This window comes from Oryzias latipes, chromosome 13, assembly GCF_002234675.1.
Source record: "Oryzias latipes chromosome 13, ASM223467v1".
Classification (NCBI taxonomy): Eukaryota; Metazoa; Chordata; class Actinopteri; order Beloniformes; family Adrianichthyidae; genus Oryzias; species Oryzias latipes.
In genome coordinates this window covers 27,373,178-27,516,767 of record NC_019871.2, presented here as the reverse complement: position 1 = coordinate 27,516,767, position 143,590 = coordinate 27,373,178, and the positions used below count along the sequence as shown (strand labels likewise).

The 143,590-nt window shown below is 42.4% G+C and overlaps 4 protein-coding genes and 1 long non-coding RNA gene across 9 annotated transcripts in view; 3 read left to right on the top strand and 2 right to left on the bottom strand.

The window, feature by feature from the left end:
* Positions 1-29,846, top strand: part of LOC101173727 (protein phosphatase Slingshot homolog 2) — a 30,292-nt gene extending 446 nt beyond the window's left edge. Inside the window, exons 2-15 of one of the 2 annotated variants that reach the window (XM_004075914.4) lie at positions 3,936-3,979; positions 20,851-20,963; positions 21,542-21,606; positions 22,083-22,204; positions 22,501-22,566; positions 22,671-22,736; positions 23,022-23,216; positions 25,001-25,094; positions 25,245-25,373; positions 25,933-25,979; positions 26,102-26,248; positions 26,337-26,537; positions 26,621-27,536; positions 27,919-29,846. In XM_004075914.4, the coding sequence (XP_004075962.1) occupies positions 3,936-3,979; positions 20,851-20,963; positions 21,542-21,606; positions 22,083-22,204; positions 22,501-22,566; positions 22,671-22,736; positions 23,022-23,216; positions 25,001-25,094; positions 25,245-25,373; positions 25,933-25,979; positions 26,102-26,248; positions 26,337-26,537; positions 26,621-27,536; positions 27,919-29,430 (3,717 nt within the window). In that variant the 3' untranslated portion in view covers positions 29,431-29,846. Of the gene's footprint in view, positions 1-3,935; positions 3,980-15,218; positions 15,732-20,850; positions 20,964-21,541; positions 21,607-22,082; positions 22,205-22,500; positions 22,567-22,670; positions 22,737-23,021; positions 23,217-25,000; positions 25,095-25,244; positions 25,374-25,932; positions 25,980-26,101; positions 26,249-26,336; positions 26,538-26,620; positions 27,537-27,918 lie in introns of those variants that run through there. The other variant, XM_011482922.3, reaches the window with a different exon arrangement.
* Positions 29,847-31,483: 1,637 nt separating this feature from the next.
* ankrd13b (ankyrin repeat domain 13B) lies at positions 31,484-94,250 on the bottom strand. The gene is made up of 15 exons (XM_011482923.3): positions 93,933-94,250; positions 65,760-65,895; positions 59,216-59,340; positions 56,587-56,632; positions 56,276-56,419; positions 55,032-55,272; positions 52,611-52,677; positions 51,127-51,202; positions 41,270-41,334; positions 40,071-40,207; positions 39,285-39,442; positions 39,007-39,195; positions 37,255-37,418; positions 34,108-34,184; positions 31,484-32,799 (listed from the first exon to the last, which is right to left on the bottom strand). The coding sequence occupies exons 1-15, from the start codon at positions 94,038-94,040 to the stop codon at positions 32,598-32,600; spliced, it is 1,935 nt and encodes a 644-aa protein (XP_011481225.3). The 5' UTR covers positions 94,041-94,250; the 3' UTR covers positions 31,484-32,597.
* LOC110016256 lies at positions 75,105-78,233 on the top strand. The gene is made up of 3 exons (XR_002291574.2): positions 75,105-75,143; positions 77,216-77,321; positions 77,637-78,233. It is a non-coding gene; the product is annotated as an uncharacterized LOC110016256 (long non-coding RNA).
* Positions 94,251-94,929: 679 nt separating the features above from the next.
* On the top strand, positions 94,930-129,883 carry git1 (GIT ArfGAP 1). Of its 3 annotated transcripts, XM_023961594.1 has the most exons (21): positions 94,930-95,366; positions 105,511-105,644; positions 105,771-105,883; positions 106,557-106,662; positions 110,082-110,168; positions 110,274-110,404; positions 110,507-110,601; positions 110,717-110,759; positions 113,556-113,582; positions 115,003-115,051; positions 116,357-116,429; positions 116,926-117,023; positions 117,572-117,680; positions 118,595-118,719; positions 121,069-121,221; positions 122,715-123,062; positions 124,020-124,100; positions 125,946-126,022; positions 126,834-127,010; positions 127,111-127,174; positions 127,284-129,883. In XM_023961594.1, exons 1-21 carry the CDS (start codon positions 95,315-95,317, stop codon positions 127,497-127,499), a joined length of 2,358 nt encoding a protein of 785 aa, XP_023817362.1. In that variant the 5' UTR covers positions 94,930-95,314; the 3' UTR covers positions 127,500-129,883. The 3 variants fall into 3 exon arrangements, with proteins under 3 accessions (XP_023817362.1, XP_004075960.1, XP_023817363.1); XM_004075912.4 differs by lacking the exon at positions 113,556-113,582; XM_023961595.1 differs by lacking the exon at positions 122,715-123,062 and having other exon boundaries at positions 94,932-95,366.
* A 2,430-nt stretch (positions 129,884-132,313) lies between these two features.
* On the bottom strand, positions 132,314-140,273 carry tp53i13 (tumor protein p53 inducible protein 13). Of its 2 annotated transcripts, XM_011482925.3 has the most exons (9): positions 139,424-140,273; positions 139,267-139,344; positions 138,170-138,205; positions 136,728-136,786; positions 136,576-136,654; positions 134,184-134,312; positions 133,919-134,107; positions 132,883-133,843; positions 132,314-132,802 (listed from the first exon to the last, which is right to left on the bottom strand). In XM_011482925.3, exons 1-9 carry the CDS (start codon positions 139,526-139,528, stop codon positions 132,696-132,698), a joined length of 1,743 nt encoding a protein of 580 aa, XP_011481227.1. In that variant the 5' UTR covers positions 139,529-140,273; the 3' UTR covers positions 132,314-132,695. The 2 variants fall into 2 exon arrangements, with proteins under 2 accessions (XP_011481227.1, XP_023817370.1); XM_023961602.1 differs by lacking the exon at positions 139,424-140,273 and having other exon boundaries at positions 136,728-136,782; positions 139,267-139,416.
* Positions 140,274-143,590: the final 3,317 nt, after the last annotated feature.

Sequence of the window (143,590 nt, the reverse complement as noted above, 5' to 3'; positions counted from 1 at the left end):
AATAAAATTGATCTCATAGCTTGCTGATAACACAACCTCCTTCCGAAACCTGCCAAAACTTTTCTTCTTCTTCTTGTAAACCAGCTTATATCCGTCCAATTTGTACTCATGTTTGACCCATGAGAGCCACCACCCTTAGACTTAACTTTATGTTCGCATTAAAGCTATGTTATGAAGGGACTCTTAAAGTTAGTGTGACAGACCAGGGTTAGCTGGGATAGCTGTCAGAGGTGATATTAAGAAAAATCTGCTATGGTTTTCCAAAAACATTAGGTCACGTGCAGCTTAATATACACTATCTCTACAGTTTGACTATTGTCACAATTGCAAAGGAAACCATACCCCAAAAAAGTAATGCATTTAAAGTAAGCAGAAACTACCCTTGTTGCTGGGTAAACAATAACAACTATAACCCTCAAATCTTTTCTCTTTTTTTAGTGGCAGCGGTTAAAACATTAGCTGCTCTGGTTGAACTTGGACCACTGTGGGCCAAAATCAACACACAACACTTGCCATTGTTTAAGCTGATTCTGCAAATTCTGCAGCTCTAAAGTCAGGGCTTGTGGCTGCGAGGCTGGATCCCAGGCTGAGGTTACCGGCTGCTTGTCATGAGACCTGTTTCTGATTGGAAGCAGACATGTGAGTCCTCTTGTGAGTTGTGTGATGCTGGAGTGGAGAGCAGGGTAAAAAAAGACTGCATAACAAAGCAGCATACAGAGAAGAACAATATACATTTACAAAAAAAAAAAAAAAAACACACCCTAAGAGGATAGTTTGGTTTATTTTAAATCAGCTTTTGTCTGTACTTTTGGGATTGTTGTCATGGATCTCCAGCATTCGTTCCTGTCTGCAGTAGCGCTTCTTTATCAGCGTTCGCTTATAGTGATCTACCTAGCAGCAGTCTGAGTAGTCTGTTTTTATTGGCTCTACCGCCACTCCCTAGAAATGCATCCAGCCGCATGGTAACCATGGAGATCAGCATATACTGAGGTAAATCCTGGTTGTTGTAATGGAACAAGTGACATCTACACCACTACAACAAAATGTCTTGGGGGGGCAGCTTTGTGTAGATATCCCAGCTCAACCTAAGGTGTTGAAATCTGGTGAAGATGCTTTTTTGTTGAGCTTTCAAAGCATAGACTCCAGTTTCTCCTGAGAGAAATGATTCTTTTTCCTCAAATCTGTGTTCTGCTGCTCAGAGCATCAGTCATCCAGCTTCCTCTCGGGTTCAGATCGCCTGTCGGTTCATTCTAAATGACACTGTCTGGAGCAGTGAGCAAAGGTGATGATGGCATTTGAGAAAATAGTGAAACATGTTAGACTTTTATGGCCTTATTCCTTCTCTTTGCATTGAATAGAATTGAACAACACTTTGATTTCACAAAGGGGAAATTACCTTCTAATAATAACTCTAATAAAAACAGCAGATGGATCATAAAAATCTAAAAATACAATTAAAGTCCCCCCTATGACAAATGTTTAAAATAAACACCTTTCCAGTGCTGTTTTAATTATGATTATAAAGTTTTTAAGCAAAATTCCACAAACTAAATGACTTAAAAAGCTATATTTCACATTTAACTGAAGCCTCGGTTTTCAAAATCTCTACATGGCCACACCCATGTAGAGGATCCCTCCTTTCTGATGATGATAGCTGTGTCCTGCATGAGTGAAGAGCTTGACACGGGGGGGGGGGGGGGGGGGGGGGGGGGGGGGGGGGTTGAAAAGTGACACATTTTTGGTTCCAAATGGATTTTTGAAGAATGTGCGGAATGACAAAATGAATGTGTGTACTGGACCCTGCTGTTTAATAAAATTACACACCAAAAAGAACCGCTGTGGGATGGGGAGCCAGCCTGCTCGGGCCTCATGAACTCTATGATTTTTTTTTTTTTAATTTTCATCGAGGCAATGCTAACAAAAAGGTCCACTGATTTTATCCCTGTTTCTATTTTTACCCTCTCTGGTTTAATGCCAGACAGCAAGCCTTCAAAGTCGGTCAGAGAGAAAACACAAATGCAGAAAACACATTTGGAGCTTTAACTTTAATTTGAAAACATGTGCGGCCAAAGAACAAAATCCAGCCTTGGCCGCACTTATAATACATGCGGGGAATGCAGTGATGTGCTGTCTTCTCTTGTCCTGCACCTGAGCTGATGTGCACGCTGGATGGAGCACATCAGGGAGCTCGCACAATGCGCATGTGCTACTGGGCCGTTGTGACATCACAACAACTAGTTAATTCAAACCCACCGTCTTCGTGACAGTTTGATTGGAGGAGAAAATGATCGGAAATGCAAAAACAAAATAATTTTTTATTACATTTGTTCATGTATGTCTGGAAAAATGCCAGACGTATATGTCAAAACTCAAAAAACATGATTTCCATCGGAGGGGGACTTCCAAAAATTATTAAGTTATTGAGCATTAAGCACCACCCGAAACACCTCCTGCTAACCGGTTTAATGACCCACTCAGATGATAATCATGTTTTTGGTGTTTTTAATATGTTCTTGTGGCATTTTTATGAGGACAGAGGATATAAATTAGAAAATAAATTAAGATAATGAGGCCTAAAATTGAATTTCTGAGTTTTTCTCCATTCATATCAATGTGAACCAGGAGCAGACAAAAAAAATGCCGTTCGAAAAAGCCTGTAGGTGTGATGTAGAATCTACTTTTTTTATTTCTCTGTTTTTCATTTTCTCTTAAGTTTTAAAACTCAAATTTTAACTTTCAAATGTTTTTTTTTTTTACTTTCAACTTTTTTTCCCCAGTTTTAATATTTGGCCCCCTTCTGGCACGTGGGGGCGGTGCTTAAATGAAGGACCAATCACAACGATGAGGCTGGGAGCTTCCAGCTGGGTGCATTCACTGACAAGTAAAAACTTGGGCATTTACTACCAAAATATGAAAACATGAACTATTCCAGTGATCATGAACACATAGACACATATTCATTATTTACATGTAATTCAAACAGTATTTTGCATTATTAACTGCTCAAATCTTTGAATGAGCCGCCCCAAATGACAAAAATTGGAAGATAACGTTTCCTATTGATTATTGAATGTGGTATTTCATAAGAAAAGCACGCTACTCTGCCCTAAAAAGATAAATTAAATAACTATGAATAAAAATATATAATAAGATCAGTTCCCTGTAGCATTTCCTGACAGCTCGGCTTCCTTTACGACTGTTGGAGCCTTTTAAACAGCGGATAACTCTGTGTTCACATGAATTTGTGTTTTTCTCAACAGAGAGCTTCCCCCGACTGGATTACAGCACAGAAAAATAAAAGAACACTTAAATGCAACACTGTATATTATTGTTTCTGTTACACACAATGAAAATAGACTGAAAACAACACTGTATGATTGTTTTTATTTTTCAAATGTTGGCAACAGGAAAAGAGAAGTGAGCGCATTTTACTGTGAGGAGATGTGGCGGCTTCCTGCAGGCACTTTAGCTGTCAATATTTCAGGCACCAGTTTGTAACCAGATAGATCCATGAGCGTCTCTTTGTTTTCCTCGTCTGAGCTGGAATCTGGATCTAAACTGTACGGCTGGATAGCTCTGATACTGCTCTCCATTTTTGTTGCACCGCTAATGTTAGATTGAGGGTAGTAGGGGCTGTAAGCTAGCGGGAGAGGGTGTGAACAAAGGGATCATTGGAAGTGAGGGCAGGCGCACTCTGCGCTAATGGTTCTGCCGACAGCTCAAAGGCAAATTTTTAATGATCTCCTGGCGCTCTGCAGAAACTATGTCCTAGAAAATGACACAGGGTTTTTGATGTTTCCTTAAAAAACAGCAAAATCACAATTAAAAGACCAACTGTTGAGGACATGTCAAACGTGATTCAAATGTATTCATTTAGAAGGAATAGGTGATGGTATCGACTAAATACATCTGCAACTGTGTCTGTGTCCCCACAGGAGTCGGGCTGCGGTGAGGATGAACGCCGCTCTCAGCCCTGGAGGTGAGACCACTGCTTCATCTTTACACTGATGATGATCTGTAATTATGAACAAAGGCCACTAGGGGGAGCTTAGACATCACTGTGCGTATGGAAAGTATTGTGTTGATACTTAGTTGTGAGAATTTTTTCTCTTGGGGACAATATTTCCTTTAATTTAATAAGGTGTTACTTAATTAAGAAAATAACAATTTGTAAGCAAATATTAAACTGCTTATGTCTTGTAAATTTGGCATAAAGAAATGATCCTTGCCTGGGAGTTTAGAGAAATGGTCACTCTGGCGCCCTTTTTTTCTTCTAAAACATTTTTTTTAAGTCTTTACAACATTTTTTAAAATATTTAAAATCTAAAGCTCAGTCAACTTAATATCCTATAATGAATGTCAGACCTAATGGTAGCAGAATATAGTCAAATGTCAGTCTAACAGTGCTCCGTTCTTTGCTTTTGCTTTTCTGATATTTTCATCTGCAACGCCTATATTTTTTTTCCAAGGACTGTATAGACGTTAGTTGGCACGGTAACATGTTTTGAATACTTTTTTCACTGCTGACGGAGTAAACACATTGTCTCTTTGTTTCAGTTTTGGTAAATATTTGTTTGGCCTCATGATGTCAACCTCTGTGGTTGATTTGCATGATACAATTTGACGGCTGTGGTCGAGTTGATTTGCTTTTGACGTGCACGTCTGGACGTTTCATAAAAGATTGTCCTTTTGTTTTGATCACTTGGACGACAGTGTGGGGCCAGAGCCCCCTGCAGCTCACATGACATACCCAGACAGTTTGTCTGCCCTTTTTTTTTTCTTTGTTTATTTAGGAAGGCCAAAACATTGTGTTTTCTGAGCACATTTAATTTACGGTGTGCTCCTGGGGAGGCCCAAACCCAGGCGCTGCAGAGGGAGTGCTACATCAAAGCCTTTGCAGGCTGTCCATCATAAATGGACTTTGTAAAGGGGAGGGCTTTGTAAACTAATCCATCCTTTGAAGAGTAGACGAAGTTTGTCATATAATTGTCTTTGTGATGCTTTTATCAGGTATTGCTCATTTTTATATCAACCCCTTTCATTACAATACGTACTGTTTAACACTTCGGATAATAAGGTATAACATTAAAGATGAATGTGTTACCAAGATTTCAGGACATGTGAGGTTTCACATGGGAGAACTGGTTGGTTGAGTTGATGTTTAACAACAAGAGGGAAACATGGTTTGAAAACAAAAAATAGATTTTTACAATCTTAGCTCTTCTTGAGAGAATTTTAACTTTGTTTTTACCACAAGGATTTGGTCTAGAATCACTTTTTCTTTAATGCTAATTGGATCTCATTTACATTACATTAGCTGGCTGATATGGGCGGTTAGCATTTAGTTATACATACAGTGCTATCAGGAAGTGGGTTGACAGTTGCTTATTTATTTTGGCAATTTCATTTAGTCTGTGTAAATAAGCAAAGGTATTCACACGGATCCCTGGTTTTGGTCACAACAACAATTTACAGGGAGAGATTTATTGCAATGAAGATTTGCCTTACTGTGTTTTTAACATGTTCTTGTGGCATTTCTCTCGTAATTGAGGACATATATAAAGAAAATTAAGATTAAAATTGTATTTCTGAGTATTTCTGTATTCAAATCATCGTGAATCAGCAGCAGACAAAAAAATACAGTTTGGAAAAGCTTTTGTTGTGACGTACAAATGAAAATCCGAAAGCTAAAAGTTCCCTGCTCCGCCCCCTTCCGATGCATCCATCTGTAAACAAACATTAGCGTCTTAGTTTTCCTCGTCTCAGCTGGCATCTGGATCTAAACTGTACCACTGGATAGTTTTTGTTGCACTGCTAATGTTAGGTTGGGGTTGTAGGGGGCTGTAAGCTAGTGAGATGATAGACAGAGGGATGATATGAAGGGGGTGGGCTTACTCTGATCCAACAACTCAGAGGTGAATTACTGCCACTCTTCAGAAATTGTCCTAGAAAACGGCGCCGTTTTTTTTATTTTGGCTAACAACTGCATCATCATAATTAAAAGACCACTGGGAGTGCTTTTACAATGGATCAAAAGACAATTGGAGGGGAACTGTAGGGACTTCATTAGGACAATGCATTGAAAAAATGCTTCTAAAACATTGGCTGCATATGAGAACTGGACTGAATGAACCCTCCCCTATCATGTTCCAAATAGGAAGTGCCCGCTGGTTTCAAAACCCCAAAGACTTCTTCAGCTAAATAAACGGCTATTACTGATTTGTCAGAGTAACCATTCTTGACCTGAAGTTGTTCAAGTTATAAACTGGCCAATCAGACAATCTAACTTCTGAAAGTGGTTGCCATAGAAGCAATGGTGCAGCCCAACTCAGACCAATCGCTGCTCAATGATGTCATCTGGCTCCAACATGGCAGCATCTGTATTGCAAAAAAATGGTGATTGATTTGACCTCATTTGGTTGGAGCTGGAAGTAAAGTAAGGGTGTTGCTTGCATAGAGTCCCGCTGAAATCATAAAACTTTCTCTCAGGGAGTCACAATCCGAAAGTAAAATTCCTCTCGAGTTGTACTTTTTTTTTTGTGGTGAATTATAAAGTTATGTATATCATACTCGTTTAACTCTCTATGGAACCTGCTGGAAAGGATTGAAGGTTGCGTCACATGCTTGATTTTTGAAACATGAGTACCCGGTACATCACCCCTGCCCTCCAATGCAGCCCAATAGTGATTACAGAGCCATGTGGTCCCCATTATCTGTTGAAGTCATACTCATGGATGAGTGCCTGCAAACACACATACTTATAACAGCTCATAGCTTCCCCCTCCTTATTGAAAAATGTGTTACCTTTTGGCACAGTCACCAAGTTCTCAATTTCACCCTGACCTAACTGAAACGTAGGGTGTAGCCGAAGGGGGGGCTGGCTGGGTGACCTTTGATGTGGGTTATATAAGGGGCCTGAACCAGATAACTGAGAACAGCTCCCAACAATTTAGGGGCAGCAGGTCTAGGATCTTGTTGGAACTGCAGAGTGTGTAGGCAGGTTTTACTGCAGTGCTTTGTTTTCCTCTCCTCATACAGCTGTGCAAGCCTGCAGCTCCCTAGCACTGAAGTAAAGCGGTGCAATAATGAATCTCTGCCACACACCGCTGCTTCAGTGCTGACAATGGCTGTCAAGGACAGAGGCATAAAGGATTTTTTTTTGCGCTAATAGCTAGAAAATGTTTCCCCTCTTTCAGTTTCTCAACACATTGAGAGAGGTCTGACTGTTTTACTGAAGTCTCTCTTATAACCAAATACGCTGTTTGCCGTCCGAATGGAACCACCTTTTTTTTCAAACACATTAGTTAGCATGCTTATAATTTTGTTGTCTGTGCTTCTAATTGTCATTGGCGTGTGTAGGAAAATGAGTTTGTGAAAAAAAACTCATATTTCATTTAAAAATTGCTCTTTAGTGCGCCAAAGATAATATATGATAATTATTTATATAGATATAGTTTACTCTGAAAGGCTTAAGAAAAGCATGAAGTAGGCCCTTTACCTTCAAACTACATGTTCCCCAAACTGCAAACCATGTTTTGTTGAAAATTGTATTATTTTAATATCCAAATGTTTGAACATGAGGACAAACTTTTGTAAACAGAAACTGGCGCCTTGTTTGACAGATTGTCTTCAATGACTGTCCTACAATTTGATTGGCTAGATGGTGTTGGATTTGATAGGTATTGCCCCAAGTGCACACACAGATTCACATATACAAATAGAGACAGAGGGGTCTATGTCAACGTACTTTTTCACCTTTGGGTATTGGGGAAAGTAGCAAGTCTTTTTAGTCAAAAGCTACTGTGATGTCAATGGAAAGTCCAACTCAACTATCTAATCTGGTCCAAGTCAAGTTTTTACATTTTGTCGAGTCTAAAGTCATCAAATTTGTTCAGCCCACACTTCTAGCAGAAACCCATTAGCCTTGTGCAGCTACATTCAAAATATACCGGTACATGTTTGCTCAGGATTTCATTGATATCCAGATTCAGCAGCACTATTTCTCCCATTTGTGTGCAAAGACTGAGGAAGAAAGAGGCTCTTTGAGTTTGTGTGTGCTTTTGCCTTGTCACTCTGTGAAGTATGTCCTGTTACCTAATACACTTCATGTCAAGGTATTGTTGGGTTGGAGCTGATTTATGCTGGGCATTTAATCAAACTTTGTCAGTGTGTAGTACAAAAACATCTTACGTCAGTTATAGGAGGTAAATCTGACTTTTTGTCTTCGTTGGGGTTGCCTAACCACACAATGCTTTGATCTGTTTATATCCCTCCTTCAAAATCTTTGCTCCAACTGCTGAGGCTTACAAGCAAAACAGGTTCATCCAGCCAAGTATTTAGAAAAGTCTGGAACAAGAAGGGCAAGATGATGTGACAAATGCTAAACCAAAGAAAATGTTTCTGACATGCTCTTCTCATGCAAAGGCATGGCCCTTTTTCAGTTAGCTGTCATTCATACTTTAGGTTTGATGACTGAACTGGTCTTACTTTACATATAGAACCGCATACATATGGCTCTGTTGTTTCTGTGCATGTCTTTCTTTAGATTTGATAACTGGGCTGTACGTACCACTTGCAAAAGCTGTCACCTTATCATTGTACAGGCATACAATGACAAGGTGATGCATGCATGCCTGATTTGCAATCCCATTTTTAGCTATGAATAGATGCAGACATTACTCTACTTAGCATTTGCATCAATAAACATTGTTTGTACCACTGAAAAAAAACTGGGGAATACAGGCGACATCAAAGAAGCACAATTTTACATTTTACCTATCTAATCTGGTAAAATAAAAGAAAGGACGTCTTCACTAAAGGGCTACAGAAGAAAAAAACAAGAAAACAACAACCTAATCTTAGCAAAAACGTTAAAATCTCCAGATGAAACTTCTGGTTTTTTTGGACTTTAAGAAGAAGTATATCGCAGAATACTTACCCGTAAAGTGAAATGAGCAAGCTCCATACAGACGGCCCAAAAACTAGGAGTCGAACCAGAACTTAAGGTAACTTTTTTGGACATTTTTTATTCCTTATTTTATAAATACAAAGAACTGTTTATATATTAAGTTTATAAAATAAAAGTCTTTAACCCTTTAACACTGGAGATGTTGCTGGCGACACTTAAATAACACACGATCTTTACGTGTTGTAACACTTCAACCATTTATGCAGTTAATGTAATTCCAATGGATTCTGAGGTGGAAGATGGCAGGTTTGAAGATTGGCTTTGGGCGGGTATGCAACCCTTTACATTAGTGACTTTACATTAGTAAAGTGTTGCATAATGGCATAAAGCCGCTTTTCTCCACAACAGAATCTGTTGGAATGATGTTAGTTGTGTAAACGGTCAAAGAGTTACGGTAGTCCAAAGGATGCCAATGTTGGAGCTAAAGCTCTGGTGTTAAAGAATTAACATAACAATCCTCTTAAAAATGTAATTATTGTTGTTATTCAGGACATTCTATGAGACTAAAGCAGGCTTCTATATTTTTTTTTTTTTTTGGAAGCACAGTAGTGTAAGATTTTACCAAATGAGAAAGTACAAGGTTGGTACTGTTATGAAGGAAAACCGATTCTTTGTCTAAATTCCTTTCTTTTTTCAAACAAGTAATTGAAAACAAGGAAAAAGTACTAACAGTTTTAGTGTACATCATTTGCTCAAATAGGAAGTACGGTATATAAAGCATAACATTTTTGTAAATATAAAATGTAGTATATGTTGTTGAAGATATTGAATACATACAGTCAGGACCATAAATATTTGGACAGAGACACATTCTTTCTAATTTACTTTCTGAACATTACCACGGTGAATATTAAATAAAACAACTCAGATGCCATTGAAGTGCAGACTTTCAGCTTTTATTCCATGGGTTGAACTAAAAGATTGCATAAAAATGTGAAAAACTAAAGCATTTTTTAAACACAATCCCTTCATTTCATGGAGTCGTAAGTAATTGGACAATTGCTTTCCATGCTATTGCATGGGCAGGTGTGGGCAGTTCCCTTATGTCATTATGAGTGAAGCAGATAAAAGGTGTTGATTATAGGACTCGTCCTTGCATTTGGAAGATTTTGCTGTGAACAGACAACATGCGGTCAAAAGAAATCTCCATGAAGGTGAAAAGAGCCATCATTAAGGCCCGTACACACCGGGACGAATATTCGCCAGCGTTTTTCACCATGTTTTTTGTGTTCACACCCAGGCGATTTTCGCCGACGATGAGCCGAGCGAACATGCAATTTCATTCCCTGACATTAGATGGCGCTTAATGTAAACAGAAATACTCCTGTACACAAGGTGGCGCTGCGCAACTTTACGCTTCTTAAACTCGCTTTTCACTCAGAAGAAGAGAGCAAGTATTTACGCGCTTGTCAGAATCAAACAAAGAAAACCTGAATATTTCAAGCACCAGTAGCTCCAACTGGTGCTTGGTTCGGGGATATTTTAGAATGTCCGTCATTATTACTTCGCGGCAGTGTAGACGCTACTTGGCGTCTATCTTCTTTGCTGGTATGTGTGCTCAGAAAGGCAGTTTTGTGTTTGAGCGCCCCCAAGTTGTGTTTTAGGGTAACTTCAGAGGCTCCAGACACGTGTGCAAAAGCGCCGTTCTCATTGGTCGAATAGATTTCGACGCGACGCGTCAAAAAAAAAACGAACCAGAGGCGTTTTTGTTTTTTTTGACGTTTTGACGCGTGTCGTTTTTTCGCGTCGGTGTGCACACTCTCATTGGTGCCCTTTGTTTAGTCACGAGGCGTTAAACGTCGGCGAAAATCACGCGCGAAATTCGTCCCGGTGTGTACGGGCGTTTAGGCTGAGAAAACAGAAAAAAACCATGCCAGAAATTGCTACAGTATTAGAGGTGGCAAAATCAACAGTGTGGTACATCCTGAGACAGAAAGAAAGCACTGGTGAACTCAGCAACGCTAAAAGACCTGGACGTCCATGGAAGACAACAGTGGTGGATGATGGCAGGATCATTTCGATTGAATGGCCAAGTCAGTCACCTGATCTTAACCCAATTGGGCTGCATTTCACTTGTTGAAGACTAAACTTCAGACAGAAAGGCCCACAAACCAATAGCAACTGAAAGCCGCTGCAGTAAAGGCATGGCAGAGCATTCAGAAGGAGAAAACCAAGCATCTGTTGATGTCCATGAGTTCAAGACTTCAGGCTGTCATTGCCAACAAAGGCTTTTCAACCAAATATTAGTAATGACCATTTTGTTTTCAGTTATTTAATTTGTCCAATTACTTACGAGCCCATGAAATGAAGTGAAGGGATTGTGTTTAAAAAATGCTTTAGTTTTTCACATTTTTATGCAATCTTTTTGTTCAACCCATGGAATAAAAGCTGAAAGTCTGCACTTCAATGGCATCTGAGTTGTTTTATTTAAAATTCACAATTATGTAATGTAAAAGGTAATGTAAATTAGAAAAAATGTCCAAATATTTATGGTCCTGACTGTACATGTGCCTTATTTATGTAGGAGGTTTAACAAATCACAAGTTCTGGAAAAACTTTAAATATGTGGATGTAGAGAAAAAAAATCCTAAATCGAGTTTTTCATAAAAAAATTGATTTAATTTAGTGTATTGACATACGTCTTACAAACACTTAGAATGGTGTCAGGTATAATTTAAATGTGGCTAAAATGGGAAATAGACATGAAGGTGTTAAAGGTTACAGGTAAACTGCCCTCAACATGTTCACAGAAACATATTTAGCTGGTGTATCTTTTGAACAGGTGGCTCCCTCTTATCTTGCTGTTAAGATGGTTCCTTGTTTCTTCTTGGTAAGTGCTTCTGCTTAGGTTAAGTGAGCCATGTTGTCAGCAAACATTTGAACTGAAAGCAAGATGTTGCTCACTTGCTTTATTTTCATATTTGAACATATAACACAGGTTATTGCCTCCCCTGTTGTTGCTTTCATTTATGGAAGGGGCCTGGTACAGTAAAACTTTATGGATCTTAGATATGAATTTGTCTAACATATGCATGTTGTGTTTGTGTGCATTTCTTACCTTAAAAGACAATGTCAAGAGTAACCCATTTCCAGCTCAACAGCTGGCATTATTTACTTATTTAAGAGGGTAGTAGGATGACTAGACTCTTTTTCTCTCTCACGCGCACAAGCACATGCGTATGCGCAGACGGGCATAAATATTCCACCTAAATATTTACGCCCATACCCTTCGAGTGGTAACGGAAAACAGGTTGTGGAAGGCAACTGTGTGAGTTGTACACACCACCACATTCCTCTCAAGTTTCCCTGTCGACAAATCATAAGTCCCCTCCAAGCTGTAAACATGATGACACTAAACACCTGACTGGAGCACCTGAGTATCTGTGTTTGTGTTCCAAACGCGCAGGAAAAAGTTATCGACAGAACTCACTAGACGGCCTTCTGCGGGACGCAGGTTTTGCATAAAGTTACAGTTAGACAAAGCGTTGGAGCGCTCCCGGCAGAAAGCATTCATAGTTTCGAGTTTAAACACGCAATCTAGCGCTGTTGTAGAATAAAAAAAACTTCTTGAAATGTCAAGCATTTTCTAACAGCAGTAGCCCATAGCGGGTTCAAAGTGATTAATTAGTGGGAGTATTTACATATGGAAGCTGCTAGATCTTAGATATTAGGTTTTGGTTAAAAATGCAGATTAATTTTAAAAAGTGAAAATGCTTTGGCTTTCAATTTTAGTAGTGACTTTTTCCTTTGTTTTGCTTTTCTAAAGAAAATCAAACTTAAACTTAACCAAACTTGGATTGCATTGACTACATGCTACTACTACATGACTACTACTACTTGACATTATTTTTGACACTTTTAAAAAAATAAATCACCAGCACTGCCAGAAAAACAAATGGTGATCATGCTTGTTGGAGAAGATATACTGACGTTAAATTTTTTTTTAAACTTTCATTAATAATTATTATCAGGAAGAAGAAGGTACAATAAAATGTTTGTTTCAAGGAAGTCTATAATCATCAAAGGCTCACAAATGTCTTAGATCCCAACCTCACAAGAGACGGTGAGTAAGCGTGAACTGGAATGTCCTTGTTTATTTAGCCAAACTTTTGTTGCATAACACAACTTCTCAGTCAGAAATGCTATTGATGATTCCAGTGTTTTGGAAAACTGTTCAAACACTCAAATGAGCCCTTCTTGAGAAACATAAGGCAAAAGCGGCTGTGCTCTGAGTCGCAAGTCGTCTGCAGCAGATGTTTTGGTTCACAATTTACTGCACTTGGTGCACACTGGTGTCGGTATATGATGAGGAGGGCTGCAGTTTTTATTGTGTTTTCAAATTGTTGCAGGCTCACACACAACCAGGGCTCGTTGGCACGCCCCCTAGAATGTAAAATCTTTATTGACTATAAAACGAATCAAAACAGTGTTGCCATCACAGAGTTTGAAGAATCTGTACTTGATGCCTTCATTTGAGCCTCACTGATAAAATCATTTAGGTGTTTTTAACCTGTTCTTGTGGGATTTTTCTGATGATTGAAGACATATAAATATATATAATCATTAAAATTGCATATTGAGTATTGCTTTATTCAAATGGTTGTAAATCAGGAGCAGACGATAAAGTGCTGTTTGAAAAAGAGCTTATTTGTGACGTAGAAAATACCACGAGCTACCTGATCTGCTCCCTTCGTATGCATCCACTTGTATACGACTAGATCCATGTACGTCTTTGTTTTCTTCGTCTGTGCTGCCATCTTTTCCCTTGTGCTATCTTATGGGGTCCAGATGACCCTACCCTTACACAGACATGTTATCCATACCATGACATAGGTGGATAAAGGTGAAGAGGATTTTATGTAATCCATGGACACCATAGAAGATCAAGAATCATTGAAAAAAAAAAGGGGCAGCGCACTGTCTTGTGGGGTCCAGATGACCCCACTCCCAACTTAACGTGCCTTGGCTAGCACAAGGGTTACAACTGTACAGCTAGAGAGCTCCGAAATTACTCGCCATTTTTGTTGCACCTGTATTGTTAGCATTGGGGTGTGAATGCGCTTTCAAGCTACCACTTCCAGTGACATTAATAATTGCACTTTGTTCCCGGCCAGGAATCTATGTCACCAAGTTTTTCATATATCAGAATAGAGCTGTGACAGAAAAAGCCTGGAACAAGATTTACAAGACTTCTTGGTTCTTTTGTTATCAGACGCGGGTTCCGTTTTTCTCATACCTGACATGTTACAGCGGACGTCTTCCATCTACGTCAGAGTTGACAACTCTGACGAAGACGTCCGTCGAAACATGTCAGTTAACAATACAGACACTGTGAACTTTATTGCACAAGATTCGCGAGATTTGCACTGCTTTGATATTTCGCGCCAACCCTCTTCCAACTGTTGGTGGTAGACATGCGCTCGTAAACAGTAGAAAAGTGTAAACACCACGGTCTAAAGAGTTCTAATGAGGGGCTGTAAGCTAGCAGAGAGTGCATAAACGGAGAGCTCTGAGCATCGGAAAAAGGAAGGGGGCAGGGTTGCTCTTCACCAATGGTTCTGCCCACAGACGAAGTTTTAATGATCTACTGCCACTCTGCAGAAACTTTGTCCAGGAAAATGACACAGGCTTTTTTAAAATTTTCTTATTGAGGCTAAAAATTGTGTAATCATAATTAAAAGACCACTAGGAACTATTTGAAAACGGATCAAAAGATGGTTGGAAGTGGATTTTTAATGTGATAAACTTCCCCCAGCATTGCTGCAGCATCTCAATCTGCCTGTTTTATATCATTTCTTTGTTGTTATTTATTTATTTGTGTAACCACAGCCACGGAGTTTGTGTGCCAGACACGTGGGAGCAGACACAGAGTCTGATTGCCAAACTCAAATCCCATATGGGTTTAATTGACCTGGTTACATTAGCTTCAAGGATAATAATAATAACATTCACACCCTTTTGGGCTCTAGGATAGAGTTTGACTGCTGTGGGCCAACAGGCAGGAATTCATGAAAGCATTTACCCGGCGGGCATGCTCCCTGTTAGCACGCGGTCATCAATGGGGAGGGGCTAATGAAATGCTGGCCAGTGTTGGGGGGGAAGCAAAGCCGCTGGACGCTTCAGCTGAGAGGAGCTGCTGGCCTGGGCGGCCCTTCTTCCAAGCTCCTCCCCCTCCCAGGGTCCCTACTGTTTTTTTCCCGAAAGCACATGTCAGCAGGCTCCTCCCCTCCGTCCTCCGTCCCTTCCCCGGGACGGAGTCGGCTAAAGTCGTTAGTGTCGGTACCGCACGCGGGGAAGGCTCACCGAGGCTTCGGCAGCGATGAATAATGTCGAGTGAACGCTTTAGAAGCGGCTCTAACATGAGCTCTTCGGTCGCTTTCTTGAGGAGCCACACTTTGCTGTCGGAAGCAGAAACTTCCAAAACCCGCCCTGCTGAACTTCAAGTTACGGAGAGCTAGCTCCTTCAATTTGAGGATTATTTAGCTTCTAACCGACCCCAAAGCTCCAAGAAAGACGGGACTAGTCTCTCTTCGTGTCCCGCCGGAGCACATGATCTTGTTGTAGGAGAAGGAAAAGTTCTCCCAGGGGGGGGAGCACCTGACACCCCTCTCTCGCTCCTCGGAATCCCTGCCGGCATGACCCTTGGCTCGGTTACCGGCTCCGACGACAGGTCGGCGGTCAGCTTTTGCTCGTGCTGCGGAGCCAAGATGGTGCCGGACCTCGGCGACGACGCGGTGGTGTCCAAAAATCAGATCAACCAGCTGTAAGTTTCAAAGTTAAACTATAATTGTAAACTCCGCTTTTGTGTTGTGATCTGACCTGTTTTCAACGAGAAACCAGAGGAAATCTAGTGTAAAACAGCTTTAACACGGTGCCTGGATAGTTGCACTTTAGTTAGTTGTCAGCCATAAAAAAAAGACTGACTGTATCCGTTTGTGTCCGGTGACGCAGCAGGGATTTTCTCCTCAGTCCTGAAAAACCCATTTGCTCCAAATTTCCTGTGAGTCACCATACCTGTCACGCAGGTTCAGAAACACAGGTGATAAAGTTCTACCTCCATGACTAATGCTCCACTCAAACACATTACTTTCTTCCTCAACCAAGAGGTGATGCCAGTGATGTTTGATCCAACTCTTAAGTTATTTTTATTTTTTTGGTGCTATAGCTTTGGATAATCATGGCTCTTCTGTTGCCAGGCAAAGGTGGGTAAAGCAGAACCGAGCAGCTTGTTTGCACTTTGAATTAATGTAACTAATCACCACCAGTGAGACTGCAATCTAAATATGTAAATAAAAGATAACATATCTTGTTTTGGTTTTTTAGCTGGTATTGTAACGTTTGTGGCGCATCTCAAACCAAAGCGAAGATCTGTTGTGGGAATGCATTCTGTTGTCTTATCTGTCATCTCTGCGTCTGCAGACTCCTAAGAAAAGTGCCTCCTTTTTGTTTGTGAATGGGCTAGGGCTTTATTGACTTGTACATGTGGTCTGCCCTCAAGCACAGATCAAAGGCTAGTCTGTTCTTGCATTTCTTAGTACTCATACATCTCTATTTTTTAAAGAAGACAAAAGAAATCAATATCATGTACGGATTAAACAAATTTTGCTTCAATCACAATCAATTTATGTGGAATATTCATCTTTGCCTTTTCCAGTGAAGTGCAGTATGGGTGATTTGGGTTTTTCTGTGGAGCAGAGGAAGGTGATTGTTCCAGTCGCATTGTTTTTTTTAAACTATTTTGCATATGATGTTCTGGTGAAGCTATTGAATATGCTTGTCTTTCAGTTTTTTTTAGGGTGTACCCAAGTTAGATATTTTGTTTGTTTGTTAAATATTCGTTTAAGACCATGTTCTAATGGTAAAGAAAGCAGAAATGAGTTGGAACATTTTGAGGTTCAGGTCTGTAATGCTGTGCACGGGTGTGCACACATGCATTCTTGGAAATTCAGGGCTTATGCACACTTGTTTATAAAATATTTTTTATGGACCCATGTTTTTTCCACCCTCTCTCTGGATAATGACAAACCTTGCAACTACTGCTAGACTTAAGTGTTACCTGTGGCAACTGGAACACTGTGATGACACCAGTTCTGGAAATGCTGGTCAACTCTCTTCCGCTCTGCATGTTTGTGTTTTCCAAAGAACACTGATGAAGACGCAATGAGGAAGTGAGCATAGGGGGAAATGTGGAAGTAGTATATAATATTTTTGTGTTGTTACTCTTTAGCGGTGAAATCAGGCGTGCCAAACTGTTATCTTTGTCAGTACGGCTGATTAGAAGACAGTAAATGTCAATAACGTTGGCGACATAATTGAAGACCTTGTCTGCTCCAGGAACTATTGATGCCCGTAAAGTACATGTAGAATTATGTTTTATTTAACTTTTTATCACTAGGGATGTTGCAGGCGGCACCTAAATAACATGCACTATGACTAGGGCACAATATAAGGATAAATTGTGAGGTACAATAAAAGTGATTCATATTGCGATGACGATATGACTTGCGAAACGTGAGTAAATAGCAAAACAAAAACGGCAAATACATTATTTTCATGACACCGCAACAGTTTTATTTAAATAAAAGTTGATATAACCTACATTATACACTCAAAATGTGTTGGAGGCTAACATAAAAGGGGGTACTACCATTGGATTGGTCAACGATGGGAAGGGCTCTGTCTAATTGGGCACTAACATAAAGAGGCTCTGTTTAATTCTTTAAATACATCAAACTGCCCTGTAGCTTTTTAGACCTTTATGCAATCAATGCGAATCAGTTAAAAGGTTTAGGTAGTTGACAGACTTTCAAGTCTGGAGCTAAAGCTCTGGTGTGAATGTCGTTTTAGAATTTGTGGAGAGTGGAATCCACAAGTTTGAATACTCTGCTCTCTTTTGTCCATTTATTGTCTTCTGATATAGGCGTCATCCAATTCTTCTAACTTACTAATCAAATCAGTGGGCTGATTTTCCTTTAAAGCAGATTCTACCAATATTTCTAACTACAAACTGGTTCTTTCATCTAAATTTTGGCAATGTAAATGTAAGAGCTAATACATTTTATGAAAGTCTCAGATTTCTTCAATTAAAATGAATAGTTGGCTAAATCCAGGTATTCGTAACTCGATTATTGGTTCAGCTATGACAGTTTGGATACAAATTTAGATCTATGACTGAATTTATTATAATTCAGTCATGAAGAGAACCAGATGGGGGGGGGGGGGGGGGGGGTCAGAACCAAAACTCATTAGATTTGGTATGTTTGCATTGAACTCCAGCTCAGACGCTCACAGCAGGTCGACCGACTCCTTCCCATATGTGCGTTTCTGACACGATGGCAAACTCTTCTGGCCTTTAGCGCAATCCCAGTTTGGAGCCAGCTTTATATTTAGCCCACTCTCCTCTCTGCAGACTGACTAATATGGAGAGGGGCTGAAGGAGGGGGTCACCCTGGTCATCTGCCCACAGTGAAGACTGGTCCTTACATAGTGATGATTGTGTCTGTCATGATGCCCGCTCTTTTCAGTTCAAAAACCGGATTGTGTTCTTGTGGAAAGACCAGCCTCCCACCTGACACCCCCCCCCCCCCATCTGCCACAGTCCAACCCCTCCCTCTCACACTGTATCAATAGGACTTAAAGTGAACTTGTTGCCCTATTTTGCTTCTTCCAGCTTGTTTCATCGTTCTATTTGTTTGCTTTATTTTCAGATAGTTGTTTTTATTAAGCTGTCCTCACTTTTTTCTTTTTATTATCTTCAGCTGTATTCATTTTGAAGATATTTAGCTCGTTTTTACAATGATTAGTAATCATTAGTACTGCTTTTATCATACTTCCTAAACCAGCTATATTTGACTTAATTTATAATTCAACATTTTATATTCATAAAATGCATGAAGGTTACACAAAATCTGACTTATTGCCTTTTTATAGCATGTGGAGAAATTCTGTGTCAGAATAACTGAATTTGTGAATCCTCAGCTGTTTTAGCACTTTTTCATCATGAAGAGACGTAATGACTTTATTTTGGATTGCTTAGAATTAATATTCCTTCCTGGTCTTCCCGGGGTTTGTTTCCCGTTTGGGGACCCAGCTGAGCCCGCATAATTTCCTCTGCTGGGGGGCCTGACAGCAGTCTCATCAGAGGTCTTCCAGGTAGTCCACTCTGCTGTCAGTACAGTAAGCCGTCTGTGTTCTCATGTATGCGCTCTATCAATAGCTTCAACTTTTAAAGGACTTGGTGTATTTTTAGCAGCTTTTTTTGTCTTTGGCAGCCCCCGGCCTTCTCACCGTCAGGCTCAGATTTGTGTGCGTCCTGCCTGCAGGTGTGTGCATGCACGCTCTCCATGAAGGATTTTCAGAGAGAGCGGCAGTGTTGCTTTACATGGTCACTGCGGAGGGCAGTATGTCGGGGTGAGGGGTGGAAGCAGAGGACGGCATGACACAGCAGGGGGTGGAGGAGAATGTCAGGAGCTGAAAGTGGGACGGAGCTCCGAGAAGTACAGACAAAGGCCAAACTGAGGGGAGGAGCAGGAGGAAACAGCTGGGTCCAGGGGGGGTGGATGATGGGAAATGAGGTCCGCGCAAAGCAGGGGGGGGGGGGGGGGGTTGTTTTTACTCTGATCCAGCATTTCTTTGGGAAGTCAGCTAGATGGAGGATCAGATGGAAGAGGGAAATGACAGGAAAACCATGTGACTGAGAACACCAAAGGCCTCTGCGTATAAAGATGCTCTTCATGAGCTTTTATTAGCTTTCCTGTGTGATGTGTATTTAAATTGAGTGTCCAAAACCTCAGATGTTTGCATAATCCAGAAAGATGTGCGTGGTGTCGACGTCATCCCCTTGCCAGAGGCTATGAAACTAACCTTTTGTTTAGGCCTGAACAGGTTGGCTTACGGTGAATCAGTGATTCCTCTTGTAACAGTAGTGCCAATTGTTCCATTTTGCTTTGGACACATCACTGTTGGGGTGGCATAACTTTACATTTGACCTTCTCTACCATTAGCCTTTATTATGTTTTTAAACGGAGAAGTAAAAAAATCAAAGTAGCTAAAAGTGGTTTTCTATTTAATAAAGAGTCGCATTTGGAAGAATATTAACATTTCTTTCAGTTGTGTCACCACCTGAAAGCCTTGTATTGTTGTTATTCTGTAGGATATCCGCTCGTCTCTGCTGGATTCCTAATATTGGTTGCGGTTTTTGTCTTCTGACTCATGAGTTCAGCTCCAGATAATTGTATTTTTTTATTAATCCCATATTTTCACAACTGGTTACGCAATAAGGTCTTCCAACTAGTTTTGTAAGTTGTGTGTGTGAGTCATGTAGTCGCAACGCACCTTTTTTTTTTTTTTTTTGCTATGTGGTTAAAACACTGACCTCAATTCCTTGGGTGTCCTCTACAGCCTCAGTCACACCTTCTGAGATTGAGCGTTCTAGAAAGGAACAGACCCCCCAGTTATTACTAGCCCCTTAATTGTGGAGCCCTGTTTGCTTGCCAGCTCTTATCTTTGCTGAAACATTTTGGAAAGGAGGTGGGGGTTCAGCTTCGACTTCCCTCTTGCTCCCCTGGCCTCCTCCCATGCATCCCTCCCTGCTGGCAGCTGTTGCTGTGAGTTTGTGCGTGCAGTCCAGCTGTGTGGAGGAGCAGAGAACATTGTGTTCCCAGTTCACATCCAGGCCCGGGTCGTGTTTTCAGCTCCAGTCAGCTCAAAGGAGCATTGTGACACTGACAAAGTCGCCTTGTTGTTCATGAGTGGAGGACAGTCCGTCCAAGAAAGCCACCATGAATGTGCGTTATTCAAAATCAAATCTTCAAACCCGAATCATAAGATTTTATTTTTACTGCACACGTCTCATTTCTCCTTCCCCTCTTTTCCCTCTTCAGCATCAGTGAGAGTTTCCTCACTGTGAAAGGCGCGGCCCTCTTCCTCCCCCGGGGTAAAAGCCCCGCGCCGAACTCTGGGCCTCGCAGCAGCCAGCGCAGGAACAAACACACTGGTAAAAGCATGTTGGCACGACGCACACCACACGCAACACAACATGCTTATGATAAAACAGCGTTTCTGAGGTTCAGGAGAAATGACGCAGTGTCCCCTCATTCATCATGATTCACCTTTCACAGTCGCGCTGCTATGCAGACTTTTTTCAGAACAATTTTGCATACTTTTTTATTTTTAAGGCGCACTGTGATCTACAAGCTGTAGACCTTGTCAATCAATCTCCGCCGTGTCTCCTTTAATGCTTTCAGTTTGCCAAATCTACATAGATTGTCGATTGTGATCAGAACTTTGTTTTCATTCTGTAAAACAATATATTTTTCAACAATGGTTTGAACTTTAAGAGTTTAAACAAGAAAGAAAAGTGTAAAAATGTTTTAAAAAAAAAGAATATTAAGTGTGTCATGAGGGGTTTTATGGTCTTAACATCCATAGTCCTACTTCACAATTTTCCCCCTATTACAGACTTTAGAACGTAACCCCTGAGGTACACAAGGGAACGCTGTGCGTTTGTCTTATTGAGACTCTTTTGCTCCTGTGTTGATTCTAAAATGGAGTTTGGGGATCCTTTTTATCCAGGCGACCTTCAGAAGCATCTTCAGACCATGTTCACTGTGCTGCGTCCTGAAGACAACATCCGTCTGGTGAGTGTCCCACAGGCTGCGTGTGTTCATGGTAGTTAGGCCGCAGGGTGGTGGTGCAGTCTGGGAGCTCGCCCTCTAGAGTGTCTGGTTTCAGTTCTTTGCTCAGAAACCGAAATAACTGAAACTTGGCCTGTTTTCAAAAAAAAAAGAAGAAAAAAAGAACTCCAGTTTCATCTGCACAGACACCAATAAAAACATTAATACTCCTAGAAGTACAAACTATTTTTGATATACCGCCAAAGCTGTCTGCCCTCTTCGAGAAACCACAAAATTTTTGGAAATAAAAGTGAAAGTGGCTCAGTTACAGTCGGATGCTTTGAACCCGACCAGTTTAGTGTATAAATTCTGGATATTTCCAATCCGAGGCAGCACCTTCTTGACAGCAGAAATACTTAAAGGTTTTATTTTTAAATTGAGGAAGACTTTGACTTGCTGTCTGCCTTTTCATTTCAGTCTTTGTGCTCCTGTTCCCACAGGCTGTGCGTCTGGAGAGTGCGTATCCTCAGGTAACCCGCTACATGGTGGTGGTCTCCACCAACGGCAGACAGGACACAGAGGAGAGCGTTGTGCTGGGCATCGACTTTGTCTCCTCTGATAGGTGGGTGCCGCAGGAACCCTGTTGTGCCATCAAGACGGCAGAAATCTTATTCTGGAAGCACACGTTTATTGATAGTAGTTGGGTTTTTTTTGTGTGTTTTAGCTTAAATTTGTGTTTAGTTGTGGTTGTTGGAGTGAAAATGCTATGGAGTCGCATTAATGGTCAGATGTAGAGCACATCCATATGTTTAGTCAAAGTTTCTGAGGCTAAACTCTACATGTGGGCCTCTCTTATGCCGTCTCTTTTATCATGCTCAGCCAGGCTCTGATTGTTTCTTTCTTGATGCTGCCCTCCAGCTGCTGCACGGTGGGGATGGTTCTACCTCTGTGGAGTGACACCATGATCCACTTGGACGGAGACGGGTGAGGCGGCGCTCTCCTCCACCTTCCTCTTGGGCCGGTCTTGTTTAAAGCTTTGTTGTTTACGGCCGCCGTCTCTAATCTGTCCCTGTGCTCCCCCCCCGCAGCGGCTTCAGCGTGTCCACCGTCAACAGAGTTCATGTCTTTAAGCCGGTGTCGGTCCAGGCCATGTGGTGAGCGGTGGTTTCAATCTTCAGAGAAAGTTTTAGCCTCCTTCCCTTCCCTCTTCCTGTGAATTATCTTTGAGCTCACCCTCCATTCTTCCTAATCTCACATGCCGATGCTGTGTTCACATTTCCTCATCCCTCCATTCTTCTGCCTTTCCTCTGACCCCCCCCTTACTTCCTCTGAATCCTCTGCAGTTGTGCTGCATTAGCTTATCTCGGCTGACGTTCAAAATGGATCCTGTCTGATCCAGAGAACAGCAGAGTGTGAATCTTCTCTCTCGCGGTCCCCAGGTCCGCCCTGCAGTCGCTCCACAAAGCCTGCGAGGTGGCTCGTTGCCATAACTACTACCCAGGCAGCCTGTTCCTGACCTGGGTCAGCTACTACCAGAGCAGAGTGTCCTCCAGCCAGTTCTGCATCAACGAATGGAACGCCATGCAGGATGTGGAGTCATATCGTGCCAATTCCCCCATCCTCTTCACAGACCTGTGAGTGGAAAAGAAGCATAGCCGCCGCACACTCAAGCATCTGAACAGTTTGATGGTTGTGGAGCAGGGACTTGAATCCAAAGGCTCAGTATGTCTCCGTACTGGGGCGTCAAATTCCTGCAGCATAAATGCTCTGCCCTAAATAGTTTCAATTGAAAGAAAACTCGTAAATTATCCTGCACATACTTTACACCTTTATGTTAAACAGATTCACATTAGTGGGGCTCCAAAAGCCCCACTAATGTGTGGAGCACATGAATCCGGCAGTGTTTAGATCCGGCTTCTGATTGGTTCTGTAAAAGCTTTTTTTTTTTTTTTTTGAGTGTGAACGCTGCACCTGTCAGGTGTGAACGGGCCTCAGAGGCGTTCCAGCTGCAGTGCAGGCTTACATCAAAGATTCAGAGAAAGTGCAAGGTGTTTCACTGGAGCTGCATGCACACAAGGTCAGAAATGACGGGCCGTCGCCCAACTGCTACTCCTGGGGGAAGTGTTGCCTTTCTTTGAAGCAGACCAGTGGGCTTCAGCTCGGATAAGCTGATGTCTCAGATGTTCCGGTTTAACCACAACGAGTAAGAACATGTCCAGATGTTTAGAAAACTTAAGCTTTAACTTCAAGAAATGGGAATTCTAGGGCTTCTAGATCTGTCTTTAATGTCAACCCAGCCCTTACTGCTGCTTGAGTCACATGCTTCACTATATATTTGGAGCGTCTCCTTAACACACACTCTTCTCTTCAGAGATCCTGGAGTGTCCAAAATAGCTTAGGTCTCAATTTACTTTTGGAAAAATTGAAATGCTGGAGCGAAGCGGCAAACGGACTGAAACAGGTGGCGAGCATCTCTGCACCTGATTTCTCTGAATCGAAAGAATGTGGAAGAATTGGAGTGGAGCTGGACAGAAAAAAGAGGTTTGACATCTGTCATCCCTCATAGAAACATGGCCTCTTAAGCCATTGTTAGGAGGCTTTATGAGCTTCCTTCTGTCTTCCCGTACAGTGTGGCTGCCAGAGCTTCAAGACCTGTCTGTTGACATATCAGACTGTTTCCCTGTAAACCTGATAAGAGCTTGTTTTTCTGCTTGATGAATTGTTATGACTGTAAATAGCCACCTTTTATTGGCGTTTCAAAGAAGTGTCATAAACATTATCATCGGCACGATTCCCTTTATTCTGGTGTCCGTATGAACAGTTCCTCCCATTGGGGTTTTCTTTATCCATAACTTATTACACTCACAGTTTGGATGTGTTTTATGTTGTATAGGAACCCCTGACTGATGGTAACTAACCTGCTTTTAATTTGTGATGGTAAAAGCCTTTTTACCCTCCCAACTTTAAAACTGGTTCTCCCAAGTTCAGAGCAGAACTTTTAGCATTTAGATAAACAGGCTTTTATTGTTTTTCAAGTCTATCTGTGCTCCTCTCCTGAGAGGTAATTAAAGCAGTTGTTGGTATGATCCGTGTGACGTCCAAAGGCTAAATGCGTCTCCCAGCAGTGAGGGTATAAACAAAGCCAGGCGGCACAACAGAGATTTTCTCCAGGAGGACTTTGTTGAAGATGGCAGAAAGGCCGCACACGCAGATTTTTCTGTTCTGAGAATCCTGACAAAGTGTCAATTCTCCACTTGAAAAAGGCTTTTCGTTGAGTCTACGGATAGGAATCAACAGGAGGCGAGGGTCGAGGCAGGAAGTGTGACGGGGTTGTTTTCTGTCCCTGGGGTTTGGGCCTATAGGGAGTCAGCATATTAAAGGTGTGTGTGTGTGTGTGTGTGTGTGTGTGTGTTTGTAGGCCCACAGAACGGGAACGCACAGAGAGACTCATCAGGATGCGTCTCAGAGAGATCATGATGCAGAAAGACCTGGAAAATGTCACATGCAAAGAGGTAAAGTTCTGGGCATCTCCGTTTTTTAACCCTTTACACCAGTGCAGCAGGCAGCATGCAACCGAAAGTGACCTTTGAACTCGACCGTTTTTGCTACTTTAAATGTTTCCAAAAAATTCCATCAAGTGATTTAGTTTCATTGTTTCTTAGATCCGAACAGAGCTGGAGATACAGATGGTCTGTAATCTGAGGGAGTTTAAGGAGTTCATCGACAACGAAATGATCATCATCCTGGGACAGATGGACAGCCCCACGGAAATATTTGACCACGTCTTTCTGGTAAGAATTAGGAAGGTCTGGCAACGAATCAGTTTCTGGAGGCATGGGAACCGTAGTTCGTCATTCATGATGTCGGCCTTATTCGAGAGGATCGAACTCAGGTCGCTGAATTGGAAGATTTTGCTGTGAAGTTCAGCCAAAGTTTCTCTTGTTTTGCCTTCGGCAGTTTGACCCTCAAGGTCTCACCCATTCTTATATGAGCCCGCCCACAATCACCGGAAAGGTGAAATGATTGGCTAGAATTGCACGCCAATACTAAGTAGAGAACAGGTGATTAACAAGTCCAAAATGAAGCACAGATACCCATGCTTTATGTAGTACTAGTAGTACTGCACAGGTCAATACCGGTAGTACTTCATATGCTGTACAGCAAAACTAAATATTTCCGAAATGAAGCGAGGAACATCTATGTTTTATACAGTGCTGGTAGTACCGTGTACATCGGTACCGGTACCAACTTAGTTTCTGTACCCATTCCTAGGCAACATTTATCCTTAATTGGTTGCCCCTCATTCGATGAAGTTGCACATAGATTGATCAACGCTTGTTTGGGTTGCAGGGCTCAGAGTGGAATGCCTCCAACCTGGAGGAGCTTCAGAGCAGCGGGTAAGAGAAGCAACTCAGCGTACACGTCTGATCAACAACAAGTGGAGAGATGATGCTGTGTGTTTTATCGTCATAGTTACGTGTGAGGGTATAAACGCTCCCCTCTGTTTCTCTTTATATAGAGTGCGTTACATCCTCAACGTCACCAGAGAAATAGACAACTTTTTCCCGGGAATGTTTGAGTACCACAACATCCGGGTTTATGACGAGGAGGCCACCAACCTGCTGGAGTATTGGAACGAAACGTACAAGTTCATCACTAAAGCCAAGTAAGCAACGCCGCACTCGGAGCGCACGCAAATCCCTCAGCTTTGCAGTGATGCGGTAAGAGCGTCCGTCTTTCTGCTCCGCCTTCAGGAAAGCCGGCGTGAAGGTTCTAGTCCACTGTAAGATGGGAGTGAGCCGCTCTGCCTCCACCGTGATCGCTTACGCCATGAAAGAGTACGGCTGGGATCTGGACACGGCCTTCGACTATGTGAAGGAGAGGCGCGCCGTCACCAAGCCCAACCCGTCCTTCATGAAACAGCTGGAGGAGTATCAGGGAATTCTGCTGGCAAGGTGGGCGGGGGGACACCAGTGTGTGAGTGACACTCGGCAGGGCTGTGTCACCAACCCAATTTTGTTTTTCCTTTTCTCCGCAGTAAACAAAGGCACAATAAGCTATGGCGCTCCCACTCCGACAGTGAGCTGTCAGACCGCCCAGGATCCATCTGCAAAGCTCCGTGTCCGTCTTTGGTCCGCGCCGACTCCCACAACAACAATACCTCCACATCATTGCATCACTTCCTGGGTGTGGCCGTGCTGCAAGCCCTTGGTGCTGAATCTGAAGAATCCGGCAAGTCTGATGACGCGCACATCAGCGACTCGCACACGCTCTCCGCTGGTAGCTGCGAGTCGCTGCTCCAAGGGGAGCTGCTGTCAGAGTCCGGAAAGCCCGTCGTCCTGCCCCTCCCCCGACCCCGCGCCGCCACCGTCATCCCAGAGGAAAGGCTGGACTGTTCTGCCAGCGTGGCCGTCACCGTGCCCGTTGCTCTGCCGCATCCCCCTCCGGCCCTGCTAATCCTGCCGCCGACGCCTCAACTGCAGCGAGTTCGCCGCAGTCCTCCCTCACATCTGCCCCTTTCAGGGCCCAAACGCAAACCCACAGAGCTGCTGCTGAATTTACCCAACGGCGCCGCCCCGGAGGACATTTGCTCTCTGTCTCTGGGATCCGGCGACTCGGACTCAGCATCTCCTTCCGTTTCAGACAAATCTAGTGAAACGTACACGCCCCTCAGCCCTGACAGCCCCACAACACTGCCCGCCAGCGACGACAACAACAATCTCAGCGAGCTGCACACCGGCAGTTCCTCCGAAAGCCGCGGCGAGGCGGACGGCTCGTCCAACCACAGCGCAGACAGCATCGACTTCTTTACAGCGCGGGAAAAGTTCCTGGGCCTGGCGCAAGACGGGCAGATTCAGACACCTTCAGAGCAGCTACAACAGAAAACGCCGCCATCATCTGACGGAGAGGAAGAAGCCAGTGAGGAAGACGAGCAGGGAAATGGGAAGAATCAGGTAAAGATGGCTTCTTGCTTTTACCAATCAAAGTTTTTGAAATTGGTAAAAGAAATCTGGCTATTTGAAGCGTCATATTCTGTCTAATATCGTCCTGTGACAGGAAGTAATTAACAATATATATATATATGTGCATATTTATTTTTTAAGTCAAATGAGATCCCTTCCTGTTAACTTTTTGTGTTATCAGAGAATCGTGTGACAGCAGATGTTGGTTGTTATAGATGTTAGCAGCTCTAAAATTCAGCAGAAGCATCAGTGTTTATGAGACTGACACCTAGTGGAATAGAAGAGTAACCACAGAGTTTTTTAGCCAGTTATGTGATTCTGATGTTTGTGTGTGTACTTTATGTTTTTTTTTTTTTTTTGCTTCAATCCTCAGGATGAAGTCAGCGACCATAAAATCATTGTTGACCAGTCTGCTCCCAATCACCATGACAACGGAATATCAGTCCGCCATATTGTCACAGAGATCGAAGCCATATCCAACCCCTCGACTTCCCCCCACATCACTACCTCATCCTCTTCGTCGTTATCTGTGTCATCTCAGAGCTCCCAGCTCCTGCGACTGGATCTCGTAGAGGAGGTGGAGCCTCCTAAAGCTATGCACATCATTTCATCTTCTCCGCTTGTCTCCACGGTGCCTCGCGACAGGCCGGCCGGCTCGGTGCGGCGAGCCACCGAGCAACTGGAGCAAAAGATTAAGCAGGAGCGGTCTCCGCTGCAGTCTCCCAGCGCTGAGCACGCTCCCGTCAGACTGTCCCCGAGCCCTCGAAGCCCAGAACCGCCTCCTGTCCGGTCAGCCCCACCTCCAGAGCTAAGGACTACTCGGGGAGAGACCACGGCGGTTTGTGCCGCCGCTAAATCCAAAGATGTTGTGGAGCAGACAGCATCTCACTCTGAGCTGAACCCCACCCAACGTTCACGCCCCTCCAGCCCACCATCCAGCCAAGTCCCAGGTGCTGAACCCAAAACAGTGCACACATCCAAAGAAAGCTGTGTGGGGGCGCCATCCCTGACCCCCACCAGTCCTTTAAAAGAGTCCCTACAAGATACCTCAACCCATTCCCAAAGACGAGCCTTTCAAGCTCTGCAGTGTCCCGCTGCCTCCCAGGCTGTTTCACACAAAGTATCTGTGCATGGAGTTACTCTGCAGGAATCGCACACGGATGAAAGGTCGGACTCTGGCCCACAGGGCCGCGGCGCTGGGTGTGAGGCCTTAAGCAGCCTGGCTCGCAGCACGCAGGAGTTGGAGTGCATCCAGCAGACGCTGCAGGAGCTGCAGGCCTTCCTGCACGAGGGGGTCAGTACAGAGCAAGAGCCGGAGCAGCCGCAGAGACTCCGAGACGCGATGGACACGGAACCAGAGGGTTCTAAAGGACAGAGTTCTGAAGCGAGCCCTTCAAGACACACAGGAGAAAGGCGGGGTCATGTTGAGCAGATGGCGTGGCCCAGGGCCTTGGAGCTCGAGGCTCGGATCCGCCAGGCAGGCCTCACCACCCCTTCTCTCATGAAGCGATCCGCCTCCTTAGCTAAACTGGACTTCCTTGAGCTGTCGGCTAACGACCTCAGCGACTTGGACCTGAGGCCACACGCCAGGACCCGGTCGCACCCCCAGAACTCCCACCTCGTCTCCCAGTCTCACCCCGACGACGCCTGGAAGAAGCAGAAGGTGCTGTCTCAAAGCACCGCCTCGTCCAACTGTGACACGCCCTCACCACCGCCGCCGCGCCTCTCCGCCCACGACAACTCAAAAGACGACAAAGGCGAGGCGGACGAGGCAGATGGGAGATGCAGCCCTGCATCCCGCCAGCAGGGCAGAGGTCACGCCAGACGTTCCCGCAGAGCCGCAGAGAAGAAACGAGCGGCCGCTCTCATGTACAACACTATGTAACTTCCGTGCAATGGACCGGATGCACCCGGAGCCGAGCACACGTGTGAGCGAGACGGCATGATGTGTGTGAACGGGAGACATAAATGGTGAACTCAATGTTTGCATGTAAACCACTGGATATGTGTGTGAGCTGTGGACAGGTCTGCCTGCACAGCCGTGTCCTGGAAACTGAACTGACTGACGGTGCATATCAGGCCCCCTGTTGACTCTGTCTTGTTTTTGTTTTTCATGAAAGCGTGTTTGTTTGTTCTCGTGTGACCCTCGCTGCCTCTTCAGAGTCTCCAGAACTTCAACCAGACGGGGCTTTTTTCTCAGAAAACGCACTTTACTGATTGAATGAGTTGTCTTTTATTTTGAAATGTTTCTGCGTGGGGAGGATTCTTTTGCACTGTTTTCTCAATAAACTCGTCTCTGTGGTTTTGTTTCCTACGTGCACAGACATGTCTTTATTCAGATTTTTTATTAAACCATAACAAAGATTTCATCTTGTTTCTCTTTTTTTATTTTTTTGAAACACTTTCCATAAAAGTCCATTTAAAAAAAGAAGTTACAGGAAGCTGCATATACTGCCACCTGCTGGCTAAGTTGAGTATTTTTCCGCATTTTTGTCTGCAGAGCTCTATTCAGGCTGGAGTTACTCTTTAGCGGTCAGATCTGCAGGTAAAAATCACCTTTAATTTTGTCAGATTAAGTTAATCTCCATCTGGATGATAGAAAATCAGTTTAGGTTGGTATTTTAATCAACTTTATCTAAGAGCACATCCCAGCTGCCCCTGTGGGAAAAGCCTCCAGTGGATTTCATTTCGGGCTGGCATTTTACCTACTGTTTCATGTGGGTAATTAAACCCTGGGATGTAGGGCGCTGGAAGCCCTGCTGCGACAGAAAAAGTCTTTTCTAAAGGTTTGTATGGAAACTGGAGGTTTGATCCTAACAAACAAATGCTGCATGGCATTCTTGTTTAATCTTTGTATTTGTAACATTTTGAAAAATGAGAGAGATCTGAGTTTAAAAGCTTCAACTCTGCACAAAGTTACTGGAAAAAGGAAAACCAATAATGGACAATAGTTGCTGTAAAGGACATTAAATGTCTCGGCTTCTCTTTTTTTCTCTGATGAGCATCTGATTTTCTGTCACTGGCTCTGTAGGAATTCATTTCACATACTTTCAGCCCAGCATGTGCACACACTCCAGATGGTCTACAGGTGGCCCCTCATTCACAAGATTTTGCAGCATTTTTCTTATTTTACTGTCCATATTATATTTTTTAGAATTTACAGTCTTTTTGTTCCATTTTTCCCCTCCTCATCCTCTGCTGTCAATGCAAACAGACCTGCATGACTCAGACAGAGACGCCGGGAATCCGTGTCACAGGGAAGATGGTGGAGGTTGCAAATGCTAAAATAAAAAACCTGCTCCGCTTGGGAACGCTGCCTTCTCTGTAGATGACAGGAAAAAATCTATTACTAGTACTGGGTTGGACCCCCTTGCCTTCAGAACTGCCATGATCCTTGGTGGCATAGATTTAACAAGGTACTGGAAACATTTCTCAGAGAGTTTGGTCCATATTGACATGACAGCATCATGCAGTTGCTGCAGATTTGTCGGCTGCTCATCCATGATGCCAATCTCCTGTTCAGCCACATCCAAAAGGTGATCTACTGGGTTCAGATCTGGTGACTATGGAGGCCATTTGAGTCCAGTGACTCATTTTCATGTTCAAGAAACCAGAGATGACTCCAGCTTTATGACATGGCACCTTATCCTGCTGGAAATAGCCATCAGAAGATACAAATATATAGATATTAACCCTTGTGCCATGGGGTCCAGATGACCCGATCCTTACATTGACGTGTTCTCCCTACCATGACAAAGGTGGATAAAGGTGGAAAGATTTCATGTAATCCATGGACACCAGTGAAGATCACAAATCATTGAAGAAAAAAGGTTCAGAGCACTTTCTAGTGGGTCTAGATGACCCAACTCCCAACGTTAAAGTGCCTAGGATAGCACAAGGGTTATAGACATCCCATAAATTGGACAAAACAAAACAGCTTTTCCAAAAGATTCTTCTTTATTTGATTAATTGAAATCCACTTCTCAGCGTACATCGAGAAACATCGTAACACATCCGTCCTTCTGAGAGATTTTTTAAAAAGTAAAAAAAAAAAAAGTTTATAAACCAGTTAAGTTTTTTTGGGAAAAACCCACTGAGGCAGAGCTGGATCACCTCAGATTGTGCTCATCTTAAAATGACCAATAAAAGGAAAAACAAGGGAAAAGTCCTCCTTTTCATGGCTTCAGTAGCCTGAAGCTCCTTTAAAATAAATGTCTGGGTCACTTTAAACCCTATTGGTTAAGTGAGTGGAACCGTGAATCAGAGTGGATGCACATCATGCAGAAACATCGTTCAGGTGATGTGGCGTGAAGAAATGAGCGTCTGTGGTTCCTGCGTCTCAGCGCTGTGAAAACACCGGCCCTGTCCCTCAATTCAACTCACAACACGCAGGGTTTGGGACAAATTCATTGGCATACAGTAAAGTTAGTGCACCCTGTGTTGGCTAAAACTGTCCTGACTTTGTGCTCAAACTCATCAACATCCATTAACAGTCATATATGTGATAAACCCACCAGCTAAGTACAGTACATCTGGATTTTGTGCGAACCCAAAATCAATCAAGTTGAAGCAGACTTTTCAAAATTTTATAAAAAAACCCCCAGAGAAGTCTGATTTTGTTTTATACATTTATTTTGTCTCTGCTTTTAGGAAGAGTGCCGGCCCCTGAATGGATCCAGTGTAAACTGGAGGAACCTCTCAGTGGAAATGGGCTCCCTGGTTGTGTTTGTTTGGGGGCCTTCGGTGCAGAGTCACAAACCTGCAAACCCACAGAAGTGTTCCACTAAACTTGTTCTGGATGTGTTGGTTGTAAACTGGCGCTGGTCCATGAAGTACCATGTGGCACCATAGAGGGGAACCTGGTGTTCCTTTGTTAGCTGTCTGAATTCAGCCGCATGGCTTCAGGGGGAAGATCTGGTGGAGGTGATGGGAGAACAATATCGGACAGAACCACTGGTTCCGAAGCTTCTATGGTGGCCGGTTCTGCCCTTCTCTCCCAAGCACCCCAGCTCCAGACCTTCTCCCCTCGTCCTCCTCTCCAGGTGAGCCGTCTCATTTCTCCATGAGTGACAGCTGAATGATGCGCTGCAGGTCCTCCTCCTCTCGCCGCCGCCTGAGATCCGCCTCCTCTTGCTCGCGGGCTGAGATCTCCATGGCGATGCGCAGCTGCCTGTCGTAGCTGCAGGCGGGCGGCTGCTTCTTGGCGGGTGTGGAGTGTAGGCTGGTTGGGGGGCGGGGCTTGTGCTGCGGGGTCCTGGTCAGAGATGCAGCAGCACAGGGAAGAACAGCGGTTGAAGACAAATTTGTGTTTCAGAGAAAATAAAACCGACTAATGATAAATAATCCAGTTCAACCTGAACCTCAATGTAATAGAAGGAAGTGCTTAAAAAAATCCCAAAAAAACGTTCACGATATTTTTCTGTAGTCTTAGTTATTCAAGTTATAAACTGACCAATCAGATTCCTCAATAAAAGCAGGTGGCCCAATGTTGAACATTCAAAAAATCATTTGACTGGGAGATTCTTTCGAGCCCCCCTTCCAGTGGTAGGGATGTGAACTCCCAACAAACTCACGCCTGATTGGTAAGAGTGGTTACCATAGCAACAAGGACTCAAACCAACCACTACTAACTGACGACATCTGCATCCCAATAAAAAGGCAACAGAATAGGCTTCATCTTGTTGGAACTCTTGACTGGATGAGAGACCTGGAGTGAGAGAGCGAGGGTGACGTCAGCCCCAGAAAATGGTTCACTTCTGGACTTCAACCAAATGAGGTCAATTCCGTCGCCATTTTCTCTCGATACAGATGCCATCGTGTGGAGCAGTGATCATTCTGAGTCATCGTTCCTCTTGGAAGCTTTCCACCAATCAGGGGTGAGGTTGTTGGAAGACCACACCCCTACCACTTAGAGGTTGGCGTGAGAGAATATGTTAAACGTTTGACGTAAGACCAGATACTTGAATTGAGGCCTCTGGTTGCTCAGGTTATGACTTGAATAACTACAGAGAAAAATATCATGAAAGAAGTCAAAAATATGGAGAGAGAAAAAAGATATTAGAGCAAAAATGCTCATTGTGACCATTAGAATGACTGAGTAATGGCTGTTTTTTTCTCTATTGAAGTCTATGGGATTTTGGTTTCTTGGAGCCAGCTGGTACTTCCTGTTTGGAACGCCAGGATGGAAGGATCACTTAGTCCAGTTTTCCTGTACAGTCATTGTTACAAACCCAGAGAAAAAGCAGCTTCTGAAAAGATCTGCCCACTGCGGCAACAGGAAACAAGCATCTTCCTCTCCTCACACACACAGAGCTGATAGGAGATGAGAGAAGAAAAGCAGGATGGATGAGATAATGGAGGCGAGGAGGAAAGGACAGAGATCCAGGAAGTGAGTCAGGGATGGAAGGAAAGTGCAGCAGAAGGGTTTGAAAGGAACACAGTGGAGGATCTGAAGGAGAGTTAACGCCGCAGCCCAGAGGAAGTCACAGAGGGACGTCCATCTGTCTGAGCTGAAAATCCCACTGAAACGTTATCTGTTCGGAGTGAAACATGCACCGCCCACCTCTCCACGCGACTGGGGTCACAGGAGAGGGGGTGCGCTCCTGGCTTGCTGTTGGTCAGCGCCTCCCAGATGGTCACCTAAACACAAAGGAAGAGGAAGTTAGAGGGCGGGCACAGGAAGACAGACTCAGCATCTTCCTTCCCAGTGGAAATTGTCTTCCTTTAACACAGACAATATTAGCCATTTGAAATAAATGAACTTTTCTGCACAAATGTCTTAATCGCTCGTTTCCTCCAGTTCATTTGGAAATAAACTGGAGGAAACGAGTGATTAAGACATTTTTTGGCTTTTGTTTTGGTTTGTTTTAAGGATAAGTAGAGTACGGTAGTCCTGAAGTTCAAACCACACCAACCAATCACTCAAATACATATTAAACGTCACAACCATGAGTAAAAAAGCAAACAAGAAAAAAAAAAACGTTTCAGAAATAAATATACGATTCCAAAAAATGAAATGATATAAAAATGAAACGTTTCAGAAAACAAAAGTGATTTCCAGGAATTAAAAAGAAATCTAATGACGTTTGTCGATCATTTCAACTAAAAGTTATTTTGCATGAAATAAAAATGGATGGATTATACAAATTCTACCATTTTCATCAGTATGCGGACATTGAAGAGGCATTTGAAAAAAGATTACCTTTTTCAGCTTCTTCATGTGTTTTTTCTATATATATATATATATATATATATATATATATATATATATATATATATATATATATATATATATATATATATATATATATATATATATATATATATATATTTTTTTTTTTTTTCATTTCAGGAAATGACTTTTGTTTTCCAAACATTTTTATTTCGTTTAATTTTGGGGGAATTTTGTTTTGATTTTGATACTATTGTTTTGTTTTGATTTTTTCAATTATCATTGTGATTTTTAACATGTTTTTGTGTTGAGTGGTTTGTCGGTGTGATTTGGACATCAGGGCCACCGTAGAGTTTCTCAAGGTTACTCCTTTGTAGTATTGCCTTTCTACATGAAGACTTTTAGAAGCTATTTTTAAAAAATGTAATCTACCAATGAAAATAAAATATGCATCAAAATCGATCTAAGAGAAATTGTTATTTAAAAAAAAAACAACAACACATTTTTAAATAAAAATGTCAAAGATTTCCATAAAAAATAACTAGATACCCGATCAAGATTTAGCTTTTTGGAAAATGTTTAAAGGGTTTGAGAAGTTGTGCCAAAAGGATAATGATGGGCAAAAACCCTAAATAAATGAAAAACCAAAAAATAGAAAATCTTTTGAGGATGTTTGTTTACCAACAAGGTTGAACATTTGTCCAAAAACTGCACAAATTTGACAAAAAAGTGAAAATTGGAAAGGAAAGTACATGGCTTAGGAGGATGAGGGTTGAACCAGGGTTTAACGCCATCAAAAAGTCACATTTTTAAAAGAAGAAATGACATTTCAGGCCACGTTTTTTGCAACAAAAGTTGAGGAAAACTTTTAAAGGGCTTATATCATGCTTTTCCTAAGCCTTTCAGAGTAAACTATATCCATATATATGATCGTATTTTACCTTTAGCACACTAAAGAACACATTTTTCAATGAAATTAATTTTTTGGCAGCTCATTTTCATACTGAGAAGTAAGACGACTAGATCTCTGAGGCTCCGCCTTTCTCTCCTGGTGGGTGCCGCCCATTTCATGACGCCAACCTATAGCCAGCCTTGGCAGCGTGTCTGCATTTATTTCTATGAAAACAAACAACATCCAAACGTTTGCAATGATGGATGACGTTCTCTATGCATGTTGTGCATAAAAAATGAAAGTGTTTTTGTTGATCACCGCTAGCTTAGCAGAGAAAGTGTGTGTGTGGGGGGGGGCTGTGTGTGTGTTAGCATGGGGCGGTTCTTCACTCATATGTCACGATGCGAGAACCCCGCTCGTTTTCATGGATTGGGAGGGGCTGGTGCTCAGAGCGCAGGGTTTTAGAGAAATAATCAGAAATGCGTGAATGGATCAAAATACCACTTTGGGGTTGTTTTTTGTGAGTAACAAACCTTATAATACAGTTAAAAGCTCAAAAAGTTGATTTTGCTTGATATAGGCCCTTTAAGATACAAGATTTATTTTGAAAATCCCATAATTGATTTGATTGGTTTGGTGAGGTCTTGGTCTGACCGCACAGTCAGACCGGTCTGGTGAGAAATTCCACAGACCGTCAGCATCTCCAGGATTTGCCGTCGTGTCCTGAGGAGCTGGCAGATAACGTGGCTCCGGGCTCCACACATCAGAAGCGATTCATTCAACTTATCGTCTTAACTTCACTATTGATCTGTTTTTGTTCTGCTTTTTCCCTACTTCAGCACGTTTGCTCTTGTTTGACTTATTGAATCTATTCCAATAATTATTTGTGGGATAAGCAGCGACTGATGGCGCCAGACATTCGTAAGTCGTGTAAACGGAATATTTGATCCGTCGGGGTCCAACAATCCAAAGGGAACTGTTCAGTCAAGAAGTTTTCTCAAATTTCATTGATTATTTTCAGACAGATGGAACATCTGCAGCCAAAATCTCCAGATAACAGAATTGATCATGTTTACTAACTACATGGTCTGCAGGAGGAACGTTTTCCACCATCCAGCTTTTCTTTAACCCTTGTTCTATCTTAGATGACCCCACCCTTACATTGACGTGTTCTCCCTACCATGACAAAGGTGGATAAAGGTGAAAAGATTTCATGTAATCCATGGACACCAGTGAAGATCACAAATCATTGAAGAAAAAAGGTTCAGAGCACTGTGTAGTGGGTCTAGATGACCCAACTCCCAATGTTAAAGTGCTTAGGATAGCACAAGGGTTACGCTCAGGCTTTCTGCTGTGTAGCGCTTGTTTTCCTATTTCCTCCGGCTGTTCCAGCTTTATTTTCTGTCTAATATTGTGAAAATTCTTCTGCCCATCACGTTTGACACATCAGGTAATCTCCATCATTTCAGGCGGCAAACGTTTTTTTAACGTTTATTGTTTATTTATGTATAATTTTCTAATAATAAACAGGAATCTGTGGACCACTGTGACCCAACACGCCTCGGCTGGACGTTATTTGTGGAGTCGTCATGCTGACCCCGTGCTGCTGCTGCTTTAAGTTTCGCCGCGTCTGCACCGCCTTTCACCTGATCGTATTCAGATCCGGCCTCCAGCAGGCTCTGCTGGATGGCAAACTGCAGCAGGTCTTCCTCCTCCTCCCGCATGCTGTCTCTCGGTTTGCCCGCGAGCATGGTGTATCCTGGCGGGGGCTCGAACACGCACGGGGGAATGTCTCCGGCTCGGCATGACGCTGTGTCACAGGGGGGCAGGGATGGAGCGGGGGGGAAAAGGGCAAAAGATGGGAGGGAGCGTTAACTGACAGTTAGGGGAAAGAAAAGAGAAGAATGGAAGAGGGAAAGCAGAGGAATACATTTTTCATAAAACAGTGAAGAATTCGAAAGGGGAAGACGCTTTACGCCCTCATTTTCAGGGACGGATCCTTTCGCTCCACTCTGAGGGCTTTCAGAGACATTTCTGAGGGCTTTCCTTTAAAGATTTTGATGGGGATTCAAACCCAGCAGATGGGGAGGGAACAGTACGATAATGGGCCAAAGGTGGGGGCTGTCTTTAAAGTCCCAATCCGGTCGTCTTTTGATCTATTGTTTTAATTATTATTATGTTGTTTTCAGATAACAGCAAAAAAAACAGTGTCGATGTTTTTTCCGGACAAAGTTTCTGCAGAGTGGCAAAAGTTCATTAGAAATTCACCTCTGAGTTGTGGTGCGGAGCAACCCCGCCCCCCTTCCCTCCTTGATGCTGGGAGCTTCAAGCCCAGTAGCCTCTTTTTCAAACAGCATTTTTCAGATGATTCAGGACAATTTTAATAAAGACATACTCAGAAATGTAATTTTGAGCTTCATTTCTGTTACCCAAGTCCTCCATCATCAGAAAATGACGCAATCAAAACACAGAAAATGTGATTTTTATTGGAATGGGTGTATAAGTGGGACGACTTGCAGAATCGATGACTGACAGAACATGTTCCTTGCAGCATTTTTGTCAAGACAGAGGAGATCTACAAAGAAAATGAAGCTTCTGAGAATGTCTTTATTCACACAGTTGTGACTCAGAAGCAGCCAAAAAAAAAAATGCTGTTTGTAAAAACTACATTCCACAAACTTCCTGCTCCACCCCAGTCTGATGCATTCACTTACAGACATATAGATCCATGAACGTCTCTGTTTTCCTCGTCTGGAATCTGGATCTAAACTGTACAGCTGGATAGCTTTAGACGTCTGTCCGTCCTGGGGGAGGATCCCTCTTCATGTGGACACCCCCAAGGTTTCTTCGTTTTTCCAGAATCCGTTTTTTCAGGAGTTTTTCCGTACAGAGAAGGAGGGTCTAAGGCCAGGGATGCGCAGTTAATTTAGTCTGTTTATTTCAAGTTTAGTATTATCCTCTTGAATTATATGCATTTTGGATTTCTTTGATTTTATGTTTACTTTACAATTACCGGTACGAAGCCCATCGAGTCGACTGTTGTTGTGAATTTGGGCAGTACAAAAAAAATTGAATTGAAATAATTTTGCTCAACCTTTTTGTCGCACCAGTGATGTTAGGGTGGGGTTTTAAAGGGCTGTAAGCTAGTGGGAAAGCGTGTAAACAAAGGGTTAATGGGAAGTGACGGCATGGCTCACTCCATGGCAACAGTCCTGCCTACAACTTAGAGATGAATTTCTAATGAATTCTTGCTGCTCTGTAGAAACTAGGTTCACGAAAACGAGACAGATAGACGTTTGGGTGAAAATGACATCACCACAATGAAACGACCTCTGAGAAAGCATTGAAAATAGAACAAAAGATGACTGGAGTGGGACTTTAACACGTGTTCATCTTACTGGTGGAGCTGGAGCTGGAAACGCTGGAGGAGTCGCTGCTGGGTGAAGGCGTGTCTATCGTCGGCGCGTCCCTCTGTCCGTCTCTGTCCACCCCCATCTCGCCGTCAGAGCGGACGTTGGCTCCCGCCTCGCAACCGTTCAGGTTGCTGAAGGTGATCCTGGCGTTCAGGATGTGGTACAGGGGGATTTCTGCAGAGAGAGCATCAAGGGATGTAGAACGTCACTTAACCGCCATTTCCTCTCGGTTCCTCTTTGGTTCTCGCTCCTGCGGCGCTCACCGATCTTGACAGGAAATCCAGGAGGCAACCGCAGGGTGATGAAGTCACGCAGCTTGGCGAAGAGAGCGTTGGAAATGGCCATGAGGTCGATGATGGGCACTACTTGCTCAGCCAGGGACAGCGGATGCGACTCGCACAGCCAAATCTTGGCTTTAAACCTGAAAATCAGGAGAATTCTTAATGATGCAGCCGAACAAAAGGGGCCTGTTGAGGAACATCTCAGAGGAACGCTAAGGCCGTACTTTGGTCAGCAGGAGGCTGATAGCATCTCTATGAGTTGATGACTGGCGCTAAGAGGCGGCCAATCAATTTTTTCTCTAATTTGCGCGATAATGAACGCTGGATTGAGAGGCAGCTCGTGCTTCTCAAACAATTAATCCTCATCGTGTCCTGCCACTTTTCATTTAACGGGAAAGAAGGATGGAGCTGTCAGCTGAACACGACCCAGCGGTCTGACAGGGAGCCGCGCATCCCAGTATTTTTCAGTTTCTTCTTTTTAACCCAAATTTCGTCACTGCATCTTTCATTTTTGTGTCTTTTTAATAAAAAAGAAGGGAAGAGGATGTGCCGTGAGTTATCATCACCGTAGGGAGACACTAATTGTCCGGCTCTCCACATGTATGAGTATGTGTGACAGGTTTGCACCGTTATGTGTGTTTTGCCTCAGGATCATGGTGGTGGGCCCCCATGCAGGGCTCTTTTTAGTCCATCATTTTGCCTCTGCCATGAATTCAGAGTGCCTGTGGCGCCGCCTGCCTGCCTGCGTCCCCCGCCTACCCGCCTCACCTCTGGGTCTTGGTAGTGAGGTGGCACGGGTGGCCTATGTCCCTCAAAGTGGGGGTGGAGCCCGGGTTAAAGTATTCTTCAACCGTCAGCGCCGCAGGGTTTGTCACCGCAGGAGACGACATCTGGGTCACCAGTGCCTGGAAAAAATAAACATCTGAATAATTCATGTTTGAGAGAAACCAAAAGACGGGAAATAAATTGAGTGGGGGGGGGGGAAAGGGAAACTTGAGAAGTTCAAAGACTTAACCTAATAGAAAATATGTTTTTAAGTTCCTTAAATTAGCAAAGGTTTGTACATAATCACAAGCTTGTAAAAGGAGCTACTACTTGGAAAGAAAGACTTACTTTAGTTTAAACACTCAGAATGAGCAGAGGACAGCTTTAAAGTTACATAAAGAAAAAAACTGCTAATCTAGTGGAAAGGGGAGGGGGGGCTGTCTGAGTGGCATTAAAGGAGGGCGCAAAAGCGTGGAGGAGCAAAGGCTGGAATGAGTGGGAGCGAGTGAAGAGATGGACTGCTGGGAGCATAAGGACGGAGCTGTGAGTCAGAGCTCTTCTCAGACTCACACAAACCAACCAACCGGTTCAACCAAACTACCAAGACCAATGTAGCAAGGTTCACTGTGGAACTTTAATCAACTATTATGGGATGCAGCGTAAGTTCACACACTATAATCATGTTGAACACGGAATAACCAAGAAAAAGAGATTTAGGGGTCAACATTAAAGAGTCAAGGGTTGGACTGGTTCAATGTTGGCCCGAACAAACATCTACAAAAAATCCGTTATTTTGGTAAATGGCGTATACTTATATAGCGCCTTTCTTCCTACAAGGACAAAGCGCTTTACAGTCACGGACCCATTCACCCAGTCACACACACAGTCACACACACATTCACACACTGATGGCGGCTGATGATAGCTCTGATATTGCTTATTTTTGTTGCACTTGTAATGCTAGCTTGGGGTAGTGAAGGGCTGTTAGCTATTGGGAGAGTGTGTTAACACATTGGTGACAGGAAGTGGGGCGGGGTTGTGGGAAGTGGGGAATTGTTTTTTTCCCCCTTTGGGGGTCATTTCGGGAACTACAACATTTATTACTTCCTGGTTTGGGACAAATTCAGAAATGGACAGTGGGCATTTTAAAAAAGCCAACAAACTGCAAAAGAAAAAATGAGCCGCGGAGCACATTTACTCACCCCATTGTTGGGTCCCATGTGTTGCTCAGCGATCCCGAGGAAGTTCTGCAGCGGAGTCTTCCCGCCTAAGACCACACAACATCAATGAGTCACAACTAATACACACAAGTTCATGCAGATGGATGAAGTGCACAGAGTTTTTAACTTGCAACCGTTCTACAATTTGAATGTATTTTTTCAAGTTACGAATACCTCCAAAAAGTATGTGCAAGCATTAAAATATCATCATCTAGACCAGGGGTCGGTAACCGGTGGCTCCGGAGCCGCATGCGGCTCGTCCCTCCCTGTGCTGCGGCTCTCTGTGTTTTTATAAAATAACTATCATGTTTTCAGAATGTCTTGGTGCCTTTAACACTGTCAGGTAGTGCGAGCTGGCAGGAGGAAGAGAGCAGATTAAGCACGTGGAGGGGGCGTGTCTGCAGCTATGAATGCCGACCAGAGGTTTTTCTGGAAAGACAGTCAGTTAGGCGACACGTGAACGCCCCAAAAAAAGCTTTTTTTCCCCCTAGACTAAAACCACCCATTTCCGCGTAAAATTAATTAAAATTGAGTCAGGGTGCCCCTACTATCATGTCACCTTGCTGCTACGATGACCGTATGTTGCGCTGTCTGTGTATAACACAGTTGATGCGTGCACGCAGGGGGGAAACAACGAACAGGTAGAGAGGCGGGGGCGGGGCTTAGACTCATTCCAGACAAACTAACAGCTGCTTCCTAAGAAAAAATAGTTGTCATCCATAATTTAATATAATTTATTGGGTTTACTGGATTTAAAGAAAAAGAAAATAGAAACGAGTCTGAATCAAAGTGAATTTGTTTTGAAAGATGGAAAAGTCTATTCACGGTTGTGGAAAATGGACAAAAGATCAAAGTAATCATCACGCTAATAAAGATAAAAAAATAATTAAAAAAAAAAATTAAATAAATATCCTGACAACTTTTTGGATCAATACAATTATTGCCAAATGAACTATTGCGACATATCGGCAAAAACATTTTTTCTAACACATCTAGTGTTGCGGCTCCCTGTGCTTTCCCCTCAGTGGGAAACTGATCCAAATGGCTCCTTGAGAGGTTCAGGTCGCTGACCCCTGATCTAAACAAAAAGCTTAAAGGAAAACTAGCAGCAAAGGTATAGATGAATGTGGGGTCAGACCATTGACTGTATATGAGAACTGGACTGAGTGGCCCCTCCCCCCTGGGGTCCCAAACAGGACCCACACCAAGAAGCCAAGATCCCTTAGATCCCATAGACTTCTATTGGGAAATAAACGGTTATTAATAATCCGTCATTGGACAGAATAACCATTCTTGCTCCTATACTTTTGTTTAGCAAATGCTTTTTTAAATTATTCTTTTTCTTTATTTTAAGTTATTCAAGTTAGCAGTGGCTGCATGGCTCTGTTTGTTGGGTATTGGACTGGTGTGCAGGAAGCCTGGGTTCGTTTCGCAATGAGCTTCAGTCTGGATCTTCGGGCTGCTGCCTGTCTGGGTCTCCCTGTGCCTTGAAAGTACAGGGTTGTGTCAGGAATCGCCTCTGGGAATCACTGAAAGCTACTCCGCTGTGGCCACCCCTAACAACGTGTTCCGAAAAGTGGACAAAAACATTAGTCAAGTTACAAACAGACCAATCGGATGTCTCATTAAAACTATGTCAGAGTTCAAAACATTTGATTGACAGGTGTGGACTTCTAACAAGCGAGAAACTGTGGCTCAGTCGTGTGGCTCCAACATGGAGGCAAAAGATTTGTTGACTGTTGGAGCCAGAAGAAAGTCATTTTCTTTAGGTGATGTCACTCTCATTGGTCCAGTTCTCATAAACAGTCAGTGGGTTAGACCATGGGTCCACAAATACTTTCACGCAACATCTTTCTTCTCTGATGTGGGGCCGGGGTCATTTTGAAGGTTAACAGAAAAAGTGTAACAATCACAGGGTGTTTCTAAACATAACCGACTATGAATAACTGACTTTGGGATCTTCACAGAACAAATAGTCAGGAAATAAATACAATTTCTTTTAATTAAAGAAACAAAACTATTTATGAAATAAAATAACAGTAACTAAATAACTTTCTCTGTGGTCGTCAAAGGAAAAAAGCCCCGGTGTCTATTATTTTTAGGGGGGGTTTCAGTTATTTGTATGTTCTTGTTCCATATATTGAATTATTTATCCATTCTATTCTGAAACTTATCAACTCATTTCATGAAATAAGTGTGACTATTCATAAAAAAGTCACAATTTATATTTTTGCATAAGAAAAAAAAACCAGATCAAACAACTGAGACATTCTTCATTTATCCAATAAGCATCATTTTTCACAAACCTTATGTTAATCTGCACAGTCTTTTATTTTGTTGTTACCTTTTTAGTAAAGTGTATTTAGTAGAAAATTGTAATTTATCCGCTTTTATGAATCTTTTATCTCTATCTCTCTGAACGTATCCATGAAGGTGGAGAAAACCAACACAATTTTACAAAGAAAGGCCATTTATCTTTAATATTTTCCAAAGATCTTGATGTGTTTGAAATGTAAATAGTAGACTGGTTTGCAGAATTCCTTTTTTGTCCTTTTTTTATGTATTTAATTATGGCCCGCAGCAGTCACAGACTGCAAGGACCATATTGTAACTGCTACGAGGGTCGAACACTCAAAAAGGTCCAAAACGTCAAAAAAACGCGTCAAAACGCCAAAAAATGGGGTCAAAAGTCGCCCAAAGCACAAAACGACACGACAATTGTGTAACTCAACAAAAATACACACACACACGCACAACACCAACGCAAAAACGACAAAATTGTAGTCGCAAAAATGACGACAAAAACACAAAAAAGCCCCAAAAAGCCCTCAAAAGACAGGTTTAAAGCCAAAAAGACATGCCCAGCCTATAGAAAAAGACAGGCCGCATTGAAATACATAGGAAATCCTAACCGCAAAAACTTCTATATTGTTTCTGCTTTGTTTCATTATTATTCCGCTTTCTTATCGCGCCTTTGAGCTCAAATTTGACCCCCGCCACATACCCGAAAACTCACCAAAATTGGCACACACCTGGGATAAATTGAAAATGAATTTTCGGCAAAGAGAACGTCACCCCCCCCACGACGATGACATCACGGCGAGCGTTCCCGTAAAAAAAGATGAATGGGCCGAAAATCGCTTATGGGGCCAAAAAAAAATATTTTGAAATACAGGTACGAAACCAAAACACGCGTGTTGGAGATATCCCAAAGAAGTTCTGAAATCATTATGGGATGGCCACACGACCTACGGCTTGGCGGCCATTTTGTGGCGAACTCAGAGAAATGGCGAATTTCGTGTTTTTTGACAATATGGGAAAACGAGACTTTTGTTTAAGCGATTTTCACGAAATTGCACACACATGCCAAGACCATGATTCTACAATAAACAAAGAAGTTTCGTTGACCTTTGACCTTGGCAAGGGGCGGCCATCTTGAATTTTCAAAAAAAAGCACCTTTAGTAACGGATACAAACGAAAACTCGTCCTAGGGATTTTTATCGATCTTTTTGAAATTTCTCGGGCATCAATGGCAAGCTACTGTAGACAAAATGTTGGAATTAGAAGTTGTAGAATTTGAAACGCGTGCGCGTGGCGAATTCGCAACCGTCGCCATTTTAGCTAGCTCGCACATATTTTATCGGAATAGCCTGAAACTGAAATATGCGATACCCTGGCCCACACTGAACAAAACGATGTCACATACGACAAAATCCATATAGGAATGTGGCCGTGGTAACCAAAAAACGGTCGCAAAAAAAAGTGCTGACTCGGCAAAAAAAATTTTTTTCGGATTTTTTTTTTTTTTTTAACTTGTCCTGTCCAACAGCTAGGCAAACAGATGAGAGCTGAGGGCCTCTTGTGTTGGACATATTTTATTCTAACAAGAGGGGTTATTCATCTTCAGACAAACCAAAGGTATGTCTGAATAAACCCCTTTTGTAATTGAGGCCAAACTTTATTAATTTCAATCATGTTTGAAAATCTTTGGTGTTGGACCGGACGGAAAAGGAAAGAGTGGAACAAGAGAGAGGGACGTTAGAGAGAGGGGGGGGTAGGAGGGTGATAATAGGAGGGGAAGGGGGGTAAGACCATGAAGCAGCATAGAGCAGACAGGTTTACTGGTTGTTTATCGTTACGGTACGGTTCAAATGTAGTACAAAAAGGGCGGGGCCTGTTCACACACACTCAAATATTATCAACACACCTGCTAGCCGCAGAAATGTCCACATGTCAACATGCACACAAAACAGATAGTGTTCACGAACGCATACCTATGCCTTTAAACCAACTAGTGTGAAATCTTTCATTCATTCAATCATGCAAACTATTAGTGCAAAGGTGAGCTAACACCTGTGCTCAGGTGAGTGTTTATGTTCTTCTAAAATGGATGGTGGAATGTGAAAAGAAGGAGGAGGAGCGCCCAGCCACCCCCACACCCATACCCCCGCCGCAGCAGCAGCGGCAGCCGGAATTCCCCCAGCGCCACACGGGAACAGGCAGGGAACAACCGCCCCCCGGGCGACCAAGACCGCCACCCAGGCCAGGGCCAGCAGGACCGCCGCGAGGCCCCCAGAGCCAGAGAGCAGGGAGGCGCAGAGGGAAAGAGAGCGCCGCCCCAGCCCAGCCAGGAAAGCAGCCCCCCGCCGCGCCGGAAGAGCCCAACGCAGGGCCCCACCGGAGAGGGACGCCCACAGCCCCAGACGAGCACCCCACCACCACCCAGGAGTTCCGGGCATCCCCCCGCCCCGACCCCAGGTACGAGCCAGGACCCCCCAAGGGAGACCCGCTCCGCACTCCAGGCAGCCACCCACCCGGCCCACGGTTGGTCCAGGTAGGAGCAAGGCAGGGGCCCGCCGCCCCCGCCCAGGAGGGGGGAACCCCGGGGAAAAAAGGGCGGCCCATAAGGGATGTTATAAATATGGCCCGACCAGGCTCGGCCATGTTGGAAGTTTGGCGGGGCCCAGCGCCCAGGGGCAAGGACCAGGACCCACCCCCCAGGGACACGAACACCCCCGGCTCAGGTGTAATATGAACCCCCCCACCGCGCGGAGAGAGCACCGCCGGGCCCAGGGAGCCGGCACCCAAGGGACACGGCCGCCATCGCCAAGAGGCCCGCACCCCCCACCAGGGACGGGGTAGGGGACAGATGGACCCAGGTCCCACCTTCCTTGTAAAATGTGTGTGCGTGTATGGGTGTTTGAGAGGGTGTTTGTGTGCATGTGTGTGTGTTTATGTTTGAATGTATATATTGAAGGGGGAGGGGTGTGTGTACTAAGGGGGGTGCAGTTAAAATTGGCGAGTAGGGCACTAAGGGGACATCTCCTGATTACTCACAGTGATGTCCCCTCACCCTCCACACCAAGGGGCCCTAAATGTCTAAGGTGCGGTTAAAATTGGCGGGTAGGGTGCCAGGAGGACATCTGCTGCTTGCTTGCAGTGATGTCCAAGCACCCCCCCTACCAAGGACCCTACGTGTCTAAGGTGCAAATAAAACCGAAAGAGGGGGGGCCCACTCCATACGGCAACCATAGGAGGGGGGCCACTCCCAAGTAGCCCCCCCCCAAGGCGCATCGCAGGCTAAACCCCCCACCCCCTCACCCTAATATGAGGTTATATAAGGAAGGGGGTAAGTTGGGGACAGCTGGTAGACTGTCCCCCGGTGGTCAAACAGCCGTCCCCCAGCCCACCCCCAGCAAAGGGGCCAGGGCCACCCAGCCCAGGGGCCCACCCCCGGAGGCGCCGACACCCCAGGCCCGGCACCACCCACCCCACACAGAGAGAGAGGAGCCAGAAAGCGTCGCCCCCCCCCGGAGCAAGCCCAGGCCCCCACCCCCAGACGCCGGCCCTAGAAGAGCTCTGGTCAGGCCTCGACGGGACCGAGGAGGCCAACCGGCCGAGGCAACCACTGATTGCCTCAGCGGAGACCCCGACCCGCTAGCCCCCCCGACCCGTACTAATAATGGGCCCCCCCTCCCCCCCAGAACGCCCCCCCACAGGACAGGGCCGACAAGCCCCCCATCCCACCCCACCCCAGACCCCGCAGCCGAAGCGGGTGATACCCAGAGCGACCGGGGGCCCCGACGGATTTTATTTTTAAGAATCGGCTAACGAAACCCAGATAACTTTGTCGGGTATATCGAAAGAAAGCTTTGAAATCATTACGTGATGGCGACACGACCTACGGTTTGGCGGCCATTTTGTGCCAAAATCTGCCATTTTGAGTTTTTCGCGTTTTTACACAATATGGAAAAATGAACTTTTTTTTGAGCGATTTTCACGAAATTTGACGCGCATGTCCCTAGCGTAAGTCCACAATCACCTCTGGAGTTTCGTCGACCTTTGACCTCGGGAAAAGGCGGCCATCTTGAATTTTCTATAAAAAACACCTTTACCACCGGATTCAAACGTAAACTTGTCGTTGGAATTTTCATCGATCGTCTCAAAACTTTTTGGGCATCAACGGCAAGCTACTGTGGAAAAAATGTTGGAATTAGAAGTTGTAGATTTTGAACGGCGTGCGCGTGGCAAGCTAGCAAAGTGGCGCCCTGTTATAACTCCCATGTCTTTCAATACAATACAGTGAAAATTGAATGCATGCATTCATGCCTGAAACTGAATACATTGAAAAACACTGGATATGGACATATAAGGAAAGTGGGCGTGGTTAGCATAAAACCACTGTTGCTAAGGACGACAAAAACTTTACTTTTACCGATTTGTCCGAAACTGACGTCAATCTGTTCGTCTTCTCAAGGGGACCAAAACATAAAATGGTTGCTATGGAGAAAAAATAAATAAAAAAGCCGCCATTTTGGAAAAAGTGTTTTTTTTTTATCAACTTATGGCATATAGCTCTCACCAATGGAGGAATGTGTTTTTCTGAGTCAGTTGATGATGCTGATCGCTATGCTAGCACTTTTAGCTATGTTAGCATATTTAGCATATTTAGCATAGTTAGCATAATTAGCATTTTAGGTAATGTGTTTTTCTGAGTCAGTTGATGATGCTGATTGCTATGCTAGCACTTTTAGCCACATTAGCATAGCTAGCATAGTTAGCAGAATTAGCATTTTAGGTAATGTGTTTTTCTGAGTCAGTTGATGATGCTGATCGCTATGCTAGCACTTTTAGCCACATTAGCATAGCTAGCATAGCTAACATAATAAGCATTTTAGGTAATGTGTTTTTCTGAGTCAGTTGATGATGCTGATCGCTATGCTAGCACTTTTAGCCACATTAGCATAGCTAACATCGTTAGCATAATTAGCATTTTAGGTAATGTGTTTTTCTGAGTCAGTTGATGATGCTGATCGCTATGCTAGCAATTTTAGCCACATTAGCTTAGCTAGCATAGTTAGCATAATTAGCATTTTAGGTAATGTGTTTTTCTGAGTCAGTTGATGATGCTGATCGCTATGCTAGCACTTTTAGCCACATTAGCATAGCTAGCATAGTTAGCAGAATTAGCATTTTAGGTAATGTGTTTTTCTGAGTCAGTTGATGATGCTGATCGCTATGCTAGCACTTTTAGCCACATTAGCATAGTTAGCATAATTAGCATTTTAGGTAATGTGTTTTTCTGAGTCAGTTGATGATGCTGATCGCTATGCTAGCAATTTTAGCCACATTAGCATAGCTAGCATAGTTAGCATAATTAGCATTTTAGATAATGTGTTTTTCTGAGTCAGTTGATGATGCTGATCGCTATGCTAGCACTTTTAGCCACATTAGCATAGTTAGCATAATTAGCATTTTAGGTAATGTGTTTTTGTGAGTCAGTTGATGATGCTGATCGCAATGCTAGCACTTTTAGCCACATTAGCATAGATAGCATAGTTAGCATAATTAGCATATGCAGTTTTGACTAGCCATTATCAAAAGTGAGCGGTGAGGGCGGTGGTGCGTAGAGTTGGGCGTGGAGGGCGGGTTGCGTCTGCGGGCCATACAACGCCGCTTGCGGCTTTAATTTATTATTATTATTATTATTTTTCCGACAAATCAGAGAATGATTTATCCAAAAGAGGTTTTTAATGGGTGTCTAAGTTTTTTTAACAGTTTTTTTCTGTTGGATTGGCTCATTTCTTGAAACTGAAATGACATTCTCAAACTTTCATGGACAAATCTCCAAACACAACAGAATGTCATTTCTCATTGCTTCCATCTAAGTTCAATCAGAAGTTAGCACAGTGAACCCAGCTTTAGGACATTTTACAAGATCTGAACCGATTACCCTATTCTCAGTCTAATAGCCATTCTCTTCAAAACATGTCAGCAGGATTTTAATGTGGGAGCCGTCATTTGCACAATCATTTGTTCGATTTTAAAAAATTCATCAAGAAACTGTTGTGACCAACATGCGTACATTTGTTGGAACAATTGTTGAATTCGAGTGAATTGTTGGCGCTTATGTGAAATGAAAACTTCACTAGTAAATAAAGAGTTTTCCACATTTTAGCCAGCTAACTGTTACCTCTCAGGTGCTGTCTATGATTGTGAATGCTGGCAAATATGTTTAAGTAGGCCAGGGCCAGTACCATTTGTAGTACGAACATGGAGGTACCTCACCAACAAAATGAGCACGGTCAACTTCCTACTGGAAGAAGAAGAAGAGGAGCAGGAGGAGTGAGGATGGAATAAGAGGTCCCTAATGACCTTTTAGTTTGGAGAATGTCATTCAGTTTCAAGAAATGAGCCAAACCAAGGGAGAAAAACTGCCAGAGGTTTTGCCTGTTGACGAGTGTTCTGTCAACTCCTTTGTGTCAGTAACCGGAGCCTCCAGGAGGAGCTCATTCAACTCGGGTCAAGGAATTGCTCATCTTTGGTTTCGCCATCACTAGAGGGAGGTCGAGACGCCATCAACTTAACTCAAGTAGGAGTGCAGTCATGTAAGTATCAGCAGTTTTGAACCTGTGTGGTTTACATTTGCAAAAAAAAAAAAAACATCAAACCAAGTCATTATTGTCAGCATATGAAGTACTGTATATTTACTAAAGTGAATGCAAGTGGAGAAAAGAAAAACACAGCCCCTGAGACAACAAAAAACCCCTGAAGGATTCAAAATAGATCATAGGCTTAGTCCCATCCAGCCGTACGGCAGTTGATCCGTACAGGTCCTGCAGGTTTTTGGATTGTCCTGGCCCCTGGAGGGTCATAGAGGGGAATGTCAGAATGTCTAGGTGTTCGCAGGTGTCTTGCAGTTCCCTTGTGGCTTGGTTGGCCACCTAAAGGGACGTCATGAGAAAGGAACGTACCATTGTCATGCGTTTGGTAAGTGTATCGTAAAGGATTCGTAAGGCTAATGGAAATTGCACGCACTTAGGACGTGCGGTTGACCGCATCATTGCTCTTGATCCTTATTGACAGAGAGCGAATGCCAAAAACACATGGGGTGTGCAGGTGACGTGCAAGTACCTGTAAGATGCCAGTAGGATGCTTACACAAACTACACTCTGTCTAATTTGAGTCAGTCGGGCTGCAGTGCATTCCCATGACCAGCACTAACGCCTCGCTCCTTGCAGTCTGCAGGATTTGGGATGAAAAATCCGTACAACACGTCGGCATCTCACCAACTTCTCCCTCATTTACCCCCCCCCCCCCCCCCCTCCATCTTTGTTACCAACTAATGCCCACGGTTGAAATTAATGTGCCTAAACACTTTGGTTCTGCAGGCCCACCATGTGGTCTATGTTAAAATTTCGTGTTGGCCCCCCCGCTTGCCCCTACAGGTTTTTTTGCTTGCAGACAGCCCATATCAACCCGTGAGGGCAGTTGTGACAAAGGCATAACTTGTTAGTACCCAGCTTTTGGGTACAGCCTTCCCAATGAAGACGATCACCTTTTGTCTTGTTCTTGTCCGTCAGATGGTCACTTCTGGTTCTGGTGATCAGCTCAACATTTGATGCTGCATACACCTGAAAGGACAAGTTGCACTCCTAACTTGTGCCAAAATAGATTTTTAATAATATAATGGAGTTTCCTGGATACTTTCTTTTTATTTTTACATTCAGTCCCACACAGTTGAATTGTATCCATGATAACCATTACAGACCAAACTCCAAACTTTTTTTGCCCAGCTATTTATACAAATGTGCTCATAAGTTTACAAACCTGGAAGAAAGTATGATTTCTTGATTATTTTTCAGAGAATAAGAAAATGGTAAATACTTGTTTAGCGCTTTTCTATCTTCTTCGAAGGCTCAAAGCGCTTTACAGTCACTGTCCCATTCACACAATGATGCTGAACACTGGCGCCAACCTCCCACCAGAGGCAAGGTGGGGTTCAGTGCCTTGCCCAAGGACACTTCGACACATGGGCGGACAAGGCCAGAATCTAACCTGCAATCTTCTGATCAGAGGTCGACTGCCCTACCGCTGCACCACGGCCGCCCGTGGCCAACAGAACCTTCAATGGGAACGCAGCTTAAGACATTTTGTGCACACACCTTTAGCTGTCAGTCAAACCCTTTTATATCAGCTTGTCTGCATGTTTTCAGAACAAAGTCATCAAACTTTTGAACAGGGTCATTTGGGAAGTTTCTGTTGTCATTATGATTTAAAAAGGGTTAAACAGATTTTTTTTGACAAAAACTGGCTTCACCCAACCACTAACTGAGAGTGGAAAAAAACGTTTTTGTGTTTTCATTCGTATTCTCTGAAAATCAACCAAGACATTTCTTCCAGGTGTGTAAACTTCTGAGCACAACTGTAGATAACATCAGAAATGTTCTAAAGCATTCTAGACAGAGAGTATGAATTTGAGTACCACATAAACAATTATACCATGGTCCAGGTGAATACTGGATTCCGATTGGCTGCTGGGTGTGCTTAAAAAAGTGGTAACCGCACGTCCCAAAAAGAAGTTCTGGTCATCTTATCTTAAATGTTTTGTATCACTGCGCCGGCTTCTTTAAAACAACCTTTTGCTTCATCATTTGGACAAAAACAAGCGGTAAGAAGTGAACTTTCTCTCTGAGTTGATGCTTTATTTAATCCATTGTGATGATCAGCATATTTATACTGCTGAATCTTGACTGCAGCAGTGGTGTGGCGCCTTGTCACGTTACCATGACAAGGCGCTGCACCACGTAACAAATAGTCCACTTTTTGTGAGAAAAGCGATCCAAATCGGAAAAAAAACCCAAGAATTAAGGACTAAAAACTGGTTAAAATTTATTTCTTTTATAAGTGACCATGGCAGAAGCGGGTTACTGGCCTTCGAAGTATGCATTATCAGCTTTTTCCACTTCGTGGAAGCACTTTGTCGGCCATTAACCCTTACATAAAGTTTCTGGACATTGTTGAAGGCTGTTGGAGTTCTACCTTAGCTTCGTATCCATTCACCATCTCAGTCTTCTCACTCCTCCAACCAAGGATGCCCGTCTTATTCCTGCAACAGCATATTCATATTTCCCAGATTATTCATCTGACAATTTGAAAGCCTTAAGTAGGATCAAAGTGGACTTTGATGAGGCGGGTGCTCTTTCTTCAAGTTGTTTCTAGTTCCTGTTAGTAAAACCAGGAGACCTGTCCATGAGATGCATGTCAAATCATCATCCATTCAACACATGTGGAAAAGTTCAGGGCTTTCATAAACGTTTTTTTCCTAATTTACTGCCCCATATATGTTTGAGTGATATTGTAATAAAAAAAAATCATGACATACAGAATAAATTCTAAAGATGATCATAGTTTGTGGAGATTAAATTATTTATGCAGCAGTTGTGCTCCACATACTCAAAAAACAAAAAAAATGTCACAAAACACGGATGTTGTACAAAACATAGTTTGAGAGCAATTCTTAAGACAAGGTACCATGAATTTAACAAATGTATGTATGTATTCCTGCTGTGGAAAAAGGTGGTTGCCTGTTTTTTTAACATGGAAATTACTCTTTAAAAGAAAAAGAAACAAAACTAAACAATTGGGGAACTTCATCAAAAGACTACAAGAGGGTGGTGACGAGACTGCGAGAGGCCATGCCAGAGATCTCAGATTCAACGCTGGTGAGATCAAACCATTTTTTGTAGTTACTGGTATACCAGAGCACAGCGATTGCTTTAGGGATGTCTTTCTTTTTATTGAGTCTCCTATTTTTTTGGAATAACGTTCTGAGTTCATTCTGAACCATCTTAGACTGAATTGAAACTGAGCACGCCTCATCTCAAATGTTTTTCTCATGAACTGACCTATTCAATGATCTTTTAATTTGAACTCTCTAATTTTATTTAAGGTATGGAATGATGCACGGATTGTGTCTGAAAATGTCAGTTGTTGTGTTTATCTGCAAATTGTTTCTCCACATTAAGACACTCTTTTGTGTTTAATCCATTTTCTGGTTTATTCTTTAGTAACAGGACTAGTTATCCTGGTGAATTGTTACACAAGTACAAGGTGAAAATGAATTTTGGACTCCAGATTCTGGAGTGGGAAAAAATGAACTCCAAAGATGGATGTCCTGTCAGAGGTGCCTGACAAAGTGGTTTGCTCCAAAGCATCATAAATAGATTATTGGCATGTATACAGGAGTGCTGAGCAGGGAGAAACGCACAGGGGTGACACTGTGGCGGAAGTCTGACAGGGAGATGATTATGCTTGGAGCACCCCTCCCTGCTCTCCTTAACTGAACTGCTCTCCTCTCCATCTTCTTCCTGCTCGTCTCTCAGAGGGTTTTTTTATACACAGTTGATTTTTTTTCCCTGTTTTATCTTTCCTGCCTGGAAAACTATAATTACTCCCAGATTTTGTGCTTCTGTGTGGAGCAGCTTCTTGCCAACAGGCAGGGTGGGAAAATGCTGTGAACCAGAAAGGAACCCCTGAGTCTGAGCCACTTTAAACAATTCTGTTGTCAAATTTCAAAGGAAAATGAAAGCATGTTGGACTGATATGTACAGTAATTATAGATTTGATCTATTTTTGTTATATTCTATAATGCTCATTTAAAAGTACATCTGACACCAAAGCTAAAACTCTATTGCAGAGCCCCTGTTTCAGTTGTATTGATGAATCTCATTTCATATTGCATGTTCTCCTTCAAATTATATTTTGGTTACACTTATTTTTATACTTTTTCTTTGTATCCTCTGAAAGTCCATGCATCTCTGCATTTCCTTGTTTGGCCATATCTCTGCGTTGACTGACATGTCATTATGTTCCCGTCAAGACTAACCTTTAGCACAAAGTGTTCTAACAGAACAAACTATTTAAATGAAAATGTTGCATTCTACCAAGGACGTATAGTACAGCAACCGAATCCCGACTGCAGTCAAACAGCCCGGCCTAAACGCCATCCGTCACAATAGCAGAAGTGGTTTTCCCTTTAAAGCTACGACAGAGCCTGAAAATCCGCTTCAGCTCTGATGTCCTCACAGTGGTGCTGCTTCTGATTGTGTTTTCATGCCGGCTGTCAAAAGCATCTTGACAGCCATCAGAAAACCCGCCTGAACCCGTTCCCCTTAGCTGCAGCGTCAGGGAATAGAGGAACGATGATGGAAGTTCAGCTAGTGAGGAGAAAACGGTTTTCCTCCTTTGTGCTGGCAAGAAATTTCAAAAATGAAACACATTCAGTCCTGTGGCTGACCTCCTTTTTTCATTTTATTGAGTCAAGTTATCGCTGAATTATATTTCTTTTTCTTGAAAAAGGAGTCAATGTCTGCTGGTGGTCTGAGGCTGCAGGTTTACAAACAGTAGAAGTTAGATTTTTTTGCATTGAGATCCCTGATTAGATCAGGTGTGCATAAGTACCTCTCAAAAGTGATGTTGCGTGTGTCCAGCTGAGTGGTCACCACCGGGGCAGACAGCCGGGCTGCAACCTGCTCGTTGGTGGGCTTCATCGCTCCCAGAAGACCCAACCCGGCCACGGTGCTGCAGCTGGCCCCGCCTCTTCCCCGGCCAGGTGAGAGCGCTGCGAGCGAAGAGACGCACAAGGTCTCGCAGAACACCAGCTGCCTGTCATGGTCAACCTCCATCACCTCTGCACTGGAGTCTGGAGGAAGGGGAGCCAGAGGAAACAAGGAGCATCCTCAGGGTAGCGGACAAATGGAGGAGAAACTGAGATTTCACATCGCTAGAAAGCTCTGTTAGTTTAAGAATTAATGTCAAGACACTGCAGATGGGTGAAGGCAGGGCAAAACCAGTTAGGTTCCATATGGGCCGTTTAAAGTACAAAGGAACAGGGAGAGTGGGAAGGGCAAAAGGTCAAAGAGAGGGACAATAAAGATTAAACATGAAAGACAGGCTGGAAAAAGTACCAGGACAAAGAAAAGAGATGTGTAGTATAACTAAAAGTAAAGCCTTCTTTCATAAGGGTGCAGTGTCTCGACATTACATTTTTCCTGAAGCCTATGTGAAGGTTAAAGACCCACTCATACGAAAATGATGTTTTTGACATTTTCAGCATGTTCTTGAGATATTTTTCTAACGATAGGGGACATGAATAAGAAAAATTGAATACAAATGGCATTTCTGAGTATTTCTTATCTAAATTGTTGTTAACCAGAAACAGATGGAAAAATGCAGACTGAAAAAACTTGTAGAAATCTTCAATCGGCGGGCCACAAGCTCCCTCCGCTTCATTCTGATGCATCCACTTGTTTTCCTCGTCTGAGCTGGAATCTGGATCTAAATTGTACGGCTAAATAGCTCCGACATTGCTCGCCATTTCTGTTGCACTGCTGATGTTAGAAAGGAGTTGTGAAGAGGTGTAAGCTAGAAGGAGAGAGTGTAAAAAGGTGGATGATGGGAAGGGCGGTGGGATTGCTCCGTAAGTCGGCGGTGAATTTCTAATGAACTCCTGCTGCTCTGCAGAAACTACGTCCTTGAAAACGTCACACGTTTTTGATTTTGGCTAAAAATAGCAAATATTTTTTAATATTAATAATAATAATAATATTTCTTATCTCACACCATCATGGTCTAAAAAAATCTAAGAAGTAACTTGGCATTTGTTTATCTAGAAAAGAGGAGGTTCAAGTTGGACTTTTTTGTACCTCGTCCTCTGAAAATGAAGCTTCGGTTTCCTCTTTGCCAAGTCATCTGTTCAAATCCCATGAGGGTTGTGTCCACACGCAGACACTGACCGCTCTTCCACACTCTGTAGGTGTCGCTGGGGCAGATCCGCGACACCAGAGGCACTGCGGGCAAATGCGGAAACTGTTGAACTCAAAGTGTACACAAAAACATATTGCTGTTCAGTCTAAGAGAAAGAAAGGGACATCCATAATCTCAAAAGAAGAATGAAATCTAGATTATCTGAGGAGGAGCAGCCTATAATCTGAAAGGATGCGGGGACTGGACTCACCCCAGCTGGTGAACTCCCATTTCATCTCCACATAGAAGTCTTCCGCCTGGACGAGAACAGGAAATGGAGAGCGTGAGACAGATGAGAGAGCACGGAGTAGTGATGAAGAGGAAGATAGAGGAAACACAGCTGAGGAGATGAAGAGAGATGAGCATGTGGTTGAGGAAACTGGTCTTGCAGAAAAGAAATAAGGAGAAGAAACCAAAAAGAAAAGAGGTAGAGTCTGGCTGTGTCATCGTTTGAGCTGAAGGTGGTGGTGGGTGGTTGGCACAGAGATGCTTGCGTGGGCTGTGATGTGGAGGAGTCACAGCTGATGGATGGAGGGACAGAGAGGGCGATGATTGCTCTGGATCCATTTTTCTTAAAGCTGGATGCGCACATAATTGCATCACCAATCACATATCTTTTTAACCTTTCGTTGCAGACGTGTGAATTTCCCCTTTAGTGGAAAATCAGCAGCTGTCCCCCCTCTCTGTGTGGCTGTTTGTCGACTTGGCAAAAGCCTTGTGCTATCCTAGATGACCCCACCCTTACATTGACGTGTTCTCCCTACCATGACAAAGGTGGATAAAGGTGGAAAGATTTCATGTAATCCATGGACACCAGTGAAGATCACAAATCATTGAAGAAAAAAGGTTCAGAGCACTGTCTAGTGGGTCTAGATGACCCAACTCCCAATGTTAAAGTGCCTACGATTGCACAAGGGTTAAGTGGATCCATCATATAGGTCTCTCACTGGATTGTGCTGCTTGGTTCAAAAGTAAGATCACTGACTGCGTACAAGTTATGTGTACGGTTGGCTACCAATCTTCTCCACTCCCGGTAACCATGGGGGACCCTCAGGGGTCTATCTTGGGACCAACTTTGTTGGATATCTATATAAACAATATAGATCATGCTGCTGGAAATTCCTTCATTCATTTTTACGCTGATGACACCGTTTTGTATACACATCCAGCCCTTCCGTAGAGACTGCCATGTCATCTCTTCAAAATAGTTTCTAATGATTTGCAGCATACCTTCTCCAGTCTACGCCTTCGAATCAATACTAACAAAACTAAATATATGATTCACAATCATCAGTCAGCTCAGACACCTTGTGAGGGCAGTATTTCAACCTTCAACGACACAACAATGCAACATGACTGTTCATAAAAATATTTGGGTGTATGGCTTCACAGTTTGACTCTAATATTAACACAATAGCAGCTAAGATTAAATCAAGAACTGGCTTTCTTTACCGAAATAAATCACCATTCACTCATTCTGCAAAGTATAATCTGGTAAAAATGACAGTCCATCCTATCTTAGATTATGGTGAAGTTATCTACAGATCAGCTTCCCAAACTTTCCTTCATAAATTGGATCTCCTTTATCACGCTTGTTTTCATTTTGTCACTGCTGTTCTCTTTAATACCCATCCCTGCGATTCAATGGTCTTGTCAAATGGTCGTTGCTCACTCTTGCAGGCGGTTGCATTGGTATCATTTCATTTACAAGACTCTAACTGGTAAAACTCAATTTTACCGTCTTACCCTTCTTAACATCTCTATCAGTACTTGTAGTTTGCGTTCTATTGATTTTCTCCCTACGGTTGTACCCAGGGTTCGTACCCCCCTGGGATGCTCATCATTCCTTTTTTTTTTTCCCCTATGACTGGAATGAAGTTGCGTGTACCTTGGTCTCCTTAGCTGCATCTAAAACCTATTTAATAGATAAGGTTTAAAATGAATGCAGATGTTTTTTCCATGTTTTTATGAGTCTACTTCTGTCTTTTTATCATAAACATTAACTTAGTAGCTCCCGTAGACTTTTTAGCCCACTCCACTCTACCGTTGGGAGTGGGGTCATCTAGACCCACTAGACAGTGCGCTGAACCTTTTTTCTTCAATGATATGTGATCTTCACTGGTGTCCATGGATTACATGAAATCTTTCCACCTTTATCCACCTTTGTCATGGTAGGGAGAACACGTCAATGTAAGGGTGGGGTCATCTGGACCCCACAAGATAGCACAAGGGTTATTGTAAATATTGATGTGTGAATATGTCATGTTTTATTTGTATGTCACTTATATTACATTATCATTCTGTTGTATTGTGGCTGCAAACTCAGGTCCTTGTTGTAAATGAGACACTGTTCTCAATAGACTTACCTGGATAAATAAAGGCTTAACAGATTAAAAGCAGCCAGTGAAAAACAGTTTGATCTTTCTTGTAATGTTTTTTTTTTTTTTTTTTGGTTGCATCTCTGCTACTGTGAGCAACATTAGCTCAGGATTTGAACCACACACTCCAGGGCTTTCCGCTATACTGCAGCACCTTTAATGGTTGCAATCATTGCCCCTTAAGGGGTTAGGTATGACTCACGATTACCCAGAATGCCACATCCTTTTGATGCGTTTTCCTTCTTGAACAGTAAACGAAGTTATAAATACCATCAAAGAAATTGATTTATGCCGAAATAACGATTTATCTTCAGCTCAAATGAAAGCCCAGATCAACTCCCTTTGATGTCCACCTGCTTGGAAATGTCGTCTAACTCAGATGTACACTTTGAGTCTGTGTGCTTTGTTTTTGTGTGTGGGGTCTTTGGGGATTAGTTGTTGTAGCTGTGTGTGAAATCCCACTTGGCGCAATCGTTCCAGAAGGACAGGGATGCCCGCCAGCCTCTTGGCAGTCCTTTGGTAGTCACGGTAACGAAGCACAAGCCGCACCAGCTCCGGGTCTCTGGTGCTCACCGCCTCCTGCAGAACTGGAGGAGAAGAAGGAACGGACGGTTGAAAAAAAAAAATCTGCTCGGCTTCATCCAAAATTGATGCCAATAAGCAATTGAGGGCGGCAGCGGGAACTGCCAAAAGTGAAGTAGGCCAGATGAAAGCTGGACGGATTAATCACTGAAACCCGTCCATCATTCATCAAATAGCTGCTCTGAATGTAATCTTCCAAGCTGTTTCACACTGGAAAGCTTGATCCTTTATTGTTTGTAGGTTAAGTCCAATACAGTCTGTACATAAATCTAACTAACGCCTGGAATTAAAAACACAATTAGGAAAAACTAAAGTGAGTCAGGTCTGCACTGACAAACAAGAAAAAAAAACTGACTAAAGAATAAAGATCAATTCTGATTAAAAAAATCATCTTTTTGGTGTTTGTAACATGTGCCTGTAGCACATTTCTGATGATGGAGGACATATATAAAGAAAATTAAGCTTAAAATTACACCTCAGAGTATTTTTTTTATTCAAATTGTTGTGAATCAGGAGCAAATGAAAAAATAATGTCGTATTTGTTACGTAAAAAATGTGCTGGGCGGGACACAAGCTCACCGCTGTAAACTGTACGGCTGGAAAGCTCTGATATCGCTCACCATTTTTGTTCACCAGTAATGGAACTTGGGGGTGTGAGCGGCTGTAAGCCAGCAGGGAAATGTAAATGTGGAGCTCTGCAATGGGGAAGCGGGGGCACAGTTGTATTGGGCCAACGTTCATGCTTACAACTCAAGAGATACATTTCTGCATCCAAAAATCCTCCATATGAAACGATGTCCTAGTTTCTGCAGAGCACAGCATTTTTGTCTTTATTCTTCATTTAATTATTATTAAATTATTCAAAAATATTTTTAAGAATAAAAAAAGGATGGCAGAAAATTTAACTGGAAGTCAATCCCACACATTTTCTAAAATGAAGCCAACCAGGAAGCGTCAAATGTTGCACTGAACAAAAACATGAACACAATTTTGTTTTTGCTCTGTTTATCATGCGATGACCTCAAAGATCTGAAACATTTTCTCCAAACACACACAAAAAAAACATTTCTCTCAAATATGGTTCACAAATCTGTGATAGTGAGCACTGTAATCCATGTTCTGAAATGTGCTGGAAAATGGCCGGCATCAGGCAAATGATGGTCACGGCAAATGCTGACCGGTTTTCTGAGTCCCCGAACACCCCAGTAAAACAAAACGGCACGTTTCAGAGGGGCCAGTCTAAGGCACACCTGTGCAATAATCCTGTTTTCTAACCAGCTTGGCACACCTGTGAGGTGGGGTGGATTATCTCAGCAAAGGAGAAGTGCCCACTGTCACAAATTGTGAGCAATATTTGAGATAAATGGTTATTTTGTGTTTGTAGAAAATGGTTCATCTCATGACAAATGGGAGCAAAAACTAAAGCTTTTATTCAGTATAGTTTCTACAGCAGCCACCTGAAGCTGGTTTCAGAAGGATGCAATTTAGAATTTAGCTGTTAAGATTTTATTGAAGCATATAATTTTGCATATAATGAGTCGCTTGAACGGCATTCTCACTTTATTCTCTCTTTATTACTTGATGATGTTTACCCATTCTTAGGGGGCTAGAGCAGATCATTGTGGTTTCACAGCATTGAAACATTTTTCCTTCATGGTCAAGCGTTTTCCTCCATATGAAATGATCATATTTCCACACAAAAAATGAAGAAGAAGTGTTAGAAATCGTGTGGTTCAATATTTTTGAACAAGTATGAATTATTGTTTCACTCTAGAGCCACATCCACAACAAGTGTTTGTGTCCAAAAACGTTCCAGTCAGCTTTTTAGGTTGTGGAAACAAGTCCCAGACTCTTATTTAAAGCAGTAAGTAAAGGTAGATGAATCCTGCTTTGATTTTGTGTTTCACCAAAGCCCCATTAGGTGCTTTTCACTGTAAAAGGAAGCAAATATTTAATTAAATACAAGAAAACGTTGCCATAAAAAGACTTAAAAATCCAGTGCAAAAAGATAACACTAACAGTTGGATGTCCGTGCACACTATCTCTTCTTTATAACATTTAAACTGTTGATAACACAAATAAATCAAGCTTGAAATATGTTATTTTTCACACCCACTTCCTCCCTTTACCAGAGGTTCACACTACAGTTGCACAGCCAAAAGAGAAACATTGTCTGGCAGAGCCTGACTATAATGTGTTAGAAAGAACTGACGGGATTTTTAGCAAAAAAGAAGGGAAACAAAAAAAGACAGTTTTTGACTATTCAGAGGCTGTAAAAACAATTGTAAATCTAGATCATAAAGATATTGTTGACTTATAGAACTATTGAAGTTTCTGGTAAATAACTGATTTACAATGTTTCTGCCATCATAATAGTAAAAAGGGCATGGCTTGGTCTTATTTGGACCTGATCACCTAACCCTTGTGCTATCCTAGGCACTTTAACATTGGGAGTTGGGTCATCTAGACCCACTAGACAGTGCTCTGAACCTTTTTTCTTCAATGATTTGTGATCTTCACTGGTGTCCATGGATTACATGAAATCTTTCCACCTTTATCCACCTTTGTCATGGTAGGGAGAACACGTCAATGTAAAGGTGGGGTCATCTAAGATAGCACAAGGGTTAAACATGCTCTCAAATGACTGAATGACCTGAAAGGCCTTTGATTAACAGATATTTTTAAAAATATGAGCAAATCTTTGCAGAAGAGGATGTCCAAACAGCTGCAGATCAGAGACGCATTAGCAAAAATAAATAAAAAGAAGAGCTTCATCTCTTCTTCATCCTATCATTTGAAATGCCTAAGTTTGTAATACAGAAGTAAGAATGTAGCAGAGAGCGGGATAAAGCATCAATTCTTAAAGACGGACTCTGATGGAAATGGTGTTTTTGATGTTTTTGACATGTAGCATTTTTCTCATGATGGAGGACATATATATAAAGAATATTCAGCTTAGAATTCAGCTTCTGAGCCTTTCTTTACACAATTAGTTGTAAATCAGGAAAAAATTGAAAATTTTACGTAGAAAATTCGCTAGGCTCCCTGCTCCGCTCCATTCTGATCATCCACTTATAGAAATAGATCCATGAACGTCTTTGTTTTTCTCTTCTGAGCTGGAATCTGGATCTAAACTGCACGGATGGATAGCTCTGATATTGCTCATTGTAACATTAGTATAAACAGAGAGCTCTCAGTAAGAGGGGAAGAGGGGCGGGATTGCTCCGTGCCAACAGTTCACAACTCAGAGACAAATTTCTAATGAACTGCTGCCGCTCTGCAGAAAATATGTCCCAGAAAACGACACAGGCCTTTTTTTCCCCCCAAAACCATCATCATCATAGTCAAAAGACCACTGGGAACACTTTTAAAATAGATCAAAAGATGATTGCATTAAGACTTTCAAAAACCTGCTGATATAAAATGCCTTCCCTGAACAAAAAACAAGATTTCTGGAAAAAGCTCTCATGGCTAAAAGACCATACCCACACTAAAAGTGTCTTTGCTGGTCAAAACATTCATTCCGTTTCCATAAGCAGACTCTGAGGAAAGGTTCACTCTCTGTTCCAGCTCTAAATGAGGCCCAGAATGAGGCTCTGACTGAAGCCTCATTCACAACTTCCAAAGTATTTTTCATGAAACAATTCAAATACATTTGCATGAAAAATTGGAATCGCAGCTGAACTTTGCAGTAGATGCAGCAGCACAGAGGGAATTGAATTTGCAAATATAAAAACTTAATTAGAATAATTTCGTGAGGAGCACGCATGGATCAAAACTAAACCTAACAAGCTAAAAATTAATAAAACTTAAAACATGAATCTATTGCTAATGGGAATGTACAACGATACAGTGATTTTGGAGGATTGTATGTCTACATATTAGATATATGATTAAAAAAACGAGAGTTCCTTTGAGTGCTAGACTTAGTGTGTAAAGTATTTTATTTTTATTGTGTCGCATAACCAAGCACGAATACACCTTCTATTGATAAAAGAAGTCAGGACATGTCTAGCTCTGGAGAGACTGACATGTATTGTGAAACAGATGTAGCACCTCTCTGGAATCCTTATGTTAGATTTTTAAAAACACATTCCATGTTTTGGTGTTGGGGCCAACAGTTCTGTAGGAATATTACCAGGACTGTGGGTTGTTATTTAGGTGTCGACCCGACTCCATTCACGAATCAAGCTCACTGATTCACAGATAGAACCACGATTCTTACTTTTTAATAGAAAATGTTCGTACAGTTGCTACATGTCTGTCTTTTTAGTATGAAAACTAAAAAAATAAATATCAAATTACCATCATTTATACTTTTATTTAGAGCAGAAGATCAGAATCAACCAAACAAAACACAAAGATTTAGGCAGACAGACATTTTCTAAACCGTCAAGCTTCTGGTTAGGTTCAGCAGTAACACAAACAACATAGAACACATAACCATTGCTGTTGTTTTGGATCATCTAACAACAGATCTTGGAAATGTTCTCCACAGTTTTCAATCCTCAAAGTTCTGCAACACTTCATGTTTCTAAAACCTTGCATATCGGTGCAAAGCCGGTAAGAAAAGCCGCTTTACTCCACTGCAGAATCAGCTGGTTCACGGTGATCACGCAAGCCTGCCCGAGGTATTTTCTACATCTCTTTTTCAAATGCCAGTTTCTGAGTCAGACTGATTTAAATAAAGAAATACTCAGAAATGCAATTTTAAGTTTAATTTTCCTTATATTTGTCCTCCATCATCAGAAAAATGCCACAAGAACATGTTAAAAACACCAAAAACACAAATTATATTGGAGTAGGTCTTTAAATAGTTTTATATACTGTTTTTTCTGCAGTATAGGGCTTAATCAAATAAAAAAGACTCATGTTACATCAGTAGCGGACCGTGGATTACACACCTGGGCCTTCAGTAGTGCTACGTCTTTCCTCATAAACAGTTCCATCCCCCTGTCATGTAGATTATCGTCTTCAGTTCCATCATGAAGTCCTTTTCTATTCCATCAAGGCCAGTGTTGAGAGCCCAGTCTGTCCAGTTGTGTTTCTGGGTAGGTTTTAAATCGCTTTAGAGACGAAAATGTCCGCTCGACACACACAGTGGACGCAGGGATGGTCAGCGCCAAACACACAAATCTGTACGGCTGCTTCATGATCTCACTCAGATTTTTCTGATGAAAGAAGTCAAGGAGATCAGTGGGAGATTTTCCTGCTAAATCATCCATGGCGTACATTACAGTCAGCTCGGTTTTTAACTGAGACGGATCGAAAAGTGCTCCACGGCTCTGTGTCAAACTGGACAAGGCTGCATGTGACTTCCTGAAACTTCTGTCCAATCAGAAGGTCTGACTACTGTGATGTCAGCTTGTTAGACAGCCCTGCTGACACCAACTCAAAACCTGATTGGTTGAAAGAAATGAATAACCGACATTGATTTTGCATTAGGAGGCCTTCACAACTCATGGTGAAGGCCCTTATCCTGCCTGGCAACAAATTACAGCTGAAATGTGATTGGTTAAATGCTCCAATTTCAAAATACGTCTGTCTGGATGCACCATAACCATCATAAACACAATAAAAGAGAACGGACAGACCATATGCATAGACAGAATATAATTAAGACATGATTCATATATGTTTTGGGGCTTCAGCGAAGGGCACTATAAAAACAAAATTAAGCTTAGATTTGCATTTCTGAGTTCTACTAATTGCTGTGAATCAGAAAAAGATGAAAAAATGTCCTTTGAAATATCTGTGATGTAGAAAATACGCTGAGCCGGCCACAAGTTCCCTGCTCCGCTCCATTCTGATGCTTCCACATGTGAACCAATAGATCCGTGAACGTCTTTGTTTTCCTCGTCTGAGCTGGAGTCTGGATCTAAACTGTACATCTGTAACATTTTTATTACAACAGTAATGTGAGGTTGGGGGTGTGAGGCGCTGCAAGCTAGCAGTAGAGCGTGTAAACAGAGAGCTCTCAGCAACGGGAAGGAGAAGGGGAGCGGGGGTGCTATGTGCCAACAGTCCCGCTCACTATTCAGAGGTGAACTTCTAATGAACTACTTTCGCTCAGCAGAAACTATTTCCTAGAAAAGGATGCAGGTTTTGCTTTTTGGCTAAAAATGGCATAATAATAATTAAAAGACCACTGGGAACCTTTTGGCAATAGATCAAAAGATGATTGGAGTGGATCTTTAAAATAAAACCCCAAAACACATTTCTAAAATGTATTTTTTTACTATTGTTTGAATAAAAAAAATATAGGGTTTTTGATCCAATCTTTAACTGTAATTCAGGGTTGCACTTGCACTGACTATGACAGATTAGACTATTAAATGCTCCTCATAACATATTTATCATGAAACGTATCCCATTTCCTTTCAGATCCATCACTGCAGAGTTACCTGCGCACAAACACACTCACCGGTCCATCCGTTGCGGTTCTCTTTGCTAACATCAGCTCCATGCTGAAGCAGAACCTTGGCACAGTCCAGGTGGTCTAGAGTGACAGCCAGGTGGAGAGGCGTCCGGCCACGGGGGTCCACTGTCTCTATGTCGGTCTGTAGACGATCAGACACAACAAAACAAAATGAGAGAGAGTCTAGGACAACCTGTATTGTGATTATTTAAAGGTATGTGCAAGTTATGTATGTCAGAAAGTAGTACGTTTATATCACAAGATCACATGTATGTCAATTTATATTCTCATTGATCCAGTTGAGTCATGGCCAAATGTTTTAAGAAGAGAAGGCAATAGGTCGAGATGCAATAAGAAAGGGTCCCATTCAGATAAACAAAAAAAACGTTTTATTTTGGCGGGTTATCTCCATCTCCTCCATGTTTACCTACCAGACATTTTTGGAGGTTTATGTTTATTCTTATTCTGTTGGTGGCCTGTGTTTACTGCTTCTAATGTGAATTTACTGTCCTTGGTTCACTTTTTTTCTTTGAGCCACACAATTTTTCTTTTAACCATTCAGCCTAAAGTGAAGCCCACCAAAGCCAGTTTACACATCATTGTAGACCCTCGTTCTGAAGCTGTGTTCACACCGCCCTCAGAAATTAAATTTATGTTAACACATTTTGGGCTTCTGCGTTCAAAACTTTCGGCTTCACTCGTAGCTACGCAAGTTTTTACGACTGCCCACGGCATGCGTGTCCGTTGAACCCGGTTGTCCGGTGCAAACACCATATGCTAGACTCTTAGCGCGTCTCATGATTGGTGTGAACGTGCCTTAAGGTGGACCATCTTTGCTTATTTGATCTGCACCAGAGTTCAGCCAAGTTTACACACCTGCCGAATGAGGCGTACTATTCACGGCCACAGTTAGAAACCATCCTGTCAATGGAAGTGTGCACCTAGAGACAACGGCAGCTTCAGCCCAACTTTCTATTGAAAACTGCAGTGCAGGTGGTGAGGCCAGCAGGATAGCAGATAGATAGCAAGGACAATGACTCATATCTTATGCTCCACAAATTTACATGATAGAGACCTGAAACACAACGGGGGGAAAAAACCCTGCAAGAAAAAGAATTGACCTCAAGGACCAAGCCAGCAGCTGAGAGGAGTGAGGATCCCTGATGAATTAAAAGATGAGAGCTGGATGGAAACTCTTTACCTGGATGAGGTGAAACAAAGCAGCTTGAATAGAGAAGAACCTAGCATTCACCAAGTTAGTTGAAAATGCTAACTTGAACATATTCCCAGACTAAATAACTTAGTTAAATCCAGCAGGCAACTCCACAACATAGATGGTACCCCCTCCAAAAAGTAAAATACGTCTTTGTGTCTGAAGAAAAAAAATCACATTCAGACTCCTAGGAAATAACAATGCAGCAAACAGACAAACAACCCCAATTTTTCCCAGGGAAAGAAAAAGAAAAGAAAAAAGGGAATTACCTAAACCCAACCAATAGTATACAGGTGCTTTCCAGTGCATTGTTTTTACTGCCTAAAGAGAACTCTCATCACTTCTTCCTGATATCAATAAACACGGAAGAGCAGATGAAAAATACTCAAAGCACTGACTGTCCTACTGATCCAGTTATAACGCCATTAGAAAGCACTGGATTTCCTACTCTGACCAAACGCATTAAAAGGAAGAATAATAACTGACCAACATTAGAGGAAACGTTTTCTAGGATGTCTGTAGGCTTTGCCCCTAAAGAAGCATCAGGTTTCCCTTCCTGCCATTTCAAATCTCTGTGCTTCAGAAAAAGAAACCCATCTGAGAGCTTTCCGTCAAGAACATTGAAGAACATTGCAAACTTTTGGCAGGTTTAGTTAGTAAAAACACCTCAGTTTAGAAACACATTGTCCCAGGATGAGATCTGCTGACAGGAAAAAGCAGGTGAGCTTCGATCATCCATAGGGATGTTCTCCTTTTCTGACTGCAGTGTGTGTGATTCACAGACAGACATGGCTGTCTCAACAAAAAGGTTGCGGTTTAAACCAAGAAGGTGTTCTACAAATAAACGGCAACAGCTGCTCATCAGTTTTTCAATAATACTGGAGAAGGAAAGATGGAAAACTCTGGTATGGACAACTGAGAGGAAGTTTCCCAAGGGGCTGTTTAAGCAAGGAGGATTTCTTACAAGTCACAAACTGTAACTCTGCTAATATCCAAACACTGAAAACAAAGCCAGAGTATTACTCCAAAAAAAATGTAGTTACTGGCAAAAGCAACAACAACAAAAAATGCTAATTATTTGTCAAGCAGCGCCTTAAAAACAGAGACAACAATGTTGCTAACCCTGTATAACCACGGGTATCATATTTCTGAGACCCCTATCTCATTAGCACGGTCAACACTTTCCTCACAAACCCACTGCTGTCCATTTTGTCTGCCCTGTAGTTCATCGTCATTCCACTAGGGGCAGTCAAAGGGGCTTTTCCTGCTCAATTCAAAAACTCTATTACCGGGAAAAGTTTTGCTAAATTTCAAAACTTAATGCTGAGAATAACTTATCTATTGTTATTAAGTTTTTTAAATGACCACTTTGGATTTGGAAAAAATGCAAAAACTGTTGAGAGTGAAGTCTTTATAATACAGTGACACCATCTTAAAAATATGTGGATTAAATTTAAGACGGTCGGTAGGATAAATATTTTTCCTGAAAACTCAAGTCAATATTTCAATAAAAACATTGTTGTGAGCAGAAATTTCCCAAATCTCCCAGCCTATCACAATTGATATAATCTACATAAAAAATTAAATATTTTGTGGAATTCCTAAAACTATTTTATACCAACTCTTTGATGTGGTGAGTCTTACAGGGTCAATCCAGTGACTTGGTACTGGCCCGTTTTACAGCAATATTTACTCAATATTAACTTTAGTATTATATAAATAATTGACGCTCATCTACATCCAGAGCAAATATAAGTTGATTTAAGGTTAGTCCATGTCTGTCACTAGCAACAAAAAAACAATCCCAGTCCAATCCTCTTTTGATCAGTTGTAAAAGCAGGCTTGGTTCCAATGAAAGATTCTTCACTGAGGCAAACATGTCATCAGATTTTAGAGTTTTACATTTCTAGATTGTATTTTTTCTTCTAATTATATTCCATTTATGTTTTCTTGTTCTTGTAACCTCTTTCCTTCATCAGGCCACCGTTGTAAAGAAGAATATTGTTCTTAATCTGTCCTGTCAGGATCAATGAAGGTTAAATTAAAAATAAATAAATAAAATGAACAGGTTACTGCAGCTTTTCATAAGGGATACATAAAAAAACAATCCAGAGAGCACGGTAAATAAAATATGTGCTGTTGCTAAAATTATTTCACCTACAGTTACTGGAGCGATCGGTATTTGCAAGGGAAATGAGGAAAGCAACACGGAAGACACATAAACGAGAACACAACCCAAAACATGAATAACAAAAATAATTGTGGCTACTGTAAAAAGCATAACTCAATCAAATCGACCATCATTCTACGGTTATACTGTGTGCTAATGCAGGCACTTTCTCTGCTCTATTGCTAAATCTTTAGATAACAAATCTTCCACAGCTCTCCCAGAGCTCAAGGAAAGAAAGGGAGCTGTTTGTGGTAAAACAAAGGCGCTGTACTGGATAGGGTGTGGGAAGACGAAAGACAATGGATGAGAGTCTGATAAAAAAGAGATGAGGAACTCAGCAGTATGGGGGGAATCCCTGAGGAGCTGTGCAGGCAGGGGAACAGAGGGAGGGACCAAGTGGGGAGCACTGTAGCAACCAACACCTTCCAAATGTTGGCCTTGGTTCTTGTTTTGCTGGAGACAAACAGAGGCAAGAACCGACACGCAGACACTGTCACTCTCCATGCTGAGTGTTTTTGTGGGTTTAAAAAGGGCAGTCTCTAAGAGTGTCGCAGGACACTGCAATGAGTCTGTTTACACTCACATTATCTGATTTCTTGAATCATACGATTTTTCAATAGGATGATTTGATGATGGCACTTGATGAGTAATAAGATGTCGGATTAAAACCTTGTGCTATCCGAGGCACTTTGACATTGGTAGTTGGGTCATCTAGACCCACTAGACAATGCTCTGAACCTTTTTTCTTCAATGATTTGTGATCTTCACTGGTGTCCATGGATTACATGAAATCTTTCCACCTTTATCCACCTTTGTCATGGTAGGGAGAACACGTCAATATAAGGGTGGGGTCATCTGGACCCCACAAGATAGCACAAGGGTGAGCACCTAGATTTCTGGCCAAAAAAGCTAACACTTCCCTGCAAATATCCAACTTCATTTTCAAAATATTTTGTAGGGAGGGACAGGTCATGGTGAAGTCTTAAAGAACAAATAATGGCAAGTTAGGGTGAAGTAGGTTAGACGCTAGCATTTCATACTGATTATTCATTTTTTTCAGTCCCCCCCAAACCCTACGCACTGTGCAGGGAGCCTGTTAGTCCAGTTCAAGTAAAAAGTGTGCCCCCCTTTGCACCCAGGCTGACTGTTAGAAATGAGGAAATTAGATAATCAGAGTGTAGTTTGTTTGGACATCCTACTGGCACTTACATATGACCTACGCTGTACGAGAGCATCACTTGTACTTCATAAGATGCACGATAATTTTAAGGTCCGTTTATATGACGTCCCTTAAGGTGGCCACACAAGCCTCACGGGACCACAAGACAAGACACAATTTTAAGCTGTTAGATTTTACAATGCCACAGTTTAAATATGCATGTACAAACCGGTTATCGTGCATCCATAACCCGTCCGAATATTCTGTTTTTTTACTTTATTTATTTAATTTTATTATTCCGCATAACATACGTTATGTCGTAATAGTGTACATAAGTATTACTTTTTGTTTTTGTTTTTGCACATTTTGTTTTTGTCTTTTTGCACATTTTGAACACCCTTCATTCTTTTGCACATTGCTGTTGTTCTCTTCTTTTCTCTTTCTCTTTTTTGCACTAAACTGCTGTAGCAATTGAATTTCCCCAACGTGGGATCAATAAAGAATATCTTATCTTATCTTTTCTTATCTTATCTTAAGATGCAGATGGACCCTGCACAGGCCCAGACTACTCAAAAACCTGCAACAACCCCACAGGTCCACTCCAGTATGGGATCATGTGACTAAGGCTTCAAGGGTAGCACAGGTGTGTCTTGGAGTTCTCTTGAGGCTTGTGCGGTGACCATGGGGCGGCCGTGGTGCAGAGGTAGAGCGATTGTCCTTTGTGTAGAGGATCGCAGGCTCGACTCCTGCTCTGCCCGCCCATGTGTCGAAGTGTCCTTGGCCAAGACACTTCACCCCGCACTGCTCCTGGTGATTATAGTTTAGCACCTGCGTGTGAATGGGACTGTGACTGTAAAGCGCACGTTCAGTGTATCATGAAGTATTTGTAAGGATAACGTTAGTTGCACACACTTATGACGGTGCCCTTACACTACACTCTCATCGTTAGTAAGGTGTGAGTACTGGTTCCCTGCTGATCGCACACAAATGCCGCCCCCAGGGGATGTCCAGGTGATACATAAGAGCCTGTAGGATATCCACACACACTACACTCTGATTGTCTAATTTCCTGATTTTTTACTGTCAGGCTGCAAAAAAAGGACCGTGGATTTATCACGTCCATACTTTGCGCTGTCCACAGGATTTGGGGGGGGTCGAAAAAAGAACAAATCCACATGACACGCCTGCGTCTCACCTACTTTTACTCTTACTGTATGTGTTGCATTAGAGTTCACTACAACCCGTTGCCTGCAGAAAGAAATGGCTTGATTTGCCCATTTTTGGCCCCAAGACAGTTAATATCATGTTTACTAAAAACAAACCAGCTGAAGGTCTGAAAAGTACCAGGGAGTGTGAGGTTAGGTCATGACATTCTCTGGCGTTCTCTGAAATAAATCAGCTAAAAGACCAAAATTTCTCTAAAGATTTGATTTATACAGCCAATTTGAAAAAAATATGATTACTCCCAGTTTTCCATCTTTTGGTGGAAATGTCAATTCTGGCTCGCCCAGGGGAAGAGAAAGAAAACTATTGATCAATACACCCAAAGAGAAATGTATAGAGAAAACTACAACTGACCAAAGAATAATCAATTCTTATCATTTCAGTCAGTTCCAGCTGTAGCTTACTGACTGTATTTTCTAACTGCTCTCAGTTTCAGCTAACGGTCTCTTACCTCACACCTTTCTTTGGTACTTTTTTCATAGCCAGACCATCTGAGATGCTTGTTCAGAGGTTTCCTGGTGCCGTCACTGTTATCTTTGGACTTGATGCTACCTTATTAACAAAGGCAAACAGTTAACATTGATTTTCATTGTACTGTATGTATAGTCCCTCAATTACCAGCTGTTCTTAGAAGCAAAAGCTTAAAACCGACTGCAAAGAGTTCATCAAATCTTCAAGCTGGCATGAGTCCGCATGTGATAAATTAGCTGTGATGACACATTCAAGTCGTTCCAGTAAACTGTGTCAGTCTCAGCTTTAGTGAGGAGCGGCACAGAGGAGGCCAAGACATGAAGAAACTGTGGCTGCCATTGAAACTCAATGTAATCAGCAGAGAACAAAGACATGTTCTGATTAGAACTGTGAACTCGGAAGAAAAAGCTTATGCAGAACAGACTTTACCCACAGAAGGAAGACCAACCTGTTACGCACAGTGATACAAACAGCTTACTCAGCTTAACTAGCCATGTAGTTAACATGAAACAGAAATTTGAAAATTTCAAATTCCTTGATCAAATTGCCAATTAAATTGTCAATCCGGGGTGAAAGGGTTTATCATTTTCATGTTTTCATCTTTTATTAATACTATGTAGAGCCACATTTGGCCAAACCTCCCAAACATGCTTTGCGGTTGCGTTGTGGAGGGATTTTCACTTTATCATCAGTGCACAGAGGTGATGGTTTGAATTCCAGCTCAAGCATATTTGTGTACAGTTTGCAACGTCATTCAGTGAATTGAACTGTTTTCCCCCCGCATGTATGAACTGCATGAATGTATTCCCAAAGTAGTGTAACTTATTTTTCTGCTTTGTGCACAGAAATTGGGGCCAAATATCAGCAGGTCAGGACGTGTCACTCTCTTCAGAGTAACAGAAAGTATTGTAACAGGAAGTATAGTATCAAACTTTGGGAGAGCATTCTCACTACTGTACGCCACATCAGAGGAGTGATGAAACAGGCAGCGCCAACAACAGACGCTGTTCTGGAGCAGAATGGCGTCACTTTAACTTCTGTTGCATTGTCAATCAGTCATCGTCATTCTTTGGAATACCATAACTCTTCAACCGTTTACAGAATTAACGTAAGTCCAGTGGATTCTGAAGCGAAGAAAAGCAGCCTTGCGTTGACATGCCACACTTTACAGCAGTGACGTGTTTACGCGATCAACGTAACGGATTCTGTTGCGGTGGAAAGCAGCTTTGTGCCGCAATGCAACACTTAATGTTGGTGATGTGTTGCTGAAATGAAAATCCGCTTTTCTCTGCGTCAGAATCAGCTGATTCACGTTGTTTGAGAAGTCAACAGTATATTATGATATATGTAGAAGAGCTTTTGTTATTTTGAGATGACCCCATACAGTTTATTCACAGTCAACATCTCCATTTTAGAGGTATCTCCAAGTGATCAATTAAGGATTTTCTAAATGTAGGGTTTTTCTTGGTGGATTTCTGTGTTGGTAGTGCAAACCTGGCAAACACTCTAGAGCGCCTCAACAGTCCTTTGGGAGCAACCCTCCACTTAGTACCTGCAGACGTACTGCAGACGTCCCGTCTTAATAACTCAGTCCAATGTAAACAAAGTTCAGTTGAGAATCAAAGCACACAAACATCATTAGAATTTCATCATAATGAATGCGTCTCTACATCTCGCATGAACCAAACAGGATCTCTCAGGAGAAAATACAGTTTACTACTAATGGGCAACCAACTACTATCTACCTCACACATATGAGCACTGGAAGGTCTCACAGGACTGATTGGTGCTCATGTCTAAGGCTTTGTGCACATGAAAACTAGTATTTTGACCAAATAGGTTTTTCCATCCATTTAAAAAAACAAAACCTTGACCACTTGGAACCATATATTACAAGTTTGAAACTCTCCACAGAGGCTGAGCATGGAAACGCAACAACTAAACAGGACAATAAAAGCCTGGTCCTCTCTTAGCTGCACAAAATGCAGAAAAAATACAACAGCGCACACAAAAAGACATTTCTGGGTTGTTGCTAAATTCTGAGACATTATATAACATTGTAGCTGCTGGAGGAGCATTTTGTGGAGCTCTGGAAACCTGAAGTGTAATTTCTGTTTTGCATGTGTCTCAGAGCGTTCAGCTCTTACTTTTAAAAGCAGATCATTTAGAACATGTGTGCTGAGCTTAATCTCTTTAACAAACCATTTCCAGCACTCTCCCACAAGTCTGGAGTGGCAAAGGTTTAAGACAGTGCTTTTTGACCCTTTTGAGCCAAGGTTCACTGTTTCCTTGACAAAAAAACCAACAGGCACACCAGCAGCCGAAAATGTAAAAAACAGAAACTCTGTAGTCTATTGATGTAGAATTTTTTGCAACAATTGAGGCAAAAAAAGCTGGAAGTTGCAGCTGTTTTTCCTAAAAGTTGCAATAGTTTTGTATAATAATTTTCAACTAAACTAGTTTTAATTTCGCCCAGGTATTTATTTTTCCGTCCAGTTTAAATTATATGTAACCTAAAACAATAATAATTATAATAATGTCATGCATTAAAGTCACTGCTCGACGCTTGTCTGAAAGTATAGAAAAATAATGCTCCTTGTGGGAGGAGCTACCGTCAAAAGTTTTTCTCGCCGCCCTTCTGAAAGGCATTGAAAATGATGAGAGATCCATGTATTTATATTGTACTATATTGATTGATATTTAATCAGTGTGAAACCTGGACATTTTTTGATGAACACAGAGCTGATATTCTGGGGATGGTAAAGGTTTTTAGATCAGTGAAAAGAAGTCATTTCCTACGGCACACCTGACCATCAATCCCCGTAGTCTAGTGTTCCGCAGCACACATGATTGAAAAACACTGGTTTAACAGGTGCTGACACTGTCATGGTTTGGGTTTCTTTGTATTACTTTTTTGCTTCCATTATGTCACTGTCATGATTTAGGTTCTGCTTCCTGTTTTATTTTGAAAGGTTTCCTGTTTTGTCATGCTTTTGAGTTTTACTTCCTTGGTCCCAATCTCTCCTGATCATGTTCACCTGTGTCTTGTCAGTCCTGTCTGTATATTAGTCTTGTCTCTGCCTTCCTCTTGTGCTGGTCCATTAACGTCTCTTCCCTGACTCCCTTCTGCCATGTTTTCATGCTCTGCCCACAGTAAGTAACGTTTAGTTTTGTTTTCCTGCTCTGCAGCGCTTTTTGTTAGTTGAATAAACCCCTTGCCCTGGAACCGTGTGCCTCCCGTCTCTGCATTTTGGGCCCTTCACGCTCATCAGCCCTCCACTACCTGACAGACTCCTGAAACAGTCTTCAGGCCTGTTTTTGTTTCTTTTTTTTTTTTTTTCGCTCTTCCTCCAAGTCTGCTGCTGGAATTCTTTGTTTTGGTTTTTTTTTTTTTTTTTGCACTCCACAACTGCTTGTACTGCATTCAGAAGCGTAGGACAGATCAAGCAGTAGGTTAGTATATTCCATGTAGAACTCAGCTTTCAGATTGTAGCAGTACTTCACAAAGCTCCTCATCATCTTTCTATCACATCGTTAGACAGACGTTCCAAGACAGTCAGAGAAATCATTAGGTTGCAACCAGTTGACGGCATCATTTTCGAGTAATCTAGTGAAGCAAAATCTAAAACATTATAAATTTATTTTCTCATTCAGGGTGTCTTAAAATCATTAAGCAACCTCTCTTAACACTCCTGACCCAGATCCCTCTTATTGACCTGGACTTTGGTGCCCTGATATCAAAGTGACCGTCCAGGGTTGGTGTGATAGCTGGGACTGTTATTGTCAACAAGTAATCCAAAGTCCTCCATTATCCCTCGTCCAAAGAAGCCATTAGTGGATGCAACACGAACATGGAATACACCAAAGAACCACTCTTTTGATGTATTCTAAACGTGTTCCTAGTAGTCTTTTGATTATGATTATACAGTTTTTAGCCAGAAAACATGGTGAAGTTTTTTACATTTCCTGCTGGTTTCTAACCGATTAAAAAAAAAAAAAAAAAATTATATTGAAACGGACATCAGAAACGATTGTAAGTTGGGGTATTTTTGAGTCTTTGAATCCAATTTGTGAATCTGTTGGTGGGCAACACTAAAAAAACGTCTTACCTGTCAGTTTGTTGATATCTATAAATCTCAATTTTCAGGCTTTATTTGGACATTTTGAAAAAAAGGGTTCTCCTGTGACTGTAATCTCATGAATCTTGCAAGAATCAAGTTGCATGACAAAAAGAAAAAAAAAATGACAAAGAACACTTCAGCAGGGCTGACTGGCTTTGTAACTCCCTCTTTGCAGCAAGAGGCACAGAGAGTGCATGTGGGTATTTTCTTCTTACATCTGCAGCAAAGTGCAGGCTGGCTGCTGAGGGAAGGATCATTTGTGAAGATTTCTCCAAAAAAGAATAGCCAGTTAGGTAAAATTAAGCATTTTTTCTGAAGAAAAGAAGATAAATAACATGAATCAATCGTAACATTTATGCAATTAGGTCCTTTTTAGGTCAGCGGCGACTTTTGTGTGAGCCCACTGCCTTGCTACTAACATGCTACTAACCCACTTGAGGGCTTTTCAACCCAAAATAGGGACATTTGTTTTTACTATAGTGAGTGTAATGCTGCCAGTGCTGAAGAGGCTATTCTCAGATAGTCCCACAGTGACTGCAAACCTCCTCAGCACTTGCTGAAACCAAAAGAACGACAGCATCCTGGAGTAATTCTTGTTTAGTCCTGTTTGTGTATGGAATAATCCACAGACAACGGCGTGCCATAATCTAGACCAGGGGGGCCCACAATTTTTGGCATGTGAGCAACTTTTGAGACAACCAGCTCCAAAAGATCCACCTACCTACCTGTATAAGTGATGGCAATATGCCTTGTGATACATGAAGACTTGGCAAAACAAACAACTAATGTCAGTTCCATTCTGCAGCAACAATTGAAAAAAAATAAAAGTCAACTTGAATTTGACTGCGACTAATCTCAATAGGAGACAGTTAACAGCTTGTATGTCAGGAAAAGACCACATTAAACAATTATCCACCGTTCTAGCTAAAACTGACATGGACTACAATTAAGAATAATGTTTGTGTGCTTGGATTTGTTCTCCGTCTATGTATGGGTGTAAATGTATAAGATAAGCATTTATCGCGGTGTACGCCGTCTTTTGCGATACACGGATTGCACAACCTGATATCACGATGACGATCAAATTTGAATCTATTTGTGCAGGCCTTGACCCAACAACAGACATGGTCATAAATCTTCCACAAAGTCCACAAAACACATCAAGACTGCTAGGGAAACTCAAACCCAGCCACCAGCATCTTCATCAGAGGTAAGAGAGGGTCTGGAGTTCCATGTTTATCATGTAGCCCTTGTGCTATCCTAGGTACTTAACCATTGGGAGTTGGGTCATCTAGACCCACTAGACAGTGCTCTGAACCTTTTTTCTTCAATGATTTGTGATCTTCACTGGTGTCCATGGATTACATGAAATCTTTCCACCTTTATCCACCTTTGTCATGGTAGGGAGAACACGTCAATGGAAGGGTGGGGTCATCTAAGATAGCACAAGGGTTAAAAACAGCATTGTTTCACTCAAGCTGAATCCACATAAAGTTCAAATTTTTGTTTTAATCTGATTCAACAGATCTGATTCCATAACTGCATCCTAATTTCAAGTCTTTCCAAGCCTCATCAACTGTGTGGAGAAAGACAAAAGTATCTTGTTCAGAGAGGGGTCAGACAAAGACCATGGTTTTAGGAAGCCTTAGGGAACCTAGACCCGAGCCCTGCCCTTGGAAAGTTTTTGTTTTTACGGCTAACCTGTCGGAAATAAAACAAGAACCAGTAGCAGGCAAAACCTCTTGGGATTCTCAAAATGTACTTTGTTTTTTCTATACTGGCTCAATCAGCCTGCTTATCTCTTCTGCTCTTTCATAAAACCTGTTTCTCTCAAATCTGACACCATTTCAAAAAAAAAATATATTGTATCTTTCAATGATTATGAGGAGGCCAGGGTGGTTGTTGCTCAAGTGGGAATTGCTCAACATTAAAACATCTTTTTAGAGTCATTTGTGTGTTACATTAGAGCTCTGGGTTTAAAATGAGTAACTCTTTCTGTTTAGTAAGTTGTATTAAAGAGTTATTAGACAGCAAAACACTGGTACATTGTGACAAAGTGAAGGATTGGCTTTCCCCACTGTTTTCAGTGCTTCTGTAAAAAATAAATGAAGTTTAAATCAAACAACTTAAGTTATTACAATGATTACTGTTATTATTGTTAATAAAACATAGTTTACCAATGGCTGTCTAAAACTAAATCACAATGTTCAGGCTTTGAAATGTTTTCAAAGCTATCAAGTTTCTTCTAAGGGACTACCCCTTTCTGTCTGAATGTATTCCACATCAAAAGCTCTATTTTCATCAAAAACAGTATTAGCTGTGTGTGGATCCAGCAAAAACCTTGTCTCTTGGCATCACAACCAATCCCTGTGGCTGTGAGACTACCAGACCCCATATATTCAGAAGGGAGGGGATAGCTTTTATTTTAAAGCTCAAATTCAGAACTTTTTTGTTGGATCATTGAATTTTGATGAATAAGAAACATGCAGGTTTATATTACAAAAACAACACGAACCCAGGAACGTTCCTGGACCTGTGAAGTGGACAAAATTGATTGATTGACTAATTCATGAATAGATTACGATCGATCCAACCGGAACGATCTGTCTGAGGCAAATTGTTAATCAAAGTGACTTCTATTACATTGTAAATTCGTGTCAAAATAAACTAAATTGATTTATATTGGTTTTTGTAAATGCCATATAGAATGAGACATGGTAGATTTATTTTACTTTAACGTAAAAACAACCACATGCATCACAGCGGACAAAAGACACGTGATGTCAGGAAAAACGGATCCGTCCATCATTCCAGTCCAATGTGTGGAAACACTGAATTTAGCAAGTCATGTGACCTTAAAGTGTGCTAGAATGTTCTAAGAATGTTCCCTTTGGATTATTTGGATGTGGAAAAACAACAGTGGGCTGAACTTTAGGAAACTAAAATGTGAATGGATTTGACATTCATTCTTGTTTACGTGTTTGTACACATATTTAATTTACACTTGATTATCTTGAAGAAATACAAGAAATGTGGAAAATTTCACTGTTCAGTACCAGGAATCTCTGTCTGAGCCACACTGGTGGAAGATAAAGATGTTCTGGATCCATTTTAGGTCAGTGAATCGGACCAGCAACAAAAAACTATTATATGAATCGAATCATTGTGAAAATGAATCTACAAAACAGCGGCAAACAAACAGCCAAGTTTTGTGCTTGCTAAAAACCTTTTTCACGTCGTTTCCATGGCAACACATCTTCAGCTTATAAATATTTGATAAAAAACTCATCACAATGCAATGCAAATGTCCCCCTTTGATTACTCTTCTAATTTATTTTGTTTCTTAAAGACCCAGCATGGATCTTAAATAACAAAACCCTGCCCCCTTCTCTTTCAACACCCCACCCAGAATCCAAAAAGGTTAACCATTGAATCCGTTCCAACCTTTACTCCTCCTTTCATCCCTTTCTCCCACTCAACACTGGGAAGCCATTCCTTGTCATGAAAAGCAGTTCTGCTATTATTTCACATGTGCTGCGTCTCTCTGTGCCATTTCTTCCTATCCCTCCACAGTAGTGAGGTCAGCGAAGGTTGCATTATTGATAGGCATCTCTATCTGTGGCATCTGCTGCCTCTCCCACTCCCCCCTTCTCTTCTTCTTCGTTATCTTCTCCCCCTTCCTCGCTCAGCATGCGCGTGGCCTGATGCAGCTTGGCAGGTACTTAAACCACCATCAATCTTTCATACAAACACAACAGACACACACAAAGCTGCGCTATAGCACACACAACAGCCTCCACAAAATGTTTGTGCACGGGGTGCATAGGCACAGACGGGGGGCCATAGAAGGGGTGGCTGTAAAAATAACTCCCACCCCCCCCCCCTCCTCCTGCCTGCCTTCTCGCCTCTTTAATTCTCGCATCAAGAGCAGAAAGACAAATGCTGGAACAGTGTAAAACCCCAATCTCCTTCCACTGTGAAAGCTTTCAGAATTAAAGAACAGCACATAATCTGCGTGTCAAGAGGCACAGGGAGCAGAGCAAATTTTGATGATAAACTACATAAAGAACAAAACCCCTATTAAAGGTCTGACATCCATCTCAACTCGACTGTGATGCCTTTCCATTCGCGCAGAGGTATTCAAGACCTGTGATCTCAAACCAACAGAAAAAGGCCACTATGGAGAAATGCTGACCTAAATTCCAGCGTATTTCATCTTTTTCTGTTTTGATGCACTTTGCCTGTTTACAGCTGACAACCTTTTGAACAGACAGATAAAAAGATGCAGAACAAAAATAAAATCCAATGATCGGGTAACTTTTGGGACTAAAGAAAACACTGATGGGGCCACGGTTATCCTTCTTTTTCAGCACTTCTTAAGTTTTGCTGTTATAATTTATTTTAATGGCTACAATTGTGACTCATAATCATAAGTTATTGTTAATTTTAAAAAGACACAACTGAATGATACGAAAATAAGAAGAAAAGGAAAGAAAATACACAATAAAACTGTAAACAATAAAACAGAAAAAGAGTTTCACACATTGACTGTTTATGAGAACTGGACCAAGTAAGTGTGACGCCACCCCTAGACAATGACTCACATCCAGTTCCAATGAAATGAAATCAATTCAGTCCTGGTTTTATTCTATATGAATACCATTATGTTGGAACCAGACGATGCTAGTAAACAGTAATTACTCCAAGTCAACGTTTCTGTGGCAACCACTTTCGCCAGTCAGGAGTGAGCTTGTTGGAAGTCATCACCTCCACCACTTGAACATGGGCTTTTGGAGAATCTACCACTGGTCACAGACACATCTATTAGACATGTAAATCCTGGCTATTTCAAAGATCACAGCTATAGATATGCATTATGCATCTGATAGACATCGATTCATAGAGGTCTATTGCACATCGCAGTTTCAATCTCTAGAAGACTTTACTACACCTAATAGTGTCGGTGTCCCATCATGCCCATCATAACTTATGGACATCTACAGCAGATGTCTACTGGACTTCTCAGACAACTCTATTTTGTCACTCTATGTCTAACAACAGGGTTCTGTATATAGAGCTCTCCTACACATCTACCTGTAGACATGATATCTAGCGATATTTTTAAATTAGAGAACTTGTTTAAACATTTACTATTTGTGAAATAGAAAAGCCAAGTCAAACTTATTTCTATCATGGCAATATGTGTTTCATCCTTTTTCTCCTTTTACTATGAAATATAAACCTGACAACAGTGGTGGAGAATACACTTGTTTTCCTGAACTATGTGTGTTTGTGTGGCCCTGTAACGAACTGGTGACCTGTTTAGGGTGTACTCCCCCCTTCAACAGTAGCTGGGTTGGAACCAGCAAACCTGTGAGCTCAAAAGGGATTCAGTGGGTCCTGAAGATGAACGGAAAAATGTAAAATTGTAGTGTTTCTTTTTTTAACTAGTAAATGTTTTTTAAAAGTCATCTAATAGACATCTCAAAATATCCAAATATCACATGTCTACACAGGTAGATGTCTAGTAGACCGCCATTTGTAGAACAATATTGGTAGAGATCCAATCGAATAACAAAATAAAGTTGTTGTTTTTTCTCGTTTTTGTTTTAGTTGATAGTTTAATTTAGTTGAGTTTTCAACAATGTGTCACAAACAAAAAAATCACCTTTCAATACAAATATGGAAAAAATGGACACCCCCGAACCAGATGCTTATTATCAGGGGTCCATCATTTTAGCCAATCATAAAAGAATGAAAATGAGTGGCAGAAAACTCAAAATATAATAATTAAATAAATAAAATAGTAACATAAGAAATGTGATGGTGATATTAGTGGAAAGTGTTGGTATATAAGTCAATAAGCTTGAAGAACGTAAACTCAGATGCGTATCCATGTACACGTCACAAACAGAGAGAAATAACAGGCATATTAATAAGTGGTTTCGGTAACATTATATAAAATAAGTTGACAATAATTGCAATTTTAGTTTCCTTTTAAATATGTACAGTATATTGTAGCAGACTGTTTGACATCATTGTCTAAATTATTCCAAATATTGTCCTGTAGACATCAACAGTAGATGTATATTTGGTTTCTAATAGATATCCTGTGCCTAATGGGCTGTCAATCAAACATTTTGACCACATGCTTTTACTGAGGCATCTGATTGGTCAGTTTATAACTTGAATGATTAGCAACCCCTGTTGATCACACATTTTTTAATAAAATACTGTGAGAATTGAATACATGAGTTGTTGGCTCAAGCTGAACAAAACAATCTAAGAGGATATGAACATATTAGGAATGTGGGCGTGGTGAACAAAAAACCTCCATCGCTAAGCAAATCTACAAATTTGCTTTTGCCAATTCTTCTAAAATTTACATCGATCTGTTCGTCAGTCCCAGGCAACCAAAAAATATTCGGTGTCAATGGAGTTTAAGCCAACAGAAAAGCTGCCTTTTTTAAAGAAGTGAGTTTTTATATGAATTTGACACATGATGCTTTGACCAGGGTGGTAAGGGCAGAGGGGGGAGTGAGGGGCGTGTAGCTGCCGCTCAGGCAATGAGGGAGGGTCAAAAGGGGCCTGGAGGCCATACAGCGCTGCTCATAGCTTTACTAGCTGTTTATTTCTCAATAGAAGTCTGTGGGAGAGGGGTCACTCAGTCCAGTTTTCATTATATAGTCAATGGTCTTACAGCAAGCTAATGTTTAAAAATAATACCAAAATACATTTTATAAGTTTGACTGGGGGGTTCTCCAACTTAAAGCCTTCAGTGACCTTTGTGTAACCCTTGTGCTATCCTAGGCACTTTAACATTGGGAGTGGGGTCATCTAGACCCACTAGACCAGGGGTCGGGAACCTATGGCTCGCGAGCCATATATGGCTCTTTTGATGGTCACATGTGGCTCGCAGACAAATCTTTAATTATACTTTTTTTTTCATTAGACCAGTCCTTCTCGGGCGCTGGGCGAAGCCAGATGCGCGCAGTAGTAGCGGTGCTTAGAGAGAAAACTATCAGTTTACTATTATCTATTATTTCACAGAGTTTGTACCACCCGGAAACCTGTGAATTGCCGTGCCTAAAACGGCGCGCTCCCGTCTCTGAGAAAGAGCGCGCAGTTGCGGGGACGGGATGTGTGAGGGAGAAGGGGGGGGGGGGGGGGGCAGCAGGTGAATCGCGCAGGGATGGCAAAAACGTAAACCCCGCTGCCCGTCACTCACTGCAGCGTGTGAGTGTGTGTTTGGCTCCAGGTCTGCATGTGATCAGTCTGTCTCACATCTACAGAACATTCAGACCTAAGATCACGTTTAAAGTCTCAACGCCTGCATGAAGCAGAAACTCACCACGTATCAACCGGACAAGACCATCAGCAAAACTACCACGAATCATTTATTAGCAACAGCATAACGATGACTTATTGTACTTTAAAAGTGTTAAAATTACATCAAATGCACACATTCATTTGTATTTTTAGTTTTAAAAATATTGTCGCGGACTGAGTTTAACTTGGCTGTTGGGCCTCGTTAAAAGTTCTGGAGTTCATGGAACGCATCGATCAAGCAGTGATCTGATTGGCCCTTTGTTCTGTCGCTCAGCCTGTTGTTAGGGAGTTTGGACCAATGGGGTTCAGCAATGGGCCGAATAAGGGAAATGGGAGGGCTGGAGCAGGGGAATAAAAAGTTGAGAGAAGCGCTCTCGTCTCGTCTCGGCGGGCGAGAATAAGGAGTTGCTGAATTAATTGTACGGCGTTTGTTAGGGGTCTGCAGTAACCAGAACAAAGAACCTTAAAAGAGGTTAAGTCTCCGTGCCTCAGTGTGGGAAAGGGACGCTACATTATTGTATGGCTCTTTCAAAATTACATTTAAAAATATGTGGCGTTTATGGCTCTCTTGGTCAAAAAGGTTCCCGACCCCTGCACTAGACAGTGCTCTGAACCTTTTTTCATCAATGATTTGTGATCTTCACTGGTGTCCATGGATTACATGAAATCTTTCCACCTTTATCCACCTTTGTCATGGTAGGGAGAACACGTCAATGCAAGGGTGGGGTCATCTAAGATGGCACAGGGGCTAAAAGTAATGTCTGCCTTAGCTCCCATTGATCTGTGAGAATGAAAGCAGTGGGAAGGAGAAAGCGAATGATGATCTAATGAACATGACACATATTTCATGCACTCGGCAGACAAAGCACATCAAAACACCAGAAAGACCTTGCACGCAGACTCCCAATGAGCATAGGAGTTACCAGACTGGCAGAACAAATTACTTGAATCGAGCAGGTATGCAAGACAAAAGGTTAATCACATAATGTAACTTGCGGAGGAAAAACACCCCTGTTTTTGAGTGTGTCTTGTGATGTTATATAGAGATCCCAGGTAAAACCCCAAGCATGTGACAGAAAGCTTTGGCCGATAATCTTTTTTTCCCCTAATATGTTTCGTATCTTTATTGTCAGGTTCAAGTGTCTTTTTGTGCTCAAGCGGGGAATAAAACACAATTAGCATTTCTCCTTGAAAACTAAAGAGAAGGCGGCTCAGCAAATGCATACATTTAAAATGTCAGAGTATTGATTTTGTTTTGTTCTCCACTTCAAATTTGATAACTGCTTGCTCATTAGTATGAGAGCGAAGGTGTGCAACTTCAGATCGTGGTTGATTTCAAAGTAAAAACAGCTTCACAGGCGTGCCACAATGCACACACACACACACACACACACACATATGTATATATTTTTATATACACATAGAGAGAGAGAGAGAGAGAGAGAGAGAGAGAGAGAGAACCTATCACAACTTGAGATTGAAGCGGTACAATCCAATTGCAATACCACCACGGGAGAGCCAGAATAGCAGGTCAGGAAGGAGGCAATACCACACTCCCACCCTGAGCTTGGGTACACAGCCCCAACAACTACAGATTTGCTGAGCGAGGCAGCAACTGACCTGAAAGACAAGATCATGTCTAGAATGAACACTAGGCAACCCCGACACCAGCTACAACGGTTAAGTGATGTACCCCCTGAAAGTCTCCTGGAAGCTGTGAATAAAGCATTGTGGGCAATTCCTACCACAACAATCACAGAAAGGAAGGAGGCTGAGGACTAGTGATCATTGAAGCCACTATCCTGGATGAAACCTCCAAGATGCATGAGTACATCAAGCTCAACTGACAGTGTGCTCAGTGAATGTCTCAGGCAATGGAGAGCAGAGGATGCAGTGCTGAAAGACAGATCCTCATGGGAGGACAAATCCCTGCATGGGATGTACCACCGGACCATAACAAAACTGAAGTGGCTAATATCAAGAATTCCTACCAATGGCTAGAAAGGGCTGGCCTACAAGACAGCACTGAAGCACTCATCCTGGCAGCTCAGGAACAAGCCCTGAGCATCAGAGCCATAGAGGCTCAGATCTACCACACCAGACAAGATGTAGACTGTGCATAGAGGCGCCTGAATCAATCCAGCACATAACTCCTGTTGCTGGCAGGGAGAGCATACCGTATTTTCACGACTGAGGCGCACTTGAAAGTCTAAAATTTTCTCCAAACTTTGGGGGGTGCCCTATGACGCGGTGCGCCTAATGTGTAGTTGTGGGGCGTAGAAGAAGGTGGGAAGGGGGAGAGAAGTATGGACCAGTTGGAGCATCATTCTTGGCACGGTGGTGAAAGTGAAACTGCCATTTAATTGACTGTAATAGCAAGCTGTCTGTGCTCTGCACATGTCACAACCCTTGACAGGTTAAGTAAGGGGGGGTCAAATTTGTTTGTACCACTAAAGTCCATTTCTTTTTTACATACACAAAAACTGTAACAACGTGAGCATCACTTCTCTTCACAGCTCCTTAACTCATGGTGTGGGAATTAACACTTCCCATGAGTCTTAGTGGCCATGGGCCTGAAGCCCTGTTTAAACTGCAGCCATCAGCTACGTGGATTGATGGATCTTTAGATGCTGTTTTATGACTGAAAAAATAAAAAATCAAAAATAAAAACTCAGATTTGCTCCTGCTGCATTTTTTAAACTCACACTAGTCGCAGTTACATGGGCAAAATATCTTGATCGGATCAATGGTCGGATTAGAATTCAACTGTGTACATGGGCCCAGAAAAAACGTTTTCAGATTATAACAAACGTTCACATGGTCACACTTTCGGTCGGAATGAATCATTTGGGCATGCGCAGTAGTGTTGAAAATATCGGAAGAGGAAATTAGTCCATATACATTTATGCAGCAGCTCTGTAATATACAAGATCTTCTAAAAGTGCTTTTAATAATGTAATGATTATTATGAAGCGCCCGTTCGCTCATCATTTTATTTTAAATCTGTGTGGTCAGTGCTTTTTTTTTGTGAAAGAACGGAGCTGGAAGAAGCCAGGGTTATGAGAAGGCTAACACACGTTAACAACATTAGCCTTGTTTGATGAACACAAAATCCATGCAGGAAATGCTGCAATCTGCATCTTGGCAGTACGTAAATATGTGGGAATAAAATCAGCCTTTATGTAGTCGGGTAACGACCGGAAACACAAATCCACGTGATTGTTTGAACAGTTTCTAAGGAATGAGCTGCATTCCTGCTTTGCTCACACACCGCCCCAAAGCCACTGTGTGTGCTGGCGGCCGGAGCTCTGGGAGACACAGTTCTCCTGAGTCCGGCAGCCGCTAACCCAGAGCGGCGGGTCGGAAGCCTCCCCCCGGAGCGCACATGTAACAAAGCAGCACCCCCCTGTCCGCAAACACAAAGCTATAAGTCCGGCTGCTCTGCTCACAGACACGATTCACTCGTGCGGAGCAGCCGGCCGGTCCAGTGTGCGCTCCAAAGCTTTCTCTGAAGCACCGCACCTACTATGCGTGATGTAAACCAGAGCAGTAGTGACACACGATCAGAATAAACTGTTTACATGCAACACGAATGGATAATCAATCGGCATAACCCACCTATCTCGATCAGAAAGAAATTTTGATCCGAATGAGTCTGATCGGGACAGAGTATTCTGAACGGCGTGTTTACATGACGCATATTTCTTCCGATCAGGCGTTCTTTCCGATTACTTTTCTCCATGTAAACGCAGCTACTGAGTGTATGTGTGTGTGCTTAAGCTGCGTATTGGCTAGCATGTGTGTCGGAAGGAGGAAAGCAGACGCACCCGCATGAAGAACAAGGAGGGGGTTCATGCGTTGAACACAAGCGAGTCTGTGATCGCACATTCAGTTTGTGTTACTCAGTTAGGGAGAATAGTAACAAAAAAAAGAAAGAACAGAGACTGGTTCTTTTATTAACCCACTCTAGAGGCTCTGAGGGTCCGAACAGGGTAGAGAATGAGAGAGCAAAGATCGTGTGGGACTTCCAGATCCAGACTGACAGGATGGTAATGGCGAACCAACCAGACATTGTAGTGGTGGATAAAGAGCACAAGAAAGCCATTGTGGTGGATGTGGCAGTGCCAAGCGATGGAAACATCAGGAAGAAGTAACATGAGAAACTGGAGAAATAGCAGGGACTCAGAGAAGAACTGGAGAAAGCCTGGAAAGTGAAGGTGACAGTGGTGCCTGTGGTAATTGGGGGACTCGGGGTAAGTAACCTCCAAGCTGGAGGAGTGGCTACAACAGATACCTGGAAAGACCTCAGACCTCTCAGTCCAGAAAAGCGCAGTGCTAGGAACAGCTAAGATACTGCAGGACCCTCAAGCTCCCAGACCTCTGGTAGAGGACCCGAGCTTGGAGGAGAAACCACCCGGGGGGCAGGTGAGAGGGGCGTTTTTTTTTTTTGTTTTGTTTTTTTTAATGTATACAAACATTTTTGCATGTGCCATACACACCTTCATATGCTTTTTATGTATGTAGCTGTGCAAATATTAAAAAATTAAACAGTACATGAAAAATAAATAGTTAATAAAGTTATTCATATGGCAAATTGGCCCTGTGATCGACTGGCAACCTGTCCAGGGTGCACTGTGCCTTTGCCTAACAGTAGGTGGGATAGGCTCCAGCAGTCCAGTGACCTTGAAAGGAATTGAGTTGGTTTAAAATGATAGATGGATGGATGGGACAAGTTACAAAAATTAGTATGGGACAGAACATTTATCATTAAAATTTTTCTATACTATCACTTTTTGTCAAATATATAATTTTATATTATTATTATATAATTATCATATAATTATTGTTCAACTTTGCCCGACACACCTGATGACTCTTCATAACAAAAAAAAAAAAGAAAGCATGGAAATACTGAATTAGTGTGTATTTTGGGGGACTTAAGTAAATTCAAAGTGTTATTTGCCTCAAGAAATAATGGACAAATTATCGGCCTTAAACAAATTTTTTTTGTTTTTTTAGCACTAACCCCATCCTGCACACTGACAGCCAAGGTCAAGGAACAGCTGCTCTCTCTGGAGATGTTAACTTTTCCACCAGGCACAAATGCTAACCCCCTGATTTTAATGGACCAAGTTGTCCTATCCTTTTCCCATGAGGAAAAGCAGGTCTAGTATATAGGAGAACACTTATCTTACTTGCTGCAGCTCAAACTCATCAACACCCAGACAGGCGAATGCGGCACAGAGGAGAATAGAGTTTTATTTCCCTTGTAGGATTTGGTCACAGTGTATCAGCTGCACAAAGGAAACCACAATCCCATGGTACCTTTTTTTGGGGGGTAACTAACTTTAACACATGTAGACAATTTTAAAAATGTTTTCAGAGAGGGAATGAGGAAGAAACATGATAGTACTATTAGAAATTGTGAATTGTTTGCTTTCTCCCTCTCATGGAAGGTATTGTGAGCCGCAGCAGGGCACAAAGATTTGAACAGCAGCTCACAAACCCTTAACTAAGTCAAAGTGGTGCCCGCGTTTTGTCATCGCCTGATGAATGACAATAACAGTACACAAAAAAGATGCTCTTAGGCGCAATCAAAATGTGTGAAAATCTGTCTTTGCACCCCATGTGATGTTTGAGGATTGTGGGCTGAGAGCAGGAGGGCTTAAAGACCCACTCTAATGAAAATAGTGCTTTCAACATGTTCTTGTGGCATTTTTCCAATGTTGTGGGAATAGATAAAGAAGTTTGAAATAGCATTTTGTATTTCTTTATTCAAATCATTGTGAATCAGGAGCAGACAACACAAATGCTGTTTGAAAAAGATTGTTTGTTAAATAGAGACTCTGCTGGGCGGGCCAGGAGCTCCCTGCTCCGCTCCATTCTGATGCATCCACTTGCAGACGACTAGATCCGTGTACGTCTTTGTTTTCAATGCACCAGTAATGTTAACTTGAGAGTTTGACGGACTGTGCATGTAAACAGAGATCTCTCAGCAGCGGGGAAGAGCAGGGGTCTGGGTTGCTCCACACCAACAGGCCTGCCTACAACTCAGAGGCAAATTCCAAATGAACTACTGCTGCTCCTAGACAACGACACAGGGCTTTTGTGGCTAAAAACGGCAGAATCAACATCTAAATGCCACTGGGAACACTTTTAAAATGAATCAAAAGAGGGATGAAGAACCAACTTAGTAGGAGGAAAAGGCTGATGGATGTGCAGGTGTGGGCCGATAACAGACCGTTGGAGAACGAATTTAAGCTCAAAATGAGGGCAATTAACCATCAACTCTTAAGTTTATGGTGTTGTTCCCAGCAGCCAGCAGCGCCGCTTTAGATGTAGAATGCTGATCTAACATTTGCCTCTAGCTGCAGGCATCATAATCAAACAGCAGAGCTTTTCCGACACACACGGAGAAGAAACAGACAAACTTTTTCTCATTTCCTGCCTTGGTCCCGACATGCCACTTCACTCCTCTCACTGCCCTGTTCTTTGTCAATTATACTGTTCTTTTACATCCATTTGCAACCAGACAGACTCTGCTTATGCTCAAAGTCTGTCTGCTTGATTCTTCCCCACCATCAGTGCTCTTATAGCTGCTTTCATTTCTCCTCCTTCTTTCCATCTGAGCCTCTGTTGTTGTCTCTTTCCCCTGAGTCATGAGTGACAGAAGCCCAGGAGTCCAAACATTTGCACACATACAGCATGTCAAAGGCAGACCATTCATTTTCAGGGCACGGCACTTCATTTTCATTGCTGGGCTGTGACAGCGTGGGATGTTATAAACCCCGGCGAAACCCTCTGTACTGTTAAAATAAACACACACACACATCGGATGTACCTGTTTTTTCCTCTCCAGAGTCTGCCTGATTTCATGGATCACAAACTCACATGGCGGTCAAATGATGTTAACTGTTCAGGTAAACACGAATGAGGAGAACATGCACCAAAACAAAGACTTTCCGAGTGTATTATCAGAGGATCAGAATCCATATAGGGCAGAAAAAGTATTGAAAAGATTTTAAAAAGCAACAAAAATATTTTAGGAAACAAAATAATCACTAAATGTTCCGTGTTTGGTGGGTTTTTTTCCGCTTCATTATACAAGAACATGATAAGATTACTATTTAAACTGTTTTTACAAAGTGACAGACAGGATATACCATCAGTTTTCACTGGCTGACGCTCAAAAATAGTACAACTACTCCTACAGCTACCCACATCCAAATACCTTGTGCATTTGGAACCAGTCTTCACTGTTTATTTGTGGCTTTAGGGCGGTCTCTTTCACTGAGTTGATCAAACTGGGCATTGTGACAGTAGGCCAGTGAGAAATGTAGGTCGAAGCCTGATTTTTATGCATAAACTTTTCCAATTCTAAAGATGGCCATGTAAGTCTGGGTCGCTTCTGTCCTGGTTCTGCATGGCACAGATGCCAAGCGGGTGTTTGACATACTTACCACGGTGATCTCAGTTTCCTGATGTGGTCACCGTTTTTCCAAACACAAAAAATTATATATATTTTTTTTAATTGTTTTTTTTTATATCTGTTAATGTAGCTGACAGATTTTGGAGCTAAAACATCAACTGCAACAACAACGGTAATTTTTCCTCGTCTCATACCTGTGGACAGCCGGGGGGGGGGGGGGGGGGGGGGGTCATTTTTCAAAGTTCCGCAGTGGCAAGACTGTGTCCACGAATGCTGTATAAAGTTTGAATATGCAAAAATATATAGAGAGTTGTGCAAGTTGTGTAGTCCGGTGATGCAAATGAGCTCATATGGGAACAAAAGACTCACCAGCATAGGCAGAAGAGAGTGTGAAGAAGGGTAATTTTGCTTCTCTCCATTGCCCGTTTCCTTTTAAATTACTCTGCTCTGTCATCAAACAGAGATCTTTGGTAAATGAGGCTTGCAATCTCACAATATCCCAAGTTCTGACTTGAAACAATCAAGGAGCTCAAATTCATAAAAAGTCAAAAACTAACCGTTTCACATTTTTATATTGGGGCTCATTGTAGATGCATACAAGTACATTTTGCTAGCATTAAGTGGATGATGCCATAGATTACTTTTAGGTGTAAGAGGCATTTCTTGGAGAGTCCCAGCATTTAGCAAATAAATTGGGATGGAAATACCAAATTTGCGTGATGTCAACCAGGGCTTTTATTGTGAAAGGACTGAGACATTTCTTGAAAAAACAAGAGTGTGTGGCATAAACTCATTAAATCGCCTTTCATGGTTAATGTGACAGGTTGGTTTTGCAAGATCTTCTCAAATACAGTGAACCACCACTTGACAGCGTAAGGTCTTAGTCACATGACCCCTTACGAGGGCTGACCGTTTGGGTGATGCAGGTTTTTGGGTTGTCCGGACCCGTGGAGGGTCCTAGACAGGAGTGGCGGCATCTGAAAGAGAGCGCAGGTGTGTCTTGCAGTTCCCCTTTCTATTGTGCCACCACCTCAAGGTATTTCACAAAAATGGAATGTAACACTGTTGTGTGAGTGGTAAGTGTGTCGTGATGTAACTGTAAGAATAATGTTATTTACACACACAAAGTTACACGTACAAGTGATGCTGTCGTACAGTGCCCTAGTCATTAGTGAAGTCTGCACACTGGCTCCTTACTGACTGTGGGCGAATGCTGCATGCATGGGTGTGAAGGTGATACGAAAGTGCCCGTAGGACACCTGTATGTAGAAGGTCCACACAAACTACACTCTGATTGTCTCTTCTTTCTCTTCCCATCAGGGGTCACCACAGCAAAACAACCTCGCTTTTGAGGATGAGTCCCATGGTTATCTTGGCAATGTTTTACGCCGGATGCCATTACTGACACAACCCTCTTAATTTATCTGGGCTTGGGACCGGCACAGAAGCAGAGAAGGGAATAGGGAGCAGCCTGGATTCGAACCCTGGTTTCACGGACGGAAGGCGCAGCAAACCAGCACGAGCTAAACTGGCTCCCTACACTCTGATTGTCTAATTTTCTCATTTCTAACGATACATTGATATCGGGCAAGTGACGCACATTCAAGAACACACTAAACGCACATTCTTGAAACCGTGTTCAGCCCATAGTGTTCACACTGGACAAGCAGGGAGGGGCTTCTTCTTCCTTTTCTTTTACTACTGTTTACTAGTGCATGTCCACCATCTATGATTGGAAGAGGTTTAGTGCCAAATGTCGAAAATGTGCAAATCTAGCAAATCTTGCTGCAGGTTTTTTTCTTTCACGGCTCTATTCTGACATATGAAACACTTAATGCCATAGAATCCGTCCAGATGAATACCGCTGTGATTACTTTCTCCTCTGTGATCAATTTTAATACTTAAGTGACATCACTCCTGATCGGTTTAATTTGAAAAGTGCGTCCAATGGCCATGTGTTTCGTACGTTGTGTAGCTACGTGAGAATGTTGAACGTGCGTTTACGTGTGTTTACATAGAATTGTCATTGGAAGTGGTCGCTTGAATGCGCGTCGCAGAGGGCAGTATGAATGTAGTTTCCCGTGTTGTTCAGGTGTTTGCCATAAGTCTTTGTCTTGTATCTTTTTTTCCATGTTGCACAAATGTCAGTAAAAAGTGACTGTTGTGCACTATTTGTTGGCTCCAGACTGCTTCAATGCCAACTACTAATTTTTTTATCCACTGAAACGTCTTCCAAGGCTTTTGATTTTTAAAAACAGAAAAAAAAATGTTGTACTTGCTCTTGTCTTCCTATGGAACAGTCTACCAAAAACAGAATTAGCAACTTAAATATCTGCAAAAAAAAGTGTTAATTTATTTGCAGTAAATAAACATATTAAACAAGCTATAAGGAATTTGTCGCTGTCTGTTTAAACTCACAGACAAATTCCATTTATATAATTTGATCCTTCGCTCAGGGCCAAAGGACTCAGGTTTTACCACTGCAGATTAATAATTACCCACATTACTGTTTACTGCACATGGAGTGGGAGAATTTCAGCAGACGATTCTGTTCCCTTCCATTGCAGTTTTCTTTTTTTTGGTTTGTGGAGCTTTTGTTTCTCACCCACACCATAGCTAGTGGATCTGCATTGTCTCACCCACTCACAAATGGCTGTGGATGCAGGTGAGGTATTTTGGGGTGGATGGGGAAATAAAGGAATGAAACATGTTGAAGTACAGTCCAGATCCAGGAAAGGAAATAAAAAAAGAAAGAAAAAAAACTGACAAAACTCCCCATGCAGCATGAAACTGCTAGCAGGATAGCAGCTTCAAACAGCTTCACAATGTATATTAGCTGGGCATGTCATTTATTTTTGGAATACTTCAATGAATGAATAAATGAGTCCAGTCCGATTGAACTGCGGTATCATTGTCCAGGTTGTTGATGGAGGGGAATCTCCATGCGTCTGGCACCATGATCCACATCATTTGGAGACTCACACACCCATGACAGCCACCAGGAATAAAAAATATAAAAAACAGAACAGATTCCCCCCCCATAGGTGCACGTCTTTGCCTCACCTGCTTGCTCGTTTCCAGCTCCTTCTCCAGCTGACGGTGCTTATTGTGCCACACCAGATAGTGGATAGGATACCGACTCTCCTCCGGAGTTTTCTTTGCAGAAATCATCCTCGTATCATAGTTTGCCACGTCCCCGCTCTTCACTTTGGGCTTTGGACGAATACTTTGGTCGTCAATTTGCTCTATTTGATCGATCCTCGCATCCTTCACCCGGCGGTGATGCCCAAAGGCGTGTGTTAGGCTGCCGCGTAAATGAGCCACTCTGCCCCTCCGTTCAGGATAAAGTGCATCCAAACACCCCCCCCCCCCCTCCTCCTCCCCCCTTTGATTGTTTCGGAGAATGAAGCTACACCTTTCTGTCTGTCTGTCTTTCTTCCTCCACCATCCCTTCCTCCACCCAAAAGCTTTTCTGTCTTTCTCCTCTTCCTACTCCAACACATCCACCCTCCTCCTCTTCCTCCTCCCATCGGGTGGTGACTGAGAAAGATGCGCTGACAAGATGCAATGAAATGTGCGCGCAATCAGCCAATCCGCAGTCAGGGATGGGGAGATTAAACCTGAGATTAAACATGTCCCATGAAATAAATAAATAATAATAATATTTGTAATTATTACAACAAATCACGTGATCCCAAACAGCAGCAACAATGCTGGAAAAAAAACAACTACTGGACTTTAACGAATTAGTAGCTGTGACCAAACACATTTTTTAATTGATGTAAAGAAGACATCAAGTAGATATACGAGCAGGAACACATTCAGACTGGAAATACAGAAAAACACAACAGTTAAAAATAAAATTAAAAAAGGTAGAAAATAACATCCGTATTTTTTGTTTGATATTTATTTAGCCTCATATCTAAAAAATTAGCCTTCTCTCGTGAAATTATTGTTTTTTTTTATTTAAATCAAACATAACACACTCTTCCGGTCAACTTTTTGTTGTTTTCTTCCTACTGAATTGTCGTTCGACCCGCCCCGGTTCTCGGTAGGTGGGCTGCGGGGCTGAAGGGTGTGTGCGCGCGCGCAGACTGGCAGGTAGAGAGCCGCCGTCTCTCGGCGACTTGATGGCAACGCAGGGACCGGATTTTAATGAAGCGGTCCCGTGGCACGCGCTGCGTGTGTGCAGATTCATGCACAACTTTAATCTAGATCTGCTCCTCCGGAGGGAACGTGGCCGAGGAGACTATTGAGCGGAGAGACAAAAAAAAAAGAAAAATCAGTCCTCAGCTGGCCGGGAAAGCCGAACACACCACCCGGCTTCCGGGGATTCCGGGGCCGCTGCGGTTGACGGCAGACGTCGGTCGCTCGCTCGCTCAGGGGGGAGAATACCCAACATCGGCGGAGGCATCCACCTCTCGATCTCCGCAGCCTCTTTCGAGATGTCAAGAAAGCTACAAAGGACAGAAGTCTGCGCTGACTGCAGTGCGCCAGGTAGGGAGGAGGGGGGTAAATACGTAGAAATAGACCACTGTGGCGAAACAATACATGGGAACGGCTGTACGGTGGGCTAACGGAGCCGAAGATGCTGTCACTGTCCGCGGGTCTCCAGAGCAGGAAAGCGGCCAGGGCTCCTGAGCCTGGGTTAGGCCCAAAATAAACAGCGAAAAATAGGCGTGTTAAACCACGGAGAGTGCCTTTAGCCACCAGCTGATAAAGTTGATTTCATAGAAGGAACAGCGGTGATTTAGACTTTATGTGCCCCTCCTCTGCGTGCTGAAGTTACCGATGCTCCAAAGCAGGAGCCAGTCTAAGGAAAAAAGCGTTTGTTTTGATTTTCGTGACTGGGACAGACTTCTTAGCGTAGCATGGAGGTTAGCAAGGTACCAAATTATTTGACTTTCGTTCTAGCATTCTGTTTTAACACGATCTAGATGGAGTAAGTTTTAATATGTTGCCTTTGCACAGCTATCACCGTGTTAATATTCCTTTTTTAAAATCTTCTATAAGGTTGAAGTTTTCGTGACCAGGCTAGCTAGGCTAGCGCCGGACGCTAGCTACTCCAGCTAACTTTTGCTACGACAAGTTCCCACCAAGCTAGCTCCGCGCGAGGATTTTTGATGGCTAACGGTCATCTATTATTACACCAAACTCTTTTAAAAAATGTTCTTTTAGTTGATATTTATCTTATCGGCCATTTTAAACTAGACTTATGGACTTGACACTAGTTAAGTAACTCAAAAGTAAGACTAAATTCATCAAACTTAAACTGAATTCATGAAAATAAGTTCATGCTTTAACTTAAGTGTCGTATCTTTCTTTTCAAATTTTTGTTACTCAGAAAGCTGTCATGTTATAAGTTTATTTAGGAAAAAGCAGGATCTTTATTCACGGTATTGGTCAGTGTATAACATGGTTTGACCTTATATTAGCCATGACGTATTGATGTTTTTTTGTATGACACCTTGAAGTTTCAGAATTCAAAGTTATGCTCCCTTTTTTCACAACTCTTATCTCATATTTGTGGGTTTACTGCTTTGAAGATGTTGATATAATGTGACAGATTTGGAATTTTAATGTAACATTTTTTTGCAAAGCTTGCATTCAAATTTGGAATTTTTATTTAGAATGATGTTTTTCAACCATTTCTTTTTTAGCCAAGCTCCAGATTTTCCTTGTCAAAAACCACAAGGAAAACCAGCGCCCAAAAATGTAAAAAAGAGAAACTCTGTAGTCTGTATTGATGTACAGTCCCTCCACGATCTCACATGCGTTTTTTGTAACAATTGAAGCACAAAAAGCTGGAAGTTGCAGCTGTTTTTCCTAAAAGTCGCAATAGGTTTAAATAATTTTCAACGTAACTAGTTATAACTTTACCCAGGTATTTGTTTTTCCCTCCAGTTTAAATTATATGTAACCCAAAAATAAAAAACAAAAGTATAATCTTTTAGAACAGTGATTTAAAAAAATGTCTTTGTTGTCATGAGTGCAACTGTAGTTTTTGAACAAATATAATAATCACAACACGAGTGACACATTTTACACAAAAGAGATCAACATTATATTCATGAACATGCTGAAGGTTTATTTGTTTTGCTTTTGTCTAAATCAAAAATGTAACTTTAACAAAAAAAATTGAATCAATTTTGGGTGAATAAGTTTCTTTTTAGATTAAATTGGTCTGTTGGTCACTTCACCTTAAATCGGTTTCTTTATGTTGTTATTAGTTTTATTTAAACTCAACTTTCAATTTTTCAGAAGTGACTGAAGTCTGAAACAGAATTTGTCCTTCAAAGACATTAGAAAGCAGCTGTTTCCTTTAGAAAGAAGACTTTGACCAAACACTGGAATCTTTGACTCTTAATGATTTTTTTCTTCAGCACAAACCTTGAAGGAGAAATAAACAGTTTTTGTCTGATTTCATCAGGAAGATTTACAAGCTTTTAAAAACAGATGTTTGCATTAGTTGCGCTTCATGGCAGTTAACAGCAGCACAGAAAGAGACGGCGTCTCAATTATCCAATGCATCATGGGAGATGTAGTGAAAAGCGGTGGTGTTGGGTAGATTCAAATCTCCTAGCTTCATTATTTTTTTCACTTTTTACAAGGTCTAACACCGGATCCCACAGGAAGCTACTGTCCAATACGGATCACTAGCCACAGTTCATTTCAATCAATTGTCCGTTCACACCAAACGCGATTCATGCATCAAATTTGCTTCCTCTGCTTCTGTTTTAACTCGCGTCAAAGTCACTGTTGGACGTTTGCCTGAAAGTGTTTTATAAATCTGACGCTCCCACCATGTGTGGGCGGAGCTACTTTCAAAAGTTTTTCTTGCATTCTTTATGAAAAACACTGACAATGTTGAAAGATTCGGTGAATTTATATTGAAGAGCTCCACAAAGGCGTCGGCAAACTACCCGGTGTGAAACCGGGACGTGTGTTTATGAACACTGAGGTGATGTTCTGGTGATGGTAAATGTTTTTAGACCAGTGAAAGTGAGTCATTTCCCATGACGCACCAGACCATCTCTCATGGCACACCTTTGCTTTAATAGATATCCCCTTCTTTTTAGATTTGCCATCTTTTTTTTTACTTGCTCAGTTTTATCTGAGCTTTATGCGTCAGACAGATCAATTCACCAGAATCTGAAATATTGTGTTGTGCTGGTTTTATCATCTGCAAAATTTCTAAAGTTCTGTATTTGCTGTAAAGAAAGTCCAAACTCTTATTCTTCACCGCCAAGCTTGACTATTGATGTAATAATTCTGTGCTAAAATGCTGTTGGTATTTAGCTCTTTAAGCATTGAATATTGTTATTCAGATACAATGAATTGAGCTCTATCAAAGGACAAAAGGTTTATTCAATGCTTTTGAAAATGTAAGGTTGCAAACTAATAATAAAATGAACTGAAAGAAAATCAAAAACTAATGGATGGGTGAATGTAAATAAATGGCAGAGGAAATGCATCTTGGGTGGTAAACAAGACCAAAACAGTCCTACCAGGTGTCTCCAAACCTTAATCAGATTTTCTTTAAATACAAATCAAACTGTTTTTCTAGAACACTCTAATCACAAAGTTCTACGCTCATATTCTATAGGCGCATAGTACACCCACAAATCCACCTGTGGCCACCTATAGACAGGAATGGCATCAAGAAAGGCAGTTGGCTTGTATTGGCCCTTTTTGTTCATTTGATTTGTAACCTTTTCACCTACAGTTGTTTACTGTATATCAATAACTAAGAACCACATTGTTTGCTGGAGCACGACTGTAAAAGTAAAAAAAGAAGTGCAAATATTTCACTATTATGATGCGTTTGTGCCCTTGTACTTATAAGCAGCTGCTTATTGTATGTAACCTTTCTTTGCAATGACACCTACTTCATCTTCAAAAATGCTGACCTGGCTTCTAGTGACAGGCCACCTCCCCACTACCCAGCTTTGTGTCATGGGGAGGAGGGGGTTATCTTGCTGCCATGGTTACAAATCACAGCTGACACTATTCATTCATTCTCTTTGAGACTTGCTCCACCACTTGTCACAATGCCAAGGTTTTCTACAATCAGGAACTAAGCCGTTGTCTGAGAGTTTGAGTTTTGTGCGGAGTGTCAAAATTATTTTTAAATGTTGAAGTTCTAACTAAATATTGAGAATTCTTTTTGGTGATATTTTATAACAAAAAATAAGAAGTGAAAACAAGTATATTTCAGTTTTTTTTTCAGAAGGCTGACTATTATTCTTGTGTTGAATGTTAGAACAGTCATTCAAAACTAAACAATTGCTATTAAAACCAATTGGCAATAGGATTTTGTCTATTAAGTTGTTTTTGATTTGGAAGTGATTAATTTCAAGCAATAAAATGAATAGTAAAGACAAAAAAAGAGAGATACAGCTGGACATATAGAATACTCTTGATGAATGTGACTATTGGAATATTAAGACATCCATATATATATATATATATATATATATATATATATATATATATATATAAATGTAAATGATGCCTTTAGAGTGACTCTAATCAAAAATGGACAGATTTGCATCACTTATTGATTCTTTAAAAAGACTTTGTTTAATTGCTTGAAAAGGAGTGGGAGGAAACTCTGACTTGTTCGTTAAGCTCCAGAAGCTGCTTCGGTTGAATTTTGATGATGTCTCAACGATTATTTCTGTGGTCGCTTAGTCAAAGATTATTGTTTATAAAAGATGATTGGCAGTTTTTTTCCCACAAAAGGTGGTGGTGCTGTTACTCAGTCTGTGGAGGTTCGCATCATGTATGGTACTGCTTACGCTCAGCGATGGTGTGTTCACAGAAATGGAAATTTTACATGAACAGTTCAAGTATTTCAAAATCACCTTATAAAAGATAAAAAGTTTAAGGTCCCAGGTAAGCTATATGCTTGCACAAAAAAAGCCATAATTGGCTCGCAAGCTGTATGGTTCCTGATCTATGCACTAAATCGTTGTCTAAACTTCCCATAGAAATGATAAGAAATGTTTTTGTGATCAAGGGTTTTACTTTATTGCTATTAGTGAACAGTGAAATATTCTACAATAATTTTTCCTCCATTAGTTTGCAAATGTGACTCAGGTGGTATCCATGCTGCAGCACCCCAATCATTCTTTAAATCCATCCCCTTCAACCATTGACAGAAGTCTCATTCCTTTTAGAAACATGTTAAGTATGCTTTGTGTTAAGTGTTGCAGCCATCTCTAGTGTGCACTTACTTCTCTCCAGTCTGAAGTCGATGGCACAGACCAGAATTTCGAGCTTCCGCATCCAGAAGACCCATGATCGCACGTCGCTATCAGGTTTTTAAGTCCGGTTGCGAGCTCTACGAACATAGGGGCAATCATTGATCGCTCGCTGACAGTTCAACCAGTTGAACTTTTTCTTGTTGAATTGCAGCAACACAACACTGTGACCAATAGGGGACTCGGATTTAGTAGTGATGTGTAGGTGGCATGCGGTTCAAGATACGGAAGTACCAGCAATTGTAAACATGATCATTAAGACATGTTTATTGCGGTTTGTGTCTGGTTGAATCAATGGGACTCCAAGATGGACATTTATAGGAACAGCTCTGTGAAGACAAAAGATCTGGAGCAAGATTTGCATCGCTTTCACTTTAACTGTACACCGAGCCTCTTCCTGTTGTAGATGGCAGGTGAGCGCTAATAAACGGTAAATACACAAAAGAAGAAGAATCTTCTTTCTGTTCATACCTGCGTGTCTGTCGCTTATGCGATGTGAACACATTCGGCTGGATGCGTGTTTATAAAACCGAAATTACAAAGAAAACGCGTCGACAATACCAAATTACTGTAGTGTTGACAGCTATCGATTAGTCAACATTGACAGCTGTTACATGTCACACTCTCAGCCAAGTTTTGAGGTCTTCGATAGTCACTGGGCTTCTCTTCAGGGCCGTAGTCGGCTTATTTTCAGCAATAATCTTTTTAAATAAATTGACTTTTGAGGCAGTGCTAACTGCTGAGCACTGCAAGCGCTTGATTGTTGGCGTTAACCCGGAACTGGAAGTGATCTGTAAATGTCTGTAATTCTGCATGTGACATTTCACCACTAATAAACACTGTTACGCATTTTGTGGGGGGTTAAGTGACATAAAAAAACACCCATCAATACTTTATTGACATATCAGACCAACTTTGGGCAAAATGATGTTGTGCTGAAGGTTGGGCCATTAAAACTCTGCTAATAGTCTATCCAAGTCTAATGGTGTCCCATCATATCAATCTGGGGGGGCCAAGCAGATGGCCCAGATTTTTTAGATGCATCCCACAAATTAAGGAATTGAATGGCAGTAAAAGACTGGGCAGTGGCACTCGTCAAAGCCGTTTTGTATTTATTTATTCTGCTGGCGAAAAGTCACAAAGCCTCTCCGTTCATCAGATGATGGACTCTTTTAGCTCATTAATACTCTAAGCGGAGACAGTTTTATCTGCACCTGGGACTGACTTATGCCTATGGTGGCCACACACATGCCTGTGCATAATTCATCCTGTGCATATATTTTCTGTAATATTGCAGAGATTGGAGGAAGGTGTAAGCTACTTATCACATCAGTAAAGTTTTAAGTTTCAGTTTAGCCCTGGAATAATCTATTAATCCTTACGGTAGGATGTCCGCAGATCCTTAAAAAGTTCCAAATATTTTCAACGTGTACTTTATAAGAGCCCCCTCCTTTGAGTGCTGTCGTCATTTTTTTCTAAAAATAACTTAACTGAAACCAATTTGAAAACAAGATTCTTTACGTTACAAATAAAAAGTTCCTGTCGTACTGCCAGATGAAAATGTGAGTTATTAAAGTTGTAGAACATTATTAGCATTAAGATGCGGAAGAGGCGTGATGTTTTTACTTATTTTAAAGTATGTTTATTTTTGTAGTTTGTTGTAGATAAATTTCAATTGCAGGAGTGAAACCGACAAAATTCAATAACATTAAAAAAAGGCCAAGAATGTCAAATTAGAAAATTCATATGCTGTGGTGGCATATACAATATGTAAAGTCACATTCTGAATGGCTTGAGGGAAGAAGCTCCTCCTCATTTTCTCTGTGTCTGCCTACAGGGAGGGAAAGCTCTTTTTTAAACGCAACTGACCGAAGAGTCCATTGTTTGAGGGCTGAAGTCCTTCACAATCTTCTGCTTGTTGTAGATACCCTACAGGTCAAGGAGCTCAATTTGGATGGTATGTTCAGCTGGACCTTCCACTCTCTCAGGGCTCTACTGTCCTGCATGGTGCTGTTCTCATACCAGGAAGTGATGCTGCTTGTCTGTTGTGAAGGTATAAAAGGTTTTTAGCCCCTGAGGGGGAAGTCTAATGCCTAGTTTTCACTGAACGTATGGTACGGTCTGGTTGGTTTAGGATGGTCTAGGCAGTTCAGGTGAGTGTTGGACCGTCACGGAGCATGTGGGTGTAGACTGATTGCATAGCGTTGTGTCATAGTAGTGCGACTACTTATTCATTTGCTTGGCTTTTGGTTCTTTGTAAATACAAACCATTTAATGTTGTTTGAGAGAAGATGGCGGAGGAATACAGCCTAAAAAGATTGGTGCTAGTTTGTGTTTTCTATTGTTGTAATGACCTTCCGCCAATCAACGGGTTTCATCGTGTGACAATGTTAGCTCCGCCCTAACCAGTCCATTTCATTTTTCTACGGACCTAGAACCAACTGTGGTCCCAAAATGGTGCGGATCTGTCCGGCTTAATAAGTCCATTTAATAATAGAAACGCTCAAACAACACTGAACTGGACTGGTCCGGACCGTACCACTCAGTGGAAACGAAGCTGATTTCCCTCAGGCATCTCAGGTGGTGCAGTCGTTGGTCTTTCTACACCAGGGCTTTGTTGTGGGAGGACCAAAAGAAGTCTTGCGTCACCTGAATACATAGGATTGGCATTGTCAACTCTCCATTAGATTCCTGCTGATAGTGGTCGTTGGTATGACCACTCCTGCTTTACTATGTGGACTTTAGCGAAATATTTATAATAAATAATCATTTTCTTGACTATAGAACAACAAAAAATCCAAATACACTCCAACTAATGGCCCTGATATGTAAATCTCTGTATAAATACTTAAATAAAATGGTTCAGTTTTTCTTTTACTAGAGAACCTTACTGTTTTTTGAAGTGTCTTCCAGGTATATTTAGGGAGAAAAGGCATAACTTCTTCTTCATGACACCACAGCAGTGTTCTTACTTGTCATATCTCTTTTGTTCATCATATAGCCTTTACTTTTGTGAAGAGACCGTCTGTGTGGACAGTAGACACACCTAGAGCGTGCTAGTAAAGAGAACGAAACCTCTGTTACGGCTGAGGCCGTAATTTAGCTTTTTTGTGTGCATTTGGACTGTTTTCTTTTGTTGTCTGCTGTAGTGGGAGGTTCTTTCTGTCTTTTCTTTTTTTCCCTCCTGTGTTTGCTTGCAGATTGGTGCACAAATTGTTACTTTGTTTGGTTGTTAGAGGCTTTGGTCCTTGTATTTTGGTTGTTTTTGCGTAGTTTTGAGTGTTTCTGTAAATAAATTTCCAGCTTATTTTCCACCTGGGGTTGTTTGTGAGACGTTTTGAGTCGTTGTGGTATTTCATTTTTAGTTCCTTTTACCTTTATGTTACATCCTTTTACAAGCCCCTAAACAGGGGTGTAACAACCTCAAAACACATTGAATTGTCTTAAATGCAGACTAAATGATTTCTCTAATTTTCTGTCTTGTAGGTGAATATAATCTGCAATCTTTTCCAAAGCAAATTAAAAATATTTAGGATACATTGACTACATGTTTTGGAAGTGGTCATATAGAATTTCTCACCAGCTAGCCCATCAATTAATGTGACTGGAAATGAATTGGTGCATTAAAGATGTTTTAACATGAAACAGCTGGAAAATGATTATTAGTAGGGTTAAAACTTTTAAAGAAAGTCCTCTGGAGCAAAAAGCACTATTTCAATATTTTTTTCCCCTGATAACACTTCTAATCCGGTTCCGGTTCCAGGTTCCAGCTCGGACGTGCATGGCTCACGGCGGCTACACAACGATCTTCAAGTGACTTAAAAGTTAATTTTCTTAATTCTGTCTGATAAAGTTATAAACCAGATAATGATAAGTCATGTAATAAAATGGTTACAGTAGAACCGGGGTGGGATTATGTAAATTTGCTTCCTTCCACTCCCTTTCAAGCAATATTTATTAATATGTCTAATAATCCTAAATTTGATGCGTCATTGTATTTGATTGCTTGAAATAAACTATTTCAAATCAAATCAAATCAAATATAAATTTTCAGGACATCACTGATTATATCTTTAAACTTGTTTAAAGTTTGAACTTGGGATAGTTCAGTTCTCTTAAAATATGATTTATTAGGGTTATGGACACAAATAATGCTAATCTAGACGTAAACAAGATTTCCTATATACACGCTGTTTCAAATTTGAATTGAAGTGGTCCCTAAAAAAAAGTATGAGAAATTAATCCACATTTTTGCACAGCTTTATTAAATGATTCTGTTGCTTGCATAACATGAGCCTTTATTGTTTCCATTGCTGCCAACACCTATCATGCTATGTACACACCAGGCATGTGATGCTCGTTCCAGAATGTAGTAAACACACTTTTTATATAGATGGTGTTCACACTGCACTGTCGCCCCATACTAGCGCATATACGTCCAGTTGGAAGAGGCTTGGTGTGAAGTGTCGGAAGTGGTGCCAATCTTGTGAATCTATCTCCAGGCTTTTTCTTTCACAGCTCTATTCCCAAACTTCCATGGATTGAAAAGCACGCTACCCACATGTCCCTACCAAATCCCTGATTGATCAAACTTCAACTGGTTCAGCCTTTCAACCCTTGTTTAATGGCTGTGCGTTTAATACAAAGAGCCCGAAAACAGAACTAAAAACCTGCTTGATGCATGAATGCGAGAGTTTTGAATGCAGAATCCCAAAACGCACTTATAACCGCGTTTACATAGACTTTTGATTAGAAGTGAATGTGTTTCTTAACATAACAATAAAAAAAAGATTCCAAACTTCTTTTATTTTTCATAAATCTGACTTCTCCTGTTACAATGACATGTTCTCATTAACCCGTCCTCTTATTCCTACTGTTTGATGGCACCCCTGGCCTGATCCTATTTACTACCTATTTGCAGCTCCATAAAATGTCAAATTTAGTGCCGTTCAGCCACAGCTATGGCTACCGACACACATGAAGCTGTTTTGCCTCAAGCACCAGTGTTTACTTTCACTTGATTGCAAAACCAACATTTAATAAGCGGGACGGACCTTTTGGTGTTTCTGGAAAAGAATAAGGTCAAAGTTGATACTGTTCTTAACCTCAATAAAAGCTTTCCACACATCCAGGACTTTAACAAAAGGTGTATGACTGTTGTCATGCTTACCAAATAGTTCTGGAACCATTCTCCATAATGGTGCCAAAGCAAACCCTTTTAACAGTTCTAGCATCACATTATAAAAGACACTGATAGTTGTTGCTTTTATTTGTACGAGAATCCCAAATTCCTGTGTTGTCACGGCGATTAAGTCACTAGCAGAGTCGTTAGATCGTCTCAAGATCTTTCTGTGTTTTTTTGTTTTTGTTTTTAGACCCGGGGTGGACGAGCATAAACAGAGGGGTCCTGATATGTGACGAGTGCTGTTCGGTACACCGCAGCTTAGGCCGCCATATCTCAATAGTCAAACACTTAAGGCACAGCGGATGGCCTCCCACATTACTGCAGGTAAGGTGGTGTGACACAAGAAGAAACAATCCAACATTCACAAGCCTGTATGCATTTTTTTGCTTGGCTTTGTGAATTCTCGTTTGAATGAACTATCACTGATAAAAGGCTTTGCTTGTGCCTCAGATGGTTCAAACCCTGGCGAGTAACGGGGCCAACTCCATATGGGAGCACAGTCTCCTCGACCCGGCACAGGTGCAGAGCGGCCGTAGGAAACCAAACCCTCAGGACAAGGTCCAGTAAGTGAAGCCCCAATAATTCACACAAAAGCAAACAATAAAGTAGTCCTCTGAAGAGTATTGATTCACTCTGTAGTAAACAGCAAAAGCAAACTGTTCAGACCTAACATAGTTCTGCCCTGCGCTACCTATCAATGCTCTGCTATGATAGCTTCTTCTGTTATCAGTTACTTTCTTTTTTTTTTTTTTTTTTTTTTGTGGTTGGCAACAAAATTAATGTCATTTATTTTTGATTCCACAAATTTAGAAGCGCTGTATGTTCAGCCTCTTCAGAGTTTGTCAATTTGCATCTAAAACAAGCTGGACCTCATAAGTGTCCCTTCAGTGAGCGGAGATCTGCTCCACAACTAAGCTGACATGTGAAATGGTCCCTTTTATTTCATGCTCAATAGAAACAAGACTTGTGGCTGGCATTTAAACTCTAATTTAGATTCAAAATTTAGCAACAATTATTTTAAAAAGTGCTCATTCTCAACTATAAATTACCTAGATGTCTTTTAGTATAGACGGTATGAGCTCTCGTGCTTAACCAAGTTTCCTTTTCTTTTTAGACTCATGTTTCTTTGGAACTTTTCTTTTAAGCCCTTTTGGTTTCCCCAAAAATCTGTACATGATCTGTCCGAGTTGTGGCTTAGCTGCTTTACTTTGCTTATCATCTTCTGCTTTTTTTCAGTCCCACTAAGTCAGAGTTCATCAGAGCTAAGTACCAGATGCTGGCATTTGTGCACAAGCTTCCCTGTCGTGATGATGATGGCGTCACTACCAAGGATCTCAGTAAGGTAAGGGCCCCTCTGTTGGATTTCTGCACAAAAATGGAAGTTTGTCCGCGCAGTTTGACACAAATCCTAGGAAGAGAAATGTTAGCATTTGAAATAGAATAAATCGTAGGGCTGGGCAATTATTCAATTTTATTGATTATTTCAATTTTTTTGTTTTTAGTCGTTTGTTGTTGTTTTTTTGTGATTTTATTTTCCCAGCTCTCCCCTCTCTTGTGCTTCCGTTGTTCAGAGTAAAGTCAGTCCCCCGGTCTGTCCCAGTGTGCAGATGTGAAAACAGCAGCAAGCAAAGAGGAGATACTTCTGCGAGGCTGAGATAAAACAAAGCGGTGTCGTTACACGCTGATGCTACGATGCTATGACGCTATGCTAACGTGCTGTTCCGTGTGGCGCCTACATTTGATTACGGTTTAAAGTCAGACTATATTTTCACGGAGCAGACTTTAAGTCATGGCGGATTAATACAACTAAATTAATTCATAGAACATTTATAAAAACTGTATTTTATAAATATAATAAGAGGCACTTTGTATAAAACTTTATTAGTAGTGCCTTTGTAACATTACAGAGCTGATGTTGAGCTGAAAAAGCCCTCCTCCCCCCATGAGAGTCCTGCATCTTTACTGTCAATGACAAGAATCCAAAACATGATCATGTTTTTGTTATGATTTCATGTAAAAATGAATCAACCGGAGGTATAATTAGGGAAAAAAAGTGTTTTTCTGTCAATCTGCTGCCCTTTACAGCTGGTTCAGACTACAGGTGACTGACTGAAAGCCCTTTTCTCATGGGCCGTTTTTCAGGAAGAAGACAGAAACGACGGATTTCTGATTGAAAATTAAACATTTCATAGACGCCGTGAAAACAGCAAAAGCAAAGAAAAAAATCAATCCAGGAGTTCCTTAGATTAAAAAAACAGTTTTTATCTGATGTTTTCATGATGTTGTGACTTCTTCTCTGTTTGCATTTAACTTAATATTCTTTTGTAAAATAACACCTATAGTTTGTCTTTGTAAAATAATTGAATCATTCGGTTGGTAGATTTTTTTTTTTAATCTACCAGTCTATTTGTCTGGTCAGTCAAAAATGAGATTTTGGTCTCTGGGGTTGTGACTTCAAAGCATCAAACCACAAACAGCAAAATCTGTTTCAAAGCTGCTTCTACCAAAAAACTCTGCCCAGTGCGTTCTAGTATTTCTCTTTATGAGATGATCAAGCTAGCGGTAGCTCCAAAACATCTGCTGCATTGATCTGCAAACATTTTTACAGCTTCTATTTAAATAAACTTTAAGTTAGAGACAATTTCTAAAGGAGATGTTAGAATAAAATAGTTTTTGTTAAACATATTCCATCATTTGTAGTTCGTGTTGAAGAAAGTAAAAGCCAGGACCAGATCTATTTTCTGTCTACCTTTGGGTTTAATTAGTATGAGTCGCCATTAAAAAGGTAAGCAGACATTTAAGCTCTGTCTGAATTCCCTTCCTAGCCCCTAACTACTAAAATCTACATTGTGCAGCACTACGTAGTGCCCTGAATTTTAAAAGCAATTCGGACACTGTGCTCACTACTTTTTTTTTGTTTTTTTAAACGGCGGATATGACGTCGTCGATTTCACGAAGTGAAAATCTCATTAATGTGACCGTTTTGGGACAATTATTTATGGGTCCACTGTGTTCTGAAGGTAAAAATCTTGATGATTTATTAAAAAAATACATTTAAATACATTTTTATTTTGGCAAAAATTGTTCCGATGCATTGTGGTCTATATTCGCCGATCTAGTGAGCATCGATGCACACTGGTTTTTTGCAGAGACTTCTGGGAAATTTCCTGGGCACTCAATTTTGAAATTGTAGATCCAGCACTACAAAATGGCGAAGGGCACTATGTAGGGGGTAGGGTAGGAATTGGGACACGGGGTAAGTGTTCCTATTTACTCAGTCATTCAGGAACCATAATGTCAGGGGTTGTCGGGACAAAAGCAACTGTTTGCACAACCTTTTTCATGCATACTTTCGCTTCTGCACACATAAAATCCTGTTATTAGACATAACAGCGGTACATTGTTTACAGATGGTGTTATTTTTAGAGCCAAAAAAACATAAACTGCTACCTCCTCTCAGTCATTTTTTTACTAAATGTATTGAGTGCATAGCAATAAGCAGAAATTTCAGTTTTAATGACCCACTCTGATCATCTTTTAATCTATTTTCAAAGATCTATTTTCACTTTTAATTCTTATTATGCTATTTTTAGCCCAAAAAAATAAAATTAAAAAGCTGTCGTTTTCTAGGACCTAGTTTCTGCACAGCGGCAGCAGTATAAGAAATTCCCCTGTGAGTTGTAGGAAGGACTTTTGGCGCAGAGTAACCCTGCCCCCACTTCCTCTCCTCATTGCTCAGAGCTGTCTATGTTCTCCTTCTAGCTTACAGCCCCTCACACTCTAACATCAGCAGTGCTACAAAAATGGCAAGCAATATCCGAGCTGTCCAGCCGTACAGTTTAGATCCAGATTCCAGCTCAGATGAGGAAAACAAAGACGTTCATGGATCTATTTGTCTGCAAGTGGATGATCAGAGTGGAGCGTCACGGGGAGCATGAGGCCCACCCAGTGTATTTTCTATGCCACTACCATGCTTTTTTTCAAACCGGCATTTTTTTCATCTGCTCCTGATTAAAAGGATTTGAATAAAGACATATTCAGAAATGTAATTTGCAGCTTAATATTAAGTTAAAGTCCCAGTAGTCGTCCCACACCCAGGTGTGTGACATTTGCTCTCTGCACTCGACCCTTCCCCTGGAGGAGCGGTTAGCCGCAGACACAGCCGCACTCAGGAACCATTTGTTGATTTAACTCCCCAATCCAACCCTCAATGCTGAGTGTCAAGACATTGGGCCCATCTTTTAGTCTTTGCTAGTAGTACTCAGTCATGGATTTGAACTCACAACCTTCCAGTCTCAGGGCAGACACTCTATCACAAGGCCAAATTTCCTTTATATCTGTCCTCTATTGTCAGAAAAATGCCACAAGAACATGTTAAAAGCACAAAAAACACAGTTTTCATCAGAGAGGGTTTGTAATGTCTTTTATTCAACTTAAGGGATATTTTAGAGACTTTCAATCGTTCACATGGAAACCACCATGAAATTGCTGTAAGGCTTCATCTTCAGGATTTGCTTGTAGGTATTTGGGATTTTTGTGTCCACACACGGAGACAGATTGTTTTTCTTGCAGGTTTGACATTAAATCAAATTTGAGTCCTCATAAACAGAGAACGCCCACATGAATTCTGACAGGAAGTTATCTGGATGATGCAGCTCTGCAGTCTTCTGGGATTAGCCAGACTTGTCTATTTCTATCCACTCTGGCTTTTTTTTTTTTAATTGACTTCCCTTATTTCTTGTGCTTTTTTTTTCATGTTAGCAACTTCATTCGAGTGTGCGGACTGGGAGCTTAGAGACCTGTCTTCGCCTTTTGTCCCTCGGTGCTCAGGCAAACTTCTTCCATCCGGTAGGGAAAAATCTCCTCGCTTGACGCTCTTATCTAAGCCATTAAAAATGCTGTGGAGTTATTCTTTTCATATGCTTTGCTCACTGACCTTTTATGATTCTGCAGGAGAAAGGCACTACCCCACTCCACGTGGCAGCCAAAGCTGGGCAAATCCTGCAAGCGGAGTTGCTTGTTGTGTACGGTGCAGATCCTGGAGCACCTGACATCAATGGGCGCACGCCAATGGACTACGCTAGGTACAAGTGAAAAAGACGTCTACAGATTTAAACCAGAGGAAATGGCTCTGAAATGGACTAATGAAGAACATATGTCAATACGATGACTTCTGTGTGTTGCAGGCAGGCGGGCCACATAGAATTAGCAGAACGTCTGGTAGAGTGTCAGTATGAACTGACCGACAGGCTAGCTTTCTACCTGTGTGGCCGGCGTCCAGGTAACCCTTTGTGTCAGTCGGAGCCCCCCTTGGGTGAATACCGGGGAACTCCACTAACCAAGTCTTGTTGCTTTTGTCGAGTCTTTGAGACAACGTTTCTCTGATCTCTCCCCAGATCACAAAAATGGCCATTATATCATTCCTCAGATGGCAGACAGGTAGGAAAAGTTTTTTTTTTCTGTCTATGGATTCAAAACATCTGTTGCTTGCAGTCGCCTTGTTCGCTAAAGCCTTAGTCCCATGCACCCATACGGGGGGGATGACATGCACAGTGGAGGGTTGTAGAGAGGAGTGGCCCCAACTGAAGTGGAACACAGGTGTGTCTTGCAGTTCCCTTGAGAAGTATACAAGCACCTTAAGGGACATTATGTATATGGAATGTCAGATTGTTGCGCGTGTGCTAAGTGTATAGTGAGGTATTTTGAAGGTTAGTGTTAGTTACATGCAAGTCACACACACCCTTGTGTTCGAGTACGAGTGATGCTGTCATACGATGGCCTTACGCCACACTGTAGTCATTGGTAAGGTGCAAGTACTGACCCTTTACTACTGCAACTACAAGGTGCGCACAAGATACGCAAGTGTCTGAAGGATGCCTGTAGAATGCCCACGCAAACTATGCTCTGATTGTCTGACCTACATTCACGCCGGGCTGGAAAACGCACCTTCTAGTGACAACTTATAACAAAAAGTCTATGTAAATGCGCAGAAATGTGTGTTTCAGGCTTCCGTGTTTAAGACTCTTGCGTTCAAGTGTTGCTACACAAGTTTTTAAAAGGCTTATATCATGCAAAATCAACTTTTTGAGCTTTTAAGTGGATCAAAATGTTCATTCCTCTCTATAAACAACCCCAAAGCAGTATTTTGATCCATTCACGCATCTGAGTATTTCTCTAAAAACCTGTGCTCTGAGCACCAGCCCTTTCCAATCTGCAAACACGAGCAGGTTCTCACATTGTGACATCACAAAGTGAGGAACTGCCCCTTCCAGGAAGAGTCTGTGCTGCCGGCACCGCCCCCAGGCTAACACACACACCCACTTTCTCCACGGAGCTAGCAGTGATCAGCTCAACGTTTTCCTTTTATATAAAAAATCTGCACATCCATCAGAAGTTCGGATGTTGTTTGTTTTCGTGGGAGAAACGCTGCTGAGGCCAACTTCAGGTTTATGACACGAAATGGGCGGCATCAACATAGAGCGAAAGGGGGCGCCTCAGAGATCAAGTCGTCTTACTTCTCAGTAGGAAAATGAACGGCTAAAGTAACTCATTTCTTTACAAAAAATGTCTTTGTGCCAAATGTAATATATGGTCATAAATATGGATATAGTTTATTTTGAAGGCCTTTAGAAAAGCATGATATAGGCCTTAAAGACTGTTTCAGGGCTCTCCTTACAAACTTGTGGCCGTTGAAGGTGTGTTAAAAAAATAAACCAGTGGAAGTTTGACCAATCAGGATCTCTGATTTGGTAGTGATGTATGGGTAGCGTTAGCGGTAGTGTTAATGAAGGAGAAAGTAGATGCGGTTTCTGTCAGAGTGGAGTTCTATGACACCAAGTCTTTCGTATATTGGAATAGAGCTGTGAAAGACGAAGCCTGGAGCCAGAGTTGCACCGCTTTGACATTTCACACCAAGCCTCTTCAAGCTGTGAGTCTGTGAGCTAGTATCTGGTAGCACAGGTACAGTGTGAACACCATATGCTAAAAGCGTGTTGAAGAATGCCTGGTTAGGGCTTTGAAAGGGCATCACATGTCCTTTCAGTGTGTATGTAGCGTAACAGTCAGGCTACATGCAAGGAGCCCGCACTTATTACATGAGCAGCACTTGTGCAGTCTGCAGAATATGGGAGGTTGAAAAAATGTCAAATTTGAATGACATGCCTGCTTCTCACCTCCTTCACAGTGACTTTACCCTTGAGTGTTGATAAGAGTTCACTTACGACATGCATGCATGAACATTTTCTCTGTGTGGGCTCACCCAGGCATAGTTCATGACCTTGATATTTCACCTGGTGCGGGTCACCTGCACGCCTCGTACAAGTGTGGCTATACCCGGATTAGGCCTGCACAGTAAATCCCACATTTATCGTTATTGTGATGTCAAGCTGTGCAATCTGCATTTTGCAAAAGTTGGCAAAAATTGCAATAAATGGTTTCTTTAATGGGCAGAAAACAATCTTATGTCAGCTTGAAATATTTAACGAAATAAATAAATCCATTTATCCATTTGACCAACCAGATGGACGCCTTCACGTTGTTGACCAATCGGATGAAGCTCTTTCATGTTAGACGTCGGCCTCCTATGTAGACGAGGGTTAACTCTTATTTAAATTAAACTGTTGCAGTAAAATGGAAATTCTGTTTTTTATTGTTTTGCTATTTGTTGATGTATCACAAGTTATATTGTTATTGCGATATTGATCACTAATATCACAAATGGCGAGTTTTTTCTCACATCGTGCATGCCTAACCCGGATCCACCCGTAATGGTCATTGTGACTAAGGCATAAGCTTTTTTCTATTGCTTGTTATGATGATGATATTTGCAGTTTGGGGGGGGGGGGGGGTTCGGTCAGGGAGACGCTGGTGTTCAGTCAAACTGCTGTTTAGCATGAAAGCAGAATCCAACCTTTGGATCTTTTTAAGGTTGGGAATGATTCTACTTGATCATGACTTGGAAAAGGCAGAATCCTGTTTAGTTTTCCGTTGAGGAGAGTTAATAAAAGAATCCCAGAAAGCCTGGATTCTTGCAGCTGGAGCAGCTGTGACCTGCAGTGGGTCTTCCCTCTCTGCCTGCGTCTGTTCTGATCTGGTGACCGGTTCCTTTGTGAAGACTGTTTTGATGTTGCTTTTCTGTCCTGTCTTGCAGTAGGTTATTTTTCCTTTCCATCAGTTTCTCCTCCTTTTCTCACTCGTCTTCTGTTCTCTCCATTTTGCTGCGCTTGGCGGAGCCAGAGCTCGTCCTAAGTGCCCCACACAGAGGTATCTTCACTTTCTTTTTTCCTAAAAGTAGCACTCTGTATTTGAACTTCCCCCCCCACTGTGCTGGATTCTTTTTTTATTTATTTAGAGTAAAATATACATTTGTATCATCTACATATGAATGGGATCTCTTGATAAACCTGATAAGGGAGAAGAGCTATTATATCTTTCTTCTGGCATCTAAAAGTTTCTGAAACTTGTGGTTATTAAAAGGTTTTTTTCACCTGTGTGGCATTAAAAAAAAAAGTAATATTTCAGAGGAATATTTACTTCAAAAGCTATTATTGACTGCTGGATAAAGCCTCTCAGGTCTGCTTCATGACTGAAATCTGTCCCTCCTTTCTGGTTCCAATACAAAAGCCCAGAGTTTGATTCATGTATATTTCATTGAAATACTTGTCTTAAGCCACGGTGGTCACACCGCCCTCAGCAGTGGTCATTCAAAAAGTGCATAGATGCTGGTTTCGGGCCAAAACTCCAACTTTTTTAAAGACTTTTTGGGTTCTTCCTACAAAACATGCGGCCCCTGAACACACGTTAAGCCAGGTTGAACTTTGACCAATCAGGGACTCTGATTTGGTAGTGATGCTTTGGATGGCGTCTCTTTTAATACACAGCAGTGAAAACCGTTTGAAAATCGATCATGGAGGAGAAAATGAATGATTGGAATTGGAATTGGAATTTTACGACACCAGGTCTTTCATAGATCAGAAAAAAGTCTGGAGCGAGATTTATCAGATTTGCACCGCTTCAACATTTCACAGCAAAGCTCTTCCAGCCATCGGTGGCGGACACCCGCGAGTATTGGGTAGCGTCCATCCAGTGTGAACACCATGGGTTAAAGGCGCGAATACACCTTTAACGTGGCACTTTTAGCATTCTGGAGCTCTAGACCTCATCAGAGTGCTCTCCTTTATTATCCTTAGCTTGGAGCCAATTTAAGATGATCCAGCCAGACAAAAAAGGAATCGGAAATGATTCCCAAATCCTAATGTTCTCTTTTTTCTTAGTTTAGATTGCTTTAGATGGCTTTTATTTTTCTCATCTACCTTGAGGGGGGGGGGGCAGTTCATGCTGCATCCACAGGTTTATTTCATTTAAGCCTCCAAAAGGCCTTTAGGGATCAAGATGATGCAGAGATTCAGCCCAAATGCTCAAATTTGTTTTTTAAGCGGTTTCTAAAATTTGCCTATTTCATATTTTTTGCTTCCTACCTGCTCCATCAGTAGCCCCCCCCCTCTCAGGATCCAGCACCTCTGCCCTCTCCATGGTAGCAGACTTCCTTCCCCCTTTCCTGTCCCTCGTCCCGCTTTGAGTCGCCGTCTTCCCGCTTTTCTCCCGCTCTCCCCGCCCCCGACAGCACTCGTCCTTTTGCTTCGATGCTGCTCATGGTTCTGTGTTTTCTGCTTTCCTCCTGAAGTTTGGACCTCTCAGAGCTAGCAAAGGCCGCCAAGAAGAAGCTTCAAGCGGTGAGCTACATTTTTGAAATGACTAGATTAAAGGATCATTGGGAAGATTAAGATGGATTAGGATTAAATTACTTTCAAGAACGGTTTTAGACAATCAAGTTTGTTCATCATCATAATTTCTTTACAGCACACAAACCTTTTTGTGGCAATAAAAGGGAAACTGAAAGAAGAGAACGTATTATTTCTGCCCCTTTTACTAAATTAATAAAGCTGTTGGTAAAGTTCATTTCTGTCTCTGAAAAAAGAGAAAAAACAAAACAAAAGATGGAGAACAGCAACAAATTAGACATGTAATACAACTTCAAAATAACCAACATGTACTATTGTTCTTATTTCTGGAATATTGCATTTTTAGCATTTTATTTCAACCTGATGCCCTTTATTAAAACATCTTTCTTTAACTTTAGTTGGAAGTTAAGGTTACCAGAAAAATTCATGCCCTCTTAAATTGTAATTATTGTCTCTTTTCAAATGTATTTCCTATACTAAATAAACAATTATGATGCATTTTATTCATTAATTCTAAAATACTATATTTTCCTAAATCTGTGGGGGGAAAAATCAAATCTTTTATTTAAAAAAATAATAAAGTAGATGAGTCTCTATAGTTACTTCCTGTCATCTAAAATTATACATAAACATATATTATAATATATTTTTATGTATATATACTATCGTTTTCTTGCTGCATCGTGGATCACCTTTCACAGTCTCACAGATTTTTTCTTTCTGTTCAGTTTGCCTTTTAAATATATTGATTTATTTTTAAAGCGCCTTGTGTTCTGTGCCCTGATTGGCTGTAGACCTTGTTATTCCGTGTGCTGTGGCGTGTTTCCTGCACACAACGTGTTCAGCTAGCCAGGGTTCCGTAAAGCTTTGGAATCTGTTTTCCTACAATGTCAATGTCTGTCTGAGAAAAGTGAATAAATTGAGGGATTTTGCAGACTTAAACATCGTGGATCACACCTATCCCGGGTTATATTTAGAACCGGACGCCTGTCATGAACGAGGGAACACTGTAGCTTCTGTTCCTGTTTGGAGTCATGTTTGGTTTCTAAAGGGAGCTTCTGCTAATCTTCACTTCATGATCATCTGGTTGTAATTCATCAATCTAAATCTAGTTAACGCCTAAATTTTCCCAACACAGTTTATCTGAAAACCAAAAGACAACTGTGAAAGGCTTCACATGTATTGAAAACATCTCATCTTCTGTATTTATGTATTATCTGTCATAAATCTGAAATAAGAAGTGCATATGTAGAGCCCAGGTCTGATGATGTGCTGAGCTCATGTTTCTGTGTTCAGCTGAACAACCGTTTGTTCGAGGAGCTAGCCATGGACGTCTACGATGAGGTGGACCGCAGAGAAAACGATGCCGGTGAGCCACAGCTCCTCCGTTATGGCAGTGCTTTAGTTTAACGGTGGAAACTCCTCCACACCAGGAGACGCTTTGACAAAACACTCCAAAGTGAGCCGGAGAGGGAAGACGGAGTGGAGAAGGAGGAGAGTCGGAGCAAGGAAGGGCCACACAAGCTCCAGTCTCTCCTCCTCTGCTCTCTTTTTCTTCTCCGTCTGTCCTTCGGTAACAACTGCTGGTAGATTTGTGCTTTTTGACTGAACGCCACAGGTAAGTGGGAAGGATACACACACACACACACACACACCCACACACACTCCAGCTGTGTGCTGTGTGATTAGCTAAGAGCAAAACTATGATCTGGATTCAGATTTGACTTCCTGGATGTGGTCGTGTACGCGTGAGTGGAAAGAGGGGGAAGTGTGGATGCTTGTTGGGACAAAATGACCCTCATTTGTGTTTTTAAAGAGCCGTGTTTAGTCTTGTGTATTTTTGCCCTCTGTCTGTCTGTCTGCAGTGTGGTTGACGACACAGAACCACAGCACTCTGGTAACAGAACGAAGCGCCGTTCCTTTCCTGCCAGTCAACCCCGAATACTCCGCCACACGCAACCAGGTCAGTGCTCTGCTCAGACTCACGTCTCTGTGGCGGCGCGTTTGTTTGTGTAGACTGAGCCAACCTGCAGAAGGACTGATTGATGTCGACGTGTTTTGTTTTAAAACTGGAAGGGCGAGGGGGGGGGGGGGGAACAATGAGGCTGCAAAGTATTTATGACGGCGGGGCGAGAAGGAGTGCTGGATGGGCTTCAGCTGTTCGACAGCGATTTCCCACAATCCCCCTCCTCTCCTCCTGCCTCTGTGCTGGGGAGTAAAAAATGCCACATGGCCACTTGCACAGCTCCTCCACATGTGTGCAGCTCTTGGCGTAAACACGGACTCTGAAATTGAGCATGCACACCCGGAAACGCGTCGCCGCGGTTTCTTTGGCCCACGTTGGGTCGGCCGCTGCGGTTGGGAGATACCAGCTATTCGTGCTGGAATCACAGCTGGGAAGAATGAAACGCCTCTTTTTCTTTGCTAGCTGCTGACTGTGTGCAGACTTTGTTTTAGCATCCTCGTGTGAATCCACTTAAACATTAAGTGCTGGTTTTGTTTGTGGCTCAGGGACGCCAGAAACTGGCCCGGTTCAACGCCCGGGAGTTTGCCACGCTCATCATCGACATTCTGAGCGACGCCAAACGGAGGCAGCAGGGGAAGGGCCTGAGCCCTACTGGTGAGACTCACTGACTGACTGACTGACTGACTGACTGACTGACTGACTGACTGACTGACTGCTGTAAGCTTGTTCTGGTGAGGTCACGTGACTGAAAGCTGTAATGCCAGAGAAATGACACACGCTCTATGAAGCACCATAATCCTTCAGTCATTTGTGCAATGAACTTATTTCCATCAGGAGAAAAGCAGCGTTGAGGCGTCAATATTGGCGTAAATCTTCTCTGTTCTGCGTCAAAATGTTACTGCTGGGAAGTAAGCCGCTTTTTCCCCGCGTCAGAAACCGTCGCTTTAGGCTAATTGTGGAAACACTTTCCTGCTGTGAAATGTTGTTTTGTTTTTTTGAGTCAGAATCAGTCGGTTAACGTTAATTGCGTAAAGTTCTTTCCTATTGAAAAGTTTTGTTCATCAGCATAGAATTGCTCTTTTCTGTGTCCAAATCAGTTGGCTCATGCTAATGACGTGTAAAATGCAGCCCTGTAAAGTGTTGCATATCAGCACAAAGCTGCTCTTGTTTCAGTGGCTCTCCATTCATTGCGTAAACTCTTTGGTAGTGTAAAATATTGCATGTTAGCACCGTTTTATGAAACAATTGGAATTCAATTGTTTAAGTAAAGGATTGAAAAGTTTGGTTAATTCAGAGAACGGCAGCACTGGAGCTGAAGTTTCTGTGTTAACCTGATTACAGACCTGCAGTTTACACAACATAAGAAGACATCAAACAGGAAGTCTCTCCTAATGATATCTGCTAACTGCCAGATAATAAACCAGAGCAGGCGGTTTCATCAGAAAAAGGAAAAGCTTTTAGTGTCTGATTGAAAATCTGTTGTCTTTTTTTCGTTTTAGTTCTGATCATCCACACTAGAGACAAGTGGAGAGACCTCTAAAGGTTCTAAAGCTTTTTTTCTTTTTCAGACCCGTTGGACCTGGCTATTGATGATGATCAGCACGACTACGACAGCGTAGCATCTGATGAAGATACAGACAGCGAGCTCGCCACCCACAACAACAACAACACGCAACGCAGCAACCGTGCAAAGGTGCAAAACCCCGTTTTCTGTTTAAATGTTGCCCCCATTTATACTTCTCTTTGTTTTTCTTAGCTGATGCTAACTTGAGCATTTCCCGCTTGTCTGTTAGTTCTCCAGTGTTGATGCAGCAATTTAGAAAGTCATGAGAAAACCTACCTCGTTTTTTCATTACAAATTTGATTTTTGAGTTTAATCCGGGGTTTTTTCTCCCTCCTTTTTATTTTCTTTAACAAAAATCCCAAATGACAGAATCTTTTTAACCAAACTATTTTCAGTTGAACATTTCCTTTGGAAATTGGATGAAAGATACAAAATTCTGCTAAATACAAGCTGTAAACGTGTTGGCAGAACAAAGGAGCTGGTGCTTTGTGATGTCATTGACAGTAAAGACGCAGCGCTGTCATGAGGGGAAAAGTTCATACCAAGGTTATGATAGTTAACGAAAACGAACGAAAAAACTCAAACTAGAACTGAAAAAACATTTTCGTTAACTGAAATAAAAATAAAAACGAGAGTTTTAAAAAAAAACGAAAACTAACTAAAACTGTTTGTGTGAATAAAACGAACTGAAACTAACTAATATTAACCCCAAAAAATCCTTCGTTTTCGTCTTTGTTAATACATAAGTCTTTTGGGTTGAAATAAAATCTATTTACTTCACGCTGCTAGTTTTACTGTGTATCTTCTGAACCTTACGGCATCACGTTGTCTGTGACGTCACATGATGTCTGTCAGACACTGCCGGCTAGCGTGGTCATAGACATTTACATGAGCGTGATGGCTGCATTAAAAGTTGGGAGAAAGCGGGAGAGTCCTATTTGGGACTGTTTTGAATATAACAGCGTCGAAAACAAAAGTAAGTGCCTTGTAGTCGAAGCAGGAGACAAAGTTTGTGGAACGCTCCTCAAAGGGAAAAACCCTACGAATCTAAAAGTACATTTAAAAAGCGCACACTAAAACGCAAATCAACAGTACCTAGACAAGCTAGCCTGTCGCCCGCCCTCCCCCGAAAAAGAAGCGAGAGCAGGTAACGTAATGCTGTCATCGGCTGTTGTATTTTCATTTAAGGATGGTTGTCCTTGAGTCCTCTGAATAATAAATGTTTCAAAATGTATCTTTGATTGAGTTTTTATTATAAAATACTTACTCTGGTGATTTTGAATCATGCACCTGACAAATATCCTAATTTACAAAAAAAAAAGGAAAAAACTAAAACTAACACTAAAACTAATACAAACTAAACTAAAACGAAGCAATTTCAAAAAATAAAAACTAGTAAAGCTGCCTCTAAAAACTAATTAAAACTAAATAAATTTAAAAACAAAAATTCAAAACGAAATAAAAACTAAAACTAATAAAAAATTTGAAACTATTATAACCTTGTTTCATACACAGTTTTTATAAATGTTCTTAGAAATCATTTACCGTAGTTACATTTATCCGCCGCGTCTTAAAGTTCCCTCCCTCCCCGGAAAGTTCCCTTTCCCTCCTGAAAAGATAGTCTGACTTCAAATGTGGTTAAATGTAGGCGACAAACAGAGCAGCTGATTAGCATAGCATGACAGGATTCAGCATGGTAGCATCAGTGTTTTAACGTCACCGCTGTCCCAGAATCAACACTTTTTATTCAACTTTCTGTTGATGCTGTAAGTCCAACAGCTTCATCATCCACTTCTGTCTGGATCCTGTTAAAAATCCTCACATGTTGCTGCTTCAGCAGCTTCAACTAAAAGCTAAACGGAGGCATTCATACATTTTGTGTAACGTTCTCCTGAGAGACTACCTTTCCCAGAATGCTTTGTGGGAAGTGGCCACAGTCGGGGACTGCCACATAGCTCCTGACTGACATCATCAGCTATTCCGAGTCCTCCTCAAAGAGGCTTTGTTCCTTCAGCGTGAGTTTGTGTCATTTGGAGTGCGAGGGGGGAAAAAAAGAAGAGATGGAGGGTTAGAAAAGAAAAGAGTTCTGTTCAGAGGCAAACAAGCTAACTGAGGGATCATCCTTTGCTGTTCAGACACAGCATTTTCACTGGAAGGGCCTTAAAAAGTCAAGACTGCAGTGATTGGGTTGTAAACAGTGGAGCTGAACCATTTAGAAAAACTAGTCTATGAAAGACATTTCAGTGGTTTGGCCCTGGAGTCTGAGCGTCCTTCAGACACAGGAAGCGGGGGAGGATGGGGCTCTGAGAGCCAGAACTGAGGCTCTACTATCTCCCTGTGACTCCAGCTGAGGACTAACCCTCTGCCTCGTACACAGCCTGAGGCTCAGTTTCCCCATAACTTCATGCAGCATGGACTTCCCTGTTGTCGTGTCCACCTGTCTGTCCTCTCACTCGCTCGTCCTCTGGTCCTTTGCAGAGTATGGACTCGTCAGACTTGTCCGATGGTCCCATAACCCTGCAGGAGTACCTGGAGGTGAAGAAAGCTCTGGCCTCCTCAGAAGCCAAGGTGCAACAGCTGATGAAGGTCAACAACAACTTGAGTGAGGAGCTCCGGCGCCTCCAGAAGGAGGTACGAGGAGGCAGTGGAGTCACGGAGTTACAGGAAACCAAATGATCTGATTATCCGTTTTCATTTAAAGCTGTTTGTTTGTATTTGTTTTAGGTTATAAAAGTCGTATTTTTAAGCCCAAGGGTTCAACAATTTTACGCCACTTTTTGTTCATTTTAAAGCAATAATGATGTGAAATTGATTCTCAAAAATGGATGTTTTCATACGTCTTTGTTGTTCATTAGTGAAAAGATGTCACGTAACCCTTGTGCTATCCTAGGCACTTCAACATTGGGAGTTGGGTCATCTAGTCCAGTGTTTTTCAATCAGAGACCAGAGATGGTCAAGTGTGCCGTGGGAAATTGCCCTCATTAACTGATCTAAAAACATTTCCCATCTCCAGGATTCAGCTCTGTGTTCATCCAAACAGGCCCTGATAAAACACTGAGTAGTTAGGAATATAAAAGATCATAAAATTATTTTTTCTTTGTGTTCATTTTATTCAATTAAAGACATTTTGATAAGAATGACGGTACCGCGATTTAGCTGCAGCTAAAGCCGCTTGCGGCAAAGTCCCGCCCCTCTGACTGTCTACGCCAATCATTCTTGACGGCTTAATCACATGTCATCAGTCTGACCAATCACAAGTGGTTAAAGTCTCCACTTCCTTGTTCCGATTTAGCTCATAAAGTCTCTCCGTTCTAAAGGAAAATACCAGCCAAAGCTCGTCTTTAGCGGTGTAGCTTTCCACAGAATCCGGTATCAGACCGTGGAACAAGTGAACAAAACATTGAATCGATCAATACAGACTTATTTTTTTTTTTTTTTTGGATGCTGGTGTGCCGCGGGGTCTTTGTCAGGGTTAAAGTGTGCCGTGGCTCAAAAAAGGTTGAAAAACACTGATCTAGACCCAATAGACAGTGCTCTGAACCTTTTTTCTTCAATGATTTGTGACCTTCACTGGTGTCCATGGATTACATGAAATCTTTCCACCTTTATCCACCTTTGTCATGGTAGGGAGAACAGGTCAACGTAAGGGTGGGGTCATCTAAGATAGCACAAGGGTTAAGCGCCCTTTTTGGGGGGAGATTGATTTGCAGGGCAGCTTTTCGAAACCTCCAGTGTTCTTGCTGAGAGGCTGCAGACAACGTCCCACATTTTGGTTGAGTTTTGACGCGCCTCATTCGTCTGTCATCTTTTATTTGGACTTTTCACTGAGTGTTGAGAACAAAAGCTCAGAAGCAAACATTCAACTATCAGACCATCCAGCAGCAGCGCTCTGCAAACGAGCCGTTCCTTCATCAGGCTCAGGCAGGTCCCCAATACAAATGAGAGAAATATACTGTAGAACTGATGTTACTGTGTGAAACCCCCTGTTTTTTAATGATTGTGAGCTTTTTCCAGCATGTTTTTCACCATTCAGTTTATGCCCCCCCCTTCCATTCCTACACCCTCCCCATGTTCCTCCCTCCATCCTGTCATCCCCCCCTTGCTCCCTTCCTTGCCTCTTATAGATTACCCGGATGCAGACAGAGAACAGCGTGCTGCGGGGGTGCCAGCAGGCTGGGGGGGCAGCTGGCCATGGGTTAGGAGGGCCTGGTGGAGGAGGAGGAGGAGGAGGAGGAGGAGGACACTGGCCAGGGGGAGGAAATCAAGTAGACGGAGGAGGCTCAGCTGGACCAGGAATGGTCTCCCCATCGCTCTTTGTGCCCTCCTCAACCGCCTCTCACTCCCACCCCCACTGGAGGGAGCGCCAGGCTTTTTCAATGTACGTGCCCGGAGCCGTTCCTGGCCCCATAGCCCATGGCCCCCCAGCCCTGGACTCCCTGGCAGCTCGCCTGCAGCCCCTCAACACACCTAGCGTAAGTTAGAACCCCGCCCCCTCCGGAACTTTTTCCACTTCCCGGTTTTCTTCCCGATCGACCGCCGTCGGCCGAGGCGATGTGGGAAAATCCTTCCCCCCCCCCCCCCCCCGTTCCTCCTGCTCTGTCACTCCGTTACCGCTGCTTCCATTGAAAGGTCATGATGTGCACATCACCCAGTCTACTCTAGAAAAGGGATCCGGGCTTTTTAGCTGCATAAAGGGTGAAGTGCACAAACATGAGCAGAGATGGGGGGGGGCAGGGGGGGGGGGGGGACTGGACTTTTCTCTGCTCTCTTCCCTGCACCTTTTCCAGCCCTTTCATAACCTCTGACATGGCTCCCTGACTGCTGCTTCACCTGAACGTCTCCCACTCATCTAAGGAGCATGTCCTCATCTCTACTTCACTATTGAATCTCTAGCAAAAAGTCTGAAAATGATGGTTTTTGGTTAGGTTTCTGATCAGTATTTGGGTAGAGAAGCGACTCACTGGAGGCCACTGTGTTGCTAATCCAGTTTTCTACTGACCGTCTTCTGACACTTTCTTTCTGTCTTTGGTTTTGTCTGTTTTGGCCCGTCTCTCCTTTGCTCACTGCGGTGCGACCGTGCATCCTCTGGATGGAAGCATTCTGTCTGCCACTGCTTTGTTCACCACTTCATCTAAGGAGGTTGAGTTCATCTGCTCATCTCAGAGCTTGAAATCAACTCAAGTGATCTGGTTTTGTAGATGTTTGTAGTGAAATAATGGCCAGTATAGTTAGAGCTGGTTTGTTAGACGATCAGTGCCGCTCATGATGAGGTGATGTCAGAGCTGCTCTTATGATCCGGTGCTTCCTCATCCTGTTTCTTGCCGTCTTTGGTCCTTTCCTTAGTCCCAATTAGAATTCTGGCTTGTTAGTCACGTCTGTTCTATGTCAACATGTCAACTCTTCATGCGTGTGTTCCTTCATCTTCCCAGGTGAGAAAAGGTGGCACGGGGGGTGCAGTGACCTACGGAGGCCAGCCTCTGTCCGGCTCCACAGAGGTGGGCAGATACATGGTGAGTCTATAGCTGCGTTTATCTGTTGGAGCCATAGACCGTCTACTAGAACTGGATAGAAACAGGAAATAGTTTAGTCTCCATGTTTTGTGTGAAATGGAAGCTGCCATGTTGGGGCCACATTTTTGTTTTTAACCCCAAATATAATGTCACCAATTTTGCCGAAGTAAAAGCCAAATTTCATGAACACTTTACACAGACTAATCCACAAATCCACCATTTTTTGTTGATGAGAACTTGGATCATTTATTTTGTAGGCTGCACAATAAATCTCAAATTGATCGTTCTGGTGATGTCAAGCTGTGCTAAACGCATACCGCAAAAGTCGGAGAAAACTGCAATAAATGGTTACTTAAATGTGCCAAAACAATCTTATGGCAGCTTGAAGTATTTAATCCATTTATGCGTTTGACCAATGGGATGTTGTTGACCAATCACAGCTTTGATGTCAGACTGGGTAAATTGGAGTCTGATTTAAGTTATTTGGACTCGTATTTAAATTAAACTGTCGCAGTGAAATGGAAATGATGACTTTGGTTGTTTTAATATTTATTCATGTATCGCAAGTTAAATGGTCATCGCAATATTGATCACTAAAATGGCAAGTTTTTCTCATTTCGTGCAGCCCTAATCAATAACAAATGAATTGGAATACTTTTTTCAGATAAAAAATATTAAAATGCAATGCATTGTGGTCTATATTTACCAGTCTATCGAGCCTTGATGCACACTAGCTTCTCTGCAGAGACGTGGGAATTTTTTTAGGGGACTGGATTTTGGAATCGTAGATTGGGACAGTTACAAAATGACTGACGAGTGCACTATGCAGTGAGTAGTGAAGGAATGTGGGCACAACCATTGTGATTGGTCTGAGTCATCATTTCTACGGCAACCAGAAGTAAGCTTGTTGGAAGTCCACACCCCTTCCACTGAACGTGGGCTTAAGTGAACCAGAAACATAGAATCAGCGGGAATATGGAAAAAAAAGAAGGTATCAGATCAAGAAGGGTTATTCTGACTAATAGAATGACTGAGTAGCAGCTGTTTATTTCTCTATAGACGTTTTTAAGATCTTGTATTCTTGGAGACAGCAGGTACTTCCTGTTTAGAATGTGACGGGGGAGGGGTCACTGTTCTGAAGTCATCTCTTCTTGTTTATTGATGGCCGCCGGGCTTTTATTTTGTAAAACCGTCTGAAGCACAGCTGTTATACAACAAACCTGGCCAATAGGCAGCTTCCTGTTGGCAAAACACACCTGATGCAGGTAATCAGTAGGAGGATGCTGGAGTTCAACAACCCGCCCCAAAAAATAAGATAACACTATCAAGTTTCAGCTCAGCAATGAAGAAAATGGGGGCGGCTGTGGTGCAGTGGTAGGGCGGTCGAGACATGAGCGTAAGATTGTAGGTTCGATTCCCGCCTTGCACACCCATGCCTCGATGTGTCCTTGGGCAAGACACTGAACCCCACCTTGCCTCTGGTGGAAGGTTGGTGCCCAGTGTTCGGCAGCGGAGCCGCCACCAGTGTGTGAATGTGTGAGTGACTGTAAAGCGCTTTGGGCCTTGTAGGTAGAAAAGCTCTATACAAGTACACGCCATTTACCAAAATCTTCTTGGAAACCCATAGAAGTGGTGGGCGGATAAGCATGACTGTGCAGTTTCTTGTCCTGTAAAAGGATGAGTGAGAGGCACTAAAGGTCAGGTGTACGGCTCTTCCTGTGGATGATCTTCAGCCTCTGAGCTTCTCTGGATACTTGGGTTTGAACTGAAGGAAAACCCTGTTTCTGCTGGGATTGTGCATTAGGCTGGATGGCCTCTGATCTCTTCTAATGATTCTATTTGCAGGTGCCTAAACCAGAGAAGCACGGCAGTGGCACAGACAGCGACTATGACAACACGCACATGTATGACCCTTCACTGAGGTCAGTTTTTGAAGCCACTTTCCCACCGAACGCGATTGGCGCGGCGTTCCATTTCAATGTTAAGTCACCCAATCAGGAAGTCGGTTTGGCCCGTGGCATGCTGATGATGTAATCAGTGGGAGGAGCCATGACACTAACAAGGAGAAAAAGCGGATCACTGTGTTTATTTGTAGAGATGTCCCTCCCGATCGGGTTTTTTGGCACAGATCTGACTCTGAGTGCTTTTATTTTGAGTCTTGATCCGATACTTTTGTGAAACATTAATTAAAAATAGACAAATGTAATCAATTTTCTAGATTTTTTTTCCAGTCTGCAATTTTTATTTTATTATTTTATTTTATCATTTAACTTTTAAACAGAGCATTTCTATGAAGTAGCGTAAATAATCAAGGCCCAGTGTCATTTTTGGGGTGATCTCAGTTATTTTGTACATTCTTATTAATTATTTATCCACTTTATTCTGAAACAGAACTTATCAACTTCAGAAAGTTTGGCTGTTCATCAAGAAGTGATGATTGCTGATGCTTTTTAAATAACCCTGATCTCTCAGCATCATCCATGCCTTCCACAATGGAGCAATGGAGCTCAAATGTTTAGCTCCTCCCACACGCCGCGGCATGTTTACAGACGAGCAGCAAATTCCACACTGGTCAAAACAGAGGTGCAGGACGCCGGCACGCTGCCCAAGTAGCATTTGGTGTGAACGTAGCATTTGACAGGGTTCTACTGGCATCTCTGAAGGGTTTAAGGAACCCCAACCATGACTCTGAAAGGGTTTTGAATGGAAAACTGCTTTGGGGTTTTTTTAAAGTGTGGGTCGCAGCAGTGAGGAAGAAAGTCGCGGCGAGTCTGAGGACGGAGGAGGCGGGGAGGGGGGAGAGCCGGACCCCACCCTACCCTGCACCGAGGACGTCATATTGAAGACGGAGCAGGTGACCAAGAACATTCAGGAGCTCCTCAGAGCGGCGCAGGAGTTCAAACACGACAGGTAGGTGGCTGAACCCCCCCCCCACGGATTAGCAGCTATTTTAGATTAGATTAGCTCTCCAGAAACTACATGAGACTAAAGACGGCAAATGTCTCTCCAGCTTTGTCCCTTGTTCTGAGAAGATCCACTCTGCAGTCACTGAGATGGCTTCCCTCTTTCCTAAAGTAGGTGTTGTTCCCTTTCAAGCCCTTCATCTGTCTGTTCACTGTGGTCTTTTCTGGAAGTGGGAGGAGCTGACGTGTCACCTGTGTGTGTGTGCGTGCGTGTGTGCAGCGGCCGGCCCTGGACGCGGTCCACTGCTCCCTGCGCCTGCTGGCCTCCAGCGCCTCGCGGCTGCAGGTGGAGTGTCGCAAGGCGGTGCCGTCGGAGTCCGGGGCGCCGGCGGTGGACTACCAGCTCCTCACGCAGCAGGTCATCCAGTGCGCCTACGACATAGCCAAGGCCGCCAAGCAGCTGGTCACCATCACCACTCGGGAGAAGAAGCAGTGACGCAGCAGATGGAAAGATGGCGAGAAGGGATCCGTGGAGGAGAGGGACGTCGTAATCGCACAGTAGCTGGGAGGACGGAGGAGGCGGAGCCGATGGTGGCATCGTGGACGGGCCAAAGACACGATGCATGAGAAATAACCCCATACAAGCCACAGAACACTACAATGGACTGGAAGGGAGAGTGGGATTGTGGGAGTTATAGCCTGCAGCGACCTCAGAGTGGGAATGTATGAATAGCCGCTGAACCTGAGGAGCGTACAGGAAGAACCACGCTGGGAGGTGTACAGTGACCCGGATCCTGCAAAGTTACCGCTTTATTTATTCTCTGTCCCCTCTCCTCTGGCAGTTTGAGCCCCGCGGCAGAGGAGGACCCGTGTAGCTCCGCCCCCCGCCCCCCGCCCCGACAGCTTCTCGACCTCTGGTGGTACCCAGCATGATCTGGCATGTTTCCCCTCCTTCCTCTCCTTTCATTTGCAGATCGGTTCGATTTGCACCTTCGAAGTCAAACTTTGTTGTTTTCTTTTGTACTGACTCAAACAACACTTAACACTGGAATCATTGTGAATTATTGTTCATGTCTGTCATTTTTTTCTTTTTGTATTGATCATTTTACTGACTGTCTCTTTGAGTTCATTGTTAATATTGGTTCCGATGCAGAGCAGGGGGGGGAGGGACGTTGCAGACGCTAAAGAACCTGGGAACCAGGCGCTCCTTCCACACCCACTCTGATTTCTTAACCCCTCATGGTGTGGAAGGGGGACGGCAGAGGCCGTTCATGTTGTCCCTCAACACTCTTTTGTTTGTTTATTTTGTACTTGATTACTCTTAAAAATGTGTCTCACTTAAGAGAGCCAGTGGAATCATCTCAGGATCTGGCGATCGGTGCCAAGTAGGAGAACGACGGTCCAGTTTTTCGCATGAGGATGAAACCTGTGCCCTTTTGCTGGCTCCGCCCCTCCATTTACACAGCCGCCATCCTTTTGCGTGCATGTTAGTTAACAGTGGCAGACAGTTGCAGGTACGTTTTTTATTAAAGTAACTCCTGGGAAGTGAAAGATCTGGCATAAAAACTGCAAACCTTTTTTTCTTGGGAAAAAAAGAGTTTTGCTTTAAGGCTGTTTGGTGGTCGAACCCGCAAACAGTCCACAGACACTCGAAGCTCCAGGTGACTGAACTCTGCCAGCAGGGGGCATCATTAGGAACAGATCTCATCTCATGCTTTGACCCACATGTCAGCGTTTCCAGCTGGTTGTGCTCTGCCAAACCAATATGGCGGTTTGGTCCAAGATGCCTTTTTGTTTTTGTTTTCCAGCTTCCGCGATTGTCTTCCTCCACTGCAGATTCGACTTGAACCCGTTTTCCAAGTGCTCGTGCTTTCAGGACCTCGAACCAAAACACTGATGGGATCACAGCAGCTGCGCCTCAGAATGCGCCGCCTTTTAGCAAGGCACCGTTACTGGATTTTAGCCGTGTTTGATTTACAGATCCCTTCCCCGATGTTTTAATGGTTTCCTGCCGTGGCTTCATGCTCGTTTCTGTGGGGACTTTAGTTTTGTTTGTTTTTTTAAGCCGTTTGAACTTCATCTCCTGACTGAAAAGTCTCAAACAAAGCCTGAACTCGCAAAGGCCAATAGTTCAAATTAGAGCCATATCAAATGTTTGTTTTTTCTTGGCCTCAAAGCGGGGAGGGGGGATACAACGTAGTACCTGAAATCTCCCAAGTTGACGTACCTGTAGACGTTTCAGGTACCACGCCGTGGTGTCCACCCCCCTCCTGTGTGGTCATACAGTACATGTTCAGTCCTACTGGAATCCACAGGAAGCTAGGAGGAGGAGCCAAAGGACGGACCCATGAGCGCCGAGCGTTGTGGTCTTTGTTGCACTACTTTTCAAACACTAGCCGATTTAAAGTGTGCGGTTCCAAGTACACACAGCATCAGATTTTGGGAAAAGACCTGCAGCACACTTAAGCTCAGGACTAGAGTCATCTCAAGAACGCACACGGCCTAGACACTACGCAGGGCGCTCGTCAAGCGGGAACGGCGCCCATCTGCCTGGACCTTCTACGCTCTCATGCCCAGAAATTTAGCACATACTGTTCAGCGTTTAGACACACCCGAAGCTCATCAGTTTGACCAATCCACATGCAAGTTAGTAACTCTCCAAAAATGCTGCCAGACCTCCCAAACCCCTGTGAAGGGGGCGTGGCCTGTGCTGGCGGGTGTTCGTTTTTCACAGCTCTACGCTTTGGGAGATGGGGAGTGGCAGAGAGATCTTTTAACAGAAGACTTATAAAGAATGACTGACTTTAAAAAAAGGTCACTTGTAATGGAAACTCATAAGCTGTACATTTGTAATAAAATAAAACAATTTAATTGTCATAAGGCTCCGTTTTGTTCTTCTGATGAACTTGATTCTGCTTTGAAGGTGAACAGAAGCTGCCACTTCAGTCCAGCTGCTTTGGCTTTTTGACCTTTGCAGCTTCCCGTCGTGTTTAGCCACTAGTTTGAATCGATTTTTTACTCATTTATAAACACTTGTGCTATCTAAGGCACGTTAATGATGGGTGTGGGGTCATCTGGACCCCAAAAGACAGTGCGCTAAACCTTTTTTCTTCACTGGTGGATGACAGGAAACCGTCTCCACCTTTGTCATGGTAGGTTTTAACCTGGCTCTTGCTGAATTATTTGTTTTGTTTTCCCTATTTAGTACATTTTTACTTATATAAGGATTATTATAATATACTACCCTTTTGATGACTATATTCATGATTTTTAAGGTTATGTTTGAATCATTTCTAAAACTTGAATGTTCTCTTTAACCCTTGTGCCATCTTAGATGACCCCACCCTTACACTTACGTGTTCTCCCTACCATGACAAAGGTGGAAAGATTTCATGTAATCCATGGACACCAGTGAAGATCACAAATCATTGAAGAAAAAAGGTTCAGCGCACTGTCTAGTGGGTCTAGATGACCCAACTCACAACGTTAAAGTGCCTAGGATAACACAATGGTTAAAGAGACAGTGGTTTCAAAAATGTCTGGATCAAACATGACTCATATATAGGGTTTTGTTAGTTGTAATGTTTTTTCCTTTTGTTGCCATTTCAGTGAAATGTTCATCTTACAAAATCAAAGCAGTAATAAGAGCCTTAAATAAAAGCTATGGAGAAGCGTTTTGACCTTCGGTTGGAGCTGAACCCCTTTCTCTTAGCTTTTTAGATTCTGTTTGCAAACCACCACAAACTGGAGGCTCTGGACATCAGGGGCCTGTTTCAGAAAGGAGGTTCAACCAACAATGAGGTTAAACTTGAACTCTGAGTTGGTCAATCGAGAGATTAACAACTCTGAGTTTTGTTTCAGAGAAGCTGATCCGAGTTTGATCAATCAACTCTGAGTGGACTGATTCGGAGGTGAGCGTGTGCACCGCGACTATAAGAAGCCATTATCAATGGAGCGCAGATATTACGAGTCACCATGGCAACCGTGAAAAAAAGAGGTCTGCATATTTTTCACCAGCTGAACTTGACGTGCTGCTGCAGAGTTACAGTGAATATGAGCACATATTCCAGAAGAAAAGCAACACCGCTGCATCTGCAAAACAGAGACAGTTAGCGTGGAAAAACATAGCTGCTCAAGTTAATGCGTAAGTTTGCATTTAAATATTGTTATAAAATATTGGCTTTAATAACTTTTTAAATAGCGTAAGGTGTGAAATAAAAAATGGCGAAATTTAGGTGTACTTTTGAAGCGTTATTCCTGGTGTAATTGCATGAAATTCTGCATAGTGTACAGAACCAATCGGGGGGAAAATGCATTTAACGTCGGTAATGTTTAGAGGACTTTTTGTTAACCTTCCCCTCTTGCAAACGTTGGTCAGTTTAATATTAATACATGCAATTGTGTTTTTAAAAGTGAACTTTTGTCTACCCTTGTATTGATCGAGTGGTATAGGTTTATATGGGATTAAGAAAGTAAGCAGTTTTAGCAAATTGTGTTTCCAAAAAGTAATTGTTACATTAATCTAATTCAATGTCCCTGATTTCATTTTCATGTAGATGCAATCCTGCAGGAATTAAAAGAACATGGCAGCAGCTAAAAATGAAGTATAAAAACATAATTCAATCAGGTCAAATGTGAGCATGTCATGGATGTAGGCTTTGTTGACAATATTTGACATATGAAACATCTACATAGCAATAACTAATGTTGTTTTCATTGCATATATGTAATTGACTGCAACGAAAAACAGTAACGCTCAAACAAAAACGTATGGAGAAATGACAAAAAATCGAGTCTAGGTCTCAAAATCCTCACACAACGTAAATGTAATTCTCTACGAATGAATGCAGCCTCCTCGTCTATTGGGTCCACCAAAAAAGGACAAGCCATTCTTGTCACTTGTCTCTGTGTGACGGAAATGTGGGCAATGAAGGTTAAAGTAAAAAATACCGCTTCGTCTTTAAAAAGGGGAGGGGACCGGCAGAAACCTTGAGTTTAGAGAATAAAACCTGCTCCCGACCAGGTTAGGTTCACAGCATAAGTAACCATGGATACGGACTCCGAGTAGAAGTTACCTCTCTTTCAGAAACGGGTTTGACTTACTCTGCTTTCTCTGGTTTAACAAACCTCCCATTCTGAAACGGAAAACCCAGGGTTTCCCTGATTTCAGGGTTAACGCACTCAGAGTTTACACTTAACCTCCTTTCTGAAACAGGCCCCAGGAACCACACCTTACCTGCAGCAAGAACATGAGCCGTGCTCCGCTGCACTGACAAAGCAGAAACCCCTTCTTTAAACAAGAAACGCGGCAGTTTTGGAGAGATTTTCTTTAAAAATGGAGGTCAAATAAAAATCCAGCAGTGCATTGCTTACAACAGCAATGTGTTACGCTGTAGCCCCATACAGATATAAAAACAACAGATTTGGCCTAAAAGGGTTTTGGAGTTTGGAAACAACGATGGCTGCTCCACCTGCAGCACATGGAGGCAAAGCTCTGGCTGTGTTTTCCTTTGTTGTCATTCTAACACGGTAAACACAAAGGCATTGGAAGCTTCCTAATCCTCTCTAAGAACACATCAGGCTCAATAAACTCGGCACTGTTGTCCCATTTTGCAGTCAAGTCACAGTAAATATCCAGACAGGTATCAGACAGAGGCAGGTGCAGAACACTGTCCTTCTGGACCGTCCGGTTCTACGGCTCTTCATCTGAGCTGGAGGAGCTCGGAAGCAGAACGCATTCCTGCCTTCTTCCTCTTTTCCGTCTTGGTTTCACATTCCTCAGCCTCCTGCGGATCACATCTGCAGGAAAGAAGACGGAACGCTTTGAGGGAAGGAGAAAGGGCGATGGCGTCGTGTGGTCAATCACTGGGCGCACCCACCTGCCACGGTGTCATAGTCCCTCTGCGGGTCGTGCCAGTAGAGGCTCGCCGAGGTCCTCCAGTGGCGGTACAGGCGAGTGTGAAGAACCGACAGCGTGAGAAGGACCAGCAGGAAGCCCAAGGCTCCTGCGGCCCACACGGCCTCGTCCGTCCTCGGGGTCCTGGGTAGCCCTCTATTCACAGCTGCGGGACGTTTGCTGCCGCCTGAGGTGCAGGCGCAGGGTTTGTCTTTCTCACAGACGCCGCAGTCCAAGTTATGGGGGCGGCTGTGATCCACCTGCTGCAGGTCTTGCTGCTTGGGAGATTCTGACTGGGATTTGGAGGCAGACTCCACCCTGTCCGTTCCACTTATGTGGCGAGAATGTGTGGGGCTGAGTCTTTGCCTTTCCCCCCCTTCAAATGCTTTGTTGATCTTCATCGGCCGACTTAACTTCTTCTCCTCTGCTTTCTGTTTTGCGGTCTCCACGGTTTTCAAAATGGCTGCATTTGCACTTTGCTCACTATCGGCAGAACGATGTTTTCCAGCAGCAACGTCTGCTGGTCTAAGATCATCGTCACTGCGAGCGTGCTTCTCTGCTTCCGGCTCGCTTTTCTGAAACCGAAGACCCCCCAAACCCAACGAGTTGGCTCCCGGTGTACTCCTCATGAAGGGTAGGGGTGTAGAGGCCTTGGTTTGTGTGAGGTCTTCAGAATCATGACCTCGTCTTGGGAAAGAAGTAGTTAGAAGGGAATCCACGGATGATCCATATGAGCTGCTCCCACCTCTGGAATCTCGGAGCATTCTCTGGGTTGGATTGGTTAAAAAGCTGGAGGCTTTCCCCCATGTGTCCGGGTTGCTCTCCAGGGCACTTCTTCTCTTCCTGGCATTGATCTGCGTGGACTGCACCTCCTTCGTGTTGACCTCTGCAGCTCCTTCCAGCAAAGAGGAGATGGTCTGGACACAGCACTGCTTCAGAGAACCCTGAGGAGCCGTTAGTCATTATTTCTTTAAGCTTTCTAAGGTAACTGTGACATTTAATCAAATCAGGATTCCAACCTTCGTCTTGTTTAGTCGCTGCTGGTGCGACGCTGCAGGTCTAGTCAGCAGGAGATCATATTTCTGGGTCGGAATCCCACGGTCCGACTCCCGTCTTCTGCCGTTTGTGCTTTCCAGCCAATCGCAGACGTCCAGAGAGGCGGCACTGATCAGTTCCAAAGTGTGACCCCACGACACCACGGCTATGGGCTGAGATTAGAACAAACGGTGAACCCGGGCGTCACAGCTTCAGGTTCTGAAGGGTGCTGATCCATGCACGTCTCACCCTGTGTCTGCTGAGCTGTGGGTGGGACGTGATGATGTAGTCTCGCAGACAGGAGTGCGCCAGTCCAGACAGGAGATGACGCTCGCCGGGCTCTGCACAAGGATGGTAAAGCAAAACAGCAGCTCCGTGCTGCAGAAGAACAGAAAGGATGTTTAAACTCAGCTTTTCTCCTTGCAGAACTAAAGTCTGCTTTCCTCTATGTAGAAAAGTACAACAAAAGATCTGGTGGGGTTCACAGTAGATTTTGATTCTACTAGCTTTTTTCCTCAGCGGACAGATTTCGTGAAACTCTGTTCGTAGTAGCAAAGCAATGGCTAGAAATGTTGGTTTGACACTGAAATGAATTTCTGACCTGAGTTTAGGCGAATAAGGTTTCTGACCGAATCTGATGCACAAGTCCAAGTCAAGTATCGAGTCTTTGGGTTGAAGGACAACTAGAGTCTAAAATATTAAACCTTACAATGAAATGGATGTGGTCCTGTCACAAATTGTCAGTTTTAAACCAAGGAAGATGCAGTAACATTCAGTTACTGAATGAATCAGCATGAATAGGTTGGTAAACATAGTCCCATGCACCCGTGTGGGGGGTTGCCCCGTGTACGGATGGGTGCTGTGGGGTTTTAGGGTGTCCGGGCCCGTGGAGGGTCATAGAGAGGAGCGGCTTCATCTTAAGGGGAGCATGTGTGTCTTGTCGTTCCTTTGAGGCTCATGCGGCCTCCTTAAGGGACGTCATGAAAATGGAACGTCCCATTGTCGTGAGTGTGGTAAATGTATCAGGAAATCTTTGTGAGGATAATGGAAGTTACACTCACTTGCCTTAAAGCTGCACTCTAGTCATTAGTAAGGTGTCCTTACGGCAAACCCACAGGATGTGCGAATGATGTGGAACTGCCCTTTGGACACCCGGAGGCCGCCGCCCACACCAACTATGCTTTGATTGTCTTATTTCCTAAATTCTAACAGCACTTGAACAGTGCGGTGCACAGGAATCGGGAAGGTTGAAAAAATGATAAATTCACGCGAAGTGCCTGCATCTCACCCTTACATGTAGTTTCATTGTTGGCTATGACCGGTTGCTTGCAGCACCGGCAACCTTCAGATTTCATACACGCGTGTCTCATAAAGGTTTGCCCTATTGACCTGCAGACAGCCCGGATCCACCCGCAAGGGCAGTTGTTACTAAGGCATTAAAGAGGTGAAGAGGCGTGTCCGAGCAGGTTAGAATGGACGGAGGAAGGTGTGACGTGTGACTAAAGACTGTCAGCAAGAATGAAGGGAAAGGAATGTGAGGCTGGTGAGAGCAGCCATGTTGTTGGTGTAGAGACTGATGCAGAGACAGGAAGCAGAGCTGGAGGTAGCAGAAATGAGGGCGTTGAGGTTCTTGTTAGGAATGACGAGCACGGAGCATCAGAGAAAAAGCTCATGGTAGAGGTTTTTGGAGATCAATGCAGGGAAGCAGGTGGTTTGGACACGTTGGTAAAAGATGCTGAGTTTGGAGCTACCGGGAAGGTAGACCAAAGAGGAGGTTCATGGATGTAGCCAAAGAGGACATGAGGGTGGATGGTGTGAGCGAGGAGGATACTGAAGATAGGATTAGATGGAAACAGGTGAATTGCTGTGGACACCCCTGAAGGGAGCAGCCAAAAGCCAAAGAAAACACAAGAGAAGAATCCAGAAAAGGTTGGATGCAGAAATCTGTGAACTGCGGAGGCTCATCCAGCTGAGTTGAAGTAAAACCTGAGACCTCAGGCAGAGACATCCATGCTGCAGGTCAGCATCTCTATCCAACCCATCACATATTTACATTATAGTCGTAACATTTATGGGTCAATATTTGACTGTTACAGCTGACATGATTGCGATCCGGCTTTAACTTTAATGACAGAACCTCTCCCACCCTTTGTGCACAGACAAAAAAAACTATCGGGCAGAATCCAAATTCTTCTTCTCCCCCTCCGGCTTCTCCCTATCCCTCCTATCTTATGGGGCATTTGGAGGGATGGGGTGTCTGAAATCTTTTATTGAAGGGGAAACCCTCGCGGCGGAGGGATACGCTGTGCCGAGGAGAAGAAGCACATTTCTTCACGTGGGTGTGCTCTGATGCACAGTTTACATGTAAATATAAGCAATGACTTTTTTGCTTTAGCATGACTTTTTAAAGTGATAAAACTGATGCTTTTGTGCATGTTCTAAGCGCTAGCAGCTACTCGCTAACGCAGATGACCTTCGACTGTGGATGACGTCATGGAGTGGGAGTGAGACTATTTTTCATAGCTCTATCTAAAGGGTTAAATGTGGGGGAAGATAGAAGTCGTCGGGGAGGAGTTCAGATTCGGCCTAGGTGTTTGCCGTCTGCTGTCCCAACCTGTTCTGAGCATAAGGAGACACTTACATATAGGTTATTGAGCCAGCGTTGAGGGGGGCAGTACACATACTCTCCACTCTGTGCGCCAACGGGTCTGAACGCTCCGCTGCAAGAAAAGGTACTACATGTAACGTGTGATCTCATCCTCAGGCTTCAGAACTACCAGTTACAGGATTTACCTGCTAGGGATGGCGTGACTGTAGGATATAGACTCATCCATGCAGATTTTCCTGGCTGGCTAAAAGAACAAACAAATGAATAAATAATCGCAATGATCTAATAAATATGATGTTTGAATTGTTTGGCGAAAAAGGGGGACACAAAGACGCAGAGGAAGTCAAATAAATAAGTACTTTTCACGACCATGAGGCGCACTTAAAGGTCTTACATTTTCTCCAAACTGTAGGGGGCGTTCTATGAGACGGCCGCCTAAGGTGTTGTTGTGGTACGTAGAAGAAGACGGCATGAGAGCGGGGGAGGGAAGCGTGGGCGTGCACAACAGAACACTGAGGCAGTTGAAACTGCAAGCTATCAGCTACGCGGAGGACCATGGGAATAGAGCAGCTGCCAGAGGATTCAAGATGAATGAATCCATGGTTTACAAGTGGAGGAAGCTGGAAAACGAACTCCGACAGTCAAGAAGGCGCAGCGGAGTTTCTGCGGAAAAAAAGGCGACTGGAGTGATGGATTAACGATCTCTGCAGTCACCATTCGACTGATGGCAGTAACGCTTACAGAGGAAGCTTTTGTCTTTCATTTTATGAAGCGCCGTCATCTTTCCATCTGGGCGAGGATTACGGTGCCGCAGTGACTTCCAGCGCATCACAATGAAAAGATGTTCATCTTCTGCTCATACTGCAGTAAAAAGAATGCCGACAAACACCTCCAATCCAGCCACATCACCAACATGGACGAGGCGTCGCTCACTTTCAACATCCCGGTGAGTCACAATGTCGAGATGAACGGGAGGAGGACGGTGGGACACGCACAACGGGGCACGGCTTTTGTTGTTGTGGGAGGCAGCGCCGGGCGAGTTATGCCACAGTTTGTGAATGGATTGTAGAAGCTTGGGCTAACGTGTCTGCTTGCACTGCTGTCAAAGTGCCGAAAATCCGGCCTCATTCGTGAGGAACCGCACGGCAACAACACGGACTCACCCGCGTCGCCGCAACACGCAACAAATGGACCGCTTTCTGTGATAAAAACCATCCAAAAAAGAAAAAATAACAAGAATAAAGTACTAAAAACTGGTTCAGATCCAGAAGATGAAGACTTTGATGGATTTCTGGATGCTGATTGACGACGGAAAAAATGAAAAATAAATCACAACCAACTCAGTTTTGCTCCCGCTGCCTTTTTTAAACACACACTAGCAAGCATGTTTTACCTGACTGTCTTAACGTTCCTGCGCCTTAAAGCCCGGTGTGCCTTTTAAACATGTTAAATACAGAAAAAGCACCCTTAACTGCGCCCAATAACCCAGTGCGCCCCATGGTCGTGAAAATACGAGTCTGTCAAAAGGTCTACACATTTTTGTATTATTGTATACTCTAGCAATCTCATCTATTTCTTAGAGTTTACTATCAGGTTTGAGTGTTCAGAAGTAAAAATGTTAACTTACCTCGGGGTCATATACATTTTCAATACTTGGGAGTGTCTAAAGACAAAGAAAAAAAAAACACAAACCATTTTAAGCATCAACAGTTGGCAACTTTTAGCCCTAATAAGGAATAAGCTGAGGTGAATGTGGAAAACTTCATCTGCGCTGTTCAGTTCCAGGTATTCCTCTCTGAGTCAGACTGGTGGAAGTTTTGGATAAAGATGTCCTGGATCCGTTTTAGGTCAGTGAATCGGATTGTTCAAAATGAACTAAGTCTAAATGAACTGTTGTTAGTCATTACAGCCCTACTTACTACCTTTTTAGAAGTCTTTAGCCACCAATGTAAGAGTAAAGATTGACCCAGATCCCAGTCGTCACGAACAGATAACTACAGTTGTGAAATCAGGCCAACATTGAAGATCTTGTAAACTCTTGAACTCATTCGTCACAGCTCACTTTGCGATGCATTTTTATGGTCGAGTCTGCGATTGTAGCTTCAAACGCAGCCATAAAGGACGGCACTGTCCAGAACTGGCATTTCCTCACTGGCTTCCTATATACTTTAACCCTTGTGCTGTCTTGTGGGGTCAGCCGGACCCCACAAGACAGTGCACTGAACCTTTTTTCTTCATTGATTTGTGATCTTCACTGGTGTCCATGGATTACATGAAATCCTCTCCACCTTTATCCACCTTTGTCATGGTAGGGAGAACACATCAATGTAAGGGTGGGGTCATCTGGACCCCACAAGATAGCACAAGGGTTAAGAGCCGCTGTCTACATCCCCGGCCGCTCCTTCACCTTTCTGATCTGCTCCACCCATCACATCTGCACATTCCTCAAAATCAAGTTCTTCAAGTTTCACCCCAAACTGACAAAAGGTTGAAGAGTTTCTCTGCTGCAAACCTTCCAACTGTCTTCCTGCGATTTATTTAAGTTGGCAGTTGCCTCACTTTGGCTTTTTTTTATGTGTTTTGATTGTATTTTTGGTAAATATTGTTTTTACAGTTTTTGGTTATTGTTTGGCATAACTTTTTAAAGAACTATGACTGTAGTGGTTCCAAAAGGATTTGAAAATTGCACCAGTTTGGGACCCATCCTTCTTAATTTTTGTTTACCTGAGTGGAATCTGGCCAGGTGAGAAGCCCACAGTCCTCAGTAGCTGCAGCCGGAGGCAGGTCTCTGTCCACAAAGAGCTACACAAAGCACGTCTTCATGAACGAGAGCACAGAAAAGGACGGAACGTGGCTCTCCCTCATCTTCTGCGTCCATTACCTTTCCAGTATCACAGAATGCAGCCGCCGCGGAGGAGCGCGCGCGCGGCCCCAAACACACCCACAGCGCGGCCAGCACACCCACGGCCACGGCTCGGGCTGCCATGGCGGAGGTTCCCGGTCACTCAGACGAAGGGAGAACGCCAACTTTCCCCCAAATGCCCGTCATAGCCGCCCACTCTCGCTCGCTTATATCCAGGAAACGAACGTGAGCCCGAAAGACGCAACATTTCCCAAAACATGGCTGCAGTGCAAAGCAATAAAAGCGTCACATGATCCTCGCGCCGCACAAACGTTATAAGAAACTCCTTTTTCACCCAGCTACGCTCTGTTTTCTATGGGAAAACACCCTAAACTCATTAAATGACACCAACACTGAGTGAATAAACTACAAAATAAGAGTCGAGACGGTGCAGATGACTTTGTCTGGAAGATACTACTTCCGGGGGCATTTCAAAATAAAGCGGACAATGGAATATCAAGCAATCAAAATAATAAAAGCACAAAAGAAGACCAAGGACAGAGATTCATCGATACGTGTCGAACTTAAGGTGACTAGTCATTATTTGATTGGAAAACAACAATTTGAAAGGAAAATAAATACGTATCCACACACATGTAACTTATAGCCATTGGCTGAGTCATACATATTTGTACATACAATAAAAAAACATTACAACAACTGGATATTAAGAAACCACTGCCTTGCTTTTCTAAAATCACACCTGAAAATACATTTTAAAACAAGAAATTACCATTTTTCCTGTATGGCAACAGTTATTTCTCTCTGTATATTTGTGTCTTCTTCCAACCCGGCAGGAAAAACAACTTTTTTTTATTATTTTTTTAGAGCTTTAAAATGTCTTAAAAGGGAAGCACACAGTACAGTTTTCATCTAGATTATTTTGGCCTTTTAGTCAGTTTTGGTAGAAACTTCAACCCCACGTTCAGGAGTTCCATCGACATGAAAACAGTCTCTATCAAAACTGGAACAGAAGCGACAGAAGAACTCCACAGCCAATCAGAACGCATGGGCCAGGGGTCTGCAACCCGTGGCCCCCCAGCCACATCTGAGTCCTTTACCTCTTTCCACTGTGGCTCTCTAGTAAAGGAAAACGTTTTTTTTTCATTACAAAAAACAAATGCAAATGAAAATGTAAGTAATTAGTTCAGTACAAAAAAGTACAGTTACTTAAACTTCATTCGAGTCCTACGCTAAGTACCCCAGAAATCAACTAAAGGGTAAAGAAGCACAACTAGAATGAAGGCACACATAATTATAAGGCTCATTTCCTATTTTTCAACAGATTCCACGATTTAAAGAGGACCTTATGGTTACAGAATTCAGTAAGGTTCACTGAATTAGCTCTGATTTAATTTTGGTTGGTCAGATTGACTATGTTTTCACTGAGCGACATCACAGTTGGTAAAATAAACTGTTTTTTTTTTGTTTGTTTTATAAAATCCCTGCTGACATCACAAAAGCCATGAACGTTTTTATATCTTGAAAAAAGGCTACCTTCTCTTTATAATTATGTTAGATTTATGCCGAAAAAACAAACAGTTCTTTCATATTTGTCATTATAGTCACAAAAACGTACAAATCAGTGTCCTGTTAGGATGTAAAGTAAGACTTTCTCACTCCCTCTGGGTTGTTGTTAGTGAAAAATGGACCTTTAAGTGTTGCATAGCCTCAGAGCGTGTGTATTTGTGAAACAGGTTGTGTGCATTTCTGATTATTGAGACTTGAATTAGTTGATAGATTTTGGTTCAAAACTTCAGAATCATAATTTTAAAAAAAAAACACTGTGAAAAAAAATGTCATGGGGGACTTTAAACCTATTTGTTTGTTGTTTTGAGGAATAAAGTTGTCTCAAATTGAATCCAGTGCATGTTAAAACTACGGAAAAATAGCAATCCAAGCTGTCACAGGTACGTGAGTGAAGGAAGTTAAGGTTTTGTTGTTGCTAACGGACATAAACTAACTTGTGTAACCGGATGTCTCCCAATGAAACCCATTAATTGCTGAGCAGCTTAGCTGAGAGCGTGGAATGTTCCTACGGACATTTTACATTTTATAATAATAATAATAATACATTAGATTTAAAAGAGCCTTTTTAAAATCCTAAAGGACACTGTAGAGATTCAAAAGTAAAAAACAACAAAATCACTTCAAAATGGGCATCTTAATAAAATCAGATAACAGATGAAGAAAAATTGGGATTTGGAAGAGCAAATTTAAACAGACAGGTTTTGAGTCTGGATTTAAAAATTGAAAATAAGTCATCGTTACGGAGGTCAGGGGGGAGAGAGTTCAGGAATTGGGGAGCCTAGCAGCATAAGGTACAGCTCACCATGGGACGGAAAGGTGAAGGGAGGAAGAAGACCGGAGAGAGATGGAGTGTTAATATGTAGGAGATTAGAAAGATCAGAAGGAGTCAGGTTATGGAGGGCTTTGGAAGTTTAGAGAAGACGTTTGAATTGAGTACTGAAATCTACTTGAGGCCAGTGCAGCTGCTGGAGTACTGGAGTGATGGAATGGAAGGAAGACCCTCCTTCCCTCCACGAAGGAGGGTCTAAGGGCAGGGATGCCAGTTTAGTTTAGTCTGTTTAGTTAAAGTTTAGTATTATCCTATTGAATTTGATGCATTTATCATCCTTTTTGATTGTATGTTTACCTTACAATTACCGAAACAAAGCCCCTTGAGACGACTGTTGATGTGAATTTGGGCTATACAATTAAAATTGAATTGAATTTAATTGAATTGATAATCCGGGCAGCTGAAGAAGTTTTTCAGAGGAGACGATTCATTTTGCGTAACTGAAAGTAGGCAGACTGAGTAATGCTATTGATGTGGGATTGAAAGGATAGTGTACTGTCAAGGATGATACCCAGACTCTTAACTTGAGGGGAAGAAAAACTGAAGAGGAATCAATGGAAAGTGTATAATTGGAAACTTTGGAAATGGTGGATTTGGAACCTACAAGGAGTAATTTGGTTTCATCGTTGTTAAGTTTGAGGAAGTTCAATGTGAAACAGGTTTGTATTACAGATAGGCAGGAGGAAAGGGAGGCAGGTGGTAGAGAAGAGTTGGGTCTACTGGACATATAGAGCTGAGTCTCATCCACAGAACAATGATAATCAATGTCAACAAGTCCCAAATTATTAAAGCTCCTCAAAAGACGGATTTCAGAAGGGAGCATTTTTCTCTGGACTTCCTCATATTGGTGAAGGTTCTCACTTGTCTAGATGACAATTTCTTGAGTCATGACATCCAGACCTCAAGGGCCTTCATCAGGGGTCACTAACTAGGGGACTGCGGTCCGGATCCAAACCCAAATACTGAGTCATGCGAACCCAGACCCGGACCTAGATCCTAACTTGATGCAAAAGTATTACGATGGGTGCCTCTAATTATATGTTGCAGCTCTTGTTGTCATTGAAATCAAACATTCTCAATCCCAACTTGTCATGTATTTTTGGAGCCCCCTCTGGGTCACTTTTTGACATTTTTGGTGTGTCCAACTCGTCGTTTTTCAATGTCCTGCCCTCTCCCATTAAATCAGGGGTCCCCAACCCCTGTACTGCGGTCTGCTTGGTACCGGGCCACAGACAAGGAAAAAATGCGAACGCTAACTTTAATTCTTTCTGGTTTTCTCCTTTTGGATTCAGAGGGGAGTTTTATTTCAGAAAACTATTGGATTCTGTTCACCACATCCTTCTGTCTTGCCGCGTTGTGAATGGAGCAAAATACCAAATTGTGGTTGTTTATAGTGAGGAATTAATGTTTTAATACACTTAAAATCTCAAAAAGTTGATTTAGCGTGGTATGAGCCCTTTAAAATCTTTCTTGAAACATTCCCCTACTCATCCAAGAGGCTTCATCAGTCTGACTCCCATTAGCTACTTTGATTTTATTTAGGTTCAAATTATTAGGGTCTTTTTTATGATTGACCGGCAGGTGCAGCGAAGAAAGAACTCAATAAAAAGATTTGACTTTGCTTTGTCTCACTCAATCACACATTGTTGGAACATTGTTGAAATGGACAGAATAAATATCAGTTATTGTGCCCCACTCTTTGTGGGCTGCGATTTTGCTGATCAGAATCCCTTTGAGTGATTCCACGGATGATCTGCCTAGTGACTGTCAAGGAGAACTGGACTTGT

Excerpts from the sequence above, each read along its gene's own strand:
- ankrd13b (XM_011482923.3), bottom strand. The coding sequence starts at position 94,040 with ATGATTTCTGCAAAGAAAACTCCGGAGGAGAGTCGGTATCCTATCCAC. Across the intron at positions 39,443-40,070 it reads CTCACTACCAAGACCCAGAG|GTTTAAAGCCAAGATTTGGC; the intron begins GTGAGGCGGGTA and ends CCTGATTTTCAG. Across the intron at positions 34,185-37,254 it reads CCGGATCTGAATACGATCAG|GTGACCATCTGGGAGGCGCT; the intron begins GTGAAAGGCGGT and ends CTTTGTGTTTAG.
- tp53i13 (XM_011482925.3), bottom strand. The coding sequence starts at position 139,528 with ATGGCAGCCCGAGCCGTGGCCGTGGGTGTGCTGGCCGCGCTGTGGGTG. Across the intron at positions 138,206-139,266 it reads CCTGGCCAGATTCCACTCAG|ACACTCCCAAGTATTGAAAA; the intron begins GTAAACAAAAAT and ends CTTTGTCTTTAG. Across the intron at positions 132,803-132,882 it reads GGACTATGACACCGTGGCAG|ATGTGATCCGCAGGAGGCTG; the intron begins GTGGGTGCGCCC and ends TCTTTCCTGCAG.
- git1 (XM_023961594.1), top strand. The coding sequence starts at position 95,315 with ATGTCAAGAAAGCTACAAAGGACAGAAGTCTGCGCTGACTGCAGTGCG. Across the intron at positions 106,663-110,081 it reads CTACCAAGGATCTCAGTAAG|CAACTTCATTCGAGTGTGCG; the intron begins GTAAGGGCCCCT and ends TTTTCATGTTAG. Across the intron at positions 113,583-115,002 it reads CCTAAGTGCCCCACACAGAG|TTTGGACCTCTCAGAGCTAG; the intron begins GTATCTTCACTT and ends TTCCTCCTGAAG.